A 144,179-nucleotide genomic window follows, 5' to 3' on the forward strand; every position below is an offset into this window, starting at 1 on the left:
CACTACAGGGCTTAGCTAGCACAAGTACTGGGCTGGCAGTGAGTTTCTCCGCAAACTCATCTGCCGCAGGGCTAGGAGGAAATCAACCAGGAAACACATTTATGAACACTAATGGGAATGAACAATGCACATCTTTAGCTCAAGGGAGGTGAAAGGTGATAGGCGCAACCGATATACCCAGCCGGTCGACCCAGATTTACCCGTTCATTCCTGCTAAGACACGGGACTAGCTCAACCCGGAGTTTGTAGAATCTCGCAAAGGTGTTGGGTGTAGCCCAGCCAGCTGCTCTGCAAATGTCAGCTAGAGAGGCGCCACTAGTCAGAGCCCAGGAGGCCGCCACACTCCTGGTGGAATGGGTTCATAGCCCTGCAGGGGGCGGCATGTGCTGAGCCTGGTAGGCAACAGCTATGGCGTTGATGATCCAGTGGGCGATCCTCTGTTTGGAGGTGGCGCTTCCTTTCCATTGTCCACCAAAGCAGACAAAGAGCAGCTCAGAGATCCTAAAGCTCTGCGTGTGATCCAAATAGATGCGTAAAGTGTGCACCGGACACAGCAATGTTAAGGCTGGGTCTGCCTCCTCCTGGGGCAGCGCTTGCAGGTTCACCACTTGGTCCCTGAACAGGGTCATGGGAACCTTGGGCACATAGCCAGGTCGAGGTCTCAGGATCCCATGAGAGTAGCCTGGACCAAACTCCAGGCACGTTTCACTGACAGAGAATACTTGCAGGTCCCCAAACCTCTTGATGGAGGTGACATCAGGAGGGCAGTCTTCAAGGAGAGTGCCTTAAGCTCTACTGACTCTAAGGGCTCGAAGGGAGCCCCTCGCAGGCCTTGCAGGACTACGGAGAGGTCCCATGAGGGAACGAGGTGTGGTCTGGATGGATTCAACCTCCTAGTGCCTCTCAAGAACCTGATAATCAGGTTGTGCTTCCCTAAAGACTTGCTGTCCACTGTGTTGTGGTGTGCAGCTATGGCAGATGGAGCCGTCCCTGTGCATCACTGGGGGTCTTCATGTCGGGAAGAACACCACTTAGTGAACAGATGCCACTTCAAGGCATACAGGCGCCTCGTAGGAGAGAGGAGGTGTTACGTCCCCACGGTCCATCGAAACCGTCCGGGTTTGAGTATGTTTGTGCCACAGCTTGGTGCGCCGGGGCGGGGAAACTGCCGCCGGGGTGCTGGACCAAGCCGGTGGTCGGGGTGACGGCTGAACACACCGGTTATGTTTTTTGTGAGGGAAAACACTCTTTTAAAATATACTCTTGAGACCTGCTGAAGTGCCCAGGGGCGATCTCTGCAGTGCACCAGTGCAGAGAGGGGAGAAAGCCACTGTAATGCACTGTAAGGATCCAGCAGAGGTGAGGGATGGAAATCGCTTGCTTAGCTTGACCATCGACTGTTAGGCTCCAAAAAAGAGAAAATCTGAATGATCGGTATGCACGTCCTCCTCCATTATACCCGTATGTTGGGGGAGGGGCATGCAAATACCACTCGCAAATTCACATTGGCCTTTTATCAAAGATCAGAGGTGTCTCGGGCTCTCAAGAGTGACCCCTAGTGTCACTACATCGACACAACTTTGAGTGAGTGACAGATAGGGAACTAATATTTGTGTAATTGATTGGATCTACTGATTTGTGTAACTGGAGTTACTGAAATACAGCCCTCGTGATAACTTTCCCATGTGTAAACCAGCCCCGTCTCCCCATATTCATTGCGCACTTACCCAAAATGCGTAAATTGTCACAAATGAGCATGCCTTCTAAGAGCCTATTATAGGCTTTTCAGCAATATAAAAACAATTAATAAAACTGTTAACATGTAAAATGGTAGCATACAAAATATCAAACGATCCTTGTGTGACAAACGACAAACTGCCTGTGTGACAATCAGCCATGGTGCACCTCACACTGCAGCATGCAGCGAGGCTACTGTTATACCGGTATACTTTCATTTTTATTTAATTTATTTCTTACCTCTGTGATTGATATCCCTCTTAGATTTTTGTCTGTCATTCAGTTCAGAGTCATGGTCACTAGAATTTTGGAGTAGCCTATATCATGAAATAATATTACATAATAGTCATTTTTATGTAATATAAGCTTTGCTTGTTTTATTTTGAGGATAGGGCTATATTGAACACAGAGTAACACAGCACAGCTAAAGCACAACTAAACTACATATTTTTCAATGCAGTACCGTAAATTATTGCATATCCAACCCTATTGTAGAATTTATATTTTATTGTAAAACATAATTAAATCAAGCGACATTCACAGAGGCATAATATTTTCCTTATTGACTTGCTTTGTGCTATGGATTAAAGCCAACTCATCAATTGGTTTATTGTTGATGATCAACAAAGTAGAGGTTCCTCCAAAAACGATGTGTGGTCAAAGTACGAAATATGCATGCTGTTCAGGGTTCAGGGCTTTAGCAGTTAATACTGAAAGAGTCAAAAAGAAACCAGCAATCTACGGTTGTGAAATATCTTGGCACAATGAAAACTAATTTAAAAAAGCTTACTACTGTCAGCAGTGAGTGGTTTGATCATAGAAGGTGAACTTGTACAGTCTAGTAGTGTTTAGATTTACTGCCACTCCTTTCTAGTGTTTATTTTAAGATTTATCTTTAAGATCCATTAGATGATTGTCCTTCTTCTGAGCTTGGCTTAGACTGTACAGCACCCTGATTTTGTCAGATATCAAACAGATCTTGAGCTGAAGCCATAGAACTAGATGTGCAAAGCTAACAAATAAAACTCATCACCAATCCAAGAATGTATGAAGTGTGTTTTCCATCTACATATGCAGTTGAAATTCAGTTTGATTCTAATTTATTTATATTATAAATAATATTATTCTTTTGATGGCAGATGCTGGTTAATGACTTTTAACATGGCATTTTTTTATGTCTGGACATTTGTGCTTATGCCCATTGTAGTGAATGTAAGTGTTATGTTTAGTTTGACCAGTGGACAGTTAGACATGCAACAGTGTCTGTAATCCTGAAGGAGAGTTCTCAGTTGTTGATGGCAGCTCACTTGTTCATGTGTTCGGGGGTCTGCGGAATAAAAGAAAAAGTGAATTCCACTCTGTGTCTCATATGTGAGCTGCATCCAAGAATATTACATCATTGGCAACAAGGATTAAAATGGTTCGCTCTGCTGTGAAATTCCTGCTGTGAGGGACTAGCACCACGTTAAGTGTCCGTGTAAGAAACCAGGGATAAAAAAAATAAAACGTGTGCAGGACGACAACAGTGCGAGTTCACAAGCAGAAATGTCTGCACTAGCAGGAATGGATTCCATTTGATAATGAGTCACAATTATGGAAGGAAACAGCAAAATTATGGATTATTTTTTTCCAAGCAAATAGTATTGAGGATGCAGATAAAATGAAAGCTGTGTTGTTAAGTGGAGTCGGTGCAGCCACATAGATTTTATTGAGAAGTTTACTGTGTCCTGAAAAACCAGGGGAAGAAACGTTAGAGGAATTGATAAATGTACTCAAAGCTCTACAACCCTGAGCCAAGCGAGATAGTACATTTTAACTCATGAACATCATATTTTACAATTAGCATGCACAAGTAAGTGTATACTTACAACAATTTGGAGTTGCTTCGAGTCCTGCGATCTTTCAGTGCACAATGGAAGGGATTCTGCAAAACATCACACACATCACAGTTTATCTGGATGATATTTTAGTCTCAGGGCTAGTAAAGAAGAACATCTGCAGAACTTGGATGAGGTACTGAGCAAGCTAGAAAAGAGTGGACTGAGACTGAAAAGGAGCAAGTGTGAGTTCCTGGGAGAGGAAGTGGTATTTTTAGGTCACAAAATTAATGCCACAGGATTACAGCCTGTAGCAGAAATAGTACAAGTTATAAAAGAAGCTCCTACACCAAGAACTGTGAGTGAACTGAAGGCTTATTTAGGTTTGTTGAACTACTACCACAGATTTCTGCCCAACTCGTCAACCTTGTTGACTCCCTTGCATGCACTTCTGAAAAAAGATTAAAAATGGGCATGGGGCTGCAAGCAGCAAGAAGCTTTCATGAAGTCAAAGAATCTTCTTCAGTTGTCTGTCATCTTAGTGCACTATGATTCCTCTAAACCACTCATCCTGGCTTGTGATGCTTCCCCTTACGGAGTTGGTGCGGTGCTGTTGCATCGAATGGACGATGGAACAGTCAGACCAATACGTTTTTTTTCACGAACATTAAATGCAGCAGAGAAATCTATTCTCAACTGGACAAAGAGGGTCAAGCTGTCATTTTTGGAGTAAAGAAATTCCACACTTATTTGTATGGTAGACAGTTCACTATTGTGACGGATCACAAACCTGATATCGCTGTTTAACACAATGAGAGTGGTGCCACAAATGGCATCCCCATGTATACAGAGGTAGGCAGTCACACTGTGTGGATATGAGTACACCATTGTGTAGAGAGCTGGTAAAGAGCACCAAAATGCAGATAGAAGAAGGAGTGGAGACTCCAGCGGAGGAAGAGAGAGTGCTGCTGCTGGAAAAAAAATTTGTGCCTTTAATAAAAGCAGAACAAGTGATGAAATGGACAGATAAAGATGCTGTTTTGGCAAGAGTGAGGGAATATGTCCTAAGAGGTTGGCCCAAGAAGTTGGAGGACCCAGCTTTTCAGACAGATGTAAAAAAAAAAAAGAAATCAGGATGAACTCAGCAGGTAGGCTGTGTGTTATGGGGGGCCTGTGTAGTGATTCTGCCTCTGGTCCGTGCGGCTCTTCTAAGACAGCTACACCAAACCCATCTGGGAATTACCATCTGGGAATTAGACCCAGCCTCACATTCTGCACTTTCTTGCAAGTGAATAAGGTAAGTTAAGACTGGCAATAATCATTACTGATGTAATGTACAATGTAAACATATCATGTAATACTTCTACAGTGTAGAAGTATTACTACTCAAACTACTCACATGGTAAAGATAAACAAATGTTGAGATAAACTGTTCCATGTGACTTCCTCGAAGTCATGTCTGGGCAGTAAAATCATCTGCTGCTCTATCTATTCTATCCCAAAGAAATAGCAAATCTGTCAAGTGGGCTGTTGCCAGTTATATCATGGGATTTGGGCAATAGATTCATTAAATAGGTACATTCGCTGTTCATTCGTAATGTGCAGTATATGTAGGATTTTAAGCAGCTGTAGCTAATGACTATATTTTCAGGAGCTTATTAGTTTTGTTTGTTAAAGTTGTTGAAAATCAAACAAAAAAGATAATATTCAGATCTCTAGTTAGGCTATGTACATGTTGATTATAAATTATACATAGTGACAAATAGCTCATAAATAATGCAACGAACTATATTTATAATATCTCATGTTTCATGTCTTTTAAATCTCTCACATTGTTGTCTTTCTTCTTCTCCATTCATATTTTTGAAAAGGATCATCCTGGTTAATTCCATAACCTCCATTCCCTGATGGAGGGAACGAGACGTTGTGTCGATGAACAATGGGAATTGGCGAGTGGTATTTGCATTGCAGGAGGGACACGTCTCGTTGCCTCCATCAGGTAACGGAGGTTACGGAAGTAACCAGGACGTTCTCTATCTGTCACTCACTCGACGGTGTGTCGATGAAGTGACACTAGGGGTCCCTCACAAAAACGCCACAACTAGCTGGACTGTGTTACGTGAACTGGTGGTGTGAGATGGGCAGACTTATGTGGGCCTCGTAGTCAGCGCACCAGGCTGACATGTAACCTCCCGACGCTGTTATGAGCATCGAAGAGACCTTTGGGGACAAGTCGACTGCCCATAGAAAGAATAGCCTAGTCGTGCTTTTTCCCTCCTTTTTCATTTTTTGTCCCCGAAAAGAGTGAACATTTTTCAACCGACTGGGACTGCCAGTGTCCATGTCAGGGGGGTGGTGTTGGGGATGTCACTCCCAAGGGGAAGAGATCGCGGAGACCACACCTCGCCCAGAGAGAGGATTTTGAGTTGAGATACATCACACGGTCTTGCCCAAGGAAGACTCAGTTTACCAACAGGGAAACATTTCAGCAGAAGATATACGTTGCAAGGGGTTACCTACGGGGAACCAGCACATGCGGAGCAACTATCCCAGTACAGAGCTTAGATAGCACGTGTACTGAGCTGGCAGCAAGTTTCTCCATAAACTCATCTGCCACAGGGCTAGGAGGAATTCATCCAGGGAACACATTTTGTGAACACTACTGGGAACCAAGAGCACACGTCTAAAGCTCAGTGAAGATGAAAGACGCTATACCCAAGCGATACACCCGGCCGACTGTCCGAGACTTACCTGTTCGTTCCTGTTAAGACACCGGATGAAACAGGTTCAACCCAGAAATTTTTAGAACCTCACAAATTTGTTGGGTGTTGACCAACCTGCTGCTCTGCATATGTCTGTTAGAGGGGCACCACTGGTCAGGGCCCAGGAGGCTGCCACACTCTTGGTAGAATGGGCTCGTAGCCCTGCAGGAGGCGGCACGTGCTGAGCGTAGTATGTCATAGCTATGGTGTCAATGATACAGTGGGCGATCCTCTGCGTGGAGACTCAGAGTCTCTGAACCACTCCTTGCGGTCCAAATAGATGCGTAAAGCGTGCACCAGACACAGCAACGTAAGGGCTGGGTCTGCCTTCTCCTGGGGTAGCACTTGCAGATCCACTTGCCTGAATCGACTCCAGATCAGCCGGACCACCTGAGGGTGGAGTCTCCACTCTGCCTTGCGGGTAACCTGTCACGACAGCGCGTCCGCTGTAGTGTTGAGGTTGCCTGGGATGTACGTGGCTCGCACCGACATGAGGTGCTGCTGACTCCAGAGGAGGAGACGGCGAGCTAATTGTGACATACAACGTGAGCGTAAACTGCCTTGATGGTTGTCGTGTTATCTGTCCGAGCCAACACGTGCTTGCCCTGGAGCAACAGCAAGAACCTCCACAGGGCGAGCAGTATTGCCAACAACTTGAGGGAGTTGATGTGCCAACAAAACCATGGGCCCTTCCAGGAGCCGGCAGCTGCGTGCCCATTGCATACAGCGCCCCAGCCCATCTTGGAGGCATCGGTCATAACCACAACGCGCCTGAAGACCTGTTCTAGGGGAACACCTGCCCGTAGAAATGTGAGGTTGTTCCAAGGGCTGAAAGGCCAGCAACAGATCTATGCTAATATTATTTAATTTGTCTCCCTGTCTCAACCTCGGGACTCCTATCCTGAGGTCACCAGAACCGGCTGGATCCAGCTCCATTCCTGCTTCATGTTGGACTCCACTGCTACATGTCACTGTGTGATGATGACGAAATGCAGCCGGTGCCAACGAATCATCACTTCAGTCTATTATGATGGACTTCAGAGGATGAACTGATGCCAACTCCAATCATAAGACATGGGATAATTCATATGCCATTGTCTGAACCTTGGATTTAGGATGGACCACACCGAACCTCACAGAAATTACCGGCCAGGTTGAACTGCGATGCACCTCACCAATCTCTGCCTGCATCACCTCGGTCTATTGATGGACTACACTCTTGAAATGAAATACGTAGACTATCATTTGCCAACAAAAGCCTTCATCAGCCAATTAATATGGACAATTGCATCTATGTGAACTTCTGAAGTTATTAAAGGATGGACTTCAAAGACATTAGTCATTAATCTTACAGTTCATACAAAATCTTTGTTTAAACACTGTCCCTTAACACTTACTTTGTACATTAATTTTAAACTATGACTTGCTCTATACATAAGTAATATTGGCATTATATTCATAATGTTAGCCAGAGTAGAACAGGCCACCACAGTGAGTCTGGTTTCTCCCAAGGTTATTTTTCTCCCATTAACCATCATCATATGGAGTTTTGTGTTCCTTGCCAGTCGCCTTCGGCTTGCTCACTGGGGTTATAAATACAATTATTATTCCATAACTTATTTTTAAACACAATTCACAATCATATTTTATCTAATTACACAATGATGACTCATAGACATTATAGACATAACAGTTTTATCTTCTGTTAATACCTGATCTTCTGTAAAGCTGCTTTGAAACGATGTGTGTTGTGAAAGGCGCTATACAAATAAAAAATACTAGACTTGACTTGTTCCAAATCAACTGTGGTCGCCAGTGGATTATCAAATAATTCCATCTGTGATGACTCTAGATAATCAACCAGCTTATCAACATCTGCCACTCTCGTGACCAACTCAGAGAATTTTGTTTCCATTGCCGTAATCGATCGACGTATTACAGCGAGATCTTCTAAGTCAGCAACAACTTTCGTCAGCATCACAAACATTTTGGACAGTTGATGCTGAATCTCTCCCACTGTGCCATTCAAATCGAGTTCCCTGTCTGCAGGCCTAGAGGTTTCAGTTTGAGCACGTAATTGTCTTGTAATATCTCCAGAGCCTGAAGATTCTGATTTTTTTACATATTGACTACAAAGGCAAATATGTAGCAGGGTGTATCAAATCTCACCAGATTATAACGCAAAAATAATTAAAAACCAGTTTGTGCAGAGCTCGCTGCTCACACATCTGCTTCTCGCATGGCGTCACATTGACCGATAAGGGCATTTTTTTTTTTTTATTGTCAAGTTGTAACAGGTTGTCACATGCGTTTTAAACATTACTGTATAAATTACTCATATATTATTCAATATTTGCAAATATTTGTTATATTAAATTTAAATTGTTTGATGTTTCATCATTTGTTTTGTGATCATATGTTCAATTGTTGAAATTTTGCAGTGATACATAGTCACCATATACATCTTCAAATCAACGTTTTACTTTCCTTGGCTACAGTGGTGGAAATATACAAAACACTTTTTGTAGCCAAACTTTAAGGTATGCGGCTACACAGAATTGACTTCCCTATTCTGTTCAAGGTTGAGCTGACCAGACTAAGACTGAAACTATTACTTTTATTACATTTATAAGAAAGCAAAATACAGTTAATATGAGTAGCCTAAATTATAAAACTGAAAAGTTGTTAAGCTGTCCCTGGATGCACCATCATAAGGGTGACCTTTGGATGATTAATTAGACCTTTGGATGATTAAGCTAGATTAAATGAGTTTTCCATAACATCATCATTTCATTTTTTATATATATATTAGGGCTGTCGATTTAACACATTAAAAAAATTACGCATTTAATCGCAATGCTTTCCTGAGAGATTCAAGCTTGTAGTACCACCTGTTTACTCCAGAGGGCAGTAAGTGAAGTTACAGTAAACAAAACATTAACAACTCTTCAGCGGACACACAACATAAATGTGCGAACCAAGGGATCTCAAGATGTGTTTAAAGATTGAGTATTAAACTATATTTAACTTGACACAGTGACCTAAACATTTTACTTTTATGACGCAACACACCCGACACGCAACACAAGCATGTCTGACGCAGGTCGTATGGTCTTTACCTCACAAATATTTAATTACCAACAAGGTTAAGGTGTCCTTTAAACTGTTACACCATTTTACCCAGTCAATCTTTATTTAAGAAACATGCTCCCTGAAATATTTGTGACCTTCAGCTCTCACTGGATCGCTTGGCAGTCGAGTGTGAAGCAGCTCGGATGAGGATTAGCACCTCTAAATCTGAGGCCATGGTTCTCAGTAGGAAAACAATGGAGTGCGTACTCCAGGTAGGGAAGGAGGTATTGCCCCAAGTGAAGGAGTTCAAGTACCTCGGGGTCTTGTTCACGAGTGAGGGTACAATGGAGCGGGAGGTTGGCCGGAGAATCGGGGCAGCGGGGTGGTATTGCACTCGCTCTATCGCACCGTTGTCACGAAAAGAGAGCTGAGCCGAAAGGCAAAGCTCTCGATCTACCGGTCATTTTTGTTCCTACCCTCACCTATGGTCATGAAGGCTGGGTCATGACCGAAAGAACTAGGTCACGAGTACAAGCGGCCGAAATGGGCTTCCTCAAAAGGGTGGCGGGCTTCTCCCTTAGAGATAGGGTGATGAACTCAGTCATCCGTGAGGAGCTCGGAGTAGAGCCGCTGCTCCTTTGCATCGAAAGGAGTCAGTTGAGGTGGTTTGGGCATCTGGTAAGGATGCCCCCTGGCCGCCTCCCTAGGGAGGTGTTTCAGGCATTTCCAGCTGGGAGGAGGCCTCGGGGAAGACCCGAGTCTACATCGATTTGCTATCAGATTACCCAAGTATTCAACTACAACACCAGCACTTTGAGCACAATACTGGAGATGTACTTGCATGTCGTGGTGTTTCCTTGCATTCTTTGTGTTACTTGGTTATTGGCTCTTGGTCGAAAGTTTGTTTTTGTCGATTATTTGTTACTTGTGATGGTGTGGTGGTGGTGTAGTGGACTAAACCACATAACTGGTAAACTGTTCATCAGAAGGTCGCTGGTTCGATCCCTACAGCCACCACCATTGTGTCCTTGAGCAAGGCACTTAACTCCAGGTTGCTCCAGGGGGGTTTTCCCTGTAATAAGGTCTCTGTAAGTTGCTTTGGATAAAAGCATCTGCCAAATGCATAAATGTAAATGTCTCTTGTAAAAATTGCTTCAAGCTTTTAAAGGAATTATTCAAGAGCCAGTAATTAAATAGAGAACAGAGTAAACAGTGCTTTATGTTTTTCAGCAACAGTAATTAAACATTAAAGAATTATAATATAAAAACATTAAAAAGTAATCTAGTGTGAAATTAAACTACTTAAATATGTGACAGACAGTAGAAAAATATGAGGTGTATACATTCATACTGAGCACTGTGTACTAAAACATTTACAGCAACTTTACGTTATTAATTTAACACTTGGCCAAACCAAACGTTAAGCACAATATCCCCTGAGAATTTTCATTCATTAAAGTATGAAAACCAGTATTAGCAATGCTTATCATATTCCTGTTATAAATATAGGTAGAAAAATGTGTTTTCATTTCAAATAAAAAGTTTGATATGATTATGGTGAACTGAAATGTGAGTCACTCATTTTCTCTGCACTCCCCAGTTCTCTACAGTCATGCTTGTTATCAGATCCATTTACTGCGCTTAGAACCAAGATAATGTATCCACGCTTTGTCCCACTTAATTTATTATTATTATTATTATTTTACGTGGGATTGTGTTAGATGTTTCTGTAGATGACATAGATGGCAGAGTATGAAATTAGCGAGTCATTTTTCTCATCATTAACCCGCAACTGTGTGGCAGGCGACCTTTAAGACTTCTCGGAGTGACAAATGTCAAGAAACGCTGTTAAACAGAAACAGGGCCGTAGCTAGTGGGGTGAACTGTGGTAATGATTCTAGGGGCCCAAAAGTACAGGGAGCCCCACAACAAATTTTAAACTGCATTTTAATAGGAAAGGGGCCCAGAGAAATATACAGTCAGGGGGCCAGATTACCTTGCTACAGCCCTGGACACAAATACACGCATTTGAAGAAGAACACTTGAACATATTTTGGAAAACAAAAAGATGAAAGAGAAGCGTCAATGCATGTCTCTGATTCGCTGTGTGTTTAGATGTTTATTGGCAAATTGTGTCTCACGGAACGCGCATATGATGATTTCTCACTATTTCTTACCTGTTCGTAATCTGGGAACAATTTTCAGGAATAGTGTCGTCTATGAGAATGCTTAATATGATCTCAGAACATCTCAGGATGCAATGACATTGGAACAACAGGTGAGCTGTCATATGTGTCATAATTCAGTAGCAACAACCTCAGAAATGGTTCTTGAACAAGACGTTTGTCTTCTCTTTAGCCTCCATTTGTATGTAACATTCCCCAACTCTATAGGACAGCTGTTAAATAGAACATCTGATTCACATGCGTTTTTCACCAGACCTCTTATTTTACATAGACTACCAATCAAAATAAAATATTTTGTGACAATGCAGCAGCTCCAGGAGAGTCAGATTATAAAAATTTGATCTTTGGAGAAATAGCAAACGATGGCAGGAAACCTGGCAGAAAAGTCTCAAAAAAGCCACACACAAATCCAAACTGATCCACACACGTGTGATGATTTGCAAATGCAGATTCAACAATTCATGAATAAATTGAACAAAATTCACAAAAGTTTTGATACAAATTAATTAAAGAACTTGTCAGATAGGCCTACGTATTTGTAAAAACATTTTTAATTTATTGAAGTCAGAAGTATTTGTGTGGACAATTGGGGAAATATTTGTTTTTATATTTATGAATTGTATTTTGAATTTATGCATCTGATTGTGAATTTTTGCTGTGAATTTTTGTTTTTGTAAATTAGTTAATTGTATTTTGTAAATATATTATTTTGAGATCATTATGCCTCCATACCATTGTTCCTGATTATTGATTATTGGTCTAAAGCAAGGGTCTTCAACGATTATTGTTTGATCCACCACTCATAATAATCACTCGAACGTGAGCGAGAGACAGTACAGCCGTTCCCTATATGCATATTACGCAGTCTGCATAGGGCACCAACTCCCTAGGCGGCACAATTTTACCCTAGAGGGGAACCAGAAACTTCACTGGCTGGCCTTACTCACACGTTACACATGTATTTTTTATTTATTTTTTATGATATTTAACAGGGGAATACATAATCATAAAACAGGTCCAATCAATCAATCATTTAACATATTCCAAAATACACACATCAGGCATCTTCCATAGAAACCTTTTTGTTTTACCATACCATCACATATTTTAATAATTTTATGAAAAACCTCAATAAAAAAAACTATAATTAGGGATACTTGAGACAAACATGATTTTTAATAAATACAAGTATAAAATAGGTGTGAGATTTTTTCTTATTCCTCTTTGCAAAAACAACCTTGTGATGAAAGAACTTTCTTAAACTTACTAATAAATGCGATACATAATATCAATTTATTACATTAAAATGTATCTCTTTAACTTTGTTTGGAATTACATATTTATTGATGTCTAACTACAAATTCTGAATAGAAAGCAAAGGATAATCTTGCTTCCACTTCATAACAGCACTACAGAAGAGACTATTATCTTTGCTTAAGAACTTTCTAATATACAAGTTGTTCACTTTTTTATCCCTGAGGTCAATGATTGCCCTCAACAGAAAGACCTGGAAGTGAAACAACTACAGGTTTATACATATTTCTGAAACAAGTAGTTTTACTAATAACAGTGAGTGAACACATTTAAAATATTCCTTTAGATGTACATTTATCACAGAAATATGAATGAATTCACTGTTGTTATATAGCCTACATCACCAAAATGACTTCACAAGTCTACATAAAAAATTTGAAAATGTATGTTTCTATTGCAGGTTATAAGTTATTCAAGGGCCCGGTAGCAGTCGCGGGCCTTTTGCTCGCCAATCCCTGGCAAGAGAGGAGTATGTATTTTAGTCCATCCACATTCTGAAGCCCCTCGAACCTGCACGCCAAATCTTCCTCTTGCAGTAATCCTTCATCATATTCACACACTGACGGTGCTGTCAAATCAACATAATTAAAGGTGCATACAGTGATGAACATTTTTTCATTACTTGCATGAGATATAGCGTCTAGTTATAGGCATATCAGTAACCTTAAACACGTTTTTATTATTATTATTATTATTATGCATGGACAGGGTCTGTCTGTTTGTCTGTCTGTCTATCTGCCCATTTTTTGGAGGGGGTGTGGCACAGTGATTAAAAAGGAAAATTTAAAATAGCACTTCATATCAAAAAGGTTGCAGACCTCTGCTATACTTAATTAAATTATTATTTTAATGGCTTTGCAATGTAAACCTCATAAAATATGTATATATAATCATATGGTACCATACACGATTTTATAGACATAAAATGTAACACTTAATTTTCAGACAAAACAGGGGTCCCTGCTCCATCGCTCTACATACCAAGGGGTCCTTGGCCTGAAAATGGTTGAAGACCCCTGTTCTAAAAAGCCAATCAAGTGCTCTTTAACACCTTTCTTTTAGCACCACTTACATTTTGAAAAGTGCTATGTAATTTTATTACAAATCTTTAAAAAATATAATAATTTTTGTATTCTATTCTATTCTATTCTATTCTATACAGTATATTATATATTACACTTGTTTAGTGATTACGTAACCAAGGGAAAAAAAATATATATATATATATATATATATATATATATATATATATATATATATATACATATATATACATATATATACATCATTTTATAAGCATATATTTTAAGATATTCAGCTTTATAACAAATTTCCAAGAATGGAATTGTGCAATCCTTAAATATTATGCAACTTACATACTATTAATTAAAACATTTATATCAATAAAGAACTACAGGTTCATATTTCTTTTCATATAAATCCTAATAACAAACTAAAAGTGGACCATTTCAGTTTATGTGATTTGTATTCACCAAACGCCCCCCTCCCCAACCCCCCACATTTAAAAAGAAAATCAATTTCATTATGTTACGCTTTCTGCTGCTCCCTCACAGCCACTGGCAGGCAACCCATCAAAAAGCAACTTATTCTCACTCAGACTTTTTAAAAAACTATTAATCTGTTGGCTACCAATCACAAGCTGTCCTCCTGTGAACAGACCAATGAGGAGATCAGGCACGTTGGGGGCTCAGCCATTCAAGGCAATACATTCTAATTCTGCCCATCATTTTCAAGAAAGTGCCACACCAGTGTAAGGTAGCTCTCATTTATGACCTGCAAGCAGAGAAGCAGTCGTGGGACATCTTTCTGTAGTGAGACTGGCACTGGGATGACTTTGGAGCTCCATCACACTTTTTGGAATAGTTAAAGAGATAACAAGGAGGAGGTTGGCTAGTTAATTAAAGAGAAGAGGTAGTGAAAAGAATAGACTCTAAATTGACCTGAGACTTGGGGTGATGTGAGGACCACAGCAGGATTTTAAGCACTCAAAAACCCAGGAAATAAGAAATTATCAAACCGAAAGTTTTCAAGTCATATTAAACTAGGACTAGACCTGGACTTGATCGTTTGGAGTACTTGATGTCAAAACATTGGTAAGCAATCACACAGGAATCATCATCATTGGAGACAGAGGTTGGAGACACATTAACTGGTTTACATGGAGTCCAATATTTCAGGGTCCTTCCTTTTCAACAATGGCTTGAACCAGTTCCCATCAGACATCAAGTCCCCTGTGTGCCAATACTCTATCCCAAACTCCTTCTACAAGCTTGGCCCTGCCAATATCAATGCCCAGCTCCAGGCTGGCACTCCGCATGGCATCAGTGACATCCTGAGTCGATCCATGATGGGCGGCCCAGGAGCCCCTACCATATTATCAGGGTACCCCCCTTTGGGTGGCTATGGAACAACTGTACCCAGTACCGGGGTGTATTATAATCGGGATTATGCCCCTTCTGGACTGAGTGGTTTCCCTAAATCCAGTGTAGAATGTCCAGGTATGAAGAGTAAAGGCACAAGCTGCTGGGTGGATGGAGGGTACGAGTGGAGAGGAGCAAGACAGCAGTGTGGCAACAGTAAGTCAAGTGTTCAGTGAATGGAAATCTATATGTAAATTATATTATACTTAAATAATAGCAAACAAAGTACAACATTTACCATTGTAATGTATATCTTGTTAAATGTACTATTTAGCCAATTGTATGTCTTTACTAGATTGTAAACATATCTAAATGATTTAGATATGACAATGAATAGAAGGACAAGAAGCAATGTTATTTCTGATCAAAATCTGCAGATGAGATTTTTGTATTCGAGTACTTCACTTTAAAATGGCATAATTTCAGGAGCAGTACAATATTATATATATATATATATATATATATATATATATATATATATATATATATATATATATAGTCAGAAATCTGTTCTTCAGTTTCTGAGCCTAATAAAATCACTGTTTTCTTAACCTAATTTATTTTTCAATGAATTCCTTTGAGATCTCAAGGATAGATCCAATAAGGGACACAACTGAGGTCACAGAAATGTGTTTACAAATGCAGTTTTGGTGACTATGTTTTAGATACATGTTTTCAGAATTTTATCTTTTATCTCTAGATGGGCATCCCATTGAGGCTGCAGGGAAGAAGAAGCACACGAGACCCACCTTCAGTGGGCACCAGATCTTCGCTCTGGAGAAAACTTTCGAACAGACCAAGTACCTGGCAGGACCAGAGAGAGCCAGACTGGCATACTCACTGGGCATGACTGAATCGCAAGTCAAAGTAAGATAATACACAGAAAATAGGTTCAGATGCCCAACAACATTATTCAGATTTAACAGAGCAGTTATTGTTCAGCTTCAAATGCTTTTTAATAATAATTGACTTCTTGCAAGGGTCTATTTACTATTTAAAAGTGTTTTTATCACTCATATCCTGTTTTTATTATTCTATATAAACCCTGTCATATGGGAAAAATAATACTTATATAAGAAAATATACGAAACATACAGCAGTCAGTTTTACAGTTAAACTTTTCCCTCAGATTGTAAATGAAGCTAATAATATAATTTGTATAAATTTGTATTTTATTTTTATTATTATTTAATTTTTTTTGGTAACACTTTACAATAAGGTTCCATTTGTTGACATTAGTCAATGCATTAAGTATCATGAACTAAAAATGTAACAGTATAATATTACAGCATTTATTAATCTTTGTTAATGTTAGTTTATAATATACAGTTGTTCATTGTTAGTTCATAGTGAATTAACTAATGTTAACAAATACTCTTGATTTTAAAAATGTATTAGTATATGTTGGAATTAACATAACCAAGATTCAAAATGCTGTAAAAGAATTCTTTAGTTCATTTTAACTAATGTTAACAAATGGAATCTTATTGTAAATTGTGAAATTAATTTATTGGTAACATCACGAGTTGGGCTTTTACAGCACTTGTACTGACATCTGTCCAATACTTTGATTCATCCCAGGTGTGGTTCCAGAACCGGCGCACAAAATGGCGTAAGAAGAGCGCATCGGAGCCCAGCTCCACACAGGCCTCTCGGGATGAGAGTGGAGGAGACGGATCAGAGAATGAGGTGGAGGATGAGGAGTACAACAAGCCGCTGGACCCCGACACGGACGACGAGAAGATTCGACAGCTACTGCGCAAACACCGCAGAGCTTTCTCAGTACTGCGCCTGGGACCTCACCACATCTGATTTGCACACACTTACTGTACAGGGTCGTAACTTGTGTGGCACTCTTGCTTAAGGTACATATTTGTATCCTTAGGAGACAAAAAGGTTTTTTGTTTTTTCCTTCTCATAAATGTACATTTAAAGGTATACAATAGGTCCTTGGGGTAAGACTATGCACCCAAAATGAGTTACATTTTTACTAAAGGTACAAAAAGCCTACTTAAACAGTAAATTATTTTCTAAGAGTGTAGTGTAATTCACAGTCTAATATAGTATAATGTACCAACAAACAAATATATAAGAATATTCAGGCCATGCACATCAAATATGGACAGATGGATCAAATTTGTATTGTTTTTGGTAACAGTTTTATAAAGTGTGTATATAATGCATTATAAAGGTATTCTTAACCCTTATAATAGCCTACACTTCTGTTACATAATCTTTAAATGTTTCATTCATTTTAATGAAAAATTTAAAGTTTTTAAAAAATTAATTGTATTAATAAGCACAATTAAAATACATTATAATACTCACCTATGTCATGGTTAAACCTTTAAAGAGTATTTGGTAACACTTTACAATAAGGTTCCATTTGTTAACATTAGTTAATATAAACATACAATGAACAATGATTTTACAGTAATTATTCATCTTAATTAATGTTAATAAAAATATATACTAATACATTTTTTAAATCAAAAGCTGTATTTGTTAACTTGAGTTATTGCACCATGAACTAAAATGAACTAACAATGGACTATTTAATTTTTATTTACTAACATTAACATTGTATAAAAGAGTAAAATACTGTAAAATACAGTATATTGTTTGTTTGTGATAACTTATGCATCACTATTGATCATGTTTTTATAATACTCTACATTATATATTCTTTAAAGTTATAACCATGAATGGGTAGCTGTTATAATGCATTCTTAATTGGGTTCCAGTTATATACGAGAACATGCCAATGATAGCAAGGTTTATTATAAGCATTATAATGCTTTTAGAAAATGCATTATATATAAAGGCTTTATAGAAAGTGTAACCCAGTTGTTTTTTCTTTTAAAGCTGGAGTTAGGTCTACAGTAACATTGCTAAAAACCTATTCAAATATGTAAAATATGTCAATTTTCAGTTGAATATTTAAATGCCCAGAAGAATAAATGTAAATGAATACATTTATTTATCAATTATGAGCTGCAACATTCAAAGATGTTACTCTTTTAATACTTTCGAATTGATGACAAATTCTGTTAATGTCACTGTAGCGAATGTCCCTGCCCAATTACAATGCAAATACTATGTATGTTTAGTTGAGTTGGTCCTAACAATGGCATAATTCATCCATAAACACGAGAGTTCAAAGAAAATAATGTGTTTTCCATTATTTGCATTTAGCAGACACTTTCAAAAGTCAAAAGCAATTATAATGCAGTACTCAACAACATCTGCATTATGCCATCGAAGCACGGTGATTATTGGTTATTGTTTATAGATTTTAAAAGAACAGGGTTTTTTGACAGGGTAAGAGTCCCCAAAATTAAAGTAACAATAATGAAAGTACAAAACATTTTGAAAATAATAATAATAAAAATTATAAACAAATTTTACATCTTAACTGCAGATCTTAATTAAATGGTCTCATTATGCGATAATGACTTTGGATTGATCAGTCAATGTGTAACTTTCAAACTGGTCATCATCAGATGTCCTCATTGATGCTCATTTCTAACATCTAACATCAACATAAGTTTGGTTCAGGTTTCTTAAACGTTATTTATGTGTCCATTAGGTCGATTCATTCTTTAACTTATCACATTACCAAAACCATCTGAAGAAATGAGATGATTTTTTATTTTTACTTTTGATGATATATAAATATATATCCTTTATATGTACTGGATATATACAAAATTGTTCTAATAAACATGGTCTTCAATGAATTATAATGCAAATGTATAATAAATTACTGTAATTGGATTGACTGTTGATTTTGTCCTATTGAAAACATTAAAATTACAAAGAAATACTTCTGGTATACTACTTTGGCATACAGTATGTTTTTTAAATGTTTAAAGGAATACAATGAAAAGAATTACAAAGTTGTGATTTCATGCCTAACCTGTTGAAGAAATTCTCAGCAACAGGCCCACGTCTTTAACTTGTGCAAATCAATGTAGAAATCTTCTCTTATCGTTTTCAAGTAAATCAGCATGCACTCACTATAAAATGGTTAAACTGAAAGTGACATTGTCAGTTTGATGAATCTGATTTAACTAATGATTCCTTTGAGATCAGTCGCCCACAGGGAGACATCAGTCTGATCTCTGGAGCCTGATATCTGAATGAGATAGAGCAGAAGGTGGGAGGAGTTTGTGATTCATGATGCAGTGTGTAATGCAACAGTTCTGGAACAGCTGTTTTTGTTGTGGACATCTTAACTGCAGATCTTAATTAAAGGGTCTAATTATGCAGTTTATTCATAATGATACTGACTTTGGATGTGTAACATTCAAACTGGTCATCGTCAGATGTCCTCAGTGATGCTAATTTCTAACATCTAACATCAGGGCCATTTCTGAGCAAATGGGGGGCCTACACGAAACCCTGCTTGGAGCAACATAAGTTTGGTTCAGGTTTCTTAAACGTGTCTATTAGGTTGATGAATTCTTTAACTTATCACATTAACAAAACTTTTAACAAAATGACTTTGAATCAGAAATTCTTGCCAGTGCATACTTCAGTTGTTAATATATACATTTTATTAGGAAACAAAACTTTAACATTACATATTTAAGAAAAACATTCATTTTTGCTGCAGAAAGTAATAATAAGGGGGTCTCAAGACCGTTTTCGGCCATTCCAACTTTCAGCAGCACCTGAGGTACAGCTAGAGAACACTGCAACAATCTTACTGCATCTAACGCCACTGTGCTTTACATTACTACTGACATCCCGCGGGAAAAACTGAGTAAAAGGAAGAGGAAAAAAAGATGGTCATATTTGGCACTGTATTAAACATTGTGCACTTCCATCGCTTAGAAGCGCAAGAAACGCTTGTGCGCTCAAAAGATATTATATATTTTTTAGAGATTTATGCATTTTTAATTTTATAACAAAACTGCATCAAGTACTATTTTACTTTAATGAATTTAATTTTAAAAACCTAAATATTTAAAGTTTTGTTAATTTAATTTGATTGAACATTATACAATAAAATTTGATGCAGTTTTGCTATATATATATTTATATATATATTTGACTGTGTCTGCATAGCTGCATTAAATAGGACAATAACATTATTAAATAATATCATGAAAACAGAATCGTCATGGAGAATGTGATCATCAATGTCAACAATTTTCATATTTTGCAGGCTGTGGTATGAATATGGTTGTTCATCTAAAATTTCTTCATGCATTTACACTGAAAGCATTTCACAACTCATAATTTCCCAATGCGCGTCTGGAACCTGTATCGACACACTGGTCCTGCAGTTAGCATTAATCTTAAACTTTCACACCACGCCATAATCCATCTTCTCACTGCATGGATATACACTATATGACATATATTATTCTATTTTTCATTGGTTCGGGGTTGACCTCATTTCTGTCACAAAGTTACATTTATTAGAAAAGGTCAGAAAGACAAAGAAGGTAAAAATGACTTTTAAAAAGTTTAACATCAAAATAAGCAATGTCAGCTGCTATTAAAGAAACTCCTTTTTACAGTGTTCTACATTTGCTAACATCTTGAAAACATTGCAAATGAACTCCCCAAAACAAGTGCAAAAATGAATGGCTACATACACTTTGTACTTAGCATGCTAATAACAGTGCTCTAAAAGACACATAAATTACATCTCGTAAGACTGTAGTGTTTCTTTGTATAATCGCAAATGCTAAATTACATCAATGCCATTCCAATTCCGACTCCATTGCCTCCTATTGAAGCACAGTTTGAAGTGATGCCCTCGAGAACAGTAAATTATGTCGACCATATCATGAATCAGCTACAACAAGTCCATTATTGACAGGTGGGCCGTACAATTTAACCCTCACGCATAGATTATGCAGCCTGTCGAGTATTTACAAGTCAATCCAAACAAAAATGACAAATTTATGTGATATGCTTAAAGCAATTTACACACCAGTATATAACCACATAGAATCCTACATGCACATCACATCTAGTTTTAAATGATTATGCTGAATGTTTCTAAACTAAATCTCAAACTGCAAGAAAAAACAATCTATTCAGGGGCAACTAAACATATTCATTTACATCAATATTAAAACAAACAGCTACCAGTTTTCAGTGAAGACTAAATTATTTCAGACAGCATCATCGTGTTGTCAGAACAACATCTTGTTAAAGGTGAAGTGTGTACATATTTCAATGTTAAAATATTCTCCTAATAGAAAAAAGAATAAATAAGCTATTTGCAGGTGGATATCACTGAAAACTGTACAACAACATGTCTCTGTGGCACTACGTGGGACTTGATGGGGTGAACAATTATTGAAATTAAGTGCTATTTTATGCATGTTTGAGCCAGATGAAAATAGGACATTTGTTAATGTTTAATGTTCTATTATACTGGTATTTAAATAGAGTTTCTGTAAGGCTGGAGTTTTGGAGGTTATCACTGCGGTGAAGCTGTTTGTGCTTAGGTTAAGGATGAACTTACACTTTCAAGTGAGCATTCAAGTACTGCTTAGCTCCATAAGAAGCTGCTATCAAATTGACAGTGCAACAATTTCATTGTCCTTACACTTGCTCGCCTGACATGTACTAATTATTAGTAACATAAATTAAGTTGTACCAACATAAGAATATTAATTACAATAAACATCATTAAATTGAGTTTGATCCTAATAAAAATAGAACACTTTATTGATCTATTTTGAATTGAACTGACTTAATATGAATGTACTAAATAAAATTGTGTTTAAAAACTTTTTCAAATTCAATTAAGGGTAATGGCTTCATTTTTTGAGTGTACTCTATATTCAATATTCTATAAAAAAAAATTGCTAACATTTATTTACAATGTTTTTGATTCATTAAAAATAACTAGAACAAAAGAGTCCATTGTTTGGGAATCAGACTACACTGGTTGCCCTGTATGTTTCACGCTGTAGATTCTGAAGAACCGGCTCATAAGAGTCAATTGTTCGGAAAGTGTACAACACCTCTAGCATTGTTTGTTTTGCGCTCTAGATTCAAAAGAAAATACTCATAAGAGTCATTAGTTTGGGAACTGGTCTACACTGGTAACACTGTATGTTTTGAACAGTAGATTTTATAGAACCGGCTCATAAATGTAATTTGTTTGGAAAGCGTACAACACTTTATTGTAACATTGTGTTTTGAAATGTATATTAATAAGACATTTATATAAGAGTCAATACAATTAAAAACATACTTCACTTGTAGTGTTCGGTGTTTCATGATGTAGATTAATAAGAAACGGCTTAAAGAGTCAGTTGTTCGGGATTGGACAACACTGGTCGCACTGTGTTTTGTGCTGTAGATTCAAAAGAATCGACTCATTTGTATGGGAATCGGACTACACTGTTTGAGTTGTGTTTTTTGCACTCTATATTCATAAAAATTGCTCATAAGAGTAAATCGTACAGGAACTGGACTGTACTGGACACACTGTGTGTTTCCTGCTGTAGATTCAGTAGAGAGGCAGCACTAATGCAGAATAGCACAGCAATAAACACTGTCAGAGTATTTTAGTACGCTGTTCTATCCACATTGGTGGAAACATGCACATTCAAGAACCACTAACAGAAATTTAAGCACACTGTAGTTCTAGCGGGAAGACTAGCAGCTGTACATCATTGTACCATTAGCTAGGTAACTCCAAGCCAATCACATGTAAGCCATTGCTTTATAAGTCTGCTCACAATCTATCACATTGCTGTTTCAGTGTGCTAACACGGCAACCTCCACCACCCCACCACCACCAGTTGAGTCCCGTCCTGCACGGGGGCAGGATATGACGGTTCCGAGTACAACTCCTTCGGACTGCCAGACAGGGTTTACGCCAAAGAGAGACATTACTTTTCTGTTTTATATTCATCAAATAAATGTCATCTTAATTTTCGCTCAAGTCAGTGAGTCTTCCTGATAGAACTGAAAGATATGAAATTTACTTGGTTTCTGCATTTGTAAAAAACAAAAATGGATCCAGTTCCGGATAAGAACCAGTTATCAGTTCCCAAACAAATTTTTGTAAGACCTATGGCAGATAGGGGGAGTGTTTGGGAAACCTGTTTGAAAACATAAATGTTTTTTTGTGACTGCATTTGGTGACTCTAGTGGCACAGAAATTACACACTTCACCTTTAAGTGGTTTGGTTCTAATATATTAACTGACATCAGCATTCATTTCCAAACAGGCGTATTAGATGCTTATTTCTCTAAGAGCATTTGTCCTGGAAATAAAAACTTGGTCTGAAAATGTACATGATGGACAGCACATTACCAAGACAATTGCTTCAACGGACTACACTGAATCAACTGTATATTATTTGATGTACATATTCTTTGTTAAAGAAAATAATGAAATAAAATAACTTTTTTTTATGATTTTAGCACTGAAAATGCACTGTAATCTGTCATTCTTTACCATTACCAAATACCCAACACAGGAATTCAAACCAAATTAAAACAAACCTCTTCATGGATTAGAAAAAGTTAAAAACATACTGTACACACATCTCTGAATGCTACAATCCACATTATAATTCGGCACTGCACTAGTGCTCTAATTAAAAGTCAGGGGCGCTTCCAGGCCAGGACACTTTGTGTGGGATTTCCATAATTCACAAGTGCTAATGGCTTTTTAACTTGTCCCTTGCTGTCCTTGTACATATTCTATTGATCCGAAAGTCTGACTAACAACCCCACAGAGACAATGACTGGAGCTTAAGAGAAGATGACAGCTACAACTGCTGAGGCAAGTGAAAAAAACACACTTAAAGGAACAGTTTACCCAAAAATGAAAATTTGAATCATTTACTCACTCTAATGTTGTTCCAACCCAGTATGACTCTTTTTCTTTCATGGAACACAACAAGAGACGTTAGCCCCAGTCAACACTTTCAATGCATTTTTTTTCCCCAATGTTCCACTGAGACTGAACATTCTGTGTAACGTCTCCTATTGTGTTCCACAGAAGAAAGAAAGTCATACAGGTATGGAATGACATGCGGGTGAGTAAATTATTCAGTTTTTTACCAGAATGTTCCCTATTAAAGACTACTGCGTCAAACCACGCTCATACACTCAGCACACATAAGAAACCGAACATGACTGTCAAAGAAAAATGATGATGAATTAAGACAGAAGCCAACGCTTGTGTGTCACAGCAGCTTGCATTTGGATATGGTGTCATTGTCAGCCTACTTGTATTCAAATCCTTTTAAAAATAACAAATAAAAGAAAACAAATTGTGCTGTAATTGAAAAGCATGCAATTTGCATGATGTTACATCCTCTATGCAAAGTCTAAAGCTTAATTGTTTGTAAAAAGTGAGGAGTAAAGAGCTTCGAGACGTGACTTGAGAACTGTTTCTCTACGTACACGAGTATGTATTCATGTTCAGAGATTCCTGATGTCACATTGAGCAGTTTGTGAAGTTCTGAAATCCAAAACATGATGAAAATATAACCAGAGAACATAGCTGTTGGAATATAAACAGGTCCTGTGGTGTGAGTCCACTGAATTCGGTTGGAGATTTCAGGGTCCTCTGTTTTGCTCTGCATCTGAATGGTTTGTGCAGAGGTTTGTTTATTAAGCGTGTGCTTGTTGTACAGCCATGGAATGACTGGTCCAGCTGTCAACAACACAGAAACCTAAAGAACAGAAACAGAGAATTTAAAATTAGACAAATATAGACAAATATAGACAGGCATGTATATGGTAGCAAAAATGTATATGAAAGTTTTTATTAATTTTTTTTGGACTTTTTAGTTTTTTATTTGCAAATGTTTTTTTTTTTTTTTTACTTTTCTGTTTTGGAAAAAAAATCTACATTTTGTTCAGGTAAAAAAAGACCCGGTAGATTACATTACAGGGTTCCTATTGTTTATTCTAAAATAGCATTTCATCTAGAATGAGTGCTACATTTCTTTCAGAGGTGGTATTCTTTTTTACAGTAGGTATATAGTAAAGACTTTATTTAGATATTTTACTATTACATTTATTCATTATTGTGGAGAATCCAACATTAAAAAAATCAAGATTAGTTTTCATTATTTTGCACTCTTAAACAGGTCAAAAATGACCTGAAAATAAGGAGGGTAGAAACATTCTAGGTTAAATAAATGTACTCAAAAATGTATCACTAGCATCTGTGGCATGCTTTCAAAAACATTTTGACAAATGCACTTAGAATGAAAGTCTATGGTGCAACCATAAAGGTCCTTCTTTCAGTTAAACACTCTGCTCAAGGGTTCTGTTTCATCGTCCCCAAGGAGCCATTAGCAGCCCCTCTGCACTCATTTACTGTGACTGTCAAGATGAAGCACCTCGGTGATGCTTCCCCCGCTCGTCCCCTGATCTATGTCTGTTGGAGTCTCCTAAGACAACGCAAGCAATTCTTAGCACCGCACCATAAAAATGCCAGTGTTCATTAATTACAGATGAACACAGATCTATCCTGCATTGTTGTCCCATATTGGCATTTTTAGGGCTGTGATATTGTTTTGCTGCCAGTGTTTTGAGTTCTATAGGTCATGCTTGTTGTCGGTTTAGATTTGTTTACTTACGCTGCTGTCTGTCATTTAGTCAGCAGGCTTGCGTGTGTTCTAATAGGCTCAGATTATATTTATTCCAAAATATTCCAAAGAAATTGTCCTTTTAATAGTTCAGTCATGACATTTAAGGTAAATGTTAGCAGGGGTGTACTTTAAAAGAGGTATCCTGCAAATTTTAAGAAGCTTTTTCTAACCCTTAAAATTGGTTTGTTGGTTTAAACTACTATATTCAGGTTGATTCAGTATTCAGTGACGTTAAATAATATTTCTGACTTTGAATAAAACCAGTTATTTTAGATGTTACCACACAAAGCACATTTTTTGTTTATTTTTTTCAGTGTAGGCAGGATTTGCCATTTGGGTGGGTCTCCAAAAAATGTATGTTCTATTTGCAAATTTAAAATAGTTTTCCTCATAATCAAATTGTGTCTTTTCAAAATGTCTAATTCTTATGTAATCATAAACCACGTCTTCTCCCTTTATTTATTATGTTACTTTATTGACAATCTAACTAGTTATTTTCTATGGAGGACAAAACCTGCAAAAATAATAAATATATAAATAAATGTAATAATAAGAAAATAAATAAAGGAATAAATGTCAAATACAATTCGTTTTTTATTTTTGTAGCCTTTTTTCCTTTATTGATTATTTTCTCTTTTTATTTTTATTAATTTCTTTCATTTGTTTTTGTCTTTTATTATTATTTATTTATGCATTCATTTATTTATTCCCACCTGTATTTATTTGTATATTTATTCTTACATGTCTGTCTCTTGTATGATAATTATGTGGGCGGGTCCTGCTTACCATTGGTTTATTGTAGATTGAAGCGTGTGCTCGATTACTCTTGACTTGTTTTGATGTGACATTAGGTCATAGCCATATTGTGTAAACTATAGCTATTTGTGGGGCTAAAAACATAAGAGCTTAAGTCAATCCAAAATGTATTGGTTATTTAAAATCACAAAATAAATGGGGAGCTGTTTCTTCAACAAATCCACAAAATGAGCAAGTTTCATAAATTCTATGATTTAACCTTTTCTTTTTTTCTGTGTTTATGTAACTTCATATTTTGATGTCCGCAAATCCATATTGTTTTCTGTTGTTATGATTGTTCATTGTACAAGACACAACCATGCTTCATTTCCCTGAATGTTTATGTATGTATGTATATAAGTTCTGCAATAAAAAAAAAATCTATAGCTGACGCTTCACATATACCTAGAGAGTTGCGCAACTTGCAAATTAATTCGATAACCACGCATCAAATGACTATGTTTCATTTAGAGTAGAGATGCTTTTGATGGTTTAGGAGAGCTGTAGGCCGGTATGAATGTCGAAACACATCCTGGATTGTTAAACTCTCTGCAAAACGTTTCCCTGCATATTCTAAATCTGTGCGAATCAGGGAGTGCTAAGGTGGGACATCCATCTTATTTGCTTTCGATAAGTACTATTGAGCTCTCAACCAATGATGCACTGGAGCTATGTAAGGACCACATCCCTCATTTCCATGTTGCACACAGAAAAGTAAAAATAAATACATGTATAAATAAATAAATATATATGGGAATATATAAATATGGAAATAAATATATGTGGGAATAAATCAATATAAAAAATAAACGAACATAAATAAAAAAAAAACAATGCAAAATAAATGAATAAATCAAAATAAAGTAAAAAATAAATATAGAAAATAATAAAGGAATAAAGTCTACAATAATACATTCAGGAATAAGTTTAATTAAAAACGAATTATATTTGTTTAATCAAGACATTTATTCCTTCATTTATTTTTTTATTATTACATTTATTTATTTATTTATTATTTTTGCAGGTTTGGGCCTCCATACTTTTCTACAATGTTCAAACTAAAAATGGAATGTAGACACTAAAAGTTACTGTAAACATTAATTAGCTAAAACATGCTGTAAATGAATATTATAAATGAATTTTAAAAAAAAAACTATTCTGAGACTAACTTAATACAAACAGGATTTGTGTACTTGGGTTGTTGACAAATAATAGACATGAACTTTATGATTTAAGGTAAGATTTTAAAGGGATAGTTCACCCAAACATTAAAGTTCAGTCATTGTTTACTCACCACTGTGTTGTTATAACCCCATATGACTTTATTTCTATTTCTGAACACAAAGGGAGAATTTGTGAAATAATGTTGTGCTCTGTGATGTCATACAATGGTAGTTTATGGTGACCACTTCCTCAAATTACAAAAGAACACAAAAGTAGAATTCAGAAGTGTAATGTTATTCCATGAGACTCATTATTGTTCTGAAACAAACTGAAATCGAATTTATTATTTAGTGAGTTGCTGTCCTTTACGTGTTCATGAGAGTTGACAAGAACAGCTGTTATGCTGCCAACCCGCTTACGAGATGGGGCGTTCAAGTGAATACTCGCTCTGTTTATCTGCAGACAGGTCCGCCACAGCAATAGTAACAACAGAACACAACACAGCTGTACCCAAACCAGAGAACAGAACTCATTATACATGTCTGATGAGTTTGTAGTTGAATAGATGCATTTCTGTGCTCAGCCTAATTTGTTTGAACTGCTGGTGTGTGTCACGTCTTCTCAAATCTGAACCGTTGTATGTGTGTGACAAAACTCTGCCTGGAGAGATAGACTTCAGCAAAACAATCTGTAGGTGTAACATTTTACAGGCTCATGAAATACTGGCATCAATATTCTGTTACAAATATTTTGGACAGTTCACAGTGGACAGAGTTACCCGGCGCAACAACGCAAATAGAAACCAAGCGATCGTTAGAATGTCTTGTCGCTCGTCATGGCTGGTATGGATAAAAACTCTGATTAACATAGAAACGATACCTTTTATCATGTGTTGTTTGCCATCAGGTTAGGACACAGTGTGACTGTGGCTTCCTCAGCCTCTTCAATCCCTGCTTTTGATTTCTGAGTCCTCCAGATAAGGCTGGGCATAGAAATGCAACAATTCTTTGACTTCAAACTTTTCAGACATGTAAAGTAAGTTCTGTTCTGTGGTTTGTGTGCAGCTGTGTTGTGTTCTGTTGTTACTACCGCTGTGGCGGAACTGTTTATAGATAAGCAAAACAGATTTTTGTTTAAGTGCCCCACCTTGCAAACAGATAGTGTTCACTGCTTCCTACTCACTGAGCACGGGACATCTGTTGAAGTTCAATTCTCTTGACAAAATGAGTTCATTTGGAATACCCTGCAACGTCATCAAACTCAGTTATTGTAATGCTGAATACGGGGCTCAAGTAAGATGACACAATACACTCAATATACTTGATTGGATTGTGAAAAGTAGCCATTGCCAAACTGAGTGGAGGCATTTGTGAATGCAGAGTTGCATTAGACAAACACACACCCCAACCACTGTGTTACTCGAGCCAGAGCTGGATATCAGTTAGCAATCTCAACAAACTGATGATCAAACTGACAACATAAACGCACAAGCACATGGTGGTCATTGCTTATGATAAAGCTGTAACCGTTGAAAAACGAGTGAGTAAATGATAACAATATTATAACGTTTTGAATCGCAATACACTAAATATAAAGGGAAAAACACTTACTCGTTCTGTACATCCCAAGATACCTGCATTAAAAAATATGAGTAAACTCCGAAGTGTTGTATTTAGTAGTGATCACCTCAGCAATTCAGGCATGAAAAGTCTCGAACACATCCACAAAATCGTCATTATTCCTCCTCATTTGAAATGTAAATTCAGGCCAGCTGGCCCGTAACAAAGGAAGTTTGGGTTAAGGAAAGGGAGCTTTGAAAGGGAGCCAAAAATACACCTTTTCATCTCTGCATTAGCTGCTTTGATGGCAGGTTTGTTTATACTCTTGAAGGGACGGGGAAAAAACGGAGTACCACTTGCATACGTCAGTAGAGCAGAGTCAGTCGCAGAGTCAGTCATTTCAGCGGAAGTGCAAATCATGATATTTTGATTAAAGCTAACGAGGTCCAAAAACATTTATAAAATAGCCAATATGCATGGATGAATCGTTCATAATAAGACCAGTAACATGCATTAATAAAAAAAAAAATAGGGTCAATTTTGATTTCATGCCGACTTTAATGCTAGAGTCGCATTTCGTGCGCTTTGCACTCGCGTACAACCGTATGGAAAGCACTAGGGTGGGCATTTTGGTCATTTTGTCTACTCGAGTACTCTGACTAATTACTCAAGTACTCGTAGAGTACTCAAGGGGTAATTACATGTTCATGTCTGACAAACGTCTATGGCTGCGACATTGCGTCTTGTTGTTCCAGTGTATTGTCTATTTATCATTATAGGCTGTTATAAAATAATATGTTACAACATTTTCAAAAGATGGCATAATCAAAATATAATGTATCATATTTTGTCATTATGTGAAGATTCGCTGCCCAACTCTGAAAGAATGCGCACAACACGTGTCTGTGTGTTCTTCCTGCAGGTTACCGTGGTAATCTTAGTAAGTGCGCACCAGTTTTTTTAGTGACTGGCTGAACAGTATATTTTCAAATAACAGGAGATGCCATAACCATTGTTTTTTAATATGCGTGTTAAGTTGAAGTTCAGTTTTGAAGATGCTGCACTGCGCCTGTCTATCTGTTTGAAACACTCGCCTGCTGTACACTGCCACACGTGCCTGGTGTGTATGTGTAAGTGTGTGTGTGTGTGTGTGTATGTGTGTCCCCGCTCTTGTGAGGAAAGCCGCGATGCTCTGTATTGTTGTTGCTGTGATTCGTGAAGCGTTCCATTCAAATCAGAGTGTCTGTCCACCTTTCAACAGAGGAAAGTGCAACGGAACGACACTTTATATCGGATATCTAACTTTGAAATTAATCTTCATTAATTTTGTCGAGATGCAGGTGTATATCACGTCACGCAGGGCAGGGAGGTTTAGTCAGTGACAATCATTCACAATCAGTCAAAGTTCTTACATTAAATGAGAATAAAGAGTGTTTAGCAAACGTTTTACAGAGACAGGTTTTCAAAACACAGTTAACTACACTCACTTTGTTTTGATTATTGTAACGATAGCATTGCAGCGTCGTATCGGTTTGGTTGCCATGAGAAGTCTCTGATAATCAATGTACCCTCAAAGTCACAACGTAATCAATCTCAAAATTAAAAATAAGTGCCCTCTTTGAAATGTTTGTGTTTAGTTGTCAGGTAATTGTCACTGGATTTCGAATTAAGTGAAGTCACATCATGCGTGATCACTATCGATCATCGTTTCCACGTGCCCATCCCTAGAAAGCTCCCCTTAGGTTTATTTAAAACATCTAACAACAAACATCAGTCTCAAACCCTGTTTGTTTATTTTATTTTAGCATTTAATTTAGCCAATCTATGCCGGTACTCTGATGGTTCGCAATGACTGGTGGGTAAGTTTCCATCTACACTTCCTGTGTAGTGATGTGTCGATGTACACTGATTCCATGTGCAAGAACATGTACCCTCCCTTCGGTTTGGAATCCCACTTAAGATGGCTGAATACCATGTGAAGTCCACTTCGGAGGACCTTAACGGTCGATTGGAACAGGCCTACTGTCAGCTATGGGTGCTGCGGAGTGATACCAATAGAAGTTCCGTGAAGAGGCCAGCATGGCTGTTGACCAATCAGCATCCGGGAATGGAACTATCCGTTTTATAAATTAAATTATAACATGTAAGGAGTAGTTTCACATGAACTTTACAAATGTATGCTTTACTCGCTGTTGGGGTCAAAGCCAAGCCAAAACCAGTTTTATCATTCCTGAGGACTAAATAAATGGCGACAAATTCATTTATTTTTAAAGAAATATATAAATTCACAATGTATTTTCATGTAAATTATTTTCATTTTTATTCAATCCATATTGTTCCTTTTTTATTCCTGTATATCAAGGTTCATCATTAATGCAGTCACACTGCAGGACGATGTCCATATTTGACTTTTTGGAGAAAAAAAAAAAAGTGAACAAATAAATGTATAAATTAATATCTCACCCTTTGATTCACCCAATTGTGTGTCAATGTGCAATCGTCTTCAGTGTAAAAAACAGGAAAACAGGCTGGAAATTAATATATAAAATTATAATAAATAACATGGCAAACAGGTATCGTGATTTTTTTGGCAATTTGCATTAAATCTGGTTTTATTAAGGATGAGATATTTGGGATATATAAGAAATCTGGTCACCTTGTGGTCCCCCATGCAGACGTTAGAGCCCAGTGTGTTATAAACAACACTCTCACCCTCCTCACTCTGCAGACAACAATCAATAAACAAACAAATAAACAATAAATAAACAAGCAAACAAGTCTCTGTCTATTCAACTCAAACATGAATATTGCAGACACATACTGCACACTCTTGAAAAAAAAATAAAAATATGCTTCTGAAATCAAACATTAACATAGATTTAATGTCTATTAAGTAAGAATATAAACAATTATGGCATTACATTAACACATTATTAAGCTTATACAGTGTTAAGCTTATACTGTAAGTGTTATAGAGATAAACCCACCCGATGGATGATGTCTCTCGCACTGTGGGACATTAGGATGCGGTCACACCATGATGGGCATCTTGTGTTCATGTATTGTGTAGGTTTACTGTAGTCTTCACTGTACGGGTAACTGAACCACAACATTTAAACAGAATATACTGAAGGTGTAAACATCAGTTTTGTTACAAATCATTATTTAAAGACAACATCACAACACATTTAACTTCTGTAATTTATTTTATTTGTTTTTAAAGCTGCTTACCTCGGAGGAAACTGGATATCCTCCTCTGCGATGACATCATGGAATGCAGACATTTCCTTATCATACTTCAGGAGCTTAAACACAGACAGATACATAAACACAAACTCTTCAATGTCACCAGGATCTGTAATTATTGTCCTGAAACATACCGATTAAAACCCATGTCAATTGAAATTAAAATTGCATTTCATTAAACAAAGTTCAGACCTCTTTTCCGTCATTTTCTCTGAACACGGCCTCGTGCAAGTAGTCAAATAACTTGGTCTCTATCTGAAGTAGGACCTAATGATGGAGTGATTCCCAGGAAGACAGAGAGAAAGAAGGAAGTATGAGAGAAAATGGATAGAGAAAGAAATGGAAAAAAGATTTATAAAAAGAAAAATAAGGAAAAGAAAAGACAAGAGAGACAGAGGTTAATGCAGGGCGGATAAAAACTAGCAAAGAACGGAGAGCAACTCCAATTTTGCAGGCACAAAAAAATGAATCGCATGTCAGCAGGAACGATCTAAAAGCAAGCTCGCATCTTCTGGGCTGGCAAAAAGTCAATATCAACCTTCCAAGAAGCATAAATCTGGCTGGACAGTGTACTGGAAATGTCTGAGTGCACACAAAATCGGCATCACCTGGAGCAACACAGAGTCAAGTCTTCCAACCACTTAAACAAAATCTCCATAATGTCAGAGTCATTGTACATTTGCTGGTCAGCCTGTAACATTGTGGCTTTCTTAATGTGTTGTATTTGATTGAATGATGGGATATATTTGAATAAGTGTGTTTGGTTGCTAAGGTGTTCTGGGTGGTTGCTAGGTAGTTTTTTTTACTGGACCAATTCAAAAGATCCCACCCCCAAGCCTCTATGAAATAAACACTAATAAAGTAACTCAAACAACGTGCATTTAAAGAGAACACATTTCATTTGATGAGCATCACCTTGCGGTCATTGTCTTTCTCTTCACAAATGATCTTTTCCACCTCATCGGTACTGTCTTTTTTAACTCTCTGGATATCCGCAGACATGGAGAGATTCTGTGCACAAATATAAAAATATAAATTAATGTTATATTAATCATGTCTGTATGTGTCCACTGTTGGGCTGGGTATTAATACAGATTTCCCGATTTGATTCGACTCCTATTAATTTGTACTATTTACAAGTAATCACACTGATTTGCTGAACACGTGCAATAAAAGGTACTGTCTCTTTAAGAAAACCGGCAGTTCTGTAAAGAGCATCTGTAAATGAGCACATATTAACGAGAGAGGACTTGAATGGCTTTACCTAATTTGAGTTATTCAATATTACAATAAAAGATCTATTTTTTGTAGTTTTTGATCAACAACTGACTATAAAGAACAGAAAGCATCTTAGCATGGCTAATTACAGACATTGTTAGTTGCTAAGCGTGAAATTTGGTTACAAATGCAAGTCATTTCTTCTCTTTGAAGCTGAGGGCTGCGCATTGAGTAAAAGATCGATCTTGGCATTTAAGAAGCAATATCTAAATCATTCAAATTATGATAGTGAGACATCGGAAAATATTTTTTCGAATATTTTTATCCAGTCCTAGTCCACTGTGGTAGCACATTGAACATCTTTTATGGATCTATTGATACTTGATCTAACCCTTAAAAATGAATTTAATTGGTATAACTTAATGTAGTCAGTATTACCTGCACTAGACTGAGTGTGTCAAGCCGGAAATTAAAATCTCCAAACAGAAAGAAGGGGTGAGGACAGTAGCTGCTCTCTGATATCCTGGAAGACAAGCACAGTAGGAACTTCACAGACAAGTTCATCTTGTCTTTAAAAAAGTTGAAGCACAAAGACTATACGAAGTGAATAATTGAGAACGACAAAGACAAACCTGTTGATGACATATCTGAAAGCTTTCTCGCGGTTTGCAGAATACACTGATGGACTAGAGTTGCAGGCTATGAGGTTGGAGGCATCGTGAAACAGGTGAACATTCACCAGGTCTAAACCTCTGCACACAAACACACAACAAAAAAAAGACACAAATGTTGATGTTGGCTTGACAAAGCCTGGTCTGGAAGTTTTAAAAAGTTTTTCAAAAATATTCAATTTCAGTTTTGTTTACATCTGAATTTTTAGACAGTTTGAATAACCTAATCTGTCAATGTAAGTCTATGGGATTTTTCTGAGTTTTAATAAGCCATAGGTCAAAAACTGTCAGTCCAAACAGTTAGAAAAGCCACAGCAATCAGTGTCAGAACAGTTTGAAGGTCTGTACCAAGATTGGTGGATGTAGCTTGAAAGCTTTAGGAGGAGATACAATTTAAAATAGGAGGATCAATTGAGAACTATGGTCTTGGTTTAGGGATTTTGGAAAAACACTGAACCATTTCTGTAGATTAAAAGTATGATGACATAAAAATGCATTCTGAAACATCTTGTTGCACTGCATATAGCTTATGTCTGAACAGCCCCTCAGGACTTGCAAAATGAACAGTGCAGTGTTAGTTTGTGAGAGTGTATAATATATTTATTTGTTTACATTGTGATAGCATCCATTTATGTGTGTGTTGTTCTATCAGTCCTGTCAGTGTCTCTGACTAATGTAGGACATTAGCTGATACGAGGGAGGGCTGCTCTGCTAAATCTCATCTCTTTCACAGGCTCCATTCATTTATCACTCTGTCTTCAGGTTCATGTTCTCTTCTATACTACTGCTGCCACACGCCAGCTATTAAAGCACTTGTGATTCCAACACATGACTCAACTAACACATGGCTAACACATCATGCTTAATTTGAGTCAAGGCCAAAAACAAACACCAGTCTGCATGCACCACATGCATACACCAGTCTGTAAAGAAAATGATGAGGGACATCTTGAAAGGCTTGAGGTTGCTACACTGTTTAACATGGAAATATCTTGTTGTTACCTTAAAGCTGACGTGTGTAAGTTGTCACCAACCAAAATGGCCAATGTCTGTCATGGTCGGTCAAATATTCCCACCCCAAACTCAAGGCATTGCCAAGCCAATTTTGCTATGTCAAACTGGATCAAAGAAATTAAGCAATGCTTAATATAGCCATAAAGCCCCAGTGTTTACATTTTGGGGAAAATCAACCAACAAATGGCTGCATATTAAGATGGAATACAAAAGTATTTTACATTAAACATACATTAAATAACACACTTTAGCTTTGAAGGAATAGTTCACCCAAAAATGAAAATTCTCTCATCATTTACTCACCCTTATGCCATCCCAGATTTTGGTGATTTTCTTTCTTCAGCAAAACACAAAACAATATTTGTAGAAGAATATTTAATTCATAAGTCAGCAAAAAGTAAAAGTAATCCATAGGACTCCAGTGGTTAAAGCAATATCTTCAGAAGCGATATGATAGGGTGAGAAACTGATCACTTTCACATTCTCCTTCTGTTTTTGGTGATTCACATTTTTCGTGCATATCGCCCCCTACTGCGCAGGGAGAAGAATTTCAAGCAAAAAAGAACTTACATTTTGATCTGTTTCTTACACACACCTATCATATCACTTCTGAAGATATGGATTAAAGAACAGACGTAACATGGATTACTTTTATACTGCCATTATGTGCTTTTTGGAGCGTAAAAAGTTTAGCACCCATTCACTTGTATTGTACTGACCTACAAATCTGAAATATTCGTCTAAAAATCATAATTTGTGTTCAGCAGAAGACAGAAAGTCATACATATATGGGACGCATGCAGTGAGTAAATGATGAGAGAATTATTTTTGGGTGAATTTTCCCTTTAAGGAGCTATTGCTACCTGATCTGGCCCTTAAAAATGACAGTGCAACTTAAGTTGATACAGTTATTGATACAGATACTGTACATACAGTGTGTAATGTATGTAGATGTTGTTGATGCAGTCACATTATATAATATTTTCAAGTTGAAATTTAGTTAATTATTACCACATGAAGCACATTTTTTAGGTTACCTGACAACACAGGTCAGGTTTTGCCCATATTGTGGGGACCAAATATGTGTCTGAGTACTATGTTTATACAACATTGTGGGGAACAAATGTCCTGCCAGCAGTCCCCATGAGGGAAATGGCTTTTTATTAAAAAACATATTTAAAGTTATGTAAAAATGCAAAAAGGTTTCTGTGAGGGTTAGGTTTAGGGGTAGAGTCAGGGTTAGGGGATAGAAATTATCATTAGATCTGTATAAAATCCATAAAATGCATGGAAGTCTATGGAAAGTCCCCACAATGATATAAAAACAAGTGTGTACGTGTGTGGGGGCAGGTTTAAGTGGTTTATAAGGACTTTTTTTAGGTAACAAACTGGTAATTACAAGGGTATAAAGCTATAAATGTAGTTTATGAGGACATTTCTATTGTCCCCATAATTCAAATTGCTTAAAAACATACTAAACAATGTTATTTTGAAAATGTAAAAATGCAGAAAGTTTTTTGTGAGGGTTAGGTTTAGGGGTAGGGTTAGGTTTAGGGGATAAAAATTATCGTTGGATCTGTATAAAATCCATAAATTGCATGGAAGTCTATGGAAAGTCAACTAAATGATATAAAAACAAGTTTGTATATATGTGTGTGTGTGTGTGTGTGTGTGTGTGTGTGTGTGTGTGTGAACATACTGGTTGTGAATGATCCACCGTGTCCTCATATAGCCTTTTCTGGACCACTTGAACTGAAATAAACACACGCACATGTAAATGAGAACATAACAAGCCTATTTTAGTCACAAAACCTGTAAAGAAAATGTTCTGGTCATATTTAACAGCAAATCAATTCAAAAGAAATATGAAATTATTTTTTGCATAAAGAAAATGAAGCTTACTTTTAAGACCATTAAGATATGTTTTGCATTGTGACATTATTTACAGGACACAAAAGCAGATTTTACCAACCAATCCTCAATATTGTAACAAGTCCAGACATTTCACTTTTACTATTCACATTGTTTTCAATGATAATTGTCATTACTGTATCAAAATCAATTATTTTTACAGTATTAAAGTTAAAAAGATGCCGTTGTACAATGATTTTATTAAAAAAAAAATTTAAACATATTTCAATTTTAAATTTTAAATGTGTGTAACTGTTATGAAAATGAAAATTACATTACAATGTAAAACATATTCATGGACATAAAACAAGGCTTCATTTCCCATATGCTAAATATAATTTATTATTTGTTTTGTTAGATTTTTTTTTGTAAAACAGGACCAGGAAATCAGGATTCATGAGAATCGCACGTCTGACATTTACATTTTTATTTAGAGGAGAGTAGAGACAGAACATGATGAGGGAAGACAGGGGAGAATAGGATCTGGAAATGTTGCAAGCTGACGTCAAACCTATTTTTCCAGCATGAGCACCACAGCTGTGTCAGACCATGTATTTCAACATTCAACACTACTGAATAATCTGTCCAAATACACAACAAACACTCACATCTGGCCAGAAATTCTTCGGGAATTTCTCCTTTTCCACCGTTGTTACTCCCTCCAGGGAGCCCACGTACATGTTGTGCCCCGATACTGTTTTAAACTCCTTAGCTATGGAAGGAAATCACAAAAAGTAGGTGGAATAAACAAACAAGACATATTGAAAGAAAAACATGCAAATGCAAAATCAATATACTAATGTTGGACTTGTCCCGCTGCTGTAGGCTCTGAGAGCAGGATCTATGTAACACTGATTTGATGGCGCACTAAATCCATTGGTCCACTGATCTTAATGGCTCTTCTATTAGTCCTTTCTAGAGGGCTTATTCATGAGCTGCTGTGACTAGAATGGATGAAGGCTAGTGAGAAAAGGCTATCAGGTTAAATCCTGTTCTATCAGAGACACTAACCAAACACGTCACGCTTCTGAAGTCGAAGTGGAACATTTATTTGTGTAGTGTTGAGTGGAAATTTATCTCCCAGCTAACGGCAGTAAAGGCACAGTTTCTGGGCAGTGAGGTTGTGGGAATTTAACCTAGAATGTAGAATCAGAAGACAAATGAAATTCAAGCTTTTATTTTTGATGAGATATTCAAACTCAACATGAAATCAAAATGAACCGTGTACTTTCTAAAAACACATTCTCGGTGCTATTGTGAACGATTCATCAGTGTATGTTTTTCGAAAGAAGAAAGTTTGGGGGGAATTCACTAAGATTGAATTGTGCTCGGTAAAAATGCTGGCTATTTGCATGTGTTGACTCCGTTGGTTTAGTACTTGATTCACTAAAGAAATCAGGCAGATCATTGGCGCAAATGAGCCCACAATATCTGTGCTGAATATAACACGCACACGTAATTCCAAACTTGCGGGTAGGTTCTGAGCACTACACAGTGGAGGATACAGCAGACCACCATGATCTGACACACTGAGACAGCTCTTTAACATGCTGAAAGTGTGCTTGACTACACTGTACATCTGGATATACATTGCATCCGGAAAGTATTCACAGCGCTTCACTTTTTCCACATTATGTTATTTTATAGCCTTATTCCAAAATGGATTAAAATTCATTATTTTCCTAAAAATTCTACAAACAATACCCCATAATGACAACGTGAAAGAAGTTTGTTTGAAATCTTTTGAAATCGTTTGAAAAGTTTAAAAAAAAATAAAAAACAAAACAAAATCACATGTACATAAGTATTCACAGCCTTTGCTCAATACTTTGTACCTTTGGCACCAATTACAGCCTCAAGTCTTTGTGTATGACACTACAAGCTTGGCACACTTATTTTTGGGCAGTTTCTCCCATTCTTCTTGGATGGGAGCGTTGGTGCACTGCCGTTTTCAGATCTCTCCAGAGATGTTCACTCAAGTTCAAGTCTGGGCTCTGGCTGGGCCACTCAAGGACATTCACAGAGTTGTCCCGTAGCCACTCCTTTGTTATCTTGGCTGTGTGCTTAGGGTCATTGTCCTGTTGGAAGATGAACCTTCACCCCAGTCTGAGGTCCAGAGCGCTCTGGAGCAGGTTTTCATCAAGGATGTCACTGTACATTGCTGCATTCATCTTTCCTTCGATACTGACTAGTCTCCCAGTTCTTTCCACTGAAAAACATCCCCACAGCTTGATGCTGCCACCACCATGCTTCACTTTAGGGATGGTATTGGCCAGGTGATGAGCGGTGCCTGCTTTCCTCCAGATATGACGCTTCATTCAGGCCAAAGAGATCAATCTTTGTTTCATCAGACAAGAGAATTTTGTCTCTCATGGTCTGAGAGTCCTTCAGGTGCCTTTTGGCAAACTCCAGCTGGGCTTTCATGTGTCTTTTACTGAGGAGTGGCTTCCGTCTGGCCGCTCTACCATACAGGCCTGATTGGTGGAGTGCTGCAGAGATGGTTGTTCTTCTGGAAGGTTCTCCTCTCTCCACAGAGAAACGCTGGAGCTCTGTCAGAGTGACCATTGGGTTCTTGGTCACCTCCCTGACTAAGGCCCTTCTCCCCCGATCACTCAGTTTGGCCGGGCTGCCAACTCTAGGAAGAGTCCTGGTGGTTCCAAACTTCTTCCATTTACGGATGATGGAGGCACACTGTGCTCATTGGGACCTTCAATGCTGCCGAAAATGTTTCTGTACTCTTCCCCAGATCTGTTCCTCGATAGACTCCTGTCTCGGAGGTCTACAGGTATTCCTTGGTTTTCATGGCTTGGTTTGTGCTCTGACATGCACTGTTAACTGTGGGACCTTATATAGACAGGTGTGTGCCTTTCCAAATCATGTCCAATCAACTGAATTTACCACAGGTGGACTCCAATCAAGTTGTAGAAACATCTCAAGGATGATCAGTGGATACAGGATACACCTGAGCTCAATTTTGAGTGTCATGGCAAAGGTTGTGAATACTTATGTACATGTAAAAAAATGTTTTATAAATTTGCAAAGATTTCAAACAATCTTCTTTCATGTTGTCATTATGGAGTATTTTTTGTAGAATTTTGAGGAAAATAATGAATTTAATCAATTTTGGAATAAGGCTGTAACGTAACACAATGTGGAAAAAGTGAAGCGCTGTGAATAGTTTCCGGAAGCACTGTATGCAGGGTTATAACACTCTTCATCATCATTCGATCATTTTTCAATAACATTTAGTTAAAAGAATATTCAAAAAAAATTATTCATTTTATTTTTTAAATAAAATTCATTTTATCGCCTGCTTTTATCTGGTGGAAATTGCGCTATATAAATTCAGTCAAGTTTTACGAATGAAGCGCAATCTATAACGAGACTAATTTACATAGAATAGAGGGGTGCTTGCGTGTATAGCAATGACAATTATTTAATTTAAATACTGCAGATGCAAAGCTAATTCAAGGCTCGATTGCACCTGCTGAACCTGACTGCTCAACTTTTCACTTGAAAATACAACATGATCACACGGGAAGTCTGCATGTTGTTTCAAAGAGTGCTGGTACCCTAGGATCGGCCACATTATGCTGACCCACAGACAAGAGCCATCTCCTATCAGACATTTTTGCAACCACAGCTGCCAGATTTTTACCGTAAATTTAGCAGGATGTTTTTATGGAGTAAAATTTTTCCTCCACTGATGGTTAGGTTTGGGGTTTGTGTTGGGGAGTTCATTTTATATATAATGTGTATTCCTATTTACTGTATTAAAGCCTGTGCAGCTGAAAACAACTCGCTTCAAAAATAGCTTTTGGTGCCTCTCCGTGGACATTTCATCCCAAAAAAATTCACACGTGGCCATACATCCAAAAACACTTACCACTTTGGCCACTGGGGGCAGTGCTTCGAATTTTGGTGAGCACAGACCAGTTTTAGCTTTAACCTTCTTATGGAAGTAAACTGGGTTGCGAATTTCACTTTAACTTTAAAAATCTGAGATGCTAGTAATCTATAGAGTTTCAGAAGAGATCTACACAATTTCTTAAACTTGGCACAGATGTATATATGATTAAAAGTTTTTAACATGAACATGTCTCTAGAGCGGAGGAGGGCGGGGCCGGGCTGGAACAACGAAGAGCTACGCCTTTTACATTCATTTTAAAGCTCTATAACTCACTGTCTGTAAACAACTGTCTCATTTGTGTCTTCTCTTTTTTTTTTTTTTTGTTTGTTTTTGTAGAATTTCAGGTGAAAGTTTTAAGTAATGAAAATGAGCTATGAAAGAGCAACCTCTGAGCAATAATATTTTCCTCTAGCTGTATTGGAGGTCAGAGTGAACAGACCCATAGATATTGAACAAATCATGTGATTATACATTGAAATTGTCTAAATGTAAATCTCTCAAAATATCTCTTTCACAGAAATTTTATTTGCGTGTACTTTAAAATATAAAGAATTAATTTCTTACCATTGAAGTCATATTGTTGGATATTTTTCAGTGACTTGTGGATGAAATACATGCTTCCCAGAGCCTAAAGTCAAATAAATCAATCAGTCAGTGAAAAAAAACAACACATTTGACGTAAGCAACTGATGGAAGTCCTAATCATGTGCTGAACTGATACTGGCCAAAAGACCTGCCAGTTTAAAAGTCATGCACAGGTTATTGGAGATCTCTACTGTCTGAAGAGCTGCTTTGATTTTAGATGATAATGATGAGCTCAAATCATAATCATTAAACCTCGACTTCCAACATGCTGCTACAGTCAATATTCTTTGTCTCTGAGACAAAACCAGCTGATCATGGACTAGTCCATTGTTTTGGAAACCAAACAGAAAAACAACTCTCAGAGACATATTTACTTTCCAGTAAAATATTTAAACATCCTTCAGACAAATTTACTTGAGAAGCAAAATTGTGCAAGTTAATAAGACATTATTATTTATTAAATTGAATTAATCTTACCCCATAGGCAAATAGTTGTTTTTTCTTGTTTTAAAGGGATAGTTCAGTAAGTTTATGCCTTGCGTTGGAAAAAACATAGTAATTTTTGTTACCAATGGGATGAGAAAAAACATATCTTCTCTAATAAAAAGAAAATTAACATCTTGAAAAGTTGCTTCTCAAGTAAATTGATCTTGTTTTAAGGATGTTTACACATTTTTACAGGAAAACAATAAATAATTACTGAAAACGAAAATGATCATTTGCAGTGGAAATACAAACAAAGCGCAATCTCTCTGGTGTCACACACAAACTCCACTCTTAGTCCTCACACACACTCCTGGTCTTTTCTGACAGGACTGTGAATGGATTTAATGTAAAAGCTGCCTGCTTCAGTGAGCGCACATCAATCCAGCACCACAGAGATCAATACAGACAGAAAATTAAAACAATCACACATGGATTAAACACAGGGGCCCGCTGTCTGCCCACCATATGCCCCGTGCAGGGCAGAGAAAAATCACCTGCCGTTTTGGGAGGATTGGACGTGAAGCAAAGATGATACCGAGTCCACACACACACACATGCTTTCTTGGATTTTGAAATATCCACCCCAGGAGAAAGATGATTGTTTAATATGACAGTGTATTCCAGATGACCATTCTTGAGAGACTGGGGACATTAGTGCAGGAACTTGAGTTCCCATACGCACAACGGCTTTATATGTGTCGAACACATGCACTACCAACTGTGCCATGACTCCAGGAAATGAAGAAATGATGCAGACTGGATTTGAACCTGCATCAACACCACAGCTCAGCATGTCTGGAACACATTGGCTAACTACTAGGCAGCAGCTCCACCAACATGAGTAAAAGAAAAGAAAAAAAAACAGCTATTTCATCTTCAGTTCTTCACGTCGAAGACTTGTTTTAAAGTGGAGTTTTGCAACACCACTGGTTATTACTATCTGATCTGACCCTTAAAAATTAATTTAATTGGTGTAACCCAATATAGTGGGGTTTATTAGGTCATACTGTATTAAATAATATATCTGTCTTCAATAAAACAAGTAAATTTAGATGTTGCCAAAAACTTTTTTTGTGTTGTTACATAAAATCTTTTCCAATAAAATGCCCTCTAGATTGAGAATGTCACTCTAATTACACTCTATCTTCCTGTTTCAATAGGAAATGCATCAACACAGGAAAGACTTCTTTCATGGGTTCTTTAAACTACTTCAACAGCCAAAAGCAAAATGGTCACCAAAACAGTAATATTAGATTTGATTTCTCCACAATTTGATGCTAAAGAACTCATAATCAATATATTGTATTGCAGTAAATACTGTTAAATACCTTTTGACAAGGATTTGTTGTATTTGAAAGACCACTTAGGCATGAGATAAATGGGTCTTTTTGATAAGAGTTTCAAAAACAAGCAACTATGATGGCATAAAACACCCTAATCTTGCTTAAATTCTGCATCTTTTCATAATAAAACACACCCACGCTTTCTCTCATACACACACATGCCCATTGGCTGTGTTAACACCCATCTTCATTCTCATTTCTCTCACATCAACTGTATTGATTTGTAATTAGTTTTTAGATGGTTGTGAATCATCACTTTGCGGGGAAGAGTGTGTGTGTAAATGCAGAGAGTTTCTGGCACACTCACCGAACAAATGGTGTTTTGATAAAAAATCACTTTTAAGTCAATACATTTTTATTAAATGCCGCACTGGCCTGATTGATGAAGATAGGTGTAAAGCTGAGAGTGTGCTGATCTCAGTTTAAGTGTGTGTGTGTGTGTGTGTGTGTGTGTGTGTGTGTGTCTGTTTCACCTACATTGTGAGGACCGTAATATCCCCATAATGTAGGAAAACTTGAAATTACCAACATTGTGAAGACCTCCAATTCAGACTGTCCCTACAATTCAAATGTCATAAAAACCATGATAAATAATTATTTAATTAAAATCAAAAAATGTCAAAAGGGTTCTGTGAGGGTCAGGTTTAGGGGTAGGATTAAGGCCAAAACATACTATATGCATGTTTTTGAGCAAAGAATCTTCTAGATATGCAAACTTGATTTCCATAAGAAATTATTTTAAAACACAAGTACGTGATGCATTCTCAACGTTACCACGAGGGCTCCTATAGCGAGTTTTCTCTGTCAAGTCAACTATAGTTACGGCAGAGCAACAGTTTGAAGAGAATATTGCGGAGCAAGTAAGTTGAAATCATTATATTTATATCAACTTGTCTCAATAATAACAAATCCCGTTAAATGGCAAAAACTTTTGAAGGTAATTCTATAGCCTCCTTGAGTGCTAAGGTTTGTTATCACCGAAGTAATGCAAGAACACACCTATGTATGATCAACAGGACCACGCATTGACAGTGCATTTTGTATATGATTTTTTTTGTATGTATGATATTTCTCTATTTGTACTTATATTTATTCCATCCATCCATCTTCAACCGCTTATCCGGGACCGGGTTTTGGTAGAGCAGACTTTTTTTTGGTAGAGCAAAGTATCCCATATGTCCTTTTCACGGCCACATCCTCCAGCTCATCCTGGGTAATCCCGAGGCGTTCCCAGGCCAGCCGAGAGATATAACCCCTCCAGCGTGTTCTGGTTCTTCCCCTGGACCTCCTCGCAGTTGGACATGCCCAAAACACCTTCGCAGGAAGGCGTCCAGGAGGCATCCTAATCAGATCCTCGAACCACCTCAACTGGCTCTTTTCAAAGTGACCAAGCTCCTATCGGATGATAGAGCTTCGTACCCTATCCCTTAGAGTGAGCCCCGACATCCAACAAAGAAAGCTAATTTCAGCCGCTTGTATTCAATATCTTATTCTTTCCGTCACTACCCAAAGCTCATGACCATAGATGAGGGTTGGAACATACACCAACTAGTAAATTTAGAGGTTTGCCATCTGGCTCAGCTCCTTCTTCACCACCACGTCCTGAACAGTGACCGCATTACTGCAGACACTGCACCAATTCACCTGTCGATCTCACGCTCCAACTTTCTCTCGCTCGTGAACAAGACCACCCTTTTCCGGCAGAGAACCATGGCCTCAGACTTGGAGGTGCTGACCCTCCTTCACACTCGGCCTGAAACCTCTCAAATGAGTGCTGGATGTCACAGCATGATGATGCCAACGGGGCCACATCATCTGCAAATAAAAGGGATGCAACCCTGAGGCCCCCAAACTGGACACACTCCACACCTTGGCTACGCCTTGAGATCCTAACAATGAATATCACAAACAGGATCGGCGACAAGGGACAGCCCTGTTGGAGTCCAACGCCCACTGTGAACAAGCTTGACTTAATGCTGAGGATGCTGACACAGGTCTCGCAATGGTTATACAGGGATCAAATGGCACACACTAGCAGCACCAGTACACCTTATACCTGCAGCGTCCCACACTGGACATCCTGTGTGGGATGCTGGTCATATGCCTTATGCATGTACACTGGATGAGCAAACTCCCACGCACCCTCTAGGACCAGTGCTAAGGTAAAGAGCTGATCCACTGTTCCAAGACCAGGACAAAATCCACATTGTTTGATCCAAAGTTCGACAATCAGCTGGAGTCTCCTCTCCAGCACCCTGGCATAAGCTTTCCCAGGTAGGCTGAGAAGTGTGATCCCTCGATAGTTGGAACACACCCTCCGGTATCCCTTTTTAAAAATGGGAACCACCACACCTGTCTGTCAAATCCCTAGGTACCACCCCATATATCAGCCATGACAGCCCAACAACACCCAGGGCCTTCAGCATCTCAGGGCAAATTACATCCACCCCTGGTGCCTTGCCACTTCGAAGCTCTTTGACTACCTCAGTGACCCCCCCCCAATTCGCACCCATGTGTGTGCCCCAATGACCATGGGAGCTGTGCAGCACTGGCTCCTAGTAGGGTCTCTCTTGGCAAATTGGTCCCAGGCAAGAGGCCAGATGAAGAGCGATCCAAAACTCCCCTATGATGTGGCCAGCTTGAAGAAAAGCGACCTCGCCCAGAACAGGAAATCCAGGGCCCTCTCCTGGAGCCAGGCCCAGGAGAGGAGCTCACAGGCGAGTGCCTGGTGGCTGGGCTTTGACCCATGGGGCCTCTAGCCAGCCTTAGCCCAAATAAAAAACGTAGGGCAGCCTCATTGTGGGACCATCACCTGCAAGGAGAGAAATAGGGGACTGGTGCAATGCCCAACGGGTAGAAGGCAAAGGTGGAGGCCTGTGTGGCCTGGACATTGGTTCCAGAAACTGGCATATATTAATTGAATGTAAAATATATATATATTGGTAACAAGAATTGGTGGAGGTGGCAAAGGGCCCACTCTTTAACAGAATAACACACTCACTCTCTCTCTCTCACTCTCTCTCTCTCTCTCTCTCTCTCTCTCTCTCTCTCACACACTCACACACTCACACACACACACACTCACACACACACACACACACTCACACACTCACACACACACACACACACACACACACACACACACACACACGTAAACCTTCAGTTTATTTATCATGTTCAGATGAGAGGGGCCTAATCAATAGTTTTAATCTGGAGTTAAACGTATTGACTTGGTTCGCTGCCTAGCCACTCCCGCACATTAACCCAGTCCATCAAGAAACAGACCAAACACGTACCATATACACACACACACACACACACACACACACACACACACCACCCCTCACTTGGGTGGGCTGAGGGTTAATAGCCTGCCACTTTCTCACATAATAGCAACTTCTCACATATTTTTTTTATACTGTTTACTGTTACTTTTAGTAATGAGAGGTAAACCCCTGGCTTTACCGTGAGTTTTACACTACTATTGTTAAACTGCAAATCTCAAAGAGAGGTACTTGTATCTATGTTTAAGGTTACAAATAAAATATAATTTGAAGTATTCCACACACAAGAAAAGCAATTAGTTCTGGCTTTTGATAGTGCAAGGAAATTAAATACAAGTAAATGAATGTGCCCATACACACTAAAATGAATTAAGAGACCAGCAGTGCCTTAACATTCACTGATGAGTCACATTAACAATAAAAGTATAGTCATGCCAATAGAGAGTGAGAAAATTAAAAAATGGTCCTCAATTGGCAGCATTTGTAGCATAATATTTATTACCACAAAAATGTATTTCGACATCTCCTCCTTTTCTTTAAAAGAAGAAGCAAATATTGAGGTTACAGTGAGGCACTTACAATGGAAGTATGTTTTATTTATTTTTTATGCTAAAATACTCAGTGTTTCAAAAGTATAGCCACAAGACATAATATACATGTTAACATGATTTTACTGTGATAAAATCGCTTACTAACCTTTTCTGTGTAAAGTTATAGCCAATAGCATCTTTGTTGCAATGACGATGTAATGTCTACAAAACCTAAACTCCTAAAATGACTGTAAAAATTACAATTTAAACAACTTTACAGCTCAAATAATACATGAGTTTGAACAGAAGAATTAATGTAAGTACTTTTATAAAATTCTAAGCTTCACATTTCTGCTTTTAAACTCTCCAAAAATGGTCCTATTCACTTCCATTGTAAGTGCTTCACTGTAGCCTCTATGTTTGCTTTTTTGAAAGAAAAAGAGGGACAAGACAAAATGTTTTTAGTGGTAGTCAAGATTATGCCACAAATGCTGTCGATTGAGCTTAACTTGTATTGAACCTGGAATATTCCATTAAATACAAGGTTGAGGTAGAGTATGAATTGAATTTGTCATATTTCAGAATTTTATGATGCTATTATATTAACATGATATTTCTGTATAATCATGGGATAAAATAATATTTAACTGGTCATCCGGGTACTGCGGGTCATCTTTCCTACTTCTCGTATCACTCTGCAATCTTTAAATAAGGTTATACATTTATTTAAACTCAAATCAATATTTCATGTCCATTTATTTATTTGGCAAGTAGACTTGTAATACTGTAAGAGGGTTAATGAGCAGTCAGATGGTAATACAAAATAGACCGGAATTCAGCTGTTTCTGGAGACTCTGCAGTCTTTATCTTATGATATAATAACATAATTTCAACTCAAAACTATATTTAATTTCCATTTCATTATTTATTTGGAATGCAGCCATGTAGTAAGCGTGATAATCTACAGTCAGCTGGTCTTTTTCGCAAAACAAAGCCTACCAGGGTGATCAGGACCCAAACGCAGAGCTGTAGATTATCCCTTATATATTCAGTTTTGCAGAGATTAATATTTAATAGCTCAGATCAATTCAGTATGTGTGGAAAGACAAGTTCATTGTAGGTTGGTGTAGCATAGTGGGCTTACAACTGAAAACTGAAAACTTGTATGTATTCCATGCTGTGCTTTCTTGAGCGATGCATTTTCTGCATTAAAGGTTTTGGGGCAAATTTCAGGCCACCGATGCAAATGTAATAATACTTCACACATTGTTTTCTGCTTATGTAACTGTGTCATCATCTTCTGTTCTGCACTTTTATATGAGAAGCTAAACACAGGTCCACCCAACAGAAGTACACAGCAACCAGATGTGCAGGCAGACCTGTTTCCAACAAGCAACCCAGAATAATTTGGACAGTGCTGTGCGAATCACAAAACCTGCACATCGAAGAGATCAGGGAAGTCAAACACCTCAAATGGACCAGCACTTTAATAGTTCTTTAAATATGAAACCAGGTTATTTTAAAACTGAATAAAAAAGGGGTAGATGCTAAAAAGCATTCAGATGCACACATTAAAATCCAAAATATTTAGCTTTAAAGTAAAAATGCGTTCATGAGATAATATAATATAATAATGCTGTACATTGTGGTTCCTGCCTGAAAACAATGTACAGTACTTGGTAGATTGGGTTGAGCTTTAATTGAAAATCTGTTCTGTTTTCTATGTCCTTAACAGATTGCAATTGGTAAAATACTGATAGGCTGGTCCATAATTCATCAGGGCCCAGGCATTCAAGCCCTTGATTCTAACTGGTTGCATTATAATAATAACTCATGTATCTTATGTACTGTATATTGCAGATATGTCATTTAATTATTAATTAAACACTAGTTTAACCACCAAAGTGGATTTTGTTATCCTAGATAAATCTTGGAGTACTGTACTGGTTAAAAGTGTCATAAATAATATTGGATAAAAGTATCTACTAAATACTAACTGTGATTCTATGTAGAATTCTGAGATTGAGGTGTTTTACCATTTCAGAAAGGAACATTTGTAACAAACATAACAGGTGTGCATAGAGTGCATATTTTTAACTAACTTTGCAATTGTATAATATTAACTTTGAAGCACTGCTGTGAATAAAGCTAAAATTTGCATTAACATGTTATATGAAACAAGAAGGTGAGTCTGGGCAGAGCAGTCTCACGATAGTTGCAGAGCTCCACCTAGTGGATACACAAAGCAACCACAGCATAGAGGGTCCCAGCACACCAGGACCCATTTCACATGAACAAGGTCACTAAGCAACAAAGAAAAGTTACCCTGTCAGATTACAATATTGTAACAGTCATATGACTCACCGTGAAACTGTCAGCTGCCTTGAAATGACTGTCTACATAGACACAAACTCTGTCAAAGTCTTTCATCTCAGAGCTGGACTCCACGGTCCTGTATTTGAAAGAGAACAAAGGATAAAAAGAATATAGTTAATGGATAAACATCAAAATATAAACAACCAAAACATCTTGTAATTTTTTTTCGTTTTGTATAATGCATTGCTATGCCACAGAGACCTAAAAAGTACTGAAAAGTAGCACGGCACTACCAGCCATTTTGGATATTTTACCATGTTGTTTTCTTCCTATAATGTGGTAGTACCATGGTATTCTTTGAAGTACCTTGTAATCATTCAGTACTATGGTATTTAGCAAGGTACCATGGAATTACCATCTGATACCAGGGTAGTGCAACAGCACTTTTTTGAAAACATATTTAGGAAAGTACATTTTGTAAAACATTTGCTGAATTCCTACCAGAAGAAGTTTTCTGCGTGGCCCATATTAACCATATAGTCCTTTCCACCGACTTCCTGAAAGTGTAGGGCGACGAAGCATGGCTTGTACCTGTGCACCGTCTGAGAAGACATCATTGATATAAGACCAACAGTTCATTCATTCACAAGTGTGTTTTTCAGCTGATGTGTCTTGAATATATTACAGTGTTAGTTCTCCCAAAAATGAAAATTCTCTCATCATATACTCAGCCTCATGCCGTCCCAGATGTGTATGACTTTCTTTCTTCTGCTGAATACAACTAAAGATTTTTAGAAGAATATTTCAGCTCTGTATGTCCATCCAATGCAAGTAAATGGGTGCCAACATATTGAAGCTCCAAAATCCAAAAGGGCAGCATAAAAGTACTCCAGATGACTCTGGTGGTTAAATCCATATCTTCATAAGTCATATGATAGGTGTGAGAAACATATCATAACATTTTCACTTTCTCCTTCTTTTGTTTTGGGTGATTCTCTTTCGTTGTGCATATAGCCCCCTACTGGGCAGGGAGGAGAACTTATGATAATAAATGACTTATATATTGATCTGTTTCTCACCAACACCTATAATATTGTGTCAGAACACATGGATTTAACCGCTTAAGTTGTATGGATTACTTATATGCTGCCTTTATATGGATTTTGGAGCTTCAAAATTTTGGTCACCATTCACTTGCTTTGTGAGGACCTACAGAGCTGAAATATTCTCCTACAACTCTTAATTTGTGTTCTGCAGAAGAAAGTCATACACATCTGGGATGGCAGGAGGGTGAGTAAATGATGAGAGATTTTTCATTTCTGGATGAACTTTCACTTTAGTATATTGAGTCAGAGTTGAAGAGGAACATTAAACTGACAATAATAGAACAAAATACTGATTGCACTGAATTATTTTTTGTACTTTAACATTTCATTGCTTATTCTTTTAATACATTCTTCAATTAAACTTTTACTTTTTTTATTTCTATTTCTTTTCCCTTTCATTTTCATGCTCATAAATTATTTTAAACTGAACTTTAATGTTTTAACTTCTTTTCTTTATTAGGTCTACGTAAAGCACTTTGAATTAGCATTGTATCTGAAATGTGCTGTATAAATGAACTTGAACAAAGAGCAGTACTATAAGAACAAAATGCACAATAAACTGTATTATATACAGTAGATCATAAATACTGGATGACAAGAGGCAGTACACAGTACCAGACAAAAAATAGACAAAGACTTGGCAAAAATCACGATCAATCTAGTGTTGTCAAAAGTACCGGTACTTCTGTACCAAGTCGATACTAAAATAAAAAAAGATGTAATGATATCAGTATTTCTGCAGCGACACCTGTAATACGAGCACCGACTCTATCCGCCACCAGCACGCAATATGACTGACACAAGACAGCTTTAAAATGCTAACAAGCTTATTTTTAATGCGTGTTCTGTTATTTCATGTACACTGAAATAACCAATTAAACAAATTAAATTAGTGACATGTCCTAATGTGCTTTATTGAACTGCTAAAGGCTGCAATCTTACTGTGGATGAGCTGTGTACTTGAAATAAATCAGACCGCTCATCCACTAGAAACTCCACAGACAACAAGAATCATTCACATTGTATCATATGACAGAGCAGGGCACTGATCCATTGTGAACAACGCAAATATAAAATATATATTTATATAATTAAAATCACAGCACTTGTGCTTTAATCGCAGCTCAGCTTTATTTATATCGTATTTAAAACGACAGTTCACAGTAATAAAATCTAAAACATAACATTTCACAATTAGCACATACACAAACACCAGAAATCTAAAATACAAACACTCCAAAACGGTGTCCTACATTTCCTTTGTCAGACTCAAAGGCCAGTGTAAACAGAGGAGATTGTGATGGCAACTATTTATCCGGAAAAGTGAAGCACCTGGCAAAAAATACACGTCATAATAAAAGCACAATTCAAAATAAAACCTAAATGCCTGAATAAACTGATTTAAAATATATAACAACTGTATAGTAAAATATAATATTCACTGTAATACTAATAATAATAATAATAATTATTCAAAACATCACAAGTTGTTGACATGTTGAAAAGTTATATTTTCACTTGTTAATTTATTGAGCAGATAACATTTTGATGATGAAATTAAAATAAACTTTAAAAAAATTTAAATAATAATTAAAAATAACTAAACTGTTGTGTTCAATAGCACATTATAATATTAGCATATTTTTGCTGGTTACTGAAATTGGTATCAAGAACTGTGAAATTTCACTGGTATCGGTACCGACCACTGAAATGGTACCGTGAAAACACTAGATCAATCAGTAAATTTTTTAAAGCTGAAGTGCACTGGCAGCGGCAACAAATGGAATTGCAAAAATAATGACTTTTCTTTTTTTCAAAAAAGTTTTCCAAACTCTCCACTCATCTGCAATCAGGATGCTCAAACAAACAAGTAATATAAAAGCACCACAGTGTCACAGTGCATTTTTCAGCAGAATCAGCCTCCAAATCCCTTACTTGTAATTGTTTCTGAATATTAAGCTGGGATAGACGAGAGTAAGCATGACACACTTTACCTTTATCATGTCATGTCAAAGCAATAACTAAATCAGCATACTATCATCTGAAAAATATTGTAAGAATTAGATGCTTTGTTTCCAGTCAAGACCTAGAGAAACTTGTGCATGCTTTCATCACCAGCAGGGTGGATTATTGTAATGGACTCCTCACTGGCCTTCCCAAAAAGACCATAAGACAGTTGCAGCTCATACAGAACGCTGCTGCCAGGATTCTGAGCAGAACCAGAAAATATGAACATATCACAGCAGTCCTCAGGTCTTTACACTGGCTCACAGTTACATTTAGGATTGATTTTAAAGTATTATTACTGGTATATAAATCACTCAATGGGCTAGGACCTCAATATATTGCAGATATGCTCACTGAATATAAACCCAACAGATCACTCAGATCATTAAGATCACATCAGCTAGAAATACCAAGGGTTCACTCTAAGCAAGGAGAGTCTGCTTTTAGCTATTATGCCAGCCGCAGCTGGAACCAGCTTCCAGAAGAGATCAGATGTGCTCCTACAGTAGTCACATTCAAATCAAGACTCAAAACACATCTGTTTAGCTGTGCATTTACTGAAGGAGCACTGTGCCGCTGTGTCCGACTGTTTGTACTGTATTTTATTTTATTTTATATTCTAAACTGTTTCAATTATTCTTATTTTAAAAACAATTAATCTCTTCTATGTAAAGCACTTTGAATTACCATTGTGTATGAAATGTGCTATCTAAATAAACTTGCCTTGCCTTGCCTTTAAATGTACAGATGGACTCTTCACTAGCAGGAAAATCATCAAATCTATGATTCAACATCAATGAACTCAAAAGCAGATAACATGATAAACATAAAACATGATTTTATGGTGTACCAAAGATAGGTCATATAAATATGTGACAAAACACCTTTTGGTTTACAGTGGCATTAAAAAGTATAAAGTTCACACTCTATAGGTTTTGGCAAATATATGAGAGTGTTTATAGCAGCTTTGTGCAGATGGACAGATGTGTCTGACTTTTTCACTATAAAAGAAAGACCATCTTAAAAAAGATCCTGTTGTTTAGCTATTCATACAGCATACATTAAGCACCTTAGGACTTTTTAAAGGCAAGATACTCAATCTGTGTGTGTGTGAATGTTTTCAGACCCATGAAAGAGATTAAACTCACCGTGAAGAGCTCTCGCAGCCAGTCTTTTTCAATCTCACCCACCTGAGGATGAAAAACATATTTCCCTGTTAGCCCACTTCTATATAATTACAGAAATAAAATGGTCAGACTAAACATCTGCTTTGTTTTAACAAAGAGCTTTCAACGGCAATTTGGCACTCTTAGATGTACTGGCTACTAATGGATTGCATTACTTTCAAGTCACTGAATTCAATAATTGGAAAATTAACTTGTGCATGATATTATGGGTCTTTCATTGTCCCATCACAGACAAATGTAACACAGAAGGTCGTTTCAAACCATTGAGAGGCATCACTGCATGTCAATGCAATTTCCTTTAATAACTAGCATTTCTATCATGATGCCATATTATCCTGAACAGTATGTCATTCATCAATGGTGTGAAAGTACATCCTTTACTTCTCTTTCACATGATAGCTTCAAGTTATCAAAAGCATGTTGTTCTTACACAACTACCAAAGCAGACAAGAAACATATCCTGTCTTATAATACACTATATCACCATAATACTCGGATGTGCAGTCAACATATGCTGTTCAACAGATGTCTATTGATTTCATCTATAAAGCCGCTAAACTCACTGTATTAAGCTATTGTGTATTAAAAGCAATGCTGGATAAAATATTAAACATATTTAAAACCAATAAAAGGATTTCAAACAAAGAAACTCATCATCCATATAAACAATTCCAAACATCATGAATAATATACTGTATGTAGAACTGAAAGCAAAAGCCTTTTAAAAGAGTGTGTTTTTGTGTGGATTGGCTATAAATGGAGTCTCATCAAATGTTGATTAAATGTTTGTCAAACATTGTGCAATGTTTATCTGTGGCACTGGCTTTGAGTAGCAACTCTCACTCACAGTTATATCTGATATCTTGGATATGAAGCAATGTGAAGTCAAGGTAATGTTTAATCCTTAAGACAAAGAAGGTTGAAGAGTACAAAAGAAAAACAGCAAATACTTTGTGAGAAGTCCTACAGGAAAATATCTCAAAATAGAATCGACATTTTTCCTACTTAAATGTTTTATAAATCAGATGCACTGTGCCTGTCATGTCACATCCATTCAAGTGTTTTATTTATTTAAAGTTTGTTCATGACTTTTGCTTGCACAGTGATGCGCACGACTGTAGTTCCAGTTTCAGCCACTGAAGGGCACTTCAGAAATTTGGAAAGCACAAACTGATTTTCGGTGACAAAATATTCAAACTCCTGTCACCGTAAGATCAGTCTGGCTTTAGGCTATACATTTTTACCCATGACTGCATTTAAAAAATGTTATTGAAGAATTAAGGAGACGCCAGTGATAAAACATTTAATTAACAATTCTAACATTCTACTGTTTTGATGAATGTAACTGGGATTTAAACCTAGATCATAACTCCTGCTTGTGTTAATGTGTGTGTGTGTGTGTGTGTGAGCGTGTATTTATCACTTTGTGGGGACCAAATGTCCCCATAAGGATAGTAAAACCCGAAATGTTTGACCTTGTGGGGACATTTTGTCGGTCCCCATGAGGAAAACAGCTTATAAATCATACTAAATTATGTTTTATTGAAAATGTAAAAATGCAGAAAGTTTTCTGTGAGGGTTAGGTTTAGGGGTAGGGTTAGGTTTAGGGGATAGAATATAAAGTTTGTACAGTATAAAAACTATTATGTCTATGGAAAGTCCCCATAAAACATGAAAACACTACGTGTGTGTGTGTGTGTGTGTGTGTGTGTGTGTGTGTGTGTGTGTGTGTGTGTGTGTGTGTGTGTGTGTGTGTGTGTGTGTGTCATCAATCCGTGCATTGTTTCGGCCAATGCTTTGGCTTTGTTGTATAGTCATTGGCATGTGTCAAACTTATTGCTATATTATATATGACAAAGTTAATACTATAAAATATTGACATAATATTTTAGTTTATCTTCTATTTATTTTAATTAGATCAGATACAGTTAGATGGGGATTTTACATTGTCATGTTACAACGTGCCCCTCGCCATTTCACTTTCTTTTTTTCCAAGGAGATGGTGAAAGATGTATATGCTATATTCATGAAACAATTCCACATATTTGTACCAGACCATATGTAAAATTGATGTGAAAAAAGAAACCCCAAGTGCATTTACACAAACTCAAGAAATCCAAAAATTGTTAGATTACACACATTTAAAATATTTTTTTAATTAAATTTTATTTTCCTAAAATAATATATAGACTCTGATTTCATCTAAATATTCTTTTCAAAAATACATATTTAATGGCAGTGCAAGCTTATACATATATATTATGGAGTTAAACAATGAAGGATTTGAAATAGTCAGTTAGATGTGATATTTGACATTAGGATTATACAGTATTCCCCCATAGCATAATTATACACAATATTCATCATTAGCCTATATATAGTAGACTAATATGGCACTATCATTAAACCTCTGTAAACTTTCATTTTCTCTGGCGCCGTCAGAGCTGATTATTCTCATGCTTCAAATGGACATTCGCTCCCGATTTCATCCGAAACTCATTGTACAACACTTGTGACTGCTAGTGTGCAATCATATTTTAGAGCTCCTTGTGTGCAATGAAGCGACTTCCATTTGTATGACCGCCAGGGGCGGACTGGGACTAAAAAGTGGCCCTGGACTTTCTGGCCCAGAGTTGCCCACCAAACCTGGCCAGCAACACACCATAACACACCAGCTCATTGATTTCATTTTCCAAGTCAATTTCCAATTTTTGTGTATGATACTCATCACAACAATGGTTCCCACAGTGCAAAAAATCTCATTACTTTAAAACATATAAAGCCACCGTAAACGTGATGAGTGGATTTACATAAAACAGTTCTTTATGATCGTTTGTATTAATACTACAGCTAGGAAATAGCTTTAAACGGCTTTAAACTAACAACTTCAGCATTACAGCTCATCACAGCTGAGAGAAACAACAGACAGATTAATTACACAATGGGTGCTGTTTAAAATGGCGGAGGACATTGCAGTTTCTATAGTGATCGACTCTTGTGCACCAGCTACTGCAAAATAGGGAGAAATACCCCCCCCCTTGGACGCTACTTTTCCACTGAGAAAGCTGATCTTCAGAAAGCTGACAGCATCTCTGCTTGGGAGTGGCAACAGGTGATTGCACACATTCAATCTCTCTCTCTCACACACACACACACACACACACACACACACACACACACACACACACACACACACACACACACACACACACATCCATCCTTGTTTATCCAATAACTTGTTTCTGAAGTGACATTTATAACGGAGGCTTGGACACATCATTTGTTTTGAACCAACAACGGCAGATTCTGATCCGTCGCGTATGAAAGTAGTTCAATGCACAACATTTTTTCTTATACCATTCTCAATTTTTCCTAATTTTTAAAAATGTACTTGTTCATTGAACTGTTGTATATAAGCAATATCACACTCGCAATCGTGCTATATGGCCCTAAATCAGCACTGCTGTGATTACCTACGACCAAATACTTTAGGAATATTTTGAATAGGGATGTCCCGATACGATACCTAGATCGGTATCGGCTTCGATATTGACGTTTTTAGACGGATCGGGCATCGGTCTGACGAGCCCGACCCAAATCCGATACTCTGTGTTAGTCATGTTCGTTACTGTCAAGCTTAAAAAATGACATAAAAGAACTGTTAAAACATTAAAGCGGTTCATATGACTCGTGCATTTTATTCAAAGCCACTTGAAGACACGCGATAGCTCTGTGAATTGCAATAGGCTGTGTTTAATAAGTAAACATATAAATGCACGCGCAGCTTCAGCCCGTTAGTGAATGGTGCTTCGGTTTACACACACACGCGCGGCTATTTATAGCCTTCACACGTGCACAATATTTGAGCGCTACAAACGAACATCTCAGATGTAGATGCTCAGCAGTTCGGTTCACTTATAATATGGACTTAAAACGGCACTGGAGGTGCATTTAACCAGAATATAAATAAGAAGCGAATTAAACTTGTAACGCTTGGACCGGATAACTCGAGAGAACTCGAGGGAAGAAAGAGCTTGAAGGCTGAAAGGCTGTATCACTCACATTTAATGACAAGTGCACAGGCAATGCAATCTTCTCATACATGAGAGCTACTCTTCCTTAGCGTCACAAAACTTATAAAATAAAATATACAGAAAAAAGGGTAGAGCACGTCTAGCATCTACAATGTCCTCGTCTCATCTCCAACCATGTCATCACGCATAGTACACGTCATGAGTGACGTAACCATCTCTCTTAAAGGGGCACACTGCATTATAATGTGATAAACATGAATACACAGTAACGATCGTTACAAACTGTGAATAAAAAGGGTGAGGGTTTAAAAGTTAAAGCTGTCATGGAGAGACTCACAGCAGAGATATGAACTCTGCAGGGTTTATTGAGCAGAGGATTGAAACAGTGATGTAAACATTGTGAGTAAATCCAGTTAAGCAGAGTGGCAAACAGCAGGTAAGTAATATCCAGACAGTGTATAGACACGATGAAAGAGATAACTTACAACAATTTTATGATACTTGCAGGCAATAATGAAGACACATGTTTGACATAGTATTTCTGAGACTCCAGAACTTTCTACTATCGATGAGAACAGGCACAGAGTGTGAGTGTGAGTGTGAGTGAGAGTGAGAGTGAGAGTGAGAGTGAGAGTGTGAGTGAGAGTGTGAGAGAGAGAGAGAGAGAGAGAGAGAGAGAGAGAGAGAGAGAGAGAGAGAGAGAGAACGCACGGGTGAGAAAGTGGGGTATTTATGCAGTCATTGATTAGCCACTAATGATATGCAGGTGCGTGTAATCAGAACTCAGGGAGTGCCAGTATCCAGTATGCTAGTTAATAATAAAGTGTTTCTTAATAAGCTATACATTTATATTGAAATAATGTGTAGTTAAAGGTTTGTGTTTCTTTACATATTAAAGAGTACACCCAATTATTTCCACACAATAATGTAAAGATATTATAAACTGATTATGCAATAAAACAACACTGGTATCGGATCGGGATCGGTATCGGCCAATACTGAGATTTCCGTTATCGGAATCGGATTGGAAGTGGAAAAAGTGGTATCGGGACATCACTAATTTTGAATATTCACTCTGTAATGGGTTCTGCATGGGCATGTTGGAGCCCAGGGCAGCCGCCTATGTTGCCCATAGGACGGGCCAGTACTTGTGCAACAACGGGATAGCTCAATTTACCCAGTGGCCCACCGGGAAAATGCCCCGTGCTCCCGACGGCCAGTTCGCCCCTGATGACCACGTAACCTAGGCCTACATTTACACTCCTAGTACCTGATAGTGTTGGGTTCGAGTCCACCTTAGTTGAGTCCGAATCAAGTCTGAGTCTGTAAACAGTCAAGTCCGAGTGAATCTATTTAAGAATTTGAATTCAAATTGTAACCGTAAACTCAACATCAATATTTTAAGCTTATTTTAACCTACACATCTAAGAAAAACATTTTGTCAATATGAATGCAAAAAACAAATGATTAGTAGCATCCTGCTGAACAAATTTCAAAGTGGTTTCAGAATGACAGCATATACTTTATTTATATTTCTGGATGAGAGTGGCAGAGCATGTCAGGCGAATGGCGATCTCTTTCTCACACACACATATAGCGGGTGTGAGAGTTAAATAAGTACTTTGAAAGAGTGTGCGCTGCTACTCTCAGCCAGAATAATCACATGTAAGGACATATATGCATGAAAAGGGATGTGCAGTATCAAATACACAGAATGTATGATAGTACTAACTGTAGATCATTATGAAGACAAAGCCAAATCCCGGACATTTAAAGGCAATTTTTAAATCCTGAACGGATGTTTTTTTCAGGTCTGAAAGAGAGGATATGTCTGGGGGGAAAAGGACGTATGGTCACCCTATGTTATGTTTTTTCTTTGTTTGTTTTTCATTGCAAACAAATGCCATGGAAGTCCGAAAGGCTCGAGTCTGAGTCAAGTCAGAGTAAAAATACATCTGAGTTCATAACAAGTCCAAGGCCTCGTGATTGTCTGTGTTTCGTGACTGCAATCGGGTCCTTGAATAATGTATAATGTGCGAGAATAAGGACAGCCGGTGGAGTTTCTGGTGCCCCCCTAGGGAGTCGGTGCCCTACACAGACTGTGTAATATGCATATAGGTAGTGGCAGTACAGTGTATATCCCTCTGAAATGCTTCTGATTGGGGTCACGTGAACATAACGGAACCTAACTAAATATTACTGTCCCTAACACTGACTAGTCGTTCACACAACCCACCGACTCATAGTCCTGTCAACAGGACTGGGAAATTCAATTCAAATTTTTCACTGAAATATTTCCAATATTCAAATTAAATTCGAATTTTAAAGACATTATTCCAAGTAGTGGTAAAAATCTCCAAGACGGCTGATTTTTAAATTGACGTTCTCTCCTTAAGTCCACAAGAGAGTGCAACAAATCAATATAAACCACTCAGCACTATTATAGCGTTTGTTTATTGCAAAGAACATATCTGGCTTTTAACAAATGTTTGTAAAATTATGAAGTCAAAAGATTTAGCCAGTTTATATTCTTAAATCAAATGTAAACAAGAAAAGAAATGCTTCAAAAGACGGTTCTATGTTAACTTAGTGTTGCACGCAGTACACCAGTGCCATAGTACAACCCCAGACTCGAGCTTTATAATACCTGCGGTACCAGATTGTTTTTCATTAAATACAGTTGAATGTACGTACCTAATGCTTATGCAGCGAGAAGCTGATAAGAGAGCAAGACATAGTCAACACACAACCACCAAAGACTTCAATCTCAGGGGGGCCATTCACTCAAATGCGTCCGTCTTTTTCAATGTAAGCATGCGCTCGGCTAGACGGACATCTTTGACAGCAGCGCCGTGTCTCGTGTTTTATTTTTTCAGCATCTCATGAAGGAACGATGCATTTTTTCAGACACTGTGACAATTTAAAAGGAAGTTCAGCATTTAAAATGTGTCGATAAGGACTTACTGAGCTAAGTATTGTTTCTTTTTTCTTCAAATGTGTTCTGGTGAAGAAAGAAAGTCATATCTGGGATATCATGAGGATGTGTAAATAATGAAAGAATTTTCATTTTTGGGTGAACTATCCCTTTCACACTAACCTAATACAGAAAAGTTTGAGTATAGTGTGTCTGTTCACTCCAGCAGTTAGTGAAATAAACAGGTAAATTAGCAAAACGGAAGACTAAAATCATCACATCTTTCACAGAATGACTGAATGTTATGCAATATATTTCACAGATATATATATTTACTTCCTTACTAATGCTGGTTGCTACAAAACAAAACAGATCAGTTTGATCAATGTCAAAATAGCTTGCCCCTGTGGTCTTACCTCAAGTGTGAGATTAATTTTACTTCTCTAAACTCAAGCAAATTCAAAGCAATGAAGAAAGTAAAGGACTGTCAATTTCAAAGTTCAAAAGGGATCATGTTTGAGGTCAGATCACTACTGATTTTTCAGTAGGTTGGGTGAAATGTGTGGCTTTTTTTTTTTTTTGGCTTGCTAGAAAACCGTTTACTTTTCTTGCACTGGTTTGGTGTATGTTTCATGTAGTGACCAACCAAAGCACTCTGACCACTCCCTGCCATAACCTGTCAAGCATGCAGTGAAACCAGGTCAAGAGAATTTGACTGCAGGTGATGGAATGAGTGGATGGATAGACTGATGCATTAGCTCCGTCACTGTTTGCACTGACTTACACCAATCGTGGTACATGGTTGTCTCTTTTATAATGTTTAACGTACATGGTCTGTTCTTTCTGATGATTTGAATTTGCAACTTTATATCTTATGATTATAACTTTATTTCTCATATTTGCAATGCTATTTTTCATTATTACTATCCATATTACGACAAGAAGGGGCCTTCAAATATGGTTATGCGCAGCGGCCTTGAAGGATCATAATCTGTGCTTGTGCACTATGAATATTATCAGTTACATTCCGATGCATTTTACAATGTTACTTTGATCTTGTAAAGATCTTGTATGGACCACTGTTCACATTTTATCTTCGCTTTCTTAGTTCCACTGAATGTGAAGGGTGGGGAGGCTAATGGAAATTTCCTTTATTTCCTCTCTCAAGAGGGTTTCCCACATTTGCAATGCATCATTTCCTGTTGCCTGGCTACAATTCAAAGTGGTCACATTCAACTTAAAATAACATAGAGGAACTAAGTTCACTGACTTAAATCAGTTTTACATTGTAGGCAGGGGGATGCAAGGGATGCCCTCCCCCTTGTTGCAAGAAATACCAAAAACCATCCCCCTTGTAAATCAACCATCCCCCCTTACATCCACTTTAGATCAGTTATGTCATGTATTACTTAGAACTAATCATGCAAGTAAAATACAGCAGTAAAACACCCCATCTTGATCTTTTCCTTTTGTGTGTGTGTATAGCTCATATTAAATTGTTTCAAAAAGTCAAACAAAATCTAGCATAAAACAAAGGCAATCTTAGTTAACACAAAATACTTTTTAGATGATAATCTTATTTAAATCTAAAAATCTAGGGGTAACCATTGATGATGAGCTAAATTTCACAGACCACATCTCAAAGACTGCAAGATCTTGTACATTTACACAATATCAGGAAGATAAGACCCTTCCTCTCTGTACATGCCACACAACTGCTCGTTCAGTCCCTTGTCATAACTAGACTGGACTACTGTAACGCTCTCATTGCATGCCTTCCTGCATGTCCTATTAGACCTCTGCAAATGATCCAGAATGCAGCAGCACGTTTGGTCTTTAATGAACCAAAGAGAGCACGTGTTACACCACTCTTTGTCTCTCTCCACTGGCTGCCGGTTCATGCACGTACTAAATTCAAGGCCCTGATGCTGGCATACAAAACAGTCACTGGGTCTGCTCCAGCATACCTAAAAACATTTATGCAGAGCTACGTTCCCACCAGAAGCCTGCGGTCGGCTAAGGAACGTCGCCTTGTTGTACCAAAACAAAGACGCACCAAAACATACCACGGTGGTGGAATGACCTTCCCAACTCAATCCGGGAAGCTAACTCACTCTCTATCTTCAAAAAACAGCTAAAAGCACATCTTTTCCAAAAGCACTTAACCAGTCACTAAAAAAAAAAAAAGTTATTTACATTTCTTGTTGCACTTAAATCTGTTTTGTATACTATTCTGATGATAGTGAAACTTTGTAGTATGGCACTTTTCGTACCACTGTCTCCTTAAGATGATTCGCTTATGTTTTCCTCTTTTGTAAGTCGCTTTGGATAAAAGTGTCTGCCAAATGAATAAATGTACATGTAAAATGTAAATTTATTGAAGCAAATAAATAATCCAATACCAACTGAGCCTGTGTGAAAAAGTATTGCCCCTTAGTTACTAAATCCCCAAATCTATGAAACTGTATTCAGGATGGGGTTCAGCTGGACTAGAAACACCCAGGCCTGATTACTGCCAGCCCCATTCAATCAAATTAACACTTAAATAGAACTTTTTCAGCAGCATGACGTTGGCTAAAAGGTCAAGAAATTCCAGAAATGATGAGGGAAAAGTTGATTGAAATACACCAGTTTGGGAAGGGTTACAAAGTTATTTTAAAAGGCTCTGGGACTCCAAAACCACAGTGAGAGTCATTATCTCCAAATGGAGAAAACTTGGCACAGTAGAGAACCTTCCCAGAAGTGGCCGACCTTCCAAAATCTTTCCAAGAGCACAGCTCTTGTCAAGTCAAGGAACTGTAGCCCTCTCTCACATCAATAAAGGTCATTGTTCATGACTCCACTATCAGAAAGACACTGGCCAAATATGAACCTTTTGTTAGAATGTTCTGTGGACAGATGAGTCGAAAGTCGAAACTGTTTGGAAGACAGGGGTCCCATTACATTTGGCGTAAATCAAACACAAAATTCCACAAACAGAACATCATACCTACAGTATGAAAACTGTATTTTGTGTTTACTTAGGTTGCCTTTGTTTTATGTTATATCTCTTTTTCATAGCACTGTATTTAATCAGTGACTATTTAGCAGAGACAGGCCACTTCTATTTAAATGAATGGGAGAAATTGGAATGCCTAACCAAGAAGCTCTAGCACCCAATGGTCAACGGATGTAGAAAGGAAGTCCTGCCTTACAGGTAAAAGAGCCAATCACCTTTTAGATACAGACAACACCTGTCAATCAACTCGCTAACGTGCATGTACATTAGCTATACAAGCCGGCAGGGTTGGGGGGGGGTTTGCTTATTTCAAGCAATTTGAAGTCCTTAATTTGGAATGGTAAGCATCCTATTACATTTTAATAAGTTACATAGGCCGATTGACAAAGGTGGGCTTGGCCTAAGCCTTCCACCTGAGAGAGCCCCTCCCTGGTTTTGTATTGAACATGAAGTTCTTGCCCCTATTTTGCCATAGCAAATCTTTTCTATCAAACTAATCGGAGAAGTTAAGTTACACCATGTTATCTCGGATTTGCACTCGGTATGGACAAAAGTCTTTAATTCGGACATTTATTATCAAGCATCTGTCTGAACCCTAAATTGTGTATTAATAAGTCCCCTTTCTACTGGACAGAGTGGATTGTGAGGGGGGTTACTACTGTCTGTGACCTGTATGAGAGTGGAGAGTTAAGATCCAAGAATTTTGGTTGAAGGTTCAGAGTTGTATGTGTGACATTTTGGGCACTCAAATTTTACTTTGCCCCAGACTCTGTATTTTGGGTGATGGGGCATAAATTTGGGGGATAAACACATACAAAAATTGGTTCTGACCAGTATCGTGATTGGCAGACAAATTATTTTTAGGAGATGGAAGTTGGATGGAGCGCCCTCCTTTCCGGAGTGGTGTGCGGAGATGGGGAGGGTGGCAGCTTTCGAGGAGGTGGCAAGTAGAAGGCTGAGGTTTGGGTTTTGCAGTTATTTGGTGTTTTGTGGGGACTCTCTGGGAGGGGATGTGGAGGGAAAAGTTTAGTTTAATTATGTATGTTTATTATATTTTATTTTTGGTTTTATATTTGTGTGTGTGTGTGTGTGTGTGTGTGTGTGTGTTATGATATATGACCACAAGGGTGTTCGTTGGGGGTCAGGGTAGGTTTGGTGAATGGGGAGGGATGTTAGTGGGGGTTAAATATTAAATGTTGATTCAAATGTTGTATTTTTTTTATCAATAATCAATAAGATTTCTTATTTTTAACACCTCGGGCAACCTTAATTGTCAATGACCCGTAAGTATTAATATATATATATATATATATATATATATATATATATATATATATATATATATATATATATATATATATATATATATATATATACACAGGTGAAACTCGAAAAATTTGAATATCGTGCAAAAGTTCATTAATTTCAGTAATTCAACTTAAAAGGTGAAACTAATATATTATATAGACTCATTACAAGCAAAGTAAGATATTTCAAGCCTTTATTTGACATAATTTTTATGATTATGGCTTACAGCTTATGAAAACCCTAAATTCAGAATCTCAGAAAATTAGAATATTACATGAAATCAATAAAAAAAAGGATTTTAAATACAGAAATGTCGGCCCTCTGAAAAGTATAATCATGCATATGTACTCAGTACTTGGTTTGGGCCCCTTTTGCATTAATTACTGCCTCAATGCGGCGTGGCATGGATGCTATCAGCCTGTGGCACTGCTGAGGTGTTATGGAAGACCAAGATGCTTCAATAGCGGCCTTCAGCTCTTCTGTATTGTTTGGTCTCATGTCTCTCATCTTTCTCTTGGCAATGCCCCATAGATTCTCTATGGGGTTCAGGTCAGGCGAGTTTGCTGGCCAATCAAGCACAGTAATACCATGGTCATTGAACCAGGTTTTGGTACTTTTGGCAGTGTGGGCAGGTGCCAAGTCCTGCTGGAAAATGAAGTCAGCATCTCCATAAAGCTTGTCTGCTGAAGGAAGCATGAAGTGCTCTAAAATGTCCCGGTAGACGGCTGCGTTGACTCTGGACTTAATAAAGCACAGTGGACCAACACCAGCCGATGACATGGCTCCCCAAACCAACACAGACTGTGGAAACTTCACACTGGACTTCAAGCATCTTGGATTGTGTGCCTCTCCATTCTTCCTCCAGTCTCCTCCAGGGAACTTTGGTTTCCAAGATGAGATGCTCTCATCAGAAAAGAGGACTTTGGACCACTGAGCAACAGACCAGTTCTTTTTTTCTTTAGCCCAGGTAAGACGTTTGACATTTGAAGCCCATGTCCAGGACCCGTCTGTGTGTGGTGGCTCTTGATGCAGTAACTCCAGCCTCAGTCCACTCCTTGTGAAGCTCCCCCACACATTTGAATGGCCTTTTCCTGACAATCCTCTCCAGGCTACGGTCATCCCTGCTGCTTGTGCACCTTTTTCTTCCACACTTTTCCCTTCCACTTAACTTTCTATTAATGTGCTTTGATACAGCACTTTGAGAACATCCAACTTCTTTTGCAATTACCTTTTGAGGCTTTCCCTCCTTGTGGAGGGTGTCAATGATGGTTTTCTGCACAACTGTCAGGTCAGCAGTCTTCCCCATGATTGTGAATTCAACTGAACCAGACTGAGAGACCATTTAAAGGCTCAGGAACCCTTTGCAGGTGTTTTGGATTAATTAGCTGATTAGAGTGTGACACTTTGAGCCTACAATACTGAACCTTTTCACAATATTCTAATTTTCTGAGATTCTGAATTTGGGGTTTTCATAAGCTGTAAGCCATAATCATAAAAATTATGTCAAATAAAGGCTTGAAATATCTTACTTTGCTTGTAATGAGTCTATATAATATATTAGTTTCACCTTTTAAGCTGAATTACTGAAATTAATGAACTTTTGCACGATATTCTAATTTTTCGAGTTTCACCTGTATATATATATGAAATGTGCTAAAATGTCAAAATGTAATGTCACAACATTGACACAATGTGTCATTTTTAATGCAATATATATATATATATATATATATATATATATATATATATATATATATATATATATATATATATATATATATATATATATATATATATATATATATATATATATATATATATACGTATACTGAATATTTTACTTTTTTTATTACATTTTTTATGGTGAAGCATTACCTGGACTGTTCTTTATGAGATTCACCCTTTTACTTAGTTATCACCCCATAAATATGACGAAACACAAATGTTGCCATGGTTGGAAGTTCACTAAAACATTTGTGTTGACATATTAAAAAAATAATCCAAGAGAGGTTGAAGCCCTTTGGGAAAATATACTCCTCTGTTTACAGTCACAATGGGCTGTGACATGTGCTCTTTCTCTGCCAAACATTGCCTGAATAAACTGGGTATGAGGCCAAATTTCCACTAGTCCATACATGTGTAGTTTCAGTCCTCCACACACACAATGAAACCAACGCATTAACAAATAGAACTCAAACACAACTCTGTAGAGTCTGGACTGAACACAAGTGGCAGGGTATCTGCAGGCTCGAAGGAATTAAATTTAAGACTTTTTAAGGCCAAATAAAATAAAAATGTAAGACCACTTTTGCAATAATTATAAAAATATTAAATAATTAATTAGCTGGTAAATACAAAACCACTGAGGCTACTTGGATGTCTCTGGACATGTTTTTTATATTTTATTGTGCGTTTATAAGTTTTCTTTTTTAAATAAGTTAATACAACATTAAAACTCAATTAACCTAAAGTATTACCTAAAGTAACCTACATTGTGACACTTTACTGTGCAGGCACTGACATTTTTGTAAACAAGAGGACCTTATTCACAGGAGTGTCATGTTCGATTTTTAATGGGAATGGAATCGAAGCTGTGAGGGATCTCTTTAATGCATACATGGTATAAAGCTGTAAAAAGCTCCAAGATCCCATCTGATTTTCCACAACTCATGTTGTCTGGAGCTTCCTTGAAAATATATTTTTCCAATGTTTTGTATGCGGAACGATCCAAAAACACTTTAAACTACAGTACAGCCCATTGAACAGACTGTATGTCTATCCCTCACAGCCTTATTGACATTCTCGTCAAAAATAAAAGATGGCACTGCTGTGAATAAGGTCCAGCATGTGTTGAATAACTTTTATATATTTATTTCTTGGCAGATACCTTTAACAATTCTTTAACAGGTAGTTAAAGGGCAGTTCATTTATAAATGACATTTCTGTCATCACTGCTCACCCTTAAGTCTGAATGATTTTTTCTCTGCTGTGGAACAAAAAAGGAGATGTTAAGCAAAACATTTAGTCTCATTCACGGTCACTACGTCTTTTTATCATTCAATGAAAGTGAATTGTGATTGAAACTCCCTAATATCTCCTTTTGATATCCACTGAAATATGCAACGGTATGAAGGTAAGTGATGATCATTTTCATTTTTGTGTGAAATATTTCAAGTAAAAATCAAAACTCATCAGTTATTTTAAAAAATGGTCATTTAAAGTTGACAAAATGTATTGAAAATTTTAACAGATTAAATTATGAAAGAGAACTGTGCTGACTAATTAGTTATGATATATTTTATATATATTTATTTTATATATTATATACTAAATATTAAATATAGATAATTATTTTTATATTATAATATGTAACTCTGCAGCTGACTACTGTTAGCTTTACAATTCTTGTCAAAGGTGATGTAAAATAAGGAATCGCCATGATTTGAAAGGCATCAAATACTGCTCCAACCTAGAGCACTTGCAAATTGCTATGTTGACAGCTTTGTTGATTATTTGCAGGAGTGATAGTGTTAGCGCATCGCTCGCTTACAGAGACGCAGAATAACACCATTTGCATTTCTGATTAATGGGTTTATGAAGGGTTATACATGTGTAACATTGTAATTTCAGTAAAAATGCACTTCCCTGCACGCGCTCACACTAAACTCAAGAGTCAGCTGCTAAATGCTGGCTGCACGAGAGAGAGAGAGAGAGAGAGAGAGAGAGAGAGAGAGAGAATACAGAATTTGTAATACTTTGTTAATTTTTTATTTTTCATGCTTTGGCAATACAATGTACAATTTGTCATGCCAATAAAGCTCATTTGAATTTGAATTGAGAGAGCGAGAGAGAGAGAGAGAGAGAGAGAGAGAGAGAGTTGATTCTGACTGTTTTTGTCCTCTATTCACGCCCCAAAATGTAACACCTCAGCAAACGAAATGTAAGACTTCTTGTAATTTATGTAAGCTATTTAAGACTTTTTATGGCCTTAAATTTTAAAAAGTAAATGTAAGACTTTTTAAGGACCCATGGGTACCCTGAGTGGGGAAAACACAATTCTAGCATTACACAGTTTACATTACCAAGACAGTGACACATACAGTGCTGAACACAAATGTAGGAAGTGTTTTTGAATAATCCATCTGAGGGAGAAATGGAGCTAACACAAGTGTGAAAATGTTTCATGACATGATATAAAACAACAACAACAACAGCAACAGATCTAAAAACAAGTCTAAAATTCTGAATTTGGCGATTTAGGTTTTAAAGTTATAGTACACCCAAAACTTTCAACCCTCACGCTATTGCAAAACCTGTATGACTTTCTTTCTTCTATGGAACACAAAAGGAGATGTTAGGTCTGATGTTCGGAAAGTGTTTAGTCTCGGTTCCTATTCACTTTATTGCAGGAAAAACGATGCAATGAAAGTGATTGTGACTGAGTCTATTATTCCCTAACATTCCCTCAGTGGTGTTAAGTATAAGCACAAATGCATCTTTACTGGACTTTAGTAGCTTTTTTCACAAATTTTACTTTAAGTATTTAAATTTATTGCCATTTTTACTTTTACTCCTACTTTATTTTATTGGATTTTATTTTTGGAGCAAATCAGTTTCCTAAAAATGTATGTCCTCATATGGGGACAGCAGGACTAAGTTATGAAATTTTAAATAATACCAAACAATAGAAAGTCTGATTATTTTTTATAATCAAATTGTTTCCAGGAGTGTTGATTATTCATGTTTTTAAGATGTTACAGACAGCTGATTTTCTGTAAAACTGCTTTGGAACTATGTATATTGGGAAAGGCACAGATTAAAAACTACACAAATACAAATTATTTGACTTGATTTCACTATTATGTTAAAAGATTTTTTTTTTTTTTACTATGGGAAAAATCTAAATGTTCTCTCTTTGCACTGTCAAACAAACAAGTGATCACTGGTGCAGTGGATTCGTGCTCTGCTTTGTCATCTCATATTACGCAATGACTCTCAATGTCTGTGGAGTTTCCTGTGTATGAGTGGTCTGCTTTTTCAAGGATTGCAGCCTTCAAGGTTTAATCCTCACATATCAAGATTTTAATTTGAATAATTGTGCATTTCAGTATAAAAGGAGTAACAGCGCATGCCCAAATAAGCAAGCGTGTGTCAGTCAGACAGCGTATGGGTATCGAATTGAGTCGGTGCTTGGTACTACCTGTACTGCAGAAACACTGGTATTATTACATCTTTTTTATTCTCGACTTGGTACCAAAGTGCAAGTACTTTTGACATCACTAACTGCATTCTCCTTAACACCGTTTTGGTTCCAAGGTAAAAGTCATACAGATTTGCAACAACATTAGGGTGAGTAAATGTTGACATAATTTTCATTAGGTGAACTTTCTACATTCAACCATTGCAGGACATCTTCTGCGTTCTCTGATGCGCAGATTTCATTAACAGACCATGTTTGTTTTTATAAATTAATATTCAAATCTCTCAATCTTGGCATTCATAACTGCAAAACAGAGTGTGTGGTATGTACAGTTTATACTGTTGTGTCGCAGTTCAAGCCCTCAGATTCGCGGCAGCGCTTTTAAACTTCTCACACCTGGCTGTCAGTTTCCTGTTTTATTTGAATACATACACAGGCCGGTTGCTCGGTGGCGATAGGTCGTTAGACCTGTGGGGAGGTGCCGTAAGACAGCTCATAGTGAATGGGAGAGAATTTAACTCTAGACTGAGGACTCTAGTGCTAGAAAGGCCCAGTGGACCGAAGGAAAATTGAAATGTGTTCTGTAGTACGTACTATACGGAGAAACAGTCGCGCTATGGACCGCGCGAGAATGTCGCCGTTTCAAATTAGAGAGCGTCACTGTTACGAGTGACGTTCCGTTCGCTTATGACGTTGCATTAAGCTGAATCAAACACAGTTACAGTAAACAACGGTTACATGATGTGGAATTCACTGGTCGAAATACATTTTGAAGCCGTTTGAAATGGGCAGCAGTTGTTTGTTTTTTTTGTCTTTTCATAATCATACTACAATTATTTTTAAGATTACCTTTAAAACAGGTCGCACTCAGCGGCAGGCTACTTTTCAACTGCGTCTTATTGCAATAGCACACGTTTTGAAATGATGAAAGACAAAACAATTGGCTGCGTTACTCATTTATGATGCGCATATTTCCAGCTGCAGTGTCTCGCTGAGAAAATAAGGGATTTAAACATTGTGGCTACTTACATTGTCAAACAGTGATCCAACGTTTGCAGTGACTAGCAAGACGTCCGTATAGGTCTCCATGATAAGGACCGAGCTGCAAAGGATAGTCCCAGAAAAGTCTAATCTGATGAAGGAAATCACAGTCGTAGCCTTTTAGTGGAGTAATAACAAACGGCTTAAAGATAAGATTAGAAAAGTCTATCTCGCTCTGAACACGGATCCCGCAAGTGCGTCGCGCGCATCTCTGTGCATGCTGTTTTGTCTCCCTGTTCACATTCACTTTAAGCTCTTTCTCTTCAGTTTGATTTCTCCTCCGCTCTTCATGGTAATTGGACTAGGTTTCTAAGCTGTATTAACCCAGCGTCAGAGCACGAGTAGCCTTTGAGTTCCTGGCGTGCCAGACTGAACCAAACTAGTTGCGCTGCCAGTGGTATGTTTCACGACATGTGAAGCTCCGCCCTGTACATGTTCTGCGAGCCTCTGTACAGAGAAAGTTTCCGTGTGTCAGCCAGTTGAGCAATCAATCGGAGGTACACTTATGTGTGATGATAGCTTATGTGATGTTGACCACATACAGACACGTTTACTGAGCTATCTAAATGGGGACATGCCATAGACTTTTATTGTTTTTATATGAAGTATGATTACAGTAGACTTACCCCAACCATAACAAATATCTTTTTTATAACCTAAAAACTACTCAATTTAAAATATCTTTTTTTTTTTTTTTTTTTTTTACAAATGAGGACGTCCTAAAATGACCTTTTGTCCACTTTAGCTCAATTCTGGGTACAAATTTGGGATTCCCCCATAACTGTCTGATTGGGCCATCATCTGCCTGAGGCTTACTTGCAGCTTTTAGTATATTTAAAAAAATTAATACAATTAATTAAAAACTTGCTTGACAGGCCCTGTGGTGGCTCAGGGGCCCTAAGCAGCTGCTTATAGCTAGAAATGGCACTGGAAAACCTTTCTGTGTAAAGGTATACAATGTAATAAAAAAAAGAAAGAAAAAGAAAAAAAAAATACACAAATGTTTTCATGTAAGTGCTTTTATAAAATTTTAAGCTTCACATTTCTGCCTTTAAAGCGATAGTTCACCCTTACCAGATGTGTATGACTTTCTTTCTTCTGCAGAACACTAGTGAAGATTTTTAGAAGAATATTTCAGCTCTGTTGCTTCATTCAAGCTCCAAAAAGCATATAAAGGCAGCATAAATTAATCAGTAAGACTCCAGTGGTTGCATTGTTTCAGCTCTGTAGGTCCATACATTCTTCTAAAAATCTTTGTTTGTGTTCAACAGATGACAGAAAGTACTACAAATCTGAGATGGCATGAGGGTGGGTAAATTACGAGAGAATTTGATTGTTTTTTTTTTTTTTTGTGAACTATCACTTTAAACCCTCCAAAAATTGACCCCATTCACTTCCATTGTAAGTACCTTCTGTAACCCCGATATCTTTTTATTTAATTTAAAGAAAATTCATAATTATTTGTTTTGTGTTAACCAGCATTGTACTAATTTTATTGTCATAAATTATAGCAGGCTATTAATATACCATGTTATTAGTGTAATTTTATAAATCAAGGATGTCCTCTTTAAGATGCACCAGAACGTAAAAGTTATTTTTAAGTTCTGGCGCAACTTAAATTTATTTACCAGAAATAAAATATTAAATGATGTCAGAGATGGACACAATGCTTGGTCTTGGGATATTATATGCTAGCTATTGCACAGCTATTATTGTTTAATATATAACAGTATCATTTGCAATGTTAATGGTATTCATAATATCACATGTAATATTTATTGTAGTGTGGTATGATTTTAAAAGAAAATCCACTTGGCAGGAGCTTTAAAGCACAGGATCTGTTTTATTAAATATAGTAGCAATATTGAATATTGTTTACCAAAGTTTGTACACATCAATAATGTTTCTTTTTCTTATTCTCCACAATCATTCAACATTCATTTTATTTTATATATTTGTAACTGAAAAAACAAACAAAAACTCTCTGGAATCCTGTGCAGGGTGGCTGAAGTTCTGGAAGAGGATGACCATTATCACGGCCGTTTTTCCAGCAGAATGTTGTTTGTTTGCCTCAGATTTATAAGAGTTGTACAGAAGAGATGTTCAAGCAGATAGGAGCTGCACTGTCATGAAAGCCGTGAGCCGAGAGCATTCCAAAGATGGCTGACAGTGGACTGACTTGATAAAATAATTTTTTCAAAAGGAACTTACATGTATGTGGGCATTTAATTAGATGTTATTAAGAATTCATAGAGAATTCAGCTATTTTTTTGTATTATTTATGTTGTTTTACTGTAAATAGCTGTTTCATGTAAAGTCACCATTAGATAACCTGTAACAATCTGTACCCTATCCCACAAACATATTACTGAGACGGGATTGCACTGTTTTGCTTGAGAGAGCTGATATAAGTGCAATATCAATGTTTTAGGAGAAAAACAACATACTCTATATTCCATTGAGATCTCTAGATGCTATGGGATGCAATGACATTAGAGGATTGTGCTTATGTGACAGTTAAATGCATGGGCGAGAATTTGAGGAGGGCCTTTTCTTTTCCAGCATGACTGGGCCCCTGCACATAAAGCTAGATCTACAAAGAAAGGCTTTACTGAGTCTGGTGTGTAAGATTGGCCTACACAAATGCATTAGTTCAGACCTGAACCTCATTTACTGTAACAGCTTTGAGATGAATTGAAAGTGCAAGCCAAACCACATCAGTGCTTGTCCTCACTGATGCACTTGTGTCTGAATGGAAGCAAATCATCACAAATATGTTCCAACATAATGGAAAGACTTTCTAGAAAAGCTGAAGCTGTTTTAGCAGAAAAAAGGATGACCAACTCCCTATTAATGCCCAAGCAAACATGAGTGTGATTTTAGGGTGTAAATATATTTTTGGCAATGTAGTGTGCTTTGAAGTATGAAGTGTTGATTCTTTAAAAAACATCCCTTGAAAATGCAAAAGAGTATGTGCCAAATGTAAACACAATGAATGATCTTGGATATTTTAAAGCTGAAGTCTGTAATAATCAAATGGCAGTTTTTACAATAATATGTTGTAAAAAAAAAAAGTTCGATTATCCTTTATAATTAATTGTACATTAAAAATGTATATTGTATAACAAGAGAGTACATGCACTTTTTACAGTAAATTATTGTTAAAATTACGGTAAAAAAAAACAACAATCAGTGTGACAGGGCGGAGGGCGGGGCTGGGTCGGGATTTTACACACCCGGTCCCTTATCAGGCTAATTAACCCTCCAAGAGGGATAAAGGCCGACTGCGAATGGTGGTGCGAGAGAGAGATCGTTTACGGACAGCTGACCATCATGTGTGTTGATGTTTGTGTCTTTTGTTTAAGTTTTTCATTAAAATATTATTTATATTGTTAAGCCGGTTCTCGCCTCCTCCTTTCCATTGTTCCCTTTACACTGGTGCCTAAGACCCGGGAAGGAGGAGGGATACGCCGTAGTGGAGTTCTCGCCGCTACCATTCACCCCAACGGATCAGCCGATGCCGTCTTCCGGGGGATGGAGGAGCTCGACCACCTGGAAGCGGAGGAATTGGTCGCCGACTGTGAGGGGAGAAGGGGCTCCTAGCCGACCACCTACCAGCTGCTGAAACTGGTGGAAACCGCCTGGAGCGGGAGAACTGCATCTTTTATTGTATTGTTTACATAATTATTCTGGCAACCACAGCTGCCGTGTGTTGTGTTTTTATTTTTTTTTTTAAACGACAGCATTTTTTTTTATAGTGTATTGTTTTTAAATGAACATAAACTAAGATGAATAAATGCTTTAAAAGCGTTGTTCATTGTTAGTTCATGTTAACCAATGTTGTTAACTAATGTTAACAAATGTAAAGTGTTACCAACACAGCTCTCATCCTGCTCTTTTATGTGTTTTGATCTCTTTTTAGTGCACTGGCTGTTGCATATGGGTTGGCACTCTTCAAGCAAAGTGTCACAGTAAAGGAAAATGTCTTTTTAAAGTCAGCGGCAAGCTGAATGACTGAATATAATGCATGTTAAGTGAACAGATACTCTGGCAGAACAACCGGTCTCTTTTGCCAAGTGGTCTACACAGTTCTCCAGTAATAGATCAATGTGGAGTCTAACAACAATGTCAGGTTTTCATACAGTTAAAACACAGATTTCCCTTGTGAAAAAGCAGAAAACGAAAAAGGACACACTCATGTGAAGAGTTATGTGTCTCACTCATGTCAGACAGTTCACCCTAAAATGAGAGTTCTGTCATCATTTACTCACCTGTAACACCTTTTTTCTTCAATGTAACACAAAGGAGATATCTAGCAGAGTGTCAAAGCTGCTCTGTCCCTATAGTCACCATTCATTTTAATATGGTAAAAATGAAACTGAAAGAGGGACGGGGCAGTTTGGACATTCTGCGAATCATCTCCTTTTGTGTTCCACAGAGGAAAGAAGGTCATATGGGTTTAGATCAACATGAGGGTGAATAAATGAAGACAGCATTCTCGTTTTAGGGTGAACTATCCCTTTAAAAGGGGAAATCTTTTCACAAATTTGAGACGGACAGATTGTGTTGAAGTTCTTTTATTAACAAACAAGACATTTATCAGTTTGCACATATGACTGTAACACACTGGAGCATATTATACTGTATCACTCCACAACCAGTGAGTGGACGTACTGGCAAGGTGTTGTTTGGGGGCTTGGCAGAAGTCAAATCACTGGCAGTGTTATTACAATTGTTCAACTCTGTCCCCTCAACACATAAAACTGTCCAAACAGTTTTTGCGACTGTCTGATCTGCTTTTCCAGTGTTTTTCTTTAAACATTCATTATGATGACATCTTTGATGGTTGTGCTGCATCTCGTGATCCAAAAATGAATTAGAGGTCTGTTCTGACAGAGATGAAGACAGCAGGGAAAAATCAGTGCTACATGCAAATAATAAAATGGCACTAACTATAATCGTGCATAGTTAGGATCAGTGTTCCCGCTCTTTTCAAGGCACAATTTAACCAGGACATTTTCTGTGCCTAATAATAATATTGAAGCAAAAACACAAGAGGTGATGCAGTTGTGGTTATTGAATACTTATTTTTTTTTATTCTGTATTCGAAAATGTTTTACACATCAAAATGTTAAAATTACTATATTACTTTATTGTAAGTGAAATATTGTTTTCTTTTTTCCCCATTACACACATCCATTTAAATCAAGCTTTTATTTTTCCATTTGTGTGTTTTTGATGGTAGTTTCTCACTTCCAGATTAGCAGTTTGCTATGTGGCCAGATTGATTATTAAACCCCAAAAAACTGATTTATTTAAACAAATTTAGAGTCTGTATGTTCAGTGCGCTTTGGAGCGATCTGATTTCTTTCATCTACTACACACACACACACACACACACACACACACACACACACACACACACACACACACACACACACACACACACACACAGCATGCAATGTTAATGAATCTGTGTTGCCAGTGAATTAGTGGCCTGCTTCACAAATTAATTGTGAAGCGTGCAGCACATGCAGATTATATATACGTACATTTAATTAAATCTCAGCCTTTTGCAGTTTAATAAACACACTAGGATTAATTGTACATTCAAACATTTTATTTTTGATACCAAATATGTCAAATTCCATAACATTCTGCGTTTTATATCTGATTACATTTGTATGGCTGGGTTCAGTGTTTTCGTCCACATCACCAAAAATGTGGTAATCTGCGGTAATTACTGTCACAGAATATCAATTTCTTTATTAATTAGTGCCATATTCATAAAAATTACTATTATATCATGATTTTTTGCACAATGGTGGTGAACCATAGGCGTAAATTTAGGTAGGGATGATAGGGACATGTCCCTACCAACTTTTGGAAATCAGAAATGTCCTGACCATCATTATGGCCATGTTTCCCAAACAATACCTCAGATTTTGCATGCAGTGGACTACCCCTCCCCCATTTTGACTGATGCTCAAGACAGAAGAACTGGAGTATACCGATACTTAATGGATGGAAAGTAAGTACGTAATTCATTTAAAAGTAGAATACACCTGATCATCTGCTTTAAATACAAAGCTTAAAGTACAGCAGATTGAATGTTTTTCATTTCAGCCCAATAGTGTGAAATTCTTGAGTGAAAATCTGTGAGAATATGATAAATTATTTGGGCACAACATGCGAGTTACATCTGTAACATATAATAGTGTGTGTGTGTGTGTGTGTGTGTGTGTGTGTGTGTGTGTGTGTGTGTGTGTGTATTAATAGGGTTGTATTGGGTTATTATCCAGTCAAGTAACAACATGAACCATGCCTTCACCATAAAACCCCGAATTCGCCAGATAGCACATACTAATAAGATTAAGTTGGATCAGATATTCTTATGAATAGCAGGACTAAAATGTGTAAAAAAGACTCTTATGTGTAAGCTTTTGGTTAGCTTCTGTGTTGTGTGCTTCAATATGCATTTGACAGACAGTTGAGTCTCATAACATTTTAGTTGGGAAATACTGAATTTTGTTGAACCTTTTTGGATAGATATAAGTGCAATAGCGCTAAAGACCTGAGGTATGCAATAATGTTTGGCAAAATGCCCATGCATTTAAGGGTTAAAGAGTAATAATACTCTTTTTGCTGACTTATTGAAATGATCATGACTATACTAAAAGCTAAAATGATTCAGAAACTGCATTCTCACCCTCACATGCTGTACAAATGCGACTCCGCATCACTTGAACTTTTGAACTAAACACACAATGTGTTCATCAGTGGTTTTAACCAAACACAGTCAAAGGAATTCACATTACTGTAGTTCTGAAATACAAGGAAAGGCCTGTGGCACAATTCTATCCGCATAGAAACAACAGAGAAAAAAAATACATACAGGATTTCATATTGCTAAAACACCTCAGTATAAACAGTTTAGTTTCAGAGATTCATAAGGGTTTTAGAGTTGCATATACATGTTTTGTAGCATTGTTGAAACACTGCAAAGTCTGGTTTTAATTTAATCTAAAGAAATTTAAACCTTAAGTATAACCTTAATCTCTTCAAAATAAATGGCAGGTTTTCCCACACATAATGCTGATTTACCCTCCTTTCAAAATCTACTGGATTAAAGTGACTCATGCAGCAAAGATTTGGCAGACAGACATGAAGGGAAGTGTGTGAAGGCTTTAGCCGAAAGTACCTACAGTACAGTGGGGTCCAAATGTCTTTGACTGCAGTGAAAATCTGGCATTTTCTTTTTTTTTTTATTTAAACCTCAACAGGACAGATTCTGCTTTTTAAAAAATTGTAATCAAAGAATTTGTTCTAGGTCAAATGTATGCATATTTGTGACACTGACCATGCTAACTCCTTTGCACAAAAAGTTTGATTTCTTTCTTCCACTTTCATGCTGGGTGACATGGATCATATCCTGTGGAGTCCATGCCACCTAAAGTGCATGCTGTCATTAAGGCAAAATGGTGACGTCGTAAGAAATTTAAAAATTCAAAAGTTTCAATTCAACTTCTCACTCAAATTGTTATGCTGATAATGTAATTTGTAATAAAAATGATGTATTAAATTAAAGACTTTGGGACCCAACTGTACAGAACTAACTGCATGCACAAAGGGCATACAACACTGCCATCACATTTAATCTTTTAGAATGTCCTAATGATTACCATCATTGATGTCAAAAAAGCAATAAAGTAAATAATGAGAAAAGATAAAAGAAATAACAAAAGATCCACACACAAGGTAACAACATTACAAACAAACCACGAACAAATGAAAAGGAGAGAAAAACGTCTCAATGACTCCTTGACAATGAGCATTCAGGCCACAATGGGCTGAAGCACTCACTTCATTGACTTGACCCAACAGTTACCAAACTCATTCCCTTTGAAACAGAGGAACAATTAAACAAGGACGTTTTTTTTTTAATTGGATCTAAATCAGGGTCATAATAACATCCACCAGGCCTGTGAAATTCTCTTGCCCTCTGCTCCTCACCTGATTCATCCTTCTCTCCTCAGGAACGACTGCGGTCCTCTTGCGTTCCAACCAAAATTTTGCTGTACAGTTTTTGTTGCTCCTCTTTGAAAGTGTCTTTCACTTTGTCTCGTTTCAACCCACCATCCCTAAAGACAACAACAAATGATGTTGGCTAAATTATGAATAATAAAAAATTTTTAAATTCAAATAGAAACCTGTCACATATCTCTCAATCTGTAGCTTTATCAGTGTTTTTTTATTTTTTTACTGTGGGCACAGAGATGAGTAACAAGAGCTGACTTGCCACAGCAGGTCCACCATACCACCCCGTCTAGCGATGGCGGCCTTTACTCTGTTAGCAAACTGCACTGCATCCTCACCTTCCTGTACAGAGAGGAAACAAACCAAGTTTAAAGGACTTTAAAGCAATGTTTTTGGTTAAATAAAAAAAATAAAAAATAATTTCTATCATCATTTGCGCAAACTTATGTCGTTCCAAACCTGTATAACTATTTCTTCTGTGGAACAGAAAATGGAGGAATTTTGAAGAATATTATGGTCAATCTTTTCCGCGCAATTGCAAAGAATGGGGACTGGAGTTTTCAAGCTTCAAAAAGGATGCAAATGCATAATTAAAGTTGTTCACACAACTTATGGCTTATATTCCAAGTCTTCTGAAGTCATACGATAGCTTTGTCAGAGTGAAATACTGAAATTCAAGACGCTACTCACTGATAATCATGCCCTCCCATGAGTTATTAACTCGAGAACTCAAGCGGTCCGATTTGTGAATTAATAATTTAGACCAGTTTTGTGAACCTGATCAAGTGAAAAGATCTGACTCGAAAGTATGATTTGTTCATTTCTACTTCTCTCATGAACTCAGTAAAAAAATAGCATACATTTCAGTCTTTTCTTCTCACAAAGCTATCATATGACTACAGAAGACTTGGGACACAGTTCACAAGTAGTAAAGACCACTTTTATGATTCTTTTTGAAGATTACAATTTCCAATCTCCATTCACTGCAACTGCATGGAAAAGAGCAACAAGAACATTTTTCAGTTTTTCTTCTTATGCATTTCATAGAAGAAATAAATGAATACAGGCTTGGAACGACATGAAGATAACTAAATAATGACAGAATTTGAATTTACTGGGTGAAAAGAATTCAAGTTCATGCATTTTTCATACTCGTTAACAATTATTTTCAGCAATTTCATTTAAATTAATTATCTTACTGAAATGGTAAAACAAGCATTTTTCCATGCCTGCTTTTTCAAATTGGAAATTTCTGCGACATTCAAAACATTGATTTACCTATGTGAGGAGTTTGTTTTTTTTGGAGACAGGTGTCTGCACGTGTGTTAAAAGCAATGGCCTATTTGTTTATTTGCATGTCCACATGCAAACAGATGCCCCTTTCCAATCTGTTGTGGGTGGACGAAGAGCTTGAGACCAGAAATCCAAACCCACACAGATCACATTTGTGCTTGATTTGTGTACTAAATGCCCCAATGCAAAAGCTGTGCAGGCAATGCAAGTCATTCATACCACAAAGATATTACTGCACTTAATAAATCATGCATTCAAAGATCATAAGATAAATACCTGGCGGGTCATGGGAGGCAGGTACCAGACACTGCAGACAATAGCCCAACTGCTCATCATTCTAAGCAGGTAATTCACCATCCCAAACTTACTGCTGTTCCAAAAGGCTTCACCAAACCGAGGGTCATACTGTGTACACCAGAGACAATAAAACAAACAGTGAACACTATAACATCATTACAAGGTTAATGAAGGACAATAACCTAATTGTCTAGCCGTAGAATTGTTTTTATCATTACAGTAGATAAAATAATTCCTTTAAGAAATGGGAATAGAAAGGGATAGTTTGCCAAAAATGAAAATTCTCTCATCATTTACTCACATCAGTGCCATCTCAGATGTGTATGACTTTCTTTCTTCTGCTAAATACAACTAAAGATTTTTAGAAGAATATCTCAGCTCTGTAGGTCCATACAATGCAAGTGAATGGGTGCCAAATTTTTGAAGCCCCAAAAAGGACATAAATGCAGCATGAAAATAATCCATACGACTCCAGTGGTTTAATCCATGTCTTCAGGAGGGATAAGTGTAAGTGAGGAACAGATACATTTTTTAATTCCTTTTTTACTATCAATCTCCACTTGCACATTCTTCTACTTTTGTTTATGGCTATTCACATTCTTTGTGCATATTGCCACCTATTGGGCAGGGAGGAGAATTTTAAGTAAAAAAGGACTTAAATATTGATCTGTTTCTCACCCACACTTATCATATCGCTTCAGACGACATGGATTTAACCACTGGAGTCTTATGGATTACATTTATGCTGCCTTCAGGGTTGTGCTGTCACAGAATACATGTAACAGCGTTACATATTCAGAATACAAAAATGAAGCTATTGTATTCAGCTCTGGTTATGTTTCGAAGCACCTGTATTCAGAATACATTATCTTTATAACATTTTGTTAGAATACTTTTAAAATAGTCTTCTCAAAAATGACCACAAAATAAGGTATAAAGAACAGAATTCTTGTCAATCAAGTGAGAAACTTGATTGTTGTTCTGAACAGTTTTTCTGAACAGTGCAGACGCGTCTTCTCGCTCTCATCCCCATCTTCGCTTTCATCCCCAGCGCGTGAGCAGTGTTGCCAGGGTTTCATGCCAAATTGGGCTAATTTGAAAACACAAACGTGGGTTAAAATCAAAGAATCGTGGGTTGTGTTATTGGGCTACTTTAAAAATGGACTGCGGTCCCCAAAAGTTCTGATGGTAGGCACTAAAGAATAGAAATACAATGTCTTATTCATGTATAATGAATCCCGGATTTAATATCTGGAAACCGCACTGGCCCATCTTAACAATCAGCGTGCTGTCAGCTGTGTCAATACAGTCTGCAACGTATTTCCACAAATAAAACATTTATGCGCATGATACATTGTTTCCCCCGATTGTTGCTGTGTAAATAACATTGTATAATACGTTTGTAAAGGTGGAGTAAAGATGGATGGCTCACGATAAGCATTTGGTAAGTCACATCTACATCTGAAACTTGCTGAACGGTTGAGAAATAGCAGTTATTAATGACAATAATAGACTACTATGAATAAGTAAAAAATAAATATGAAGAAAGTAGGCCTACTACTGCCAAGACCGAATGAGCAAAACGGACTTGAAGTAGATCAGAGTACAAACGATGACAGAAACACCTCATGTACAGTAAATAACTACTGTAAAACATGTGGCTTATAGGCGTACGCGAGGCTAGTTCAGTGTGACACATATTGTAACATACAAGCATATTAATATTTTTTCTCACTTTTTCTCACTTCATTCAAATTGATGCACAAAGGATGAGTAAAAGAATCAAAAGCACCCAAAATAAAAGTACTGGTAATAATAGAGATAGAAAGCTCAATGACTAAATATGGATATATGCAAGCAAGCCTACTTAAAATCATTAATATATTACATTGTTGTCACATGACCTCAATACTTTATGGCATCCAGATACATCTAAAAAATAAATACAGTTTATTTGCATTTCTTATCTAATTTTGAGGCAATATGTATTATTCTTTGTCAGCCCAATAAAATAACGGGTTAAGAAAAAGATTAAAATGTTGATAAAATATTAAAATATTGTAGTTGACCAAAAACTGCCTTCTGTTTGTCTTCTTTCTTCCATAATGAAAAAACATAAGTGTCCAACTCCACATCTAATTTAAAGAACTGGCTATTCAAATTGACTTAGATTAGTTCAAAGTGGAGGTGTGGCACTTCAGAAAAGATAATAATATCACACTTAATTCCTCCAATTGTGCCTTGCCTTCATACAAATGTATCTAAGAATATTCTGAGTATGTTGCTTTTCATTTGATGTATTCTGAATACGTTTAAGAGAGAGTATTCAGTATTCAGCCCAGAATACTTTCTTAAAGTTATCCACCCGACCCTGGCTGCCTTTTTGTGCTTGTAGGAGCTTTGGTCACCATTCACTTGCATTATTAGGAACTACAGAACTGAAATATTCATCTAATAATCTTAATTTGTGTTCAGCAAAAGAAAGAAAGTCATGCACATCTGGGATCTTGAATGTAAAAACACAGTGGGGTGCAAAATCTGAGAAAATACATCCATTCTGCATTATTTTCTAATCTAAAAAAACATTTTTAATACATTATATTATCAGCAATTTGAGCGAAAACATTAACTGAAAAAGGAACATTAATTTCAGAATTTCTTTGTATTCGGTATGCCCCCTTTTCCCTTATCGACTTCACAAGTTTGTACGAAACCTGATGATCCATGTTATCACAGCATGATTTGTTAAAGGAATATTCCAGCTTCGATACAGGTTGAGCTTATTTGTGGCATAAGGTTGATAACCACAAAAATTTCTTTTGACTCGTCTCTCCTTTTGTTAAAAAAAAAGAAGCTTAAATCTGGGTACCAGTGAGACATTTACAATGGAAGTGAATGGGGGCCAATCCGTAAACATGAAAATACTCACTGTTTCAAAAGTATAGCCACAAGATGTAAACAATATACATGTTAACATGATTTCAGTGTGATAAAGTAGAGTTGTGTAGAGTTAGGTCCAGTGTTTCAACTTCATTGCCATAAAGACATGACGCCATAAACCTTAAAACAACGATTGAATTAACTTTACAGCTAAAAAAATAATCAAAGTTTTAATATATTGAAATAATGAACTGTAAGAGCTTTCATAAAATTACAAGCTTCAGTTTTCTGCCTTCAACACCCCCCCCCCACACCATTACATGTTCCAAAGAGCACTTTGTGTGTTAACATGGTTAATGTCACAAATTTGCTTACATTTGATTAGTGTTCTAGACATAGTGCAAAGTCTTAAAGCTGAAGTGTGCATTTTTATATTAAAAAACATTCTTCTATCCTAGCTTAAATATGTTATTAAATAACCTTTATGCAAAACGTTCCTAGCTTAATTCGCCCCAAAAGTGTAAACTCTGTGGCTCTGTGGTTCTTTTAAAACATTGCTTTGTCTATTTGAGTCTGGTGTGGGACTATTTGTCCATCCGACCAAAGATAGGTCAACAGAAGATTACACAGCCAACCAGAAATGAACATTCTGCTGTAGTACTCATCATTAATAACTGTTTACTGAAGACATTCTTTAAGTTTGGAACAAACATGTGAATCAAATCAATGACTAGTGTGTGTTTCAAGTGTAAAAGGAAGAAAAAAAGGGCATGTATCAGAGGGGATTTGCATTAGAGAGTAAATGAGTAATGAGTGAAATAGAGAGATGATTCAATAGATATGGTAATAAAGGGGTGGGGCTGAGAACTAAGGGCGGAGTTAGAGAACAAAAACCAAAGAGACAATATCACTGATATCCTGGGGCAGCCTGTGATTATATTTACCTTGTATACAAATATGGATGACAGCTATTAAGGAACAGAAATTTGCTGACCTTTATGGCGACAGGGTAGACAGTAGAGCAAATTTCAAAGCTTCCTTTCTTAAACATCATCACTGATGTGTTATTAATGCAGGTCCCTGGAAACATATAGTACATAAACATAAATAAAGCATAAAACTTTCAAAACCAGCTATGTGATGACCATGTGCTTCATGAGAGTCATTGTGAACATTTCACTCAATAAACATTCATTACTGAGAAGGAGGGTTCAGCTCACCTTCAGGGAAAATGAGGATGGGTAGTTTTGTTTTATCTTTGACATGATCGCTCAATCTGGAAATAAATTCATTTAATTAATAAAGCACTAAAAAAGATCATAAGAATGAGTGGTAATAACTATAATTTCTGCAATATGCAGTGAATCATTTGAGCAAATAATGTGGATTGAAATATGTTTATGTAAAAGTTGTAAAAGATCTGACAATTTTGTGTGGAAGAAAAAAACATTAGGTAAACAGTGATGCTGTGTCACCTTTTCGCCACTAGATGGCGATCTTTCACTTCAGAGCGTTCAAACCAGATGTGTGGACATGCTTTCACCATGGACCTCTGAATCACACCCATCAGTCCGCCATGGATTTGACCCACCTGATACACACGCACACATATGCACCCGCACCATTAATACCATTTGGATAATGACCCTCTCAGACTCTCTTTCCCACACACACACACAAACACACACACACACTATAGTTTCAGAAAAAACAATTAAACACGCACACCTACCATGGCATAGTACCCGTCACTGGCCAGAATAATGACATCGATGGGTGACGTATGGTTGGCGACACAGATGCCTCCATTCTTGGGCTTATTTTCGCTGTTGCAGAGAAAGACAGAGAAGGAATTGTGAGCAGTGAGTGTGTAAAAGGTGATACAGTCAGGAGAAAATCTTTCACTATTTAACTTTCACATGCTGCAATGTAACACAATTACACATACTGTACATTCAAGCAAATACAACATATGTGGAATAACAAACTAAAAATAGTGACTTTTAGTGCAACTAACTTAAAGGGATAGATCATCCAAAAATTCTCTCATCATTTACTCACCCTCATGCCAGCTAAGATCTGTATGACTTTCTTTATTCTCTAGAACACAAACGTGGATTTTTAGAAGATTATCTCAGCTCTCAGGTCCTTACAAAGCAAAGTGAATGATGACCAAAACTGTGAACTTCAAAAAGCACATAAAGGCAGCATAAACATCATCTATACAACTCCAGTAATTTAATATGTGTCTTCAGAAGCAATCTCACTGGTTTTGGGTGAGAACAGACCAAAATATTTCTAGTTTTTCACTGTACATCTTGCCATCGCAGTCTCTTGGCATAGCGCGATTACATTTCCTAGTGCTTGATGCATGGGCATAGATGGTGCTATAGGAAGTGTAATCGATCTTGAAATCACAATCGCTGAGGAGACTACTGATGTCAAGGTTTATAGTGAAAAAATAGTAACATTTTGGTCAGTTCTCACCCAAAACTGATCATATTGCTGCAGAGGACACATATTAAACCACTGGAGTCATATGGATTACTTTTATGCTGCCTTTATGTGCTTTTGGAGCTCAAAATCTTAATTTGAGTTCTGCAGAAGAAAGAAAGTCATGAGTAAATGATGAGAGAAATTTCATTTCTTGGTGAACTATCCCTTTAATTCAATTTTTCATTAGTCTGACAGTTGCTCTGCCATTTTCAAAATACTGTAGTCTAGTTTTTCTAGTAACAAACTGTTTTTTTCTATAAGTATCAGAGGCAATAATCACATTGCTTTCTAGAATGTCCTCTCTGTTGCTCTCTCCCTCCCAAATTAATTTCAGAGACTCGATTCGTTCATTTCAATGATTAATTTCAATGACCTAATTTCCCTGCATGGCATTTTGCCTTCTATTTCCAAATATATCGGATCACATGTGGTCAGCGCTAAATAAATACATGTCTAAACGGTGTATTTAACATTTTGTGATCACAAAAAGCACAACGAAAGTAGTAAAAAAACGCAGTGTGACAACATTGCATTAGAAGTATAAACACTAATCCATCCTGATGTGTCCCTGACAGCAGCAAAGCACCACCCCCCCCACCTGTCAATCATCCACTGCACTTTGCTGGTTACGAGAAGCTTTAAAAGGAAATAACCATCTGATTGAAAAAATTTAAAAAGTGGAGACATATGCACACAAGCATGGGAACTTCACGGATCTTCTTCAGTGTGTTTGATATCAGCATGCAGGGACACGGATGACAAGCACACACATCTGAAGCGCAGGCTAACACAGGAACTTAAATTACGACAAATCTGCTCGAAATGTTGTATTTGTTCTTAGATCAAATTTCAACTGCATCTGGGAGAAAGAGCACACCACTTATTTATTTTTTCTGAGCTTTCTTTATCTTTTCTGACTTTTGTTGTGCTTTAATATCACACAGTAACACAATAACAGTGATTGATGAATGTCGTCATGAAATCAGAGACCCTCCCCTCCAAATCCAAACACAAGTGGTCACAGGATATGCATTTAAGTGACCAGGTGTAAACAGCGATGTGTATCACCTGAGATGAATCTTACTACCAGGTGTAAACAGGGTCAATATGTCACACTGATTACTGTACGGACAATGAATACGGTGATCAATACAAACCAAATATGTAGAACAATAAGTCATTTCAAATATGCCTAGGGACTGCCAGGGGATGTCAGCTAATAAAAGAGATTGTGTTTGCATCCAACAGTTCACTACTATTTTATACTATTAGAAAATCCTGAATATCCACTATTGTAAGAACCACTTTGTTTCACCTGTGATGATACGTGATGATAGCCGTCAGTGCTCTCACACAGATACGGTAACACATTAGGTGCACTTTCTCACTGAGTACATTTTTCATCCTGCAAACACACACACAAACATACACTTTAATTATCTGTATCATCAGACTCTATAATCTGAATACTTCACTACTTCACTGAGGCCATACTTAAAAATAAATGCTGAAATTGTAGTTGCACCACAGCATGGAGTCCCACAGCAAAGCAATTTACTGACAGGAAAGTGTTTTATATATATATATATATATATATATATATATATATATATATATATATATATATATATATATATATAATTGTTTCTTACCTCCCGTTGGGCAGAAGACCAATAATGGTGGTGAAGACAACCAATAGGCTCACTCCAGTGACTGCTAATGTCAACCTGATAAATACAGAACAAGAGATTTTACCACTAATATCTGAAAACAAATCTGTTTCAATTTTGAATTTTATTTTCGGCTTGAATTCAAGGGACAGAAAAAGGTGGACAGGAAATCATAAGAGTAAGACAAGGGCAATGGGACGAGAACACGACACAGGTTAGACTCAAACCTGCTTGTGTGCTCCAGTATGTCAAGAGCATGTGTGCCAATATATATATTATTTTTGAATTTTATTTTCGGCTTTAATTTGAAGGACAGCAAAGTGTGGACCGGAAATTATAAGAGTAAGATATATATATATATATTAGTTTAATTTAGTAATTTAAACGGACTAAAATCAATGTTACAGCTTTTCCTGAACATTTCCTAATGTTCTTTTTTACTATCAATCTCCACTTTTACTTTCACATTGTTCTTCTTTTGCTTTTAGCATTCATCACCTACTGATCAGAGTAAAAAAGGACTTAAATATTGATCTGTTTCTCATCCAAACCAATCATATCGCTTCTGGAGGTTTAACCACTATAGATTTAACCACTGGAGTCTTATAGATTACTTTTATGCTGCCTTTATGTGCTTTTTGGAGCTTCAAAGTTCTGGTCACCATTCAATCACATTATATGGACCTACAGAGCTGAAATATTCTTCTAAAAATCTTCTTTAGTGTTCTGCAGAAGAAAGAAAGACATACGCATTTCATGAGGGTAAATACCTTTAATTATTTTACCATTTTATTCCCCAATTCATCAACAAATACATTGTGCCCTAATCATGTGAAAAATTCAGTAGTTCTTTGAGGTTGTTTATTTGTTGCCAAAAGTGTTTATTTAGTATTGTTGTATCGTGCCAAATCCAAAATATTTGTATCAATCCAACCCTAACGTGAATGCTACTCACTGCATCTCATCCACAGCCCGACAAAGACATCCAATTTAATGCTTGATTTCTCTGAAAACTTTCATTTAACATTAAAGACTTAACAGTTGTAGAGTTGCTGGAATGTTCTGAGCACTTAAATTAATGGCAACACAGAACATTTATGTTTATGTCCATTATTCAATTAATCCCATTATACCCAGGTCAGAACATCTGATATAATAGATCTAAGATATTAAGCTCTTCTACCTCTCAAACGTACATGTGGGACAGTGAGGAGTTTCTATTAAGAAATGTGGGTTAAGGCCGTTGCCCTGACTGACATTAATCCTACACAAGCTCCATATGGCCCTGAGGGGAAGCAGAATTAGCCTATATTTAAATTGCTAATGTCAGACTTGTGTTCCAGGACAATGACATAGACTAATAAGTTAGAATGATGTAGAATTCTAACGTTGTCTGGTCAAAACTAAGGTTGGACCATTATTCATTCCAAGTACAGACACTTGCAAATGCCTTCAATTGCTTAAATCAGCTATTAAAGAACAGTTCGCATTGGCCACCCCACTCGCAATTGCAGTTTTAGTAATTTTCTTGGTCATTTTTTGGCACAATTTAGTTCTTTAGAGGTGAAATGATCTCTGTACAAATGTACAAACTTAACACGTGCGCACACCAAGGTCACCAAACCTCATTGCATCCACTCCAAGTTTGAAACTCTTTGTGTTTGGATGATTTTTGGAAGATTTTCAGTGAATGACAACAAAAATTCTGCTGTTCCTCATACAAAGTCATCGTAAGGCTTCAGAAAATTGAAATACATCATACAAGTCTTTTAGACTGCAATAATTATAATTTATTTTATTTATTCATTTATTTTGGGACAATGACAGTCCCTGGTCACTGTACACACTGTTGTTATAAGAAAACATTGACTGAAACATTCTTCCTTTTGTACAACAGAAGAAGAAAAAAAGCCATACAAGTTTGGAACAGCATGACGGTTAGTAAATGATGACAGAATTTTCATTTTGGGTAAAACTTGTGTAAACTTGTGTAAAAACAAGACTAAAACATTACAACTCGGGACTGTTATACTTATAGTATGTGGATAATAACAAGTTTGTAAAAAGAAAACGTATCTCTGCTGATTTGTCTTATCACAGACATGTAAACGAGAATTAAACAGCAGTGCCTTCAACCCAGAGAGTAGCTGCTCTTTTCTTTACGAAGCAACAGTTTCTAATTTGAATACTGAGTGCACAGAAAGAAGCGGAGGCCTTATCACTTAACGTATTAACAGTAATGCAACTTATTCCACAGTCACTCCCTCCATTGTACTTTCCATCCTCTATTCCCTCCCTTAAACTTCCGAACACTCAGAAAAGTTCAAAGAGGTAAAATTGAACTCAAACAAGGATGTACTTCCCTCACTCTACTCTTCATCTTTTTCTTTAATGTCCATTACATTACAACAGTGGTGGTACTATGGTTCAGTGACGGTTTCTGGTTTTACTATGGTACTTTGATATATACCATGGAAGTAATAGATTACTATACTCACGTAATACCACACTACTCCAAGGTACTCCAAAGAATATGATGGCACAGCACATGGAACATGTCCAAAAAACCATGATGTCCAAAACCTGTGGTTAAGTTTTGGTACTTTTTTGTTAACAGTGGCTTAATTTCTCCTGTATTTGCAATTTTAGCATCTACTATAGCAGGGGTTCTCAACAGGGGGCATTCAAGGGATGCCAGGGGGCGCTGAGAGCCAATTAGTAGAGAGGGGGGCATTAAGTTACAAATGGGAGGCGTTTATCAGTCATATTAATAAAATATATCGTCATGTTCCTCTTTACATTAAAAAGTTTATTTAAAATTTGGAGTAAATCAGTTCTCCATTATACGGGTTGGTACGCATTTACGGGTGATTCATCTGATTCTGAAGTTTAGCGACGCATCTGCAGGATCTGGTTTAGCAGCATCAAATAGACTATATCTATTATATCTTATCTATTATATCTACATACATAATAGAGTCACAACCGCTGCTAATACACCTGTATGGCTCTGTAAATGGATACAGCTTAATGGCCAGAGCAGTGCGAACACTAAGCAGGTGCGTTTTTACTCGCAGATTGGTCTTGAGCTCTTAGATTACTTTCACACTTGGTTTGATTCCTTGAACCGCAGTCCAATTATGTCATCAATGTGAGTACAATCAAAAACTTTCTAGCAAGTCCATTGTCGGCCATCTTTGGAACGCTCTCGGGAGGTTATTTCCAGTCATGCCAATGCAGCTCCTATCTCCTTGAATGGGGGAACAGTGAAATCTCCAAAACGGTTGGTCAAGATCACAATCGAAGAACATATTACAAATTACCAATATAATTGTAAATACTGGATTCATAAATTGTGATTCTTTACCTCATATTACGCTAAAAAATAACTTGGTTTTTTTGCCTTCATAAATTCCAAGAGATGACAGAATATGAATCAATAAGAATCTGATGAAAGGAGTTCCAACTCAGAATAATATCAGAATAATTTAGCCACATAAATTACAGTAGATGTTAATTTTTGATAGATATTATAGATAACCTTACTGTTGTTAATACCAGAAAATGTACACATCCAACATGGGGTAAGGGAATGAAGTAGGGGGCATTCATCAAAACATTTTGAGAACCACTGAGTGAAAGGGATAGTTCACCCAAAAATGAAAATTCTCTCATCATTTAGTCACCTCCATGCCATGCCAGATGTTTATGACTTACTTTCATTGGCTGAACACAAACAACTATTTTTAGAAGAATATCTCAGCTTTGTAGGTCCATACAATGCAAGTGAATGGTGACTAAAACTTTGAAGCTCCAAAAATCTCATAAAGGCAGCATAAAGATTATCCATAAAACTTCAGTGGTTTAATCCATGTCTTTAGTGAAGATATGACATATGTGGGTGAGAAACAGATCAATATTTACAGTAAGTGCTTTTTTTACTATAAATCTCTTTATACTTAAATTTACACATTCTTCTTTTTTTTCTTTTGCTGTTTTTTTTTCCCATTATGTTTGCATTCTCCATGCATATCTCCACCTACTGGTAGAAGCTGGTCCAAGTTCAAGATTTATTGTAAAAAAAGGACTGATATATTTTTTTTTTTCTTGTTTCTCACCCATACTTATCATTTCCCTTCAGAAGACATGGATTTAAACACTGGAGTCCTATGAATTAATTTTATTCTGCCATTTTTTTATTTTCTCAGCTTCAAAGTTCTGGCCACCATTGACTTAAATAATAAATGGACCTACAGAGCTGAGATATTCTTCTAAAAATCTTCATTTGTTTGTGTTCAGCAGAAGAAAGAAAATCATACACAACTGGGATGGCATGAGGGTGGGTAAATGATGAAGAAAAAAAACATTTTTGGGTGAACTATCCCTTTAACATCTCTTCTAGTCCTCACGTCTCCTTAATACATACGTAAATAAGGGTTTATTTGACATTTTACAAATAAGAAAGAAAGTGATCAAAATCCCTGTACTGTATGTGTACCTCACCTCAGTGGACCCTCCATTCCCTCTTGCTCACCTGAGAGGCAGCAGAAAGCCATAACGGATGATCACTCCAAGACCCCACAGTACAGTCAGTCTAGTGCTGATATGCTGGAAGTTATAGTTGCTTCTGGTCAACAGGTTCCACGACTCAAGCTCCTCTGCCGTGAAACGTTTGGTAACCTCGTCGTCTACAATGCTTTCAATGCCACGGCGGAAAAAGTAGAAGGTGTCTGACATTTCAAACTCTGAGGAGTAAGGGGCGGAGCGTGTGGTGGGGAAGCCAACTTTGTGGCCATCCAACTCTCGGTTTCTGACATTTCGCCGAATCTCTTTGAGCTCGTCCTCCAGTGACGTGGGCTTTTTAGCAATAATGCCTGAGAGAAAATGACAATGTGAATTTAAGTGTTATCGTATTGAAAAGCAAAATCCAGCCTAACGTGTGGTCACACTACACTTGATACTAGGCCACACTGCTTGATCTTTCTGTGGATAGGTTAACTGACAAAAACACCTTATTGGGGCACAACAAAACAAGCAATGTCACGGACAATTTACATGCAGATGAGCACACACAGCAGGAGTACATGGTTGTTTACTCATTGATTGAGTGCTTATGGTGTTTACGCATACACAGGGGACCATACCATTAGTGTAAGGCTTGTATAGAAGATGGTTCTTTTCCTTGGCTCCTCTTTCCATCCTCAGTGTGGCCCACTGGAAAACAGAAGAATGAACAAAGATAAACAAATTCCATATTTTTTAAACAAATTAATTGTTATCTACCTTAAGTAAAATACAACATTTGTCCAGCTCAGTATAATAGAAATAACTAAGAAGATGCAACCCGGCTTTAAAATTAACATGAAATCAAAATTGACCCCATTTATTGACCCCACATTCCGGGTCTTATTGTGTGCTATTTAACAGTGCATGTTGTTCCAAATAAAACAGTTTGTTTATAATCTTTCAACAAAATATAATAACTTGCCCCTCCTCTGAAATGATTTTTTCTTATCAGCTGATGTCACGCATCGTTCTTACTTTTCAACCCCTTTCCTCCAACCACCAGTGCCCCCATGTCAATGGGCCTGCTCCCCCCCCCCCCAGTGGCCCCCCTAAATTGGAGTGGTAGAACAGTAAGAGTGGTATTCTCATTTTCCATCCCACTGAGAGTTCAGTGACACCACATCATAAAACATAGACCAAACTATTTTATATTTAAACAAAACATCAATGCACTACAACTGCATAATACTATTTAGAGGGGTAAAGTTGAATTTAAGTTGGAGTGGTGGAGGCATAGTGGGCTAAAGCACAGAACTGGAAAGCAGAAGGTTGCCGGTATGGTCCCCACAGTCACCACCACTGTGTCCTTGAGCAAGGCACTTAACTCCAGGTTGGTTTACCTGCTAGCTCTATTGCTAGGTTGCCATATATAAAAAATTCTGCTGCTAGAATTCTTACACATACCAAGCGCTCAGCTCATATTACTCCATACCTGTTTGACTGGTTACCAGTTTTGTTTCACATCAAATATAAACTATCCTGCTTTCATTTAAATCCCTTCATGGTCTAGCACCTCACTATCTTAGTGAATTGCTTCTCCCCTACAACCCGATCCGGTCGCTTAGGTCTTCTGGTTCCAGACTCCGTTCTGTCCCTAGTTCTCACCTCTCTACTTTGGGTGGCAGGTCATTCAGCGTGGTAGCTGTAACACCGCATTACCATAACAACTGTTATAGTTTAATACTGTATTAATATAAAACTGTAATAGTGTAGAATTGTAATAATGGAATGCTATAATAGTGTAGTGCTATAACAGTGTAACACTGATATAGTTTAATGTTATATTACAATAACATTGTATTTCTGTAATGCTGTTATGGTGTAAAAATGTATTACTGTAATGCTGTTATAGAGTAATGCTGTATTATTGTAATGCTGTTATAGTGTAATGTTGTTGTAATGTAGATCCATGGAAAGGAGGAGGCGAGAACTTGTATCATTGTAAAGCTCTAATAGTGTAATGCTGTAACAGTGCAGCGCTGTTAGTGTAAAACTGCATTGCAGTCAGTATTAAGGCTGTATTACTGTAACACTGTAATAGTGTAACACTGTAATAATGTAACACTGTATTGCTGTAAGGCTGTATTAATGTAAAGCTGTAATAGTGTAACACATTATTACAGTAACACCACTATAGTGTAATGCTGTATCACTATAATACTCTAATAGTGTAATGTTGTAATAGTGTAAAGCTGTAATAGTGTAACACAGTATTACTGTAATGTTACTATATTGTAATGCTGTATCACTATAATACTCTAATAGTGTAATGTTGTAATAGTGAAACGCTGTATTACTGTTACTATGTTATAGTGTAAGGCTGTACTATTGTATCAATGCAATAGTGTAAAGTTGTAATAGTGTAACACAGTATTACTGTAATGTTACTAAAGTGTAATGCTGTATCACTATAATACTCTAATAGTGTAATGTTTTAATAGTGGAACGCTGTTAGTGTAACACTGCATTACTGTTACTATGTTATAGTGTAAGGCTGTACTACTGTATCAACGTAATAGTGTAAAGCTGTAATAGTGTAATACAGTATTGCTGTAATGTTACTAAAGTGTAATGCTGTATCACTGTAATGCTCTAATAGTGTAATGTTGTAATAGTGGAACGCTGTTAGTGTAACACTGCATTACTGTTACTATGTTATAGTGTAAGGCTGTACAACTGTATGAACATAATAGTGTAAAGCTGTAATAGTGTAACACAGTATTACTGTAATGTTACTAAAGTGCAATGCTGTATCACTGTAATACTCTAATGGTGTAATGTTGTAATAGTGGAACGCTGTTAGTGTAACACTGCATTACTGTCTGTTACTATGTTATAATGTAAGTCTGTACAACTGTATCATCGTAATAGTTTAAAGCTGTAATAGTGTAATACAGTATTACTGTAATGTTACTAAAGTGTAATGCTGTATCACTGTAATGCTCTAATAGTTTAATGTTGTAATAGTGGAATGCTATTAGTGTAACACTGCATTACTCTTACTATGTTATAGTGTAAGGCTGTACAACTATATCAACGTAATAGTGTAAAGCTGTAATAGTGTAACACATTATTACTGTATTGTTACTAAAGTGTAATGCTGTATCACTGTAATACTCTAATGGTGTAATGTTGTAATAGTGGAACGCTGTTAGTGTAAAACTGCATTACTGTCTGTAACTATGTTATAATGTAAGGCTGTACTACTGTAGCAATGTAATAGTCCAAAGCTGTATTAGTGCAATGCTGTACTAGTTTAACACTGTATTACTGTGAGTCTGTAACACTGTAATTGTACAACACTTACTGTTATGCTGTTTTAATGTGAAACATTTAGTTAATATCAAGACGACTACAAAAGTCACACAAACACAGAAATGTGATACCAACACACACACATACACACACATGCATCCTTAATGTTGAGAAAGAACTGTTTCCCTGGGGAACAACAAGCACTTTATTAAAGAGCTGTGGGAGGTGGAATAAGGTCAGCATACATATTCAGGCATGTGGACTGCACAATGCCAGACTTACTAATGCCTCCTACATACTACACGTCTTTCATAGACATTGGATCGTGGTACCGTTGAAATTGCACATCTGTCTGTCTTGTAGTGGAAGTTGTAAAATTTTCAAATTACAGGAAAAATCTGCGACAGGGGTGAACACATAACAAAACGTTTCACTATTGACGAATCCCTGACCACTCTGCCTGGACTTCAAATTACATTTCACAACAGAGTACACACGAGAAGTGATACGAGATACAAAAACAAATGCATGATCATATGTTATGCATTTCAGAATATGATGTGTATGGTTTTGAATCACGTAAAGGCATAATATATTTTATTGGTTACAATATGAAAAAGTACCTCGTACTGAAAAATCGACCTATTTGCTTACTTGACTGTCCAAGAGAATTTGCAATTTCTCTCCAACTCTTCTCTTTCTCCACCCGGTTGTGGTACAGTTCAGATGAAATATCAAAAAGCGCTGGTGCTTCTACCAATGTTCCACTATTTTTTCCTCCATTTCTTCGGTCCAAAGAAACTTTATTGATACCGCAGCCATGCTAGTTGATGTTCTGTTGCAGCAGCCACTGAAACTTCCTGTACCCCGTTTCTTGCTCTCTCATTGGCTGTAGATCAACGCTGCAGTTGTATTCATTCAAAACATAATTTACATTGCACGATTTGGAATCGCAGACCGGTCCAGATATTTAACATTCTAGACATCTTGCTGACATCAGCGACGTGACGGTTATCTCAAATCGAGTCTTTGATAGTTCATACATTGCGATCGTCGCTCTGATTTGCCTATGATTTCAGGCTTTAGTCGGTGATCTCCACAAAACTGTCGGCGAGATAAAATCGGGCTTAAAATAGTTTAGTGTAAACTCGGCATAAGACTCACAATACGGAAACACAAGCTGATGCTCTGGGTATTAAAATCAAGTGAATGTTTCTCTTTAAATTGACCAGAGCCTAAACTGGACCCTCTATCTTACCTTTTCATTTGTCAAATTGAGCTTCTTAATGGAAATTATGAATCTTCATAGCCTGCACAAGGGTAGAGCCCGTTGAGGATACATTATGGACATGTATCAACGTTTGCTATTCTTTTACAGGCGCTCATGACATGATGTCTTTCAATCTTTCCCTCTGCTGTATGTTTTTAATCAAATTCATGCTGATGCACAATAAAATGTGGCACGTCTTCAAAGAGATGTGAGAGTTACAGCAGAGGGGAAGATTTCTAGCAAATAATGACTTGCATTTCTGCAATGTCAATCACAATTTCTTAACACAAAGCTATGGTATGACTTCAGAAGACTTTGCAGACTGTGTAGATAGTGTCCACAGAAAAAGAGCAGCAAGCCCACATGCATGTACAGTATGCGTGAGCAGTAAGAATGCACAGCATTTAAACAACCAATTCAGACAAGTTGTAATAAATGAGCCACAGCTGGAGAGGAGAAGCACCTCAGCTCGTCACTCCTCCACCATGCCTGTCTCTCAACCTTCTTTCTCTTTACGTAATTTTAATGTGGGTGAAAAAGTGTTGATGATGGAAGCAAGAATCCACTCTCTAGAAACAGTTCATTTTCATCCAGAAAAAAGGAATGAAAAAAGAACAAATTGAACTCTATGAACTCACCTCAAACACCTTCAGCAGCGTCTTCATGTAGAGCCTACGTATGCCGAAGGACAGACCAAAAATGGCGGGAACAATGATGAAGACCAAAAGCAGTGTGAACCAGACAGTGAAAGAGATGCCCAGCAGCATGCATAGCAGGTTATTAAATGGAGACATGAATGGGCCCATATTTGCAGGACAAAAAGGTTTTCTTTCAGACAATAAATAATTAGAAGGAGAAGCTGGACACCTCAAAGGGTGACTTTATCAAGTCGTTTTAGGATGAAATTCTCCAGAACATGATGTGCAATGGGTCCACAAAGAAATTCTTCATATGTTTGAGTGCTGTTCCACAATTGGAAGAAGAAAACACATCCTTCTATGTGTTTGGTGCTGGCCCAGAGGTGATTTACGTCACTTTTAATGAGTCACATACTTAGGAAATGTGCAAATTCAGATGCCTTTAGACGTCATGATGCACAACTACTTATATTCCACTCACTTCAAAACTGAAAATAGGATGAAATTCTTTCAGGAAAGGCTCTGAAATGTGCACACCTGGAAAACATGAAGAAACAGAAGCATGATTAAAATTCACTCATAGGCAAATTACACAGTGGCATCAACAAACTATTTGGACACTTCAAGGAATAAGTAGTTCATGTGACTTTTAGAGCAAAAAAACCCCAATGCAAATAATCGTGTAAAAGTGTGAGTAACGTAAACATAAACTGATCAGCCACAACATTAAAACCACCTGCCAAATATTATGTAGGTCCCCCTCCTGCTGCCAAAACAGCACCAACCCGCATCTCAGAATAGCATTATGATATGCTATTCATCACACAGAGTGGTTATATGAGTTACCATATTTGTCAGTTCGAACCAGTCTGGCCATTCTCTGTTGACCTCTCTCATCAACAAGGCATTTCCGTCCACAGAACTGCCTCTCACTGGATATTTTTAGTTTTTGGCACCATTCTTGAGACTGTCGTCTGTGAAAATCCCAGGAGATCAGCAATTACAGAAATATTCAAATCAGCCCGTCTGCCACCAACAATCATGCCACGGTCCAAATCACTGAGATCACATTTTTCCCCATTCTGATGGTTGATAAAAACATTAACTAAAGCTCCTGACCCATATCTGCATTATTTTATGCACTGCACTGCTGCCACATGATTGGCTGATTAGATAATCGCATGGATGATTGTTGGTGCCTGGTGAAGGGCTGGTTTGAGTATTTCTTTAACTGCTGATCTCCTGGGATTTTCACACACAACAGTCTCTAGAATTTACTCCGAATGGTGTCAAAAACAAAAAACATCCAGTGAGTGGCAGCTCTGCATATGGAAATGCCTTGTTGATGAGAGAGGACAACAGAGAATGGCCAGACTGGTTGGAACTGACAAAGTCTACAGTAACTCAGATACCCACTGTACAATTGTGGTGAGAAGAATAGCATCTCAGAATACTATTGGCGGCAAAAGGGAGAAATAAACAATATTAGGTAAGTGGTTTTAATATTGTGGCTGATCTGTGTATATTTCTCACCCACACCTATCATATCACTTCTGAAGACATTGAGTAAACCACTGGAGTCATATGGACTGCCTTGTTCTTTTTGGAGCTGCAAAGTTTTGTTCACTGTTCAATTGAATTGTATGGACCTACAGAGCTGAAAATCATAATTTGTGTTCTGCAGAAGAAAGTAAGTCACAGGTCATTTTTGGGTTAACTTTTCCTTTACGTGTACAAATACTTTTAATGCCATTGTCCTTCTCTATTCTGAGCACAGCCTCAAACCAAACAGCATATAAAATAGAAAGTGACTGCACCCAACAAAGTAAACTCAACAGAAGCCAAATGACAGCATGATAGCACATTCAGCATGTCACAGAGACACTGAATTACTTGAGATCTCGAACAAGGAGATATTTGAGTCAGATCTCCCACGAGAACAGTGGTGTGAGACATTCATGCATAATAGAGAAGAGAACAGAAGAGAAGAGAATAGAGAGAGGAGAACAGAAGAGAAGAAAAGAGAAGAGAATAGAGAGAAGAGAGCAGAAGAGAAGAAAACAGAAGATAAGAGAATAGAAAGAAGAGAAGAAAACAAAAGAGAAGAAAACAGAAGAGAGTGGAAGAGAGAGAAGTAAAAAAAGGAAAATGTGTGTGTGTGTGTGTGTGTGTGTGTGTTATTTATTTTATTTTATTTATACATTTATTTAAAAAGAGATTCTAAGAAACCTCATATTATTTAATATATTCTTCTTAAAAAAAAATAAGAAGAAGAAGAAGAAAGTGTCGGTCACCTTCGCTCCCTGATGGAGGGAACGAGACGTTGTGTCGATGTAGTGACACTAGTTGTCTCTCTTGAGAGCCTTGGTTGCCTCTTATCTTTGAGAAAAGGCCAATGAGAATTGGTGAACAGAATTTTCATGCACCTCCCCCGTACATATGGGTATAAAAGGAGGTTAGCGTGTGTCTGTTCAGACAGGTTTTGAGCTCAGCTTAGTACATTGTTGTGGCAAGAGGGACACAACGTCTCATTCCCACCATCAGGGAACGGAGCTTAACCAAGACGTTTCCCTTCTGTAACTCACTTGACGTTGTGTCGATGTAGTGACACTAGGGGTCCCTATCTAAAAAGCCACACCACTGAACATGTTAAGTTGTTAGCTGCTGTGTTTGAAAATAGCATGTGCATCACACTGCACGTAACCTTCTCCAACGCCCCAAGAGACATCACATAGATCCCCACATCCCTGAGGGAGGGAAGGGATGTAACTAGCCTGGGAGCAGGCCGCGCCAGCCGCAGCCTTTTCGTTCTCTATGTTTTCTCTCCATAGAATGTTAGATGCGGCTGGGGCCATCTAATGCTATAACACGCATCGGGGAAGGCGTTCTTATCCAATTCTATACTTTCAGGGGGAAAAGACCCTGCGTAGACCACATCCTGCTCAACAGGGGAGGTTAACATGTGGCAAAGAACTTCCTCTGCTGAGTTCGGACCCAGAGGGTTAGGGAGGAAGGACACCCAGGGTCAGTGACTTGTGGACTCGACTGGGGGAGTAGACCGCATGTCTTCACCCTGCCAGCTGTTGTCACCATTTTACAGAATTCTACGTGTTCAGACCTGTCAAGGGACAAGACTGGCTCAACCCGGAGATTGTAAAATCTCGTGAAGGTATTGGGTGTTGCCCAGCCTGCCACTCTGCAGATGTCTGCTAGAGAGGTGCCACTGGCCAGTGCCCACGAGAATGCCACACTCCTTGTAGAGTGTGCTCAAACCCGCAAGGGGGCAGGCACGGCCTGGGTCTGGTAGGCCAATGCAATGGCGTCCACAATCCAATGGGCAAGCTTCTGTTTGGAGAAAGCGTTCTCTTTCCGCTGTCCACTAAAGCAGACAAAGAGCTGCTCAGAGTATCTAAAGCTCTGCATGCGATCCAAATAGATCAGCAAAGCACGCACCGGTCACAACAATGCTAAGGCTGGGTCAGCCTCCTCCTGGAGCAGCGCTTGCAGGTTCACTACCTGATACTTGAATGGGGTCATAGGAACCTTGGGCACGTAGCCCGGTCGGGGTCTCAGGATGACATGAGAGTCTGCAGGACCAAACTCCAGGCAAGTGTCGCTGACAGAGTGCGCTTGCAGGTCCCTAACCCTCTTGATGGAAGTAAGCACGATCAGGAGGGCCGTCTTCAAGAAGAGGGTTGAGGATGCCATATGCCCCAGGAGCCTCTGAAATTGTTTCTTTTTTCTGTTTGTTTTTTCGGTCTGAATAAACTCAGCACCAATTGCGCATGCTCACTCGTGAGGTGCGCTGTCATTGAGACTGAGATGCGCTGAACCGTGGAGAGATTGCTCTTTTCCCAGTTGACCCGAAGCCCTAAACGGATGAGGTGCGTGAGCACCAGGTCCCTGTACACACAGAGCAACTATCGAGAGTGCACTAAGATTAGCCAGTCGTTGAGGTAGTTGAATATGTGAATGCCCACTTCCCTTAATGGGGCAATTGCTGCCTCTGCTACTTTCGTGAAGACGTGAGGGGACAGGGACAGTCTGAAGGGGAGGTCCTTGTACTAATACCCCTGGCCGTCGAAAGCGAACAGTAGAAAGTGTCTGTGATGTGGTAATATTGAGACGTGAAAGTACGGATCCTTCAGGTCTACCGCTGCGAACCAATCTCGATGCCGGACGCATGTCAGAATACGTTTCTGTGTCAGCATCTTGAACGGGAGTCTGTGCAAGGCCCGATTCAGAACTTGCAGGTCCAAGATTGGCTGCAACCCACCTCCTTTCTTGGGTACGATGGAGTAAGGGCCGTAGAAACCCTTCTCCATCTCGGCTGGAGGGACAGGCTCTATCAAGTCCTTGTGTAGAAGGGTTGCGATCTCTGCACACAGGGAGGAAGCGTTTTCGCCCTGCACCAAGGTAACACTGATGCCGCTGAAATGGGGCGGGCGCCTGGTGAACTGAATCACATAGCCGAGTCAGATGGTCCTGGCCAGCCACCGCAACGGGTTATAAAGCGTAAGCCACACGTCCAAGCTCCAGGCGAGGGGCACTAAAGGGACGATCACGTGTGACATAGCTGGAGGTGGGGCCTCGCGGCGGGGGGAGCAGGCGACGTCACTTCGGGGAGCGTTGCATCATCCCGAGGTGATTGTGCTGAGAGGCTCGACGCACTTACCTTGCTCTGCGTACCCAGTCTGAGGCAGGAAGGCGACTGAGGAGGAGATTCTGTAGCGACGACCTCTAGACTCATCACCACCTTCCAGCCTGAACCACGAGTGTGGTGCAGTTGGGCACGTGAAGGCGGAGGGTCAGCATTCATTATGGCCCGAATGCAAGTGCTCGGTGTCTGATCGCCATGAGAACAGCGGTTGTGAGCACTGGCTAAGTGACCCAGGGAGTGAGGAAACTGCTTCCTTTGCGACAACATGGGTACCGCAGCCCGTTGGGGGTGCGGCAAGCAAAGGAAACGAAACAAAAGGTTATCTACCGGCCCTCAACTGGGGAATTGAGTGGTCTGGATACCAGCTCCGTGGCAGATGTCTCTCTCCCTGGGTTGACCGTCTCTGGAGCACTTGGGAGCCTTCTGGGTCCGGGAGGTGGTCCGTGAGATGGGGGTGTCCACTTCCTGCGGGGAGCTATACGCTGGGGCTGAGAGCTGGGCCTGGGGTTTCACCTCCGCAGGGGGATGTCCTCGGCGTGCAGACGGAATGCGCTGTCCTTTTCTGCATATCGCAGTGGCATATTGTGATCAGTTCTGCATAACGCGGCTGATCATTTTAGCTTATCGCGGCGCATTTGGCACGTTTCGCGGCCGGTCCATTCGGTCCGTTTCGCGGCCGACCCATCGGACCCCTCGGTTCTCCCGATGGTCAGTCCTCCCCTGATCGGCCCCAAGGTGCGTCGGCTCACCGGGAAAATACCCGGTATGCCAGATTACCAGTCCAGCCCGGTCGGTCGCTGAGCACCAGGACTACCCAAGTGCAGATCTCTTAGCGCTTTGGCCTGGTGGACTTGCAGGAGGGCCGTAGTGTACAGGGCAGAGGAGGCCTGTCCAGCAGCACTGTAGGCCTTGGTTGCCAGAGATGACATCAACCTACAGGCCTTGGAGGGGAGTGATGGTCGATCCCGCCAGGTGGCGCCGTTTTGAAGGCAAAGGTGTACCCATGGGCTGCCCCGCCGTCAAGGGTAGTGAGACCGGACGAGCGAGGGAGTTGGTTTCGGGCAGTGAAAGGTGCCCTCCACAACTTCGTCAGCTCATCATGAACTTCTGCGAAGAAAGGAACCGGTCTCATCTCGGAACCGGATGGGGGCAAACGAGCGTGCTGGGGAATGGGTGGTCCATGAGGATTTACCCGTCAAAACCGCGGCTGTTAAATTCCCAAAATCACCCCCCAGCACCGGCCGCGCCTGCCACAGTGGGGGGCGGCTAGAGTGGCTTTCTCCCGGAAGAAGGAGAGCCGCGACCGCAGCGTCGCAGTGAGAACATGAGCCGTCCACAAACGCTGCCTCTGTGTGATCTCTGCACAAACACGAGAGGCAGCGCCTGTGGCCGTCAGAAGCGGAGAGATAACGACCGCATCCAGGAATGACACAAAGACAGAAGGACATCTTGAAAAAGACGCTCAAGGTTCAACATCAATGTATTTACTCTTTTAGAGGGCTGTCGAAGCGCTCAGGGTCGTAGACTGCACTGGCTTGCAGAAGAAGAGAAAAGTCGCTGTAATCTTGATCTGTTAATTCAACAACATACTGATGTGTGTCTTGTTTTTGAAATAACAAAAGCAATTAATTAATGGGCTCATATTCCTTAAAAATCATATGTTGGATTATTCAAGGACTGAGGTCCTCCATTTTTGGTGTTAAGAGCCTACATTCAGACTTCAAAAAAGAAATTCAAAATTCTGACATTATAATACTGCAAGAAACATGGAATGTCAGAGATTTGTCCACTGGCTGCCCAATTGGATTTAAAGAAATCGTTCAACCATCAATCAAATTAAGAGGGGTGACTCAGGGCAGAGACTAAGGGAGAATGCTGATATGGTACAGAACAGAACTCATAGACTCAATCAAATCTATAAAAATCTGAAAATTTTACATTTGGTTAAAAATCCAAAAAGATATTGTCTCCACAGACCGTCACATATTCTTGTGTGCTACATATTTACCACTGGCTGAATCTCCCTATTACAATGAAGAAACCTTTTCCATCCTGCAAGATGAGATCTGCCATTTCAAGACAAAAAGAAATGTGTTAATGTGTGTCGATTTAAATGCCAGAACTGGAAATGAACCAGACTTTGTCAATACACAGGAAGACAGATATATTACAAACACAAGCCACCCTCTGCCCTCATACCACCTCAGAAATAATTATGATAAATTCACAAACAAAAGTGGGAAAATCCTACTAGAGCTCTGTCAATCGCTGGGCCTGTATATAGAGAATGGTCGCATACGGGGAGACTCTTTTGGCTGTTATACCTTAAATTATTGTCTGGGTAACAGTACTGTAGACTATTTCATTACTGACATTGACCCAGTGCATTTCAGAACATTCACAATCAGTCCTCAAACACATCTGTCAGACCACTGTAAAATTACACAATATCTAAAATGAACTCAAACCATTGAATCATGCAGCCAGCCCTCTCATTTACTAAAGCTGCAGCAATCATATAAGTGGACAAAAACAGCAAAAAAAAAAAACATGATCAAATTGCAATAGAAAGTCAAACTCTAAAATTATTATTGAAAAAATGTATAATTAACACATATCCACAAAATAAAGTAGGCATAAATCTGGCAATAAGTGACATTACAAATATATTCCACTGCAATTTGAAAAAATAATCAAAAAGGAAACCAAAAAACACCAACAAAAAATGGTTTGACAGTGAGTTGAAAAAGTATTAGAACAACAGTACGAAATCAAAAACACAGAGATCCTGACAATCAAGGTCTCCGCCATCAATATCATGAAGCTTTTAAAGTGTACAAACAAACTCTCAGAGCAAAAAACGAAGAACAACTATTTCAAGCAATGGAGGAGTTAATAAATACCAGTAACTTTTGGAACAATTGGAATACAGACATAGACCACAACAGGAAGAATTGGCCATTCAACATATGGAGGACACACTTTGAACATACATGTACTATATAATCATTATTTTGTTCATTGCTCATGTAATGGCCAATGCATTGGCAATACTGCACAAGTCATGCCAATAAAGCTCATTTGAATTTAACTGAAAAAGAAGAGAAGAGAATAGAAGAAAACTGAAGAGAAGAACACTGAAGAGAACTCAATGTCTATTTACCTAAAATGTACACTGTTGTATTTCCAATTAAACCTGCCATAGCATGTTATAACGCTGTTAATAATCCTGAATTACTTTTAACGCCGTATCCACATAATCACTGCAAGCTACAGCTTTTCAGCTAGAGGACTGAAGCAGAAAAGCCGGTGGATCAGCTGTTACACTGATCAAATGACGCAGAGATGCTGCGTTCGTCAGCACATGCTTGTCTCTATAAATACTCACTTGACGCTTTTTTGAGCTGCTTCGGTCTCAGACTGAAGGCGTCTCATCCTCGCCAATGAGGCTGTCACAAGAGGTATGTAGGACCGAAGATCCGCAGAGCACGAGTGACGTAAAGACTCTGACGCGTATCAAAACGTGAGAAGTAACTACTCCATAGACTGACCATATTACTCCACTAGGGGGCGCATGTCGGCTCAGAGACACCAATTTGCCATTGGGTTGCACTGAAATTTCAAGACGGTTTTAGTTTCATTAGTGACTTTTGTACACTAACATATGTTTAGAAGTTATTTTTTTAATAACAATCTATCTTTAATAGAAATGTATATCCGTCAAGGCAATATATAGTTCAAAAAAAGAAAAGAAAAAAAACACGGAATGACAATCACAAATGACTGTGGTGGGTCAATCCTGACCAGCGCTGAGGAAAGTTACACATAACTGACAACGTCCGCTTCAGCAGCGGTCTGAACTGTAATGCACAATTTTATAATGACTTTGAGACACTTGAAGGGTTAAAATAGGAGAAATATTATTCATCTCAATTGTACATCACCAATTAGAGATTTCAGTGCCACTAATGAACGACCATTTAAAGGTTCACTCTAAATTTTTCCTCATTAAAAATGTTTAACACATAAAGACATGAATTGTAATTTTGCAATATTTGTATGAAGTCTTGGCCACTCACATTAAAATGGGGACTCCTACATTTCTACAATTTTCTCTGAAACCGAAAAATCGTGATTTTAAATACTGCTGCGTGTCAAGACGCTAAGCGTCAGTGTAACTCCAAGATGACACAAGTTACCGAGTGCTTCATTATACCTAGACTACCGAGCAGTCTTTAGAATAACAGCGCCCCCTAGTGATCAACTAAATTCTTACATGCTTCATTTAGAGCCTGATGATAACTAGGTAGACTGACTTTACCTCTCCCCATCAAAAAAATACTGTAGCCTATTTTTAAGATTTACGCATTTTAATTTCATAATACAATTCCATCAAATTTAATAGTGCAATGTTTCAAAAATTTAAATTCACAAAACTTAAAACATGTATTTTATTTTAATCAATATTTGATGAAATGTTGTTATGAAATTGAAATGCGTAAATCTTAAAATAAATAAATAAAAAGTGTAAGAAATGACACAAAAGACTCCAGCAGGTGGTGCTGCAGGCCTGTATATTTGTTAGCCCTTGAATGTCACATAAAACGTTGATTGAAAACAACAATAATGCCTTTTAAACACGATGTCTTCTGCTAACATCCCAATATTACCTCTCAATGTAATTGACAGAAAGATAATGTTGTAGAAATTTTGATACTCATTGATCAGTAATAGTCATTACAGGGGAATGCCTCTGTGTCTGAGGGATGCAGAGGGGGAGGATCTGCTTTTGTTGAGAAACCTTGGGATAAAAGAGTATAAAATACAAGTCAGCCTTCACCTCTGGGTCCCACTCACGGCACAGATTAACTCCTGTGTAATGACCGGGTCCTTCTTGCAAGAATAAAAAATTTTAAAGGACTGTTTGAGTCAGAGTGTCTCTTACGCAGTGATAATGGTTGGTTGATCATTTTTTGCCACAACAATAATTAAAAACAAACTCTCAAACTTATTTGATGTCTTTTGACTGTAGTTTTCAAAATTCATAACCAGTTTCAGAATTGTGTTTATTAACCACTTTCTCTTGAACTGAAATAATGCACGTGCTCATCAGCTGAACATCTGTCTGTAAATTCGTATGAAAAAATATATTAAAACCAAATATTATTATTCTCCTAATGACTATAAACAAAACATTTTAAATATAAAACTTCCATTGAATTTAAGAAAGTTTTTACAAGAAATGTAACTTTCATTCAGATTAGGTCAGTTTCATTGTGCCAACATAATTTAGTTGGATTAGGTCAACTTCTTTTGTCAAACTCAACTTAATAAGGTTTTGTCCAATTGATTTTCTTATGTTGGTCTAACTAAATTTATTTAACATTAATTTCATTAGTAGGTAAGCACATATAAGAACAGTTAAACTGTTGCTTTGTCAGTTTAATAGCAACTGCTTATAGAGTTACAGTGAACAGCACTTGTAAGTGAAAGTCCAGACTCAACCTAAACACAAGCGCCAATCTTCACCACATCGGTAATTGGTAACCCACAAACCTTCAACATAACAGACACTGTTCCCTTTACAAAAGGCTTCACTACGATGTTGCGCTGCTAAGTGCTACGGGGAACAATCTTGCATTGTGAGCAGCTGTGAATTTGTGTGAAACACGTCAATGAACATTGACCTGAATTTATAGCCTCGGCTGGTGAAGATCATTAGATGCACCTGTGGCCAGGCTATAAAATAGAGGCGTCACCAGCGTGTCGACAGATATTTTTCATTCAGAGCATACTATGCTGTGTGTCTCACAACCTGCTAGAAAACTTTCTTCCCTCTTTGTTAGGAGTTAGAAATTGTTAGGCAGTGCGCAGATCTTTCTTTCTCTCTCTGCTCTGAAAGAGTATATATATTTATATATAAAAAAAAAGAAAAAAGAGAGAATGACGGAGAAACAGAGCAAACGATGCATGTTTCCTTGTCAACGTCTCATGACAGACAAGGACACGCATGAGTTTTGCTTTGTTTGTTTGGGGGAAGAGCACGCAGCTCTCGCGTTGGCGGGTGCACGCGTTGTGACCTTCTTTTCGGTCGGGATGCTTCGCGCTCGCCTCGCTTACTTCCGAGAGCCAGCACCCGCACTTCATTCGTGGGGCTCTCGTATGGATCTGGCTGAGGAGCGAGAGACGGGTGCGTCCCTTTCGCTCGCTCTCTCCCCAGATCCGGCTGGTCCTTCTCGTGTTCTTGAAGCGCCTCGCGCCTCTTCAGTTCAGGAGGGGGACCTCGATTCCCTTGGGTCTATAGATTTCGAGTTACCCACATCAGAGCACTCAAAACATGATGCAAAATCCTCTGAGGAGTTACTCGATGTGGTGACTCGTGCTGTGGCCAGACTTCAATTAGACTGGCCACGTGACCAAGAAACCCCCAAACGCTCCAAATTAGAGGATAGATTTCTGTCTGATGGCCAAGGGAAGGGAACACCTCATCAGTCCCTTCCCTTCTTTGATGACCTCCACGATGAGCTTGCTCGTTCGTGGAGGAACCCTTATACCTTGCACGTTCACGTGCCCTCGACGTCGTTATATTCGACTATCGTGGGTGCTGAGGCGCGAGGGTATTCGAGGATGCCGCCGGTCGAAGAGACACTTGCGGGTTATCTCTCGCCGGGTTCTGCATCGTCCTTGAAAAAACCTGCTCTCCACTCTAAGCCATGCATGACTACCTCCATGCTAGTGGGGAGGGCTTATCAAGCGGCAGGTCAGGCTGGTGCTGCGCTGCGCTGCACACCATGGCTGTGTTACAGGCGTACCAGGCTGACCTGCTAAAAGATCTGAGTGCGGGTGAAACTCTCGACGAAGAGGCCTTTTCAGAGCTTCGTCGAGCTACGGATTTGTCTCTCCGCACGACCAAGCAGTCAGCCCGTTCCATTGGCCGGTCTATGTCCGCTTTAGTCAGTACGGAGAGGCATTTATGGCTTAACCTGTCAGGCATCCGAGATAGGGACAGAGTTTTCTTAATCGATGCCCCGGTTTCGCCTTCTGGTCTCTTCGGAGACGCCATGAATACGGTTATCTCCAGATTCCAGGAGGCGAAAAGCCATGAGGAAGCCTTTGGGCAGTTTCTTCCTCGCTGCACTCAGGGGGCAGTGCCGTCGGCCACCCAGTCTCGCCCCGCCTCTGCTAGGAGAGAGGCTCAAAAACAGAGCGTGGCGAGTCGTGCTCCCCCTCGTAGGGACTGGGGACAGGCTCGTCGCCCTCAGCAGCCGCCCAAGGAGACCTCAGGGCTGTGATCTCTAAAAGAAAGAAGCCCTGACGTTCTTGTACCCAACTTTGTGAGGGTAGTTCCCTTTGGGACGGGGCGCGTGTATCATCCACTTTGGCCCTCCCGATACCCTCACGAAACCTCTTCACTCCCGCCGCCTTTGGTGTTTTGGGTGATAGAGGCTTCCAACAAAGAGTTGGGTGTACCGTTGCTTCCTGCCTTAGTCCAGGACACGGCACACTCAACACCCCTCAACAGGAAGTGTTGAAATTAGTACCCATCTCAGAGAACCTGGCAGCGTGGAAACTTCTGCCAGGTATTTCTATGTGGGTTCTAAAGACAGTAGAAAGAGGCTACAGAATTCAATTCGCTCGCTGCCCTCCGCGTTTCAACGGCGTGGTTCCCACTACCGTAAGACCGGAGCAGGCATGTCTACTGTGGAAAGAACTGCAAAATCTCTTGGCAAAAGGGGCCATAGAACATGTTCCCTTCCAGAGAAAGAGTCAGGCTATTACAGCAGATACTTCCTGGTTCCCAAGAAGGGTGGGGGGTTGCGTCTGATTCTAGATCTTCGAGGCTTGAACCGCTCGGTCAGGGTGTTCAAGTTCAAGATGCTAACTGTCAAGTCGGTCGTGTCTCAGATCCAACATCTCGATTGGCTGGTCACGATCGATCTCATGGACGCATATTTCCATATTGGAATTCTGCCACAGCACAGGAAGTTCCTGAGGTTCGCTTTCGGGGACGAAGCCTTCCAGTATCGGGTTCTTCCATTCGGCCTAGCCCTATCACCCCGCACATTCACGAAATGCATGGATGCAGCACTGGCTCCTTTGCGACTCCAGGGCATCCGCATTCTGAATTATTTAGACGACTGGCTGATACTAGCACAATCTCAAGAACTGGCAGTTCAGCACAGGGATATCGTCTTGGCTCATCTAGGTTCTCTGGGTCTGAGACTCAACATCCAGAAGAGCGTTCTTGCTCCAACCCAAGAAATTACCTATCTAGGGATTATATGGAACTCATTCACGATGCGGGCACAGTTGTCTCCCGCTCGTGTCAGCTCCATCCAGAACTCCCTGAGCAATCTCAGGCTAGGTCAAAGTTGCACTGTTCATCAGTATCAACGAATACTAGGTCTCATGGCATCTGCGTCCACGGTGATTCCTTTGGGCCTTCTCCATATGAGACCGTTTCAGCTGTGGCTAAAAGCCAGGGATTTCATCCAAGGGCCAGTCCCCTAAGGCAAATAAGGGTTACGCCCGAGCGCTCGTTCCCTTTCTATGTGGCTCAGACCCCGGTTCCTTACCTTGGGTCCCACTCTCGGTGCGTCATGTCGTCGCAGGATGCTAACGACAGACGCCTCCCTGACGGGTTGGGGTGCGATCTTAAGTGGTCGTCCAGCCCAAGGGGAATGGGAGGGTCATCAGCTCGATTGGCACATCAACTGCCTCGAGCTGATGGCGGTATTTCTGGCCCTGAAATACTTCCTCCGACATCTGAGAGGCTGCCATGTCCTTGTGCTGGTGGACAACACAGCAGCAGTCTCCTACATAAACCGTCAAGGAGGTCAACGCTCTCGCCACCTGAATTTGCTGGCACGTCAGATTCTCCTTTGGGCCCAGGGCAAGCTCCTGTCACTCAGGGCAATTTACATCCCTGGACGCCTAAATGTGGGAGCAGATTTGCTGTCCAGACAAAACATACCGAGGGGCGAGTGGAAACTCCACCCCGAGGTAGTACAACAAATTTGGGGGAGATTTTACAGAGCAGAAGTGGACCTCTTTGCCTCTCAAGAGACTGCGCAATGTCCCCTCTACTTCTCTCTGAGTCACCCAGCCCCCCTGGGTCTGGACGCGATGGCGCATACATGGCCCAGAATGTGTCTGTATGCTTTTCCCCGGTTTCTCTGCTCCCGGAGTCTTAGCCAGAGTTCAGCCAGCAAGGGTCTTGCCTCTTACTGATAGTGCCTCACTGGCCGAACAGGATTTGGTTCTCAGAAATTATATCTCTCCTCGACGGCTCGCCTTGGGCGATTCCGGACAGGAGGGACCTTCTGTCTCAGGCACAGGGGACGATATTTCATCCCCGGCCCGAATTGTGGAAACTTCATGTTTGGCCCCTGAAGGGTACCAACTGAGGAACACAGGGCTGTCGCCTGAAGTTATCGAGACCATTCTTAGTGCTAGGGCTCCCTCCACCAGAAGAATCTACACCAATAAATGGGGTGTCTTCGAAAGGTGGTGCAGTTTACATGGTGCAGATCCAGTTAACTGCCAAATTGTTTCAGTTCTGGACTTTCTGCAGTTAAAACTGTCAGCAGGCATATGCCCCGCTACTCTCAGGGTTTATGTGGCCGCCATTTCGGCTTGCCACGCCTTGATGGACGTGCCTTTGGGGAGGCACCCTCTACTCGCTCGCTTCATTCGTGGAGCCAGGTGACTGAGGCCTCCTGTTAGGACCAGAACTCCCTCATGGGACTTAGCAATAGTCCTGGAGGGTCTGGCCGAAACCCCCTTTGAACCTCTAGAGTCAGCGTCTGATAGACTTCTGACTCTCAAGCTGGTTTTTCTTGTGGTGATTACTTCTCTTAAGAGAATCGGGGATCTACAGGCTCTGTCTGTTTTGCCGGCCTGTTTAGAGTTTGCCCCAGGTATGGCCAAAGCTATCCTGCATCCTCATCCTGACTACCTTCCTAAGGTGCTTTTTTCGACACTACACCCTGTCACTCTGGAAGCCTTCTGCTCCCCGCCATTTTTAACACCGGAGCAGGAAAGTCTTCACGGACTCTGCCCAGTCCGTGCCCTTCAAACTTATGTCCACCGCACTAGCCAGTGGCGTAAGTCTGGGCAATTGTTTGTCTGCTTTGGGGGCCGCAACAGGGGGGCAGCTGCTACCAAGCAGACTATGTCACATTGGGTGAGGGATGCTATTGCCCTGGCCTATGAGGCGCGCGGTCAAGCTTCGCCAGTAGGTGTCAGGGCTCACTCCACCAGAGGGGTCGCCGCCTCTAAAGCCTTGGCTAGAGGGGTCCCTCTGCAGCAGGTTTGTGATGCAGCAGGCTGGTCCTCTCCGCACACATTCATCGGATTTTATAGTTTGGATGTTCATGCTACTCCGGGCTCTTACGTCCTTGAGTCAACATCCCAAGCTCATGCCTGAACGGGTTTGTGACGCGGCAGGCTGGTCCTCTCCACGCACATTCTTCAGTTTTTTATGGCAGGCTCGTGCCTGAACACATTCGTGATGCGGCAGGCTGGTCCTTTCCGCACACGTTCATCAATCTTCATGGGTTAGATGTTTCTGCTACTCCGGATTCTTACGTCCTTGAGTCAACATCCCAAACTCATGCCTGAACAAGTTTGTGACGCGGCAGGCTGGTCCTCTCCGCGCACATTCTTCAGTTTTTATGACAGGCTCATGCCTGAACAAGTTTGTGACGCGGCAGGCTGGTCCTCTCCGCACACATTCATCAGATTTTATATTTTGGATGTTCATGCTACTCCGGGCTCCTATGCCCTTGAGTCGACATCTCAGCTCATGCCTGAACAAGTTTGTGATGCGGCAGGCTGGTCCTCTCCGCTCACATTCATCAGTTTTTATGACAAGTTTGTGTTGCGATAGGGTTCTCTTCGCACACATTCATCGAACTTTATGGGTTAGATGCTTTGCTACTCTGGACTCTTATGTCCTTGAGTCGACATCTCAGCTCATGCCTGAACAAGTTTGTGATGCGGCAGGCTGGTCCTCGCCGCACACATTCATCAAAATTGAATGGTTTAGATGTTTATGCTACTCCGGGCTCTTATGCCCTTGAGTCGACATCTCAAGCTCATGTCTGAGACCTCTCGCGTTTTTGTGAGTACACTGCACAACCGTAGGGGTCCGGACAGCCCCAAGTGTGGCGGCGTGGGTATTGCGTTCCCCGTAGCGCTTAGCAGCGCAACATCGTAGTGAAGCCTTTTGTAAAGGGAACGTCTCGGGTTACATGTGTAACCCTTGTTCCCTGAAAAAGGCGGAACGAGATGTTGCGCTGCTTTGCCGCACTGGGACGTCCCAGGACTGCTCTTCAGAAAAAGGTATCTGTCGACACGCTGGTGACGCCTCTGTTTTATAGCCTGGCCACAGGTGCATCTAATGATCTTCACCAGCCGAGGCTATAAATTCAGGTCAGTGTTCATTGACGTGTTTCACACAAATTCACAGCTGCTCACAATGCAAGATTGTTCCCCGTAGCGCTTAGCAGCGCAACATCTCGTTCCGCCTTTTTCAGGGAACAAGGGTTACACATGTAACCCGAGACATTTTTAAATGCCAGTATAATAGAACATTCAAAATTAAAAATGTCCAATTCTCATCTTGCTCAAAACTGCATAATATAACACTTAATTTCAAAACGTGTTCTCTCTATCCATGCAGTCCCATGCCCCTGCCCAGTTTTATCAATGCTACATTAACACCACAAAAAGTATTCACGTAGTCCCAACTCAAATGGATTAAGTGAACTTAAATGTACACATTTAAAGAATAGAAAATAATACCATTGAAGTTGTTGCTTTTGTTTATCTTAATTTAGTAAACTGAAGTTTTTTTTAGTATACAGTTCATACACAGTGAAAGACAAAACCAGAGAAGAAGCTGTGCATATTTTGTAAATAACATCGCCCACTCAAATCCTGACATCAACTTTTAAATCAGGATTCTAGATCAGCAGGGCAGCATGACTTCTGACCTCACTACATCAAGGCTAAGCTGGAGAACACAGCCTCACCATTTTCTGAGGAAAGGTCTCTCTTTGAAGCAGCACTACTGAGGTCATCATTGACCTTTAAGTGAGAATATGTCTAGCTGATCTGAGAACAGTTTCACTGTCTTTGATAACAGTTCTGGGGTAGGAGGGAGCTTGTCTGAAATCATTTTTTATTTGAGATAAAAAAGAAACTATTCTCATCAGGCTACACAGAGGTGGCCTATAGGGCAGAAAATGTCTTGTGATTGGCCACTTTGTGTTAAAAGCAAAGACGGACAGACCGAACCGAACATTTAAATCTCAACACAGACTACATATAACACAGTACCTCACAGTCGTGAACATCTCCACTACAAAGATCATCCAAAACAGGTAAGGACAAAAACAATTAATCATATTTCATATTTTTCTCAAAATAAGGATGTGAAAGCTCACATTAATCTGTTTCCAAAAAAATACAACAACTTAAAACAATGTAATCAAATAGATGGTATATTTGGCTTTAAATGCACATTGTACAGTATGTCATAACAACATGCATGAGATTTGAGAAAAATGCTTGTTTACATGAGTATATTAGAATATATTATGCTAGTGAAAAAACTTTATGGCAGGATTTTACATGCATAATCTTATTTTAATTTTGAAAAATGGAAGCCATTTTATTTAGGATTTTAACTTAATATTTACTTATTTATTTATTGACATAAAGATATCTGATATATGGAAATACATGTAAAACACATAGAATTTCAGTAAAAAAATATTCAGACTATTTTTATGCATTTAACACATTTCAGTTTCAAAACAAATTTCCATCAAATTGAATTAGGTATTCTTTAACTAAATTAAATGAATGAAACTTGAATGATTACGTTTTATTACTTTGATTTTAAGGCTAAAATACTTTTTTTTTAGTGTATGTGCATGTATGTTTTCACTGATATGAAACATGTCAAATACTTGTAAATGTATGCAACATTGATTTAAAAAATGGCTTGTACGTATACTGTATGTAACATATATTTCTTATGTACACACACATAGGTGACATACATTTCTATGAATTCCTCGCTCAAAAAAAATATTTTAGCCTTTTTTTATGATTTATGCATTTCAATTTCATTACAAAATTCTGTCAAATTGAATTGTGTAATATTTAACAAAATTAAATGAATAAAACTTAAAACATTGTGTTTATTTAATTTAATTAGACTACTTGATTCAACTTGATAGAATTTTGTTTACGTAAATATGAAAAAGAATGAGTGTATGCATCATGATACATACTGTATATAATTATATGAGTGAAAGAACAGGTACTCCACTTCAAGTTTGCACATATACTTTAGAATATACAATATATTTCAAATAGTGGGATTTGAAATCTGTACATAAAGGATTACTATATATTTATGAACTGTAATATTGTATATGAAATTGCATATGTCAGTTTTCTGTTTGGGTTTGTTTATTTGTTTGTTTGTTTGTTTGTTTGTAGGCGGTTTGTTTTCAGAGTTGATAGGCATCATCAGTCAGAATGTGGATCATTCAGAAAGTGCAGGAGAGTGCTGGAAATCTTCCAATGCAGCTCAGTCAGCTTGTCAGCAAAAACAAACAAGAGATTTCTGCCAAGACAAGCATCTTCAAAAAACTGCACTACAACGTCCTAACACCTGATAAAATTCCTGACTTTTTTCTACCTCCCAAGCTCACCAAGTGTTGCCTTCCGGCAGAAACAGAAAAGATTTCACAGTGTCTGAATGAAGAAAGAAAATTACACAGCTCTGGAAAAACAACATTGTCGAGATCTGCTTCTGTTCAGCAATCGAGATCAAGTTTTACCCAATCTACAGTGGCTTTGAACAGGCTAAAACCAATCCCATATTCACTGAAGTGCTATGAGTCTGGACTATTTGAGAGTCCAAACACACGTCGTAAAGAGTCCCTCTTCCATTCAGCACTTACAAGTTATACCCTTGAACGGCTCACCATCAAAGCACCAAAACTGCCCTGCAGAGCAGTGCTGAGTATGACCATCATTGAGAGTGGCATGCCCTCTGCTGACTCCACCACTCATTTATCACCTCAACAAATCAGAAGAGAGAATTTCACTGGAGAATGTTCAATGCGACATTCGTTCTCTGGAGATCCACTTCAACTAGATGTTCTCCACACCTCCATAGACGAGACTAAAAAAGTTCACTCTCCTCTGGACAAAAAGTCCATCACGCTGAGAGTCCCTCACCATGCCAAAGTTGTTCAGGCTTCCCGCTGCACAAAACTCGCCCCTCCCATCCAGTTCCCATTGGACATGCTGCACTGCCAGGAGCGCTTCCATCAGGAGCATGTTCTTCCTCTCCCACAGAGAGGCTGTGTACGAATCTCAGCTTTTCGATCCAGTACCGCCGGGTGCTCAACTACAGTTCGCATACGTGTGATCTCGGTGGAAGGCTTGAGAGATCTTGGTGACTTTCGACCTCTGACCTGCAGCTTAACCTTAAGCCTTACCCCAGGAAAGATGCAGCGCCAACACAGTGCCATCATCAGAAACTGCCGTAACCCTGTGTTCAATGAAGATTTCTTCTTCACAGAGTTTGGGGAACAGGAAGGACGGCTGAGAGATTTAGCTCTCAGACTGAAAGTGCTGGATAAGCCCTCAGGACTGGGAAGAGGAGTGGTACTGGGAATTGTCATTAAACCCCTCTGTCAGCTTCTGCCACTCTGAGATGCACAAACACGCATTGGAAACTGCTGCAGGTTTTCCGCAAATGTGAAATTCTGAATAAACTATTAATTCAATTGTGGAAACTGGTTTGATCAGAGCTACGCAGCAGGTGTAAAGATAATAATTTTTGCTATTTCTTAGGAGATGTACAGAAAATAATTCTTTAACATTATACAACAGTTATATTGAAGACATTTTTTTAAAACAGTCACTACAGAGAAGGGGAATTAATCAAATAAAAACATGGGCAATTGTTGGTGAAACATAATGTTAAAGGGTTAGTTCACCCAAAAATGTAAAATCTCTCATGATTTACTCACCCTCCTGACATCAAAGATGTGTATGACTTTCTTTCTTCTGCACAACACAAATTAAGATTTTTAGAGAAATAGTTCAGCTCTGTAGGTTCATACAATGCAAGTGAATGGGTGCCTTAATTTTGAAGCTCCAAAATCCACATAAAAAGAACATAAAAGTAATCTATATGACTCCAATGGTTAAATCCATATCTTCCGAAGTTATATGAAAGGTGTGAGAAACAGATCAATATTTAAGTTGTTTTTTATTATAAATTCTCCTTTCTGCCCAGAAGGGGGCGGTATGAGTGAAGAATGTGACTCACCAAAATAAAGAAGGAGAACAAAAAAGTGAAGCAAAAGGAGCTTAAATATTCATCTGTTTTTCATCCACACCCTATTATATACTTCTAGAGTACTTTTATGCTGCCCTTTTTTAATTTTGGAGCTTCAAAATTTTGGCACCCATTCACTTGCATTGTATAGACCTACAGAGCTGAAATTCTAATCATTTTCATTTGTGTTCAGCAGAAGAAGAAAGTCATACATATTTGAGATGGCATGAGTGTGAGTAAATGATGAGAGAATGAAAATGAAAATTCTGTCTTCATTTACTTACCCTCCTGTTGCACCAAACCCATATGACGTACTCTCTTCTGTGGAACACAAACATATTAAAAGAATTGCAAGCATGGAAAAATTTTATTCTTCTGAGTAAGCTTATTATTCCTTATTCGTTATAAGCCTATTATTCCTTTCACAATTATCATATTAGATAATTGTGTTCTTGCTATTATTACTAGTCTTTCAGGAATCATATGTATTAGGTGTTTTTCAACCACATTGTTCAACCAGCAATGATGAATGTGCGGTTACTTTTAATTGTATTTTTTTTTTTTTTATTATTAAATTCAATAAAATTAATACGTTTCTTTTAAGTTTCTTAAATGCAGAAAAAGTGCTGGTGAATGTAAATATCAAAATATTTACAGAAACAAAAGAGGTGTGGTTTATACTGTATGATATATAAGATGTGCTGATCATTATGCACATTTTTTATGTTTTACTTGTGTTTCAGTGTTTTTTTTTTATATGTTTATGAACATTAAGTGCCAATGTGCTCAAAGCCATCAGTTAATATTTATTCACAGTAAAAGATTTCTTAAACTTTAATAGAAACCTTAACAGTTCAGGCAATTCCAACCTTTATTTTTTTTAATAATTTAAAATAATCTGTTAATTATGTAATTATAATTACTAGTTATTATAATTCAATCCAAGAAATCACAAATAGTTTTAATACTCATTCTAACTTATTGATAAACCTTCAACCCCATAGACCAGACTGTTATGAAGATTCTCAAGGTTATTTCAAAATGTGTAAATCCTCATAATGCTTTAAGAATATAATATTTTCTATCTGTCTTGATGGGTGACTATGGTTTAGATACAGAATTACGTAAAGCATATTAGACAATAGATATACATATATTCTGTATAGGGGAGAACAGAGCTAGTTGTCATACTTTTTACTATTTTTCAGGGTATGTTTATTTTCTGTATTTTCTGGGCAGACATTTTCCATATTGACACATAGGCCTTCTTTCACAACTACTGACTGTAAGTAGCAATAACATTTCCACCTTTATTGCCCAGAAATAAAACACATAATGATCTTTTGTGACTAATAGTGTGGAATGTTTTCACACTACATTGGGTAAGTTGTCACAATGGGATCCTACCACTAAACAACCTATTATAGGTTCTTCAAGAAAATGTAAACATTAAAGCAATTATGAAAAACAAAACAAATTTTGAAACAGGAATTTGAAAGGTAACATACGAAAATAGTAAAACATATATTGAAATTAATATATTGTATAGAAATACATAATTTTCAAAATTTTACAACCTGCTCTGAAATGTGTCAAAAATAGCTTTTTCCTTGAATTTTATTTTTTTTTATGAGATAATGCAAGTGCAAATATATAATATAATAAATATTATTATAATGTGGAATTTGTATGTAATTCATATATATGTGTGTATATACTGAACACAAGAGGGCGAGCACGAGCTTCTTGTGTCAAATATCAGCATCGGGTTACTGCAGCGTTAAAAATACATTTATATCAGGAGAAAGAACACCAAAGAGTTTGCCCAATCGTTAAATAGATGTACATACAGAGTAAGAACTCTCTATTTCACCATTCTCTCTCTTTTTCTTCTCTTGTCTCTCCATCACGCACATGTTGCAGGGGTGCACATGTTGTAAGGCCATAGTTAAGCAGATATAAAAAGTCTTAATTATCCCAATAAAAACCCAAGTGCCTGCTCTAATCGAAAGATAAATGTTGCAGACAGGCAGCACAGGACCTTTCCTTTAACTGCAGTCAACAGCCAATTAACTCTAAATGAGCAGTGTATCTCAGAACACCCATTAACGGCTCCCATAAAAAATGAGAGTGTATGCACGGACACACACAAACGTTTGTTTTTCTATCATGGTGGGGACGTTCTATTGAATTCTATTGTTTTAATTATGAACAATTATGTGACCAAAGGCTATTTTATCCCCTCCATCCACTCTACCCCTAACCCTAATCCTAACCCTCATGAAAACCTCTTGCATTTTTAGATCTATCATTATGACTTATTTAGTATGTCACACTAATTTCACTTGAATTTAGGCGACAGGAGGATGAAATTTTGTCTGCTAAAATCGTATGCTAACCGAATGAACCAACCACCCACCGTGGCCAAAGCTGTAACTACAGTCATGCTTTTGCACTGCAAAAGTTATACAAATTAAAAGTTTCAACAGATGTGACGTGAAAAGGCACAGCACTTCCGATTTCGGAAATATTTCAGTAGTATTTACATTCATATACTTCTAACCCAAACCCGAAACCTAACAGTACAGAAAGCAAAATAGCTTTTTTCACATACTTTGCAAGAGCAGTAGTAAGTGTGGCTTAGTGGCATTTGTCCAAAAGTCGGCATATTGGGTCAAATTTTAAAGGGACAGTTCAGTCAAAAATGAACATTCTCTCATCAGTTACTCACATTCATGCCTTCCCAGATGTGTAAGACTTTCTTTCCCCTCTGAACACAAGTGATGAGTTTTCAGAAGAATATCTCTGTTCTGTAGGTCCATACAATTCAAGTTAATAGGTACCAATATTTTGAAGCTCCAAAATGCACATGAAGTTATCATAAAAGTAATCCATAAGACTCCAGTGGTTAAATCAATATCTTCTGAACCGATATGATAGGTGTGGGTGAGAAAAAGGTCAATATTTATGTCAATTTTTACCAGAAATTCTCCTCCCTGCACAGTAGGGGGCGATATGCTCGAATAATGTGAATCACCAAAAAAAAAAAGAAGGACTTAAATACTTAACTATTTCTCACCAACACCTATCATATTGCATCAGAAGATATGGATTTAACTGGAATCTTACTTTAATGCGGGGTTTTTGTGTTTTTGTGTTTTGAAATGTTGGCACCTATTCTCTTGTATTGTATGGACCTACATAACTAAAATCGTCTTCTAAAAATCTTAATTTGTGTTCAGCAGAATATAGAAATTCATACACATCTGGGACGGCATGAAGGTGAGTAAATGATGAGATAATTAACATTTTTGGCTGAACTAATCCTATAAGTAGAAAAAATGAACAAAGTTCAGCCATGCAACTCCATGTGGAGCAAGCTGGTTCTTTTAACTTGTTATCTGTTAGCCAGTTGGCTTGCTTACGTGTGACATGGGAAGCCAATCAGCTCACATGGTGACATGTAATCGGGTAGATAAATAACTTGCATGTCTCATTGTCAAACATTTTAATTGCTCAATTTTACAGATAAGTCGGTTTCACTGCAGTGCACTGCGAGATTGTTTTTTCTCTGAAATCCACCTCCACCCCAGCTTCATTAGTCTAGATTGTTTAAAATGTATTTTTGTGCAGCAGCATGTGATACATGCTTGATACAGCTTATCTTGCATTTTTTCTAAATGTCCAGCAGCAGCATGTCCACATGCTTAACTCTGTGTGAATTCTAATAGAAGCAAGTCTTCGTTCTTGCTCTACAGCAGCAGCAGCGTAGCAGATCTAGTCCATTATGACCAATATCCTATCAATATATTATACGCACAAGTTTAATCTTTCTTAAACTTAAAACTTTCAAAATGTAAAAAAAGTCTTGAAAAAATTTGACACAATGTCTTCAGAATTCATAGAGCTAATCACAAGAAGTAGTCCAACATTAAACACCATTAACACAGGAGTTGGCGGCATCTAACAATCCTTGTTAAAAGGACAACCTCCAACCATTTCAATTAGCCTGGAAGGCAGTTAAAACACTCTATTCTTCATGAATCGCTGAGAGAGTGACAGTAAGAGATTTAGTGATCAGCACTATAGCTCTGGTGACTTTTCATCTTTTGTTAATGCAAGGCAAATTAGCTTTTTATTATGAACCAGTGACTGATGGCTCGAAATGTGTTGAAGGGAAAAGTCAGAAGGCACATGCCAAGTAGTAAAGTTTGACCCTATGGTTTCACTGAACTTGAGCACAGGAGACCTGCCAAAAAACCAACTGCTGCTCAATCAGAGAAAAGACTGTAACCTTCTGTCCTTTAAGATCACTTCTAGGGCTGCACCTTGCAGATGAAAACTTGTATAACTCATGATTCACCCAGTTTTGTGTTCATGATGATGTGCAAATTGTGAAGTATGGGATCGACATGCATTTTAGTTGGGTTTACACTCTTGCATCATTGCTTAAAGCCAAGGTTTTTCAAACTTTACATACATCTAGGTTATCTGCCAACCCAGAGACTTCCAATGTAAAAAATGTAGATTTTCTTAGTAAAACTATGGTGATTCTTTACATTAAATGATAAGAATAGTAGATAGTTCACCCAAAAATGAAAATTATGTTGTCATTTACTCATCCTTATGCCATCCCAGAGGGGTATGAAATTCCTTCTTCTGCTGAACACAAAGATTTTTAGAAGAATATATCAGTTCTGTTATCCAGTGTAAGTGAATGGTGCCCAGAACTCTGAAGGTCCAAAAATCACAATAAGGCAGTGTAAAAGAAATCAATTTGACTCCAGTGGTTAAATCCATGTCTTCAGAAGTGATATGATAGGTGTGGGTAAAAAAAAAAACATATATATATTATCTTTATATGCTTTTTGGAACTTCAAAGTTCTTGCTACCATTCACTTGCATTATATGGACCAACAGAGCTGAAATAGTCTTCTAAAAATCTAATTTCTTGTTTAGCTGAAGAAAGAATGTAATACACATCTTGGATGGCGTGAGTTTGAGTAAATGATGAGAAAAATTTTATTTTGGGGTGAACTATCCCTTTAAAACACCTGTTGTCAAGGGCAGACTTGGTTTTACCTAAGTGTTTACGGGTGTTTAGCACCCTCAAATGAACATTAAAACACCTTCAATTTGTATAATGTTTGTGCTTTATTGCATCTTCACTTCAGCTATCAAACTTCAGTGCCCTACTAAATTCAGAAGCACCCGCTGAGGTTTTGATCTGAACCCAGGCATGGCTAAGGGTTTATAAAGGGGTTTATTAATGACTATTTAAAGTAACTTACAAATGCATTATAAATCACTGATATACAGTTATAACAACATGAAAAAAGGGTGACTTGCATGCAAATAGTACACATTTTAATATAAATGCTTTATAAATACATTTATTCACAATTACATTTATTAAAAACATAAAATGCCCCAATTCATGATTTACAGTATGTTGCAATGCAACAAAACATATACTATTATAGTGAGAGTAAAAGGAATGATTTGGCATTTTGCTACAGTCTGCTTTGTGTTCACATACATTGATATAATGTCTTAACGTACTTGTGTTGTCACTTTCATTTTCCCAACTTATCTAGTCTGATGAGCCTAAAGACCTCTACAATACACCTTTCAGGACTTCATGCTGATTCACAGGATATATTTTATAATTAACCTGATGACCATTAAACTGTACTGAACTTCATGAAAATAGTTGGTTTTTAATGTTGGCTCCTTAATAAATACCTCATATGTGTCCACATTTCATTAAAGTGAATTTACACAGGTTGCTTATGATGAATTAGTGCAATTAAGCATTTATAACATTTGAGGTAAAATACCTTACTATTTGGCAAACATTGCATAAATGCACTTTTCATGTTGTTATAACCATATATCAATGATTTACAAGTAAATTAATTATTAGTCATTAACCCCTTATAAACCCGAAACGAACGTTAATGTAAAGTGTTACCAATATTGCAAATATAAACCCCTTTTATGTTGTTACAGTATAACCATATATCAATGATGTATAATGCATTTATAAATGAATTATTAATAAGTAAGGAACCCCTTATAAACCCTTAACAAATTGAACATTAATGTAAAGTGTTAGCAATATTGCATATATACACTTTTCATGTTGTTATAACCATAATATAAACCCCTATCATGTTGTTATAACCATAATATAAACCCCTATCATGTTGTTATAATGCATTTATAAATGAATCAGTAAACAATCCCTTTAAAAACCTTTAACAAAGTGAGCATTAACATAAAGTGTTAGCAATATCGCGTATATACACTTTTTATGTTGTTATAACCATATATCAATGATTTACATGTAAATTAATTATTAGTCATTAACCTCTTATAAACCCTTAACAAAGGTAACGTTAATGTAAAGCGTTACCAATATTGCAAATATAAACCCCTTTCATGTTGTTATAACTGAATACCAATGATTTATAATGCATTTATAAATTAATTATGAGTCAGTAAGGAACATCTTTAAAACCTATAACAAATTGAACATTAATGTAAAGTGTTAGCAATATTGCATATATACACTTTTCATGTTGTTATAACCATATATCATTGATTTATAATGCATTTATAAATGAATTATTAATCAGTAAGGAACCCCTTTAAAAACCTTTAACAAAGTGAAAATTAACATAAAGTGTTAGCAATATCACATATATACACTTTTTATGTTGTTATAACCATATATCAATGATTTACATATAAATTAATTATTAGTCATTAACCCCTGATAAACCCTTAACAAAGGTAACGTTAATGTAAAACGTTACCAATATTGAAAATATACACCTCTTTCATGTTGTTATAACCATATATCAATGATTTATAATGCATTTAAAAAATAATTATGAGTCAGTAAGGAACATCTTTAAAACCTATAACAAATCGAACATTAACGTAAAGTGTTAGCAATATTGCATATATACACTTTTCATGTTGTTATAACCATATATCAATGATAAATAATGCATTTTTAAATGAATTAATTTATTAGTCATTAATGAACCCCCTTATAAACCCTTAACAAAGGGAACATTAAAGGAATATACTTGGTTTACTATAATTAATATACTTGGTTTACTATAATTAAGCTCCATCGGATAATGTTGATTACCACAAATATTAATTTCGACTTGTCCTGTCTTTTGTTTCTTAAAAACAAAAATAAAATCTGGGTTACTGTTACAATAGAACTAAAAGGGTCCAATTTTTGTAGGGTTCAATGGCAGAAATGTGAAGTTTACATGTGATAAAAACATTTGCATTAATTCTACAGTTAAAACTTGTTTATTGTTTGAGCTTTAAAAATGTTTAAATTGTCATTTTTACAGTCGTATTAGGATTTAGGGTTTGTTGACATTACATCTTCATGGCAAAGTTGTTGTAAAATTGACAACAGTTACACAGAAAAGGTTAGTAAATGGTTTTATCACACTAAAATCATATAATGCTGAACAGATCACTAATAAAATTAGATTTAAAAGAAAATCTTCCAGATTTTTTTAGAGGGGAGATAGGGGCTAGCTGTCACACTTTTTTACCCTGAATAAAAAATTCATGAAAAAGGTAACAAAATGATCAAACCATTCTTCTATCCAACAAATAGTGCCTCAAAAATTATGAAGATCGTGAAAATTTACTTTGGAGGATAGAAATCGCAAATGATGAAGGGTTTGTTCCAGGTGTTTGAAACAAGCAATCAAAACCTCTGCTGGAGAAAACACATATTTGCACAGAACTTTCACCTCAGATTTTATCATTACTGAAATATAGACCTTTTGACAACTTTGCCATACTGAAAATCCAGGTTTGAATCTCTTTGTAACTTTTTTCTTAAATCACCCAAATGTAAGTCCTTGGTTAATGCTTTTTAGTTCACAGACACATTGGAAACAATGTTTTATATTCAGGTTTCATCACTAAACTTCCATCACACTTTGCTTAAGTGCAAAGTGATGCAAATAGAAAGGTGTAAGTGTGCTGTAACAGTGGTGAGCACATTCACATACCCAAAAATACGATGACACCATCTCAACAATAAGACAAATACTTCTCTTCAAGAGACAAATTAAACAGTGAATCTTTCAGTTTACTTGTGCGTTTTGAGGAATTAAGTCAACATATCTTATTTAACATTACCAATCTGTCCACAGTTTGAGAGTAGAATTCTAAAATGTATAAAAGATTGATAAAATACTATGTTGCTGTGATGTTGCTGGGGTGCGCGGTGGTGAGAAGCTTCATGAATTAAGCGCTTCATTATGAAGGCAACGTCTTTGTAGTTATTAAGACGAGCATGTAGAATGTGTCACCTCCAACCCTGTTTAAGTCAGAGTAATTAGCAATAATATCTCATAACCAATTCTGCCCCTCAACAAGCCGCAGACCAGCAACTTCACCATGACCTCATTCCTATTCATCATACTTTCCAGACAATTCATATTTAAAAGACTCAAGTGTTGGATGAAAAAAACCTTTAGTGTATCTCTCTCATTGGAAAGTCTTTGCACTTTACAATAATGATAATTGCAATAAGATATGATCACATATTTGCTTTGAGTGAGAGGAGACATTTTCTATTGCACTGAATCACTTGGCAATGTTTAATTTACAACAGCCCTTGCATATATACATATGCACAATGTCACATTTTGTTTGAACTACACTGTACAGCTGCTTATGGTAAAAGACAAATTTTATTTCATTTTAGATGCCTAGAAATTGAGATGGGTAATGTCAGACAGTAATGAATCCAGAGAGTAATGAACGGGAGAGACGGCAGGGATCAGTTGCAGATGAAGACGAAAACAAGCGCAAGAAACTGAGACATTCATTTTCATTGACTAAGATGAGGTGTAGTGAAGTTTTCACATCAGCCAGCCACTTGTGCATCTTATTTGTTCAGAGGGCAGGTTCAGCTCACTCCTGTGTGTTGCAGCGCATGTATTAAGATGTTTAAGAGAGCCTTTGGCATGCTAAACAGTGACACTCTAAATGGTCTCCTCACTGGCAGCTTTTGTGTTCTGAAGAGGACCAGCATCTCAACTTCAAAGGTGAAATTATGTCAAGACGTGTAGGACAAAACAACTTTATCAAACGGCTGCTTTTGAAGTCATGAGGCCGTCTGCCCCAGTGCTTTATGTGATAAGCACAGCATCACACACACACAAGGCAAGGAAATCTGTTGATTTTTTTTAACACTGGCAATGTGTAAGTTGCTAATTAAATTGATCATATGCTATCCTGAATCATAGCTTCATAACTACATTGATGCCTTGAAAAAGACTGTAAAAGCAAGTGCATTTCTGGTCATGTTGCCTTTTGGTATGCTGATGAACTCTACGTGATTAAACAGTAAAGCATTAAGAAAATGTTGCACTAATCGAGACATTACATAAGAAGTAAGGAATCATTTTTGGTGAAGTATAGAGCAACAAGTGTCTAAAATGCTGAACTCTTATAGCCTAGAAAAAAAAAATTTAAACCAGGCCTCCAGGTCAATGCACACATCAACATATCAAGAAGGTGCTATTATAGCTGTGTTACACTTTCATAAAACCGATGCTTTATTCTTTCATTTTTATTCATTTAATTTTATGTAGGGCAATAAAATGTTATTGAGAATTCCAGCAGCACGCAACATGTTAAATTGAACTTCTGTATGTGATACCTTAAATAGAAGACTAGATGTATTTAAATGTATTGGAGGACACAAAACAGTCTTTTATGAACCTTTGCAATTCATGTTGGGATAACATGGGGATAAACTGGTCGAGTCCAGCTCGAGTGCATGCTGTCACTAAAGTACAAAGGGGAATTAACAAATACAGTAATTCTGAAATCATTATTCATCCTCTGTAAATATTACATCTAACATGAGCTGTTATTAAAACTTTTTTTTTAAAATCAGGTAGGTTCAGTCAAAGCAGCCATCACCAACCACGTCATGCAGAAGTCTTATTAGCACTTACTGGAAATTTCTATAAAATACTCATTACCAAAAGTAGTGAAGAACAGACTCGAAGTACTACAATGCAATATTCAACAACAGGATTATTAGGCGAGAGGCACTGCATGAACAAGCTTGATGCTTCCCTGCTGGACAGTGCCATATTTTCTGGAGTTTAAGCAAATAGATTCAATGTTTCAGTTTCCTCTTTATGCCTTGGAGCAACAATTGTCTTAATGTTCAAAACTGGCTATTTGCGCTTGTTTATGTTCAGCCGCTGCCTGCCAGAATTCAGACAGTTTAAAATGTGACTCTTTGGATTTGTTAAAAGAATTCACATAGTGGATCACAACATTGTAAATGCATCACAAATTGTAAATACAATACAAACAAATATTTCCAATTCTTAGATATAAATGTTGGTTTCTATAAATGTTAAGTACATTTAATGGCATATATTCTTCATATATGGTGGCAACATAAATTCCTTTAATTTTTTTATACAAGTGCTTAATTGAATTTACAGAGTTGAGAGAAGTAATGTTACTCTGGTACAAACAAATGTTGAAGAAGTCAAGAAAGAAAGAAAGAAAGAAAGAAAGAAAGAAAGAAAGAAAGAAAGAAAAGGACAAATTTTATGCAATCACTACACAGAAACTGCACTCAGATATCTGATTTTAATGTAAAAATATTCACTTTTAAAAAATCTCACATGGTAATACTGTATTTGTAGTCCTAAAAGCCTGCATTCCGTTGTTTTTTACATGCCACTTTAAAACAGCACATTTAAGGCCTAGTATTAATAACTATAGTTGTACGTTTGATTGTTTCTGTTTCCATAAAATATTTAGTTGTGTTAGTGAATACCACAAGTGCAATCCCAATACTGTAAGTGATAATATTCTACATATATTTACATAATACATATAATAATATATTACAATTATTATATTACATTTTAACATAAATTCATTTTATATTTTACATTATTACAATTTTGCACAATTCACTTTGGGATATTTTACGACAGTCTTTCTCCCCAACACACTGTAATCCTCGTCACTGTTTTAACTGTGACACACATGCATGCAAGGTATGTTTTAATTTAATTTATACAATCTCTGTCTTAACTTTTCTAAGGCTTAATTTGAAGTGTTTAAAAATGTTTGATATGTATAGCTCATATACAGTGCTAGGGAGAACACTATCAGATGTTTTGCTTTTTAAGTCATTTGTACAGTACACTATTTAAAAACAAAAAAAAGGTTTACACTTTTATATCTTTTCTTGGTGAAATACACACACACAAAAAATAATTGTATCCACAGCATTACGTCTAGAAGTTTACCAAGAAAAAAACATGGCTGTTAGAACATGTACCTTATTCTACATAAAGCATAAAACTGCAAAATTGCAGAGGCATATTATAAGACCATCTGCACTCTGCACAATATAATCTGCCAGAAATGCACATTTAATAGTCCTTAAAGTACAGTACAGAAGTAATCAAGTGCAGTTTGTTTAATCCTCTCCCAATGGTCAACCATGGAAAAGATTGGCAAGTGAAATTTTGCTGAAGCTCAAGTCAGATTTAAAGAGTCCACAGCTGTCCCCAAAGCATGCTCTACGTACCCTAACTCCTGAATGTCTTTTTTGGCTTCAGGACTGTAGAAGAGCGGCGTGTAGAGCTCCACTCTTTTCCTCTGTAAGAGCTGTTGTTTCTCTCTCCATCAGGGCTGTTGTTCTCGGGCATAGCTGCGTTACTCCCGGTGTCATGCCAGTCAATGAGGGAACTGCTCCCAGAGTTGGAGTGGGTTTAATGGGCATGGGTACGGCAGGCATGCTCTGGGTCCCCGGGTGATGGTACAGCCCCTTCACCGCCACACTAAACGGTGGGTAGTCTGATGACACTGGAACTGACTCGGAGAGCATGCCGACGTGTGGCCACACAGAGTTGACCATGCCACCGAGTTGAGCAGGCATGGGGTAACCAAGGTGATGCATAACCGAGGCAATGGGCAATCCACTGGCCATCACTCCCTTATAGTCTCGCCCAATCAGGCTCTCGATGGCAAAGGGGTGCTTAAAGCTGCCGCTCTGCCCACCACTGAGCGTATAGCTCTGGAAGTGTGAGAGGCGGCCCATGGTGCCCAGGTAGTCTGGATGGCCCATGCCCAGTTTGCCTGAATGGTGGTGGGACTGATGTAAGGAATGTTGTGCATGGTGGTGAGAATGGTAGGAATGGAGCATGGGGGCACTCTTGCAAGCCGAGTGCTCTACCCGCATGAGCTTAAAACGCTTTCGGCGTCGTAAGAAGCTTCCGTTCTCAAACATGTCTCCACAGTCTGGATGTAGGGCCCAGAAGCTGCCCTTGCCAGGTTGGTCGGGGCGTCGAGGGATCTTGATGAAGCAGTCGTTGAATGAAAGGTTGTGACGGAGTGAGTTTTGCCAGCGCTGAGTGTTCTCGCGGTAATACGGAAAGCGGTCCATGATGAATTTGTAGATGTCGCTAAGGGGGAGCATCTTCTCAGAGGAGCTCTGGATGGCCATCGCAGTCAGAGAGATGTAGGAGTACGGAGGCTTTTGGTCACTGTAGGAGTTCTTGCCTGGTCGAGGCATGACTTGAGCAATCTTTATTTCTCCTTTTGAAATTCTATGCAGTGTCAGTCAGAAGTAAGCTTACATTTAAACAGAAGAGCTATCATTCACCACTCTACTTTTGATTTGATTTACTTTAGCTGTTGTTCCTGTAGAGTCACATCTGATTTAGCATCATAACATCTCACCTTCTTGTTACAAGTTCAAAATCCACAGGACTAAGGCTAGGACAAAGTATGTTCAAAGTTACCTCTGTAGTGATACTCCTCACGTGCGCGACACCTGCGTCCTCTCAGAGCGCGAGAGGTTCTCCCAGAGAGTGCGCGCGCTCTGCTTTTTGGCACTGAGGACCCGCGACTCTTTTGTAAGAATGGCAGAGGTTCCGACCCCCTGCTACTTGTGCTTTATTATGATGACACTGACTTTAGGACGAATGAGGGGTAAATAGGGGGAGGGTCTGACTTCATGTGCGTTTAGCCTTACTCATCTGTACCAATCAGAGGCAAAGAAGCGCGCGCTCACTAATGAGTCTGATAATGATAGCACACACTCAAATGCTAATGATGTGAATTATCAATATCGACATTGTTTTTGTTGAGTAAATTGAATTATTTTAAACGGCAAACTTTGTATAGATCTAAAAAATAATAATAATAAAAAAAAAAGCGCATCAAACTTTATAAAGTCATTATCTGTTCTTGAGAGGTTTAAAAATAGAAAAGAAGCAGGCAGTTGAGGCAAGTGCTTATTTTAAAAAGGGGAGTCAGACATTTGAGAGCTTATTTTTTCGTATTGTACATTTGGTTTTTAACTTATTTTTCTATTTCTATTTTTACTTTATTTTTCAGTATAATTTACTTATGCACATTCTTTACTATAATTTACTGCACAAACTTCTATTTATCAAGTTAAATCTACCTAAACTGTGTTACGTAAAGTTAATTCTGTATAAGTTTATTTGACACTTATAATAGACTATTTTAGCTAGGCTTTATCATTTCTTTATTAAAAAACACGATCCGCCATAAATTTCAGGATAAACTTGACTCGGGTAATAGGCCTACATAAACACAGTTAAGAAGAATGGTTGGATTATTTAAGAATTGCTCTCACTTGAGTAATTTCAGGTAAAAATATGTGTTATTAGAAGTAAGATGAATGCGCACTTGTTCGCGCGCGCCCGTATTTCGCAGGGCTGAGCGGAGTCAAAATCAACCCGTCAAGCTGTTTGTACTTGGCTCGTATTTCGCAAGGATAAACACTTCCACACAACCCCCCGAGAACAGGTACTCTTGTACACAAAACAACAAAAGCGCCGGAGCTCTTGTGCGGCCAGGTGTCACGCGCCGGTCCCACCAGGCGCCTTCTTACACCGGTTCCCGGCGGGTCGCGAATACATTACATTAATTAAGCCTTCCGTGATTTACCTTCCTGGGAGAGATGTCCAACAATATAATTAAAGGCGTAGTGGTTATATTAGTGATGAATATTCAAAACGGTGTCAATTAATTAGCCAACAGATCTTCCCCATTATGTTCCTGAAGAGCTTCGGTGTTTCTCCAGTTTAAAGGGTCATGGTGAGCCAATCGCATGCATATTTCACACAGCGCCATTATCTCCCGCGCTTATCGTCTTTTAAAATGCAACTTGTCTTTACCGCCAGACCGCTGACGATTAACGTGTGTTTATAAGCGCCTTTGACATACATGTCGAGCGCGTGGCACAACTTGGAAGGCCCAGCAAATGCTTTGACGGGCGCGAGCGCGTGTTCTTCCTCGCCGTGATGTTTAGATCAATATTAAACCTGCTCCCACAAAGCGCGGTGTTAAGTAGACAACATGCTGATATGCATAAGAAATTAATTAGACGGTTTCCACTACATTCAACTCCTGGACAAATAACAACTTGTAAAGTGCACCTTCTGGGCATATTGAACATATGTTGGAATTATCCTTAATTGACTAATTACATAAATTACTCATTAATTTTACAGCACATCAATTATAAAAGATATATCAATTAATTTTGCATAAATTAAGGGCTGAACGTGGCAAAAATGGAGACGGGGGGATGAGCGCGCGAGGAGGGGGTCTGCTCTGGGCCGCGAGGCGAGGGGTGGGGGGGTTTCGCCTGTTTGTTCCAAGATGCTAAGAATTATTTTCTCAGCTTTGGGCGAGATATTCTGACTCTTATCTTACAATAGGAAATGGAGAAACCCGCAATCACGGTAATAATAATAATGTTAAAGACCCCTTACTAAGTGAGCATTAGCGTTGCCGCAAGGACGAAGCATTTAAATCAATTAGAGTGGTCCTATTGGGAAATGAGAGTTTGGCACCAGCTAGATGACTTCATGGCCACCCAATGATTTATTGATGGCGATTAACATATGATCGCTTTATTTCCCTATAAGCGTGAAAAGGATGAAGTGTCTCCCATAAGTTAAGGTGATCAGTTTAATGCTTCCATTTTTAAGATGGAGTCGTCTTCCATTTAAAAGTTTATGAATTCTAGATCAATTCAGAGTGGCTAATATTTTCAGGGCATATGCTGGGTGCTCAAAGAAAAAGTTACTTCCGCAATGCTTTATAGAAAGAGATATTTCAGGGATTAACCCTCAAGCAAAGTTTTGAGAATAGGCTTTTGTCCATAAACTCACTCACAAGGACATTTTCAGATTTATATAATTGTCCCATTGCCCCTGGTCTATATATTTACGACAGACAAACTCATTCATCTTCCTACCTGCTGATCCAGACATACACAAATGAGTATTAAACCCATACTGAATATGGAATATTCGTTTTATCTATTTGTGTTTTTTCTCTCTCCTTTTCACTCCCTTCACTCACACACACACACACACACACACACACACACACACACATACACATTAAAACTATCTGTCTCTCTCCCCTGGTGAGAACTTAGTGAATCGTGCAGTTGTCAGAGTCTGTCTCCCCACACACACACACACACACACACACACACACACACCCAAGGGCCTACAGTCAGTGGCCCTTACCAACCACAACCCCTTCCCTACAGTTTTTCCTTACCTTCAACAATGCTCTCCCTACATCACAATTCATTACCTATGGTTTTTCCTTACCTGCCACAACATATTCCTGCAGTTATTCCATTCTTGCTGTAATCCATTACCAGCAGACCTTCAAAAAAACATTCTTTATGTGCTAAACACACTGTAGTATATGCTTTGATACCAGGTTGTCCCGTATTAATCTAAATTTCGAACTCCCTATAAGGTGCTTTGTCTAAAACATTTTTTTTATAAAAATATAATAATAATAATAATAAAGTAATTCTAAAAAAATGTTTTGCTTAAAATGCTGGTTTGCTGTAAGGCTGATTGTTTTTGGTAGGTAGTTATAATCATAATAATAATACCTTAATTGTAAGTAGAGATTTAATTTTATAATAATTATTATACAATTCTAATACATTTATAATTTATAATAATTAATAAATCAATAACTGTATATAATTAAAGCATAATCATAGTAAATACAAAAATTAATACATTTGAAATTAAAATGTTTTTTTTTTTGTGATAATTTAGCTATAATAAATTCCTAGACATGTATTGATGGAAAGCATTTAAATGAGTAGTGGTAAGATACAGCTTATGAGAGGAATCCTTGCACTTACAGGGTATTCATTTCAATGACCACCACTGGGTCAGTAACTCATTGTAAATGTTGAGTCTCAAGACTCGGGTAAACACATGAAACCATTGATGACTTACCAACACAATCTCACCCCCAGCCTCATGAGCATTATAACTAAATTAACAAGTTTAGTATAAGAGCATATTCATTATACTTAATGTGTTTGTAAAATATAAAACATTTAATGTTGAAACAAAACTTTGAGATAAAGACCATTTGCCATTGAGAGAGAGGCTGCAAGAGTTCAAAAGATTTGGCAAGTGTAAGCCTGCTTCCTATCAGAGGGGTGTCGTGCACAGCCTGCTATTGCTTGTGGGAGGCGGGCAAGAGTCATTCTCTCTCTCCTGCAACAATCTCCTCGATCGGCCCTCTTCCGCTTCCATTCACAGCTCTCCCCCTCCAACTCTTAATGTCCCCCGTAACACTCACTGTTCTGATTTTCATAAAGCCGTTGTTCTCCCCTCACTGCCCAGTGTGTGATACCGGGCTATGTGTAAAATAAATGATCTATATAGCTGTAGGGGGAAGTCTTCCTCCCCCAGAACTACCTTAGCGTCCAGGGAACATTGAACATTAGATCCTCGTTTAGTGAATAAATAAGCATTCAACTGAATGGCAGTGTTCATGTTGGACTTTTGTGCATATTTTACCAGAAAAGGAGCTAAGCCATTAGGGAGTTAATATCAAATAAATCTCCACTGGTCGACTGGCAGAAAGGGACCGGCGGCTCTGTAGCGCCCTGTTGGGTTACTAATGACCTAAGCGGGCTTCAAATGAAGCCGTCATATGCATGTCATTTGCAGTATGTATATATTTATATATTATCTTCTAATTGTGTTTGAAAAGAGAACAAAGCCACAAGCACAGCATTTAGGATTAGGCCTTAAATGCTTTACAAAGGACAAAATAAGCTTGCTTTGATTAGTGCATAAAAGTGTGTATGTGTGTGTGTGTGTGTGTGTGTGTGTGTGTGTGTGTGTGTGTGTGTGTGTGTGCATGTTTATACTACATTGTGGGGACCAAATGTCCCCACAATGATAGTAAAACATGAGATCACCTACCTTGTAGGGCCCAGCCAGCGGTCCTTGAGGGAAATTACTTATAAAAACATACTAAATTATGTTTTTTTTAATGTAAAAATGCAAAAAATAAATCAGTGAGGGTTAGGTTTAGGGGTAGTGTTAGGGTTGGGGATAGAAATGATCATTATATCTGTATAAAATCCGTAAAAAACATGGAAGTCTATGGAGAGTCCCCGCAATTATATAAAAACAAGTTTGTGTGTGTGTGTGTGTGTGTGTGTGTGTGTGTGTCTCTGTCTATATGTGTTTGTGAAGATGAGAGAGTAATACTCAGACAAGGTGAGTGAGCACTAGAGATGCCTATGTTCCACAAAAAAGTGTGTTGCCTCAACTCCCTCAAATTAAAGAAGCGTTCCAGTTTGACTGGAGATCACAGTGTGACTCAAGGCCCAAGTATACTTTTCTACGTTCCGGGTCAGACCGCGCCCGGTCAACAGTGTTTCCATTTAAAGTATACTATTTTGACCGGGAATGAAAATGAACGTGTTTGATGCATGCGCACCAATCATCATCGTGGTATACTTTGTATATATACAAAGTATACTTTGACTTTTAGAAGGACTGGTGCTAAACAAAGACAGAACTTACAATGTGTAAGTATCTGCTTGACTGTGTTCAGTATTAAAAATACTGAATAAATTGATACACATTATACATACATTTCTGCATATACAGGGTGAAACTAATTATTTGTCACATATCCCAGCTAAGCTGGGGTCAGAGTGCAGGGTCAGCCATGATACAGCACCCCTGGAGCAGATAGGTTCAAGGGCCTTGCTCACAGGCCCAACAGTGGTGTCTTGGTGGTGTTGGGGCTTGAACCCCCAACCTTCTGGTCAGTAACCCAGAGCCTTAACCGCTGAGCCACCACAACATTTTTGTTTATGTTGTGCTTTGCAGATATGGCAGTCTTGGATTTATACTGTAGTCATAGTCAACCATTAAAAAGTATTGCAAAAAAGTTTCCAACAGAGCACAACAGTGCCTGACAACTTTTTCAGCTGTCTCGTTTCCAGAAGTATTTTTACAATAATGTTTTTTTTTCCCAGGGTTTTCATTAATTCCTCCATAAAAGAGTTCTAAACCATGAATCAAATCAACCAGCTCTGAGGTGAATCAAAACATTACAAACTTTGATTTGAAGCAAAAAAGCTTTTGAAAATCAGGCAAATAGATAAAGGTACAAGATTGTGTATGAACTACAATCCCAAGAAGCACTGGCGAATGTCATAATGTAATTAAAAACGATGGGAAAAAATATAAAACTATGGATTTAAAGTTGTTGATTATAAATATAGAAACAACATATTTTATGTTATAATAATATCTTTAGATATATACAAAAAAATAAGTAGTTTAAGAGTTTAGGAAGACCAACCTGATTACGTATTTCACAGTTCGACATGGAAGTGGACGTCACTGCAGAGCACTTTTGCTGTGGTTTGTTTTCTGCTATTCTCTGATTGGTGGATTTTCTCCTCAGGATCATCAGGTTGTGTAGCTCTTCAGCGGGAATTCCAATATTAAACCAGATATTTGTTTAATGAAGTTGAAATAATGAGGATTGATTACTTCATTAGAAGCAAATACATCGATTAACAATCTTGGACCTCACAGTAGGCCTGCCTTTAAAGGTTTATAATTTATTGTTATAATAGATACCCCTATGATGAAAATCAATAGGATTTTTACTTACCGAAGCAGACCATTGCGCTCTATAATAGGGAGGTTACTGATATAAATAGTGTTGCAGTCGGATGGTCATGTGATCAACATGGCTGTCCCCATGAGGCAACCTGCACGGTAAAGCTGCTTTTATTGGGCTACTGAGAGTCTTCATCTCATATGAGTTTACATAGTTTTAAACATATTTTTCAAAAGTAGCCTATTAATCATTTATTTAACTGTAAAATAATGGAGGAAATCTGGGAAAAGGAGAGTGATCACAAATTGTATTTGACAACAGTCAGTCACTCACTCTTTACTTGAAAACTAACAAGTTGGAGGAGTTTTCCCTTTCCTGTTCTTGCGGCTAATTAAAACTTACATATAAAAAAAAAAATCAAACAACGAGGCCTAGTTTTCTCTGGAGCTTTGTAGCCATCTGGAGCACTCTCTCATATCTTACTGCTTGTACAATTAAATATGCACATGAGAAACTGCTTAGTGAATAGTGCTACACTTTCAAATTGAATACGCCAGCATTTTTGAAAGAACCAGGCCTGCGAACACAATCAATGAAATCAAAGTATGTAGCCGATTAGTTACAGTGAAACATGAGACTTACAATGTACACAGCACACACTGTGTAAATTGCTGTAATAGATAACCATTACTATCCATTAAATTATTATTGTGTCTGTGTGTTATGGGCTGATTAACCAACAATTTGTTTTTGCCTGTACACAATCATCCTTTCTGTCAGAGGAAAATGCATATGACTGGCTTATTCTAGGATCACTGGATTTTACGCCATGTAACATGTTAGCACGTTAAAATTAATGCTATTTAAAGATGAAATATTCAACTCCATAAAGATGTTGTTCATTTTAATCAGGTAAATGTAATCAAAACTGGATAACATGGTTTTTGTACAAAATGATCAAGTTAAAATTTGTGTCAATGTGATTATCTCGTTAGCATTGTAGCATGCACTCCAGGCTACAAAAATTCAAAGTCTCTGTTATTTAAACTTTTTAACCTTTAATCTTCTTTTCCCATTCCCACTTACAAAAATATAATAAAAGCAAAAGGCAGGGCCTATTGTGATGTGAGCAGTTCTGAGGTTTGAAGCAAACCATGGTCCAGTAATTAGCATGTGCAGGCGCTGCGTTGGTTAGCAGTCCTCGTGCTGAGGAGTTGATGAACTGTGCTAGAGATAAAACCCTGGAGCCACACACAAATAAATCTGTCATTTCTTATGTTATCATATTCATGAGAGTGTGTATCTGGGTGTGTATCAACGCATGTGTGCGTATGCGCGCACCACATTACAGATGTTACAATAGGCCTACTTGAGTGTCTCAAATGTGCTAGCTATTTGGGAAACGATCACTTTTCAGACCAGAAGTTTTGGGGTATTTTTTTTTCCCCCGGGAGTGAGTATACATGCTGCTAGTGTTTTTGCCATTTTTGTGAAAACGAGCGAAGAGTTAACGATGTTTGTCGTGTGACTCCAAGCCGCCTGTTTGTTTATGCTAGGCCAGTTCTGCCCAGTGCTGCCTGTAAATAATTACCCACCCTAATTATGGCCTGGAGTTAGCAAGCACGCTAAATGCTTTTCTGATGAGTACTGCCCTGGGTTAGCAGGTGCTGGGTGGCCCTCCTAGGGACTCAGATTGAAGAGGGGGTCTATATTCCTCCCTCGGGTCCCACGGGCGAATGGCTTGCATCGTTGCGACATACGGGGGGTGGGGGGTGGGGAGTCTCCGTACAGGGGACTTTGCATTGTGTGCAGCTGGCCCCTAGTGTGAGATCCATTACTGGCCCTAAGATGGCCCTGTTTTTAAGGACCTTTGTCATTAGGATGCATCATGCTGATAGAAATCAAAATAAAGCGTTCCTCTGAACTACATTTGTGGTGATAATACACTTTAGTAGGCCACTTGAGTTATTTTTGCAATTACCATGGGCCTGATTAAAAATGTTTTAAATATTTGACATGTTTAATTTATCAGTTATCATATGCTTTCTTCCAAAAACAACAAACTCTAAAAAAGAATCGAAACAAAACCCAAACGAATCAGTAATATCGGGCACCGAAATACTTCTACAAAGACACACTGAACTCCCTCTTTGTTGAGGGTTTGACAGGGGGGCAGCTTGTGTATGGCATCACGAGTGCTGCGTGTGTCTTGTACCATGTCGCATCAAACTTTTACCCCCCACGGACGCGCTCAGTCTGTCTCCCAAACTTGCGCAGACTTGCATTATGTCAGCTCGCGCTTTGCCACCCCATTTGCTGTAGCTGTACTGCTGTGCGCGCAGACAGACTTATCAATCAAACGCGGCTTGATGGATTCTTCAGAACGATGGAACAATCGCCTCAGAAGAGCTGCGGAGTCTCTGAGCGCTTTTTGCTTTGACATAAGGGTATGCAAAGAGTGTAAATGGATGAACGGTTGATTGATTCTCGCCAGCAATGTTGTTGACAGCAGGAAATGTGTTTTGCATTGACTGTGTTTGCATGGGAATTTGCACGGGGCATGAGTTATCGAGCAGTAGTTTGGACCTAAGGCGATTCTCCATAATGATGGCAGGTCGGAGGAACTGAAATTCACAGTTTAACAGCCGTTACCTGTGGAGGGTAGAGAGAGAGAGAGAGAGAGAGAGAGAGAGAGAGAGAGAGAGAGAGAGAGAAACCACAACAAAAATATATTAAACATTTAGAAAAAGTAAGAGGTTATGAGGCAGAATAAAAAATATGTTCATCTTACATAGCCTATCAGGGGTCGTGTTACAGAAACTTCCTACTTATGTCATTTCTGCTATTTTAAGTTAAAAACTGACAAGTTCAAGTTAGGATTCTGACATCACCATGGTTACTAAATAGATTAGAAAGGATTCTGTAATATGGCCTTCTACAAAATACCACATCTACAAAAATAAATTTAAGTACATTAAATCGTGACTTCTTGATATTTTCTATCTTTTCTTTTTTTTAGGTGTCTATGTTTAGGTGTCATACTGTACATACATCTTCCCTACTGGACGAAAAAGATCTTACACTTGCCTAAAATGGTTTGCTGGTCTTAGATGGTTTTCCAGCCTGGTCAGGCAAACCTTGTTTCCTGGTTCTTAAGAGGTTTTGGGCCAACACAGTCTCATGAGAATTTGGGATTCTTTTTGGGATTTTGAGATATGGGACAAAACACATCCAACATAAAAAAGTCCTCTACGTTAAAACAAATAATAATAATAATAATAATAATAATAATAATACTGAAAAAGGTAAATCTAAAGAAAATGTGGATACTCATTCATTAATTATATTTTAAAATAATTTCATTAGAATACTTGGAAGCAGTCCTCAGATAGCGGTCACAATGTTAAACTGCCGAACAAAGTGTTTAAAAATGCATAAGATAATCATAATTTAAATATAAAATGAAATGTAGTCATCTGTAAGATATCAAACAATACATAAAGTAAACTTGAAATTATATTTTCCATAAACAAATGCAAAGTTGCGTCTTCACTTTCAGCTAACTCACTTTCAGCTTTCCCACTTCCTGCTTATGGTGGATGCAACAGTAGGACATGTAGTCTGGTAAATGTCATATTTTTTATATTTTAAACAAACAAACTAACAATGTTTAAGTCTCAGCTTCAACATGTCAACATCATCATCCCATTGTGATATTTTTTGTTAGAAATTGGGGAATAATTTTGGCATGTTAGTTTAGGTTAGAAGCAGCTTTAACTGAGGAAAAAAGTGTACAACACATAGTTAAGATGCAAAAATATTAAATTTTGTAAACTGTCAGAATTTTCTACGGAGCCCCCGAAGTGACCTGTGCAAAAAAAAAAATCTAAGAGACTTTCGCGTGCGCACGAGAAACTATTGCGTGCGCACGAGATACTTTCGCGTGAGCACGCGTTACAGTTTCCGGTGTGTGTATAGCTCTTTTCCGATTGCGTCATTGCCATCATTCATTTACTCAAAGATACTGAGAGCATGGATGCGCATGAATTTATAGAGATATATTTTAAACTTGGCCTTCAATACAAAGACATTACTGTCTATGACATTTGTAATACTGTCATGGCTGAGACACGCTTTGATCTTCCAAAGGACACTAATTACACGAGAACTACCGGAATTCTAGAACTACTAGAATGGCCATAGTGGTCATTCTGACCGTTCATACTAGACTGGACCAAATGTCATGTCATATTTACATTTGAAACTTCTATTGAGGTTTTAGAATGAAGCTTCTAATGTCTGTCGTCATATTTTATGGCGTCATCACTCTAAAAATGTATTGAATAAAATAGAATAATATGGATCAAATGGAGCGCCAAGCGAACGCAGATAGTCCTACATTATACAATCTTTTTTTGTAATATATAATAGTGCTAGACTATATAAATACATAGGCCTATATATATTATATATTAGCTGCTAGACTGCCCCGGAAGGTGCGTGCCTCGCTTTGTGTACAGCAAGTTTTTCCACCACAGTGAAAATGTTTTTGAAAGTCTAAACGCCAACAAACATGGATTGAGGCGGAATATTTCGTTAGATAAAAACATGTTGTGAATTTTGGAAAACATGTTGACTTTTGGACTTTACAACGCTCTGGATTTATTGGAAATCGGAAACAATCCTATGCAGCCACCACTGGAATCAAAATCCATGAATAAATGAATCTGTTATATTAATAATAAACACCAGGACACGAAATTTTAATTCTAATGAATGTGAAAATGTATTAGTTCATCGACAACCACAGAACTTGCTATTGTAGCTAATTACAGATACAAATTTGATTATTTATATTAAATTATTCTCTTTGTAAAATAAAAACAAATCAATACAATAGCTTATAAAAATATCACCAAAGTGTATTTCAATGCATAGTAAAAACCTTAGACATGTATGAAACACAGGCCTAACCCAAAATGGCCAAAGCGGTTAATAAAGAATATGAACATTAGCTAAACTGTGGGAAAACTGATTTAGAAAGCAATATTTGTTTTACTGTGAGCAAAAATATCATGCTGTAAAACTATAATGAAAATAGTATGCTGTAAAATCATTATGAACGAATTCTCCTAAAAGTGGGCTCACTTGAACAAAAAAGGGGGCCCCCTTTTAGGAGAATAATTTAATATAAATAATCAAATTTGTATCTGTAATTAGCTACAATAGCAAGTTCTGTGGTTGTCGATGAACTAATACATTTTCACATTCATTAGAATTAAAATTTCGTGTCCTGGTGTTTATTATTAATATAACAGATTCATTTATTCATGGATTTTGATTCCAGTGGTGGCTGCATAGGATTGTTTCCGATTTCCAATAAATCCAGAGCGTTGTAAAGTCCAAAAGTCAACATGTTTTCCAAAATTCACAACATGTTTTTATCTAACGAAATATTCCGCCTCAATCCATGTTTGTTGGCGTTTAGACTTTCAAAAACATTTTCACTGTGGTGGAAAAACTTGCTGTACACAAAGCGAGGCACGCACCTTCCGGGGCAGTCTAGCAGCTAATATATAATATATATAGGCCTATGTATTTATATAGTCTAGCACTATTATATATTACAAAAAAAGATCGTATTATGTAGGACTATCTGCGTTCGCTTGGCGCTCCATTTGATCCATATTATTCTATTTTATTCAATACATTTTTAGGGCGATGACGCCATAAAATATGACGACAGACATTAGAAGCTTCATTCTAAAACCTCAATAGAAGTTTCGAATGTAAATATGACATGACATTTGGTACAGTCTAGTATGAACGGTCAGAATGACCGCTATGGCCATTCTAGTAGTTCTAGAATTCCGGTAGTTCTCGTGTTAAATGCAAGTACAAGTCTATTGCTTGATTAGTGTCCTTTGGAAGATCAAAGCGTGTCTCAGCCATGACAAATGTCATAGACAGTAATGTCTTTGTATTGTAGGCCAAGTTTAAAATATATCTCTATAAATTCATGCGCATCCATGCTCTCAGTATCTTTGAGTAAATGAATGATGGCAATGACGCAATCGGAAAAGAGCTATAGGCTACACACACCGGAAACTGTAACGCGTGCGCACGCAAAACGTGTCTCGTGCGCACGCGAACAGTTTCTCGTGCTCACGCGATAGTTTCTCGTGCGCACGCGATATTTCTTAGATTTTTTTTGCACAGGTCACTTCGGGGGCTCCGTAATTTTCAGAATAGTGTGAACACAGAATAAAAAATGTATAGAACATATTTTATCACCTAACTTCTTTACTGAACACCATTATTAGATAAAATACTTTGCACTCTTTTTTGATAGCATGCTTTTAGTGTGTATGACGGAGTTGACACAAATTACAGTAGTTATGAAGTGAATATGTCAATTTTCAGACAAAAAACATTTTTATAAAAACCTGTTCCCTTGTGTGATTCGTTAGCTGAGACCTTTGTCTGCAAATATATGTGTTTAAAATGTATTTAGTATAAAAAAAAAACTCAGATTTTAATCCTGTTTGGTCCCTTATCTCAAGAATCAGTGTGTACCAATTTGTACAAAATTGTGTGTACTTAATTTGTAAGTACTTATAGTACTTATATATATCTTATATATTAAGCAATCACATACGCGTCACAAATGCGTTCGGAACCCAGAAATGTTGCTTTCTTCCATATTACACATCTGAGCATTTAACATTAATATCATGGTTTTGTTTACACTCTGGGTAGTGTAAGGTATTAGAACAGAGATGCCCAAACCAGGGCATGTGGGCCAAAGTTTGTCAGTGATGACTTTTGATTTTGCCTAATAAATAAATGACATATCAAGCCTTCATTATGATTAAATGAACATAAACAACATTTGAAAATGTGTTTCTTCATGTGTATTTCAAACAAAGTTACTTAAAACTTTGAAAGAATATAGTACACTCAAGTATAAACA

General features: G+C 38.0%; 5 protein-coding genes across 8 annotated transcripts; 2 read left to right on the forward strand and 3 right to left on the reverse strand.

The window, feature by feature from the left end:
* Nucleotides 1-15,067: 15,067 nt before the first annotated feature.
* Nucleotides 15,068-17,141, forward strand: nkx6.3 (NK6 homeobox 3). The gene is made up of 3 exons (XM_052107816.1): nucleotides 15,068-15,485; nucleotides 16,030-16,196; nucleotides 16,911-17,141. The coding sequence occupies exons 1-3, from the start codon at nucleotides 15,068-15,070 to the stop codon at nucleotides 17,139-17,141; spliced, it is 816 nt and encodes a 271-aa protein (XP_051963776.1).
* A 2,730-nt stretch (nucleotides 17,142-19,871) lies between these two features.
* On the reverse strand, nucleotides 19,872-72,116 carry LOC127630933 (inositol polyphosphate-5-phosphatase A-like). 2 transcript variants are annotated; one of them, XM_052108817.1, is made up of 16 exons: nucleotides 71,743-72,116; nucleotides 54,221-54,262; nucleotides 50,461-50,561; nucleotides 50,008-50,095; nucleotides 41,980-42,043; nucleotides 38,114-38,217; nucleotides 37,294-37,346; nucleotides 34,542-34,661; nucleotides 34,348-34,432; nucleotides 33,607-33,702; nucleotides 32,884-32,958; nucleotides 32,677-32,750; nucleotides 32,433-32,544; nucleotides 32,102-32,167; nucleotides 31,909-31,973; nucleotides 19,872-25,000 (listed from the first exon to the last, which is right to left on the reverse strand). In XM_052108817.1, the coding sequence occupies exons 1-15, from the start codon at nucleotides 71,800-71,802 to the stop codon at nucleotides 31,932-31,934; spliced, it is 1,182 nt and encodes a 393-aa protein (XP_051964777.1). In that variant the 5' UTR covers nucleotides 71,803-72,116; the 3' UTR covers nucleotides 19,872-25,000; nucleotides 31,909-31,931. The 2 variants fall into 2 exon arrangements, with proteins under 2 accessions (XP_051964777.1, XP_051964778.1); XM_052108818.1 differs by lacking the exon at nucleotides 32,884-32,958.
* Nucleotides 72,117-76,362: 4,246 nt separating this feature from the next.
* LOC127630848 (glycerol-3-phosphate acyltransferase 4-like) lies at nucleotides 76,363-106,297 on the reverse strand. 3 transcript variants are annotated; one of them, XM_052108674.1, is made up of 14 exons: nucleotides 105,980-106,091; nucleotides 98,157-98,693; nucleotides 93,572-93,641; nucleotides 92,962-93,301; nucleotides 88,410-88,484; nucleotides 88,073-88,162; nucleotides 85,994-86,087; nucleotides 85,737-85,852; nucleotides 85,482-85,537; nucleotides 85,256-85,341; nucleotides 81,361-81,489; nucleotides 80,054-80,133; nucleotides 79,768-79,895; nucleotides 76,363-76,643 (listed from the first exon to the last, which is right to left on the reverse strand). In XM_052108674.1, exons 2-13 carry the CDS (start codon nucleotides 98,322-98,324, stop codon nucleotides 79,787-79,789), a joined length of 1,413 nt encoding a protein of 470 aa, XP_051964634.1. In that variant the 5' UTR covers nucleotides 98,325-98,693; nucleotides 105,980-106,091; the 3' UTR covers nucleotides 76,363-76,643; nucleotides 79,768-79,786. The 3 variants fall into 3 exon arrangements, with proteins under 3 accessions (XP_051964634.1, XP_051964633.1, XP_051964632.1); XM_052108673.1 differs by lacking the exon at nucleotides 105,980-106,091 and adding an exon at nucleotides 106,205-106,297 and having other exon boundaries at nucleotides 76,363-79,895; XM_052108672.1 differs by having other exon boundaries at nucleotides 76,363-79,895.
* Nucleotides 106,298-115,178: 8,881 nt separating this feature from the next.
* On the forward strand, nucleotides 115,179-117,566 carry LOC127630850 (C2 calcium-dependent domain-containing protein 4C). The gene is made up of 2 exons (XM_052108675.1): nucleotides 115,179-115,205; nucleotides 116,335-117,566. Exon 2 carries the CDS (start codon nucleotides 116,374-116,376, stop codon nucleotides 117,559-117,561), a length of 1,188 nt encoding a protein of 395 aa, XP_051964635.1. The 5' UTR covers nucleotides 115,179-115,205; nucleotides 116,335-116,373; the 3' UTR covers nucleotides 117,562-117,566.
* Nucleotides 117,567-129,851: 12,285 nt separating this feature from the next.
* Nucleotides 129,852-130,811, reverse strand: LOC127631313 (forkhead box protein B2-like). The gene has a single exon (XM_052109402.1). The coding sequence runs from the start codon at nucleotides 130,809-130,811 to the stop codon at nucleotides 129,852-129,854; it is 960 nt and encodes a 319-aa protein (XP_051965362.1).
* Nucleotides 130,812-144,179: the final 13,368 nt, after the last annotated feature.

Source organism: Xyrauchen texanus, chromosome 37 (assembly GCF_025860055.1).
Source record: "Xyrauchen texanus isolate HMW12.3.18 chromosome 37, RBS_HiC_50CHRs, whole genome shotgun sequence".
In the NCBI taxonomy this organism is placed as follows: domain Eukaryota; kingdom Metazoa; phylum Chordata; class Actinopteri; order Cypriniformes; family Catostomidae; genus Xyrauchen; species Xyrauchen texanus.

Bases quoted from the DNA above. Each gene is read 5' to 3' on its own strand.
- LOC127630848 (XM_052108673.1), bottom strand. From the start codon at position 98,324: ATGGGCCCATTCATGTCTCCATTTAATAACCTGCTATGCATGCTGCTG. The intron at 86,088-88,072 runs GTGAAACAAAGT...TCTCTGCAACAG, and splicing joins ATCATCACGTATCATCACAG to CGAAAATAAGCCCAAGAATG. The intron at 81,490-85,255 runs GTCAGCAAATTT...TGGTGTACACAG, and splicing joins TCTACCCTGTCGCCATAAAG to TATGACCCTCGGTTTGGTGA.
- nkx6.3 (XM_052107816.1), top strand. From the start codon at position 15,068: ATGGAGTCCAATATTTCAGGGTCCTTCCTTTTCAACAATGGCTTGAAC. The intron at 15,486-16,029 runs GTAAGTCAAGTG...TTTTATCTCTAG, and splicing joins AAGACAGCAGTGTGGCAACA to ATGGGCATCCCATTGAGGCT. The intron at 16,197-16,910 runs GTAAGATAATAC...GATTCATCCCAG, and splicing joins TGACTGAATCGCAAGTCAAA to GTGTGGTTCCAGAACCGGCG.
- LOC127631313 (XM_052109402.1), bottom strand. From the start codon at position 130,811: ATGCCTCGACCAGGCAAGAACTCCTACAGTGACCAAAAGCCTCCGTAC.
- LOC127630933 (XM_052108817.1), bottom strand. From the start codon at position 71,802: ATGGAGACCTATACGGACGTCTTGCTAGTCACTGCAAACGTTGGATCA. The intron at 37,347-38,113 runs GTGAGTGTTTGT...TGTTTATTTCAG, and splicing joins CGAAGAATTTCTGGCCAGAT to TTCAAGTGGTCCAGAAAAGG. The intron at 32,545-32,676 runs GTAAGCAGCTTT...GTTGTGGTTCAG, and splicing joins GATATCCAGTTTCCTCCGAG to TTACCCGTACAGTGAAGACT.
- LOC127630850 (XM_052108675.1), top strand. From the start codon at position 116,374: ATGTGGATCATTCAGAAAGTGCAGGAGAGTGCTGGAAATCTTCCAATG.